This window comes from Neoarius graeffei, chromosome 7, assembly GCF_027579695.1.
Source record: "Neoarius graeffei isolate fNeoGra1 chromosome 7, fNeoGra1.pri, whole genome shotgun sequence".
Taxonomy (NCBI): Eukaryota; Metazoa; Chordata; class Actinopteri; order Siluriformes; family Ariidae; genus Neoarius; species Neoarius graeffei.
The window spans coordinates 58898877-59040321 of NC_083575.1; the positions used below are offsets into that span (position 1 = coordinate 58898877).

General features: G+C 40.5%; 6 protein-coding genes across 16 annotated transcripts; 2 read left to right on the forward strand and 4 right to left on the reverse strand.

Moving 5' to 3' along the window:
* Positions 1-3219: 3219 nt before the first annotated feature.
* Positions 3220-38199, forward strand: mcmbp (minichromosome maintenance complex binding protein). Of its 2 annotated transcripts, none has more exons than XM_060926084.1 (16): positions 3220-3376; positions 3733-3818; positions 6292-6432; positions 7612-7653; positions 7960-8052; positions 8184-8310; positions 10597-10751; positions 13520-13617; positions 13704-13873; positions 13963-14086; positions 18316-18433; positions 18542-18707; positions 26591-26724; positions 32751-32915; positions 37542-37630; positions 37740-38199. In XM_060926084.1, exons 1-16 carry the CDS (start codon positions 3319-3321, stop codon positions 37864-37866), a joined length of 1893 nt encoding a protein of 630 aa, XP_060782067.1. In that variant the 5' UTR covers positions 3220-3318; the 3' UTR covers positions 37867-38199. The 2 variants fall into 2 exon arrangements, with proteins under 2 accessions (XP_060782067.1, XP_060782068.1); XM_060926085.1 differs by having other exon boundaries at positions 7963-8052.
* Positions 38200-38752: 553 nt separating this feature from the next.
* inpp5f (inositol polyphosphate-5-phosphatase F) lies at positions 38753-67788 on the reverse strand. Its single transcript, XM_060926086.1, has 20 exons — positions 67300-67788; positions 63786-63866; positions 58988-59124; positions 55718-55846; positions 55321-55488; positions 52927-52983; positions 52622-52823; positions 52302-52481; positions 52023-52090; positions 51654-51778; positions 51204-51281; positions 50644-50764; positions 50357-50485; positions 49681-49798; positions 49389-49587; positions 46653-46724; positions 46498-46571; positions 44630-44758; positions 44377-44464; positions 38753-44246 (listed from the first exon to the last, which is right to left on the reverse strand). Exons 1-20 carry the CDS (start codon positions 67394-67396, stop codon positions 43118-43120), a joined length of 3381 nt encoding a protein of 1126 aa, XP_060782069.1. The 5' UTR covers positions 67397-67788; the 3' UTR covers positions 38753-43117.
* An 8749-nt stretch (positions 67789-76537) lies between these two features.
* On the reverse strand, positions 76538-84618 carry bag3 (BCL2 associated athanogene 3). Its single transcript, XM_060924771.1, has 4 exons — positions 84427-84618; positions 80908-81237; positions 78465-78845; positions 76538-78184 (listed from the first exon to the last, which is right to left on the reverse strand). The coding sequence occupies exons 1-4, from the start codon at positions 84616-84618 to the stop codon at positions 77282-77284; spliced, it is 1806 nt and encodes a 601-aa protein (XP_060780754.1). The 3' UTR covers positions 76538-77281.
* A 4830-nt stretch (positions 84619-89448) lies between these two features.
* Positions 89449-101496, forward strand: tial1 (TIA1 cytotoxic granule-associated RNA binding protein-like 1). 10 transcript variants are annotated; one of them, XM_060926095.1, is made up of 13 exons: positions 89449-89616; positions 90555-90595; positions 90797-90893; positions 91336-91464; positions 91568-91622; positions 91803-91890; positions 93260-93335; positions 93661-93769; positions 94598-94693; positions 94793-94877; positions 96392-96527; positions 99774-99916; positions 100239-101496. In XM_060926095.1, the coding sequence occupies exons 3-13, from the start codon at positions 90882-90884 to the stop codon at positions 100351-100353; spliced, it is 1044 nt and encodes a 347-aa protein (XP_060782078.1). In that variant the 5' UTR covers positions 89449-89616; positions 90555-90595; positions 90797-90881; the 3' UTR covers positions 100354-101496. The 10 variants fall into 10 exon arrangements, with proteins under 10 accessions (XP_060782078.1, XP_060782075.1, XP_060782076.1 ...); XM_060926090.1 differs by having other exon boundaries at positions 89462-89542; positions 99777-99916; XM_060926089.1 differs by having other exon boundaries at positions 89464-89542.
* A 1210-nt stretch (positions 101497-102706) lies between these two features.
* pkd2l1 (polycystic kidney disease 2-like 1) lies at positions 102707-111382 on the reverse strand. The gene is made up of 14 exons (XM_060926087.1): positions 111078-111382; positions 110708-110821; positions 109856-109962; positions 108353-108606; positions 107832-108056; positions 107503-107731; positions 107211-107381; positions 106922-107103; positions 106685-106805; positions 106494-106592; positions 106285-106391; positions 106085-106202; positions 105872-105972; positions 102707-102854 (listed from the first exon to the last, which is right to left on the reverse strand). Exons 1-14 carry the CDS (start codon positions 111337-111339, stop codon positions 102707-102709), a joined length of 2238 nt encoding a protein of 745 aa, XP_060782070.1. The 5' UTR covers positions 111340-111382.
* An 8980-nt stretch (positions 111383-120362) lies between these two features.
* atoh7 (atonal bHLH transcription factor 7) lies at positions 120363-120785 on the reverse strand. The gene has a single exon (XM_060924772.1). It carries the CDS (start codon positions 120783-120785, stop codon positions 120363-120365), a length of 423 nt encoding a protein of 140 aa, XP_060780755.1.
* Between the last annotated feature and the right edge of the window lie 20660 nt (positions 120786-141445).

Below are 141445 nucleotides of genomic sequence, written 5' to 3' on the forward strand. Positions count from 1 at the left end.
GATAAACTGCTCACTGAAAGTGAGTGAGTCAGTGATTCAATCAATTTCATATGAAAGTTCATTTAAATCCATTTCCAAATTTAATCAGGTTCATATCCCAATTAAGCAGATGTATCTCATCTCATCTCATTATCTCTAGCCGCTTTATCCTTCTACAGGGTCGCAGGCAAGCTGGAGCCTATCCCAGCTGACTATGGGCGAAAGGCGGGGTACACCCTGGACAAGTCGACAGGTCATCACAGGGCTGACACATAGACACAGACAACCATTCAGACTCACACCTACGGTCAATTTAGAGTCACCAGTTAACCTAACCTGCATGTCTTTGGACTGTGGGGGAAACCGGAGCACCCGGAGGAAACCCACGCGGACACGGGGAGAACATGCAAACTCCGCACAGAAAGGCCCTCGCCGGCCCCGGGGCTCGAACCCAGGACCTTCTTGCTATGAGGCGACAGCGCTAACCACTACACCACCGTGCCACCCTTAAGCCGATGTATTTTCTAATTAAATCTATTTCATATATAATTCCAATTAAGTCTATTTTATATACTCATCTCATCTCATTATCTCTAGCCGCTTTATCCTTCTACAGGGTCGCAGGCAAGCTGGAGCCTATCCCAGCTGACTACGGGCGAAAGGCGGGGTACACCCTGGACAAGTCGCCAGGTCATCACAGGGCTGACACATAGACACAGACAACCATTCACACTCACATTCACACCTACGGTCAATTTAGAGTCACCAGTTAACCTAACCTGCATGTCTTTGGACTGTGGGGGAAACCGGAGCACCCGGAGGAAACCCACGCGGACACGGGGAGAACATGCAAACTCCGCACAGAAAGGCCCTCGCCGGCCCCAGGGCTCGAACCCAGGACCTTCTTGCTATGAGGCGACAGCGCTAACCACTACACCACTGTGCCACCCTTAAGCCGATGTATTTTCTAATTAAATCTATTTCATATATAATTCCAATTAAGTCTATTTTATATACTGTATAATTTAAATGTAATCATTTTCAGTTGCAGGTTGTAACATGACAAAATGTGAAAAAGTCTAAGGGGCTCTGGAAATGAACTGCGGTCTGTTTATCTATTTTGGTGATATGTGCTCAGTTTGTGCTGTGTCCCTGTATCTTTCAGATAAATGCAGACACACTATATGGCCAAAAGTTTATGGACACCTAACCATCACACTCGCATGTACTTTTTGGAACTCCCATTTCAGATTTAGTGCCTGTTTTGCTGTTATGATAGCCTAAACTGTTTTAGGACCTGATGTTCATGTTCAAGCCCAACACTGGAAATTTGCTGGCCACAGCAAAATCATGTCGAATGTGTGTAGTCTGATCCCAGCATTAGTTATTGTGAACATAATGCTGCAGCAAACAAAGGCATCCTTTACACTGGTGTGAAGAAGCCATGGCCTAAAGGTTAGAGAAGCAGATTTGGGGCCAAAAGGTTGTTGGTTCGATTCCTTGGATCAGCAAGAATGGCTGAAGTGCCCTTGAACAAGGCACCTAACCATTAACTGCTCCCTGGGCTGCCCACTGCTGTGGATATGTCAGGGTGCTGTTGTACATCGCTCTGGATAAGAGTGTCTGGAATGGAATAGATGATCATGTTCAAGCCCAACACTGGAAATTTGTTGGCCATAGCAAAATCATGTAGAATGTGTGTAGTCTGAGCCTCGCATTAGTTACTGTGAAGATAATTCTGCAACAAATAAAGGCATCCTTTACATTGGTGCGAAGAAGCCATGGCCTAAAGGTTAGAGAAGCAGCTTTGGGGCCAAAAGGTTGTTGGTTCGATTCCCTGGATCAGCAAGAATGGCTGAAGTGCGGCTTGAACAAGGCACCTAACCGTTAACTGCTCCCTGGGCTGCCCACTGCAGTGGATATGTCAGGGTGCTGTTGTACATTGCTCTGGATAAGAGTGTCTGGAATGGAATGGAATGGAATGGAATGGAATGGAATGGATGTTCATGTTCAAGCCCAACACTGGAAATTTGTTCGTCATAGCAAAATCATGTCAAATGTGTGTAGTCTGATCCTAGCATTAGTTATTGTGAAGGTAATGCTGCAGCAAACAAAGGCATCCTTTACACTGGTGTGAAGAAGCCATGGCCTAAAGGTTAGAGAAGCAGCTTTGGGGCCAAAAGGTTGTTGGTTCGATTCCCTGGATCAGCAAGAATGGCTGAAGTGCCCTTGAACAAGGCACCTAACCGTTAACTGCTCCCTGGGCTGCCCACTGCTGTGGATATATCAGGGTGCTGTTGTACATTGCTCTGGATAAGAGTGTCTGGAATGGAATGGATGTTCATGTTCAAGCCCAACACTGGAAATTTGTTGGCCATAGCAAAATCATGTAGAATGTGTGTAGTCTGATCCTCACATTAGTTATTGTGAAGATAATGCTGCAACAAATAAAGGCATCCTTTACACTGGTGTGAAGAAGCCATGGCCTAAAGGTTAGAGAAGCAGCTTTGGGGCCAAAAGGTTGCTGGTTCGATTCCCTGGATCAACAAGAATGGCTGAAGTGTGGCTTGAACAAGGCACCTAACCGTTAACTGCTCCCTGGGCTGCCCACTGCTGTGGATATGTCAGGGTGCTGTTGTACATCGCTCTGGATAAGAGTGTCTGGAATGGAATGGAATGGTGTGTAAGAGCCGCATATGGGGTCAAGTGTCCACAAATTTTTGGCCATATAGTGGAAATAAACATATTTAGGAGGAGTTGTTTACAAAACTGATTTTCATCCCACTTGACAGTGGAATACGTGCATGGGTGCAGATCCCGTGGGGGACGGGGGGGACATGACCCCCCCCCCCCCCCAATTTCTGAAAAACATGAATTGTCCCCCCCAATAAAAATCCCCTAAATTATTCAAAATTGTACAAACAAATGTATTTTTAGACTACAAGTGATTCCCTGTGCAGTACTTTTTGAATGATGTGGCGAGCCTCTAAGTTGTGATTTATGGTTGCATGGTATGAGTTGCATACGGGCAAAAAAAAAAAAAAATCACTTTTGTGTCCCCCCCAATCCTGACATCGGATCTGCACCGCTGAATACGTGTATAAATGAGTTTTATCTGCAGTCTGAATTTACTCTGGAGTAAGTCAGGAGTAAAATAAGGCACGTCAGAGGTCACGTGACTGCTGTACGTGACGTCATTTTCCCGCCACAGTGAATTACGTGCTGTTCTGGGCGGAGGCTGTGAAACGCGTTTGGAAGAAGTGGGTGCGCGTGCACAGCATTGTTAGCACTAGTTGAGTGTTGTGTTTAATTTGTTTACATTCTCCAGGCGCTCTGGCGATGCCTTCTGTGGAGGATTGGATCAACAACCCTCTGGGTGTAGTGGATGGGATTTTTGGTAAGAGACGGTCACTGAGTGCTGTAAAAGCATCGCTGTGTCCCGGTGCTATTCTTCCTGTTGTAACTTTTGGCTAGCTGTGCAGCAGTAAACTTGCTAGCTAGCTAACTAGCTACATTGGTATTTTGGCTTTAGTTTAATGCCTGATGAAAAACTGGCGTGTGTACAATGTACTTCCGGTGTATTTCAATTCTGTTTCAATGGCTTAAATAGCTTTAGCATGATTAGCTAGCTGCGTGGGCTCATAAACTAGTAGCATGCTAGTTAGTGTAGCTCAGCCCAAGCTCTGGAACACAAACTAGTGTCTCATGTTTACCAGTTGTTGGTTTTCTACACAGTGCTGTGTGTGTTTTCAGCTCAGAGCAGCTCCAGTCCAGACTGGGAGAAGAAAGCAGTGGACTATTTCAAAGAGAAACTGAAAGTAAACGACGCACAGTCCTGGGTAAATATTATTGTGTGTTGGCTTCAAGGAAAAGTTTTATTGTCATGTGTACAAAGTACAGTGAACTACTTCCTTCACTGCTTCTCCACACACCAGACAATTAGTAATAGAACAGTGTGACATTACAATAAAATAAACACTAAGTAAAAAATACTGACTACTATGAGATCTAACTATATAATACAACATTTACACGAGGGACTAAAATGCTGTCAAGTAGTAAGAAAGTGTTGCAGTGTGTAGATTATGGGGATTGCAGTACAGAGACTACTACTTATTCTTTTGGCCGCTCCTGATTAGGGGTCGCCATAACGGATCTTTCGTCTCTATTGCTCCCTGTCTTCCGCATCCTTCTCGACCACACCTGCCACTTTCATGTATCTCCTCTTTGGCCTTCCTCATTTTCGTGTGCCTGGCAGCTCCATCCTCAACGTTCTCCTTCCAACATGCTCTGCGTCTCTTTTCAGGATGCGCGCATACCATCTCCGTCTCATCTCTCTCAGCTTAATCAAGTCAAGTCAACTTTATTGTCAAATATGCTATACATGCTCGACATACAGCACAGATGAAATATCAGTCCTCTCTGACCCACGGTGCAAACAGGCAATGCAATAAATAAAAATAGAATAATTGAAAACAAACAATATAAACAGTATAAACACTCTAGATAGGAACTAGACAGACTAAACACTCAAACAATATAAACAGAATAAATAAACAGTATAAACACTAGATAAGAACAAGACATGGACTAAACACTCAAACAGTATAAACACTCTAGATATGAACTAGATGTAGACTAAACACTTATTTATTTATTTATATATATATATATATATATACACACACACAAATTGGTTCAAATAACCAAACAGTCAAGGGCACTTGAGGTATAGTGGGTAAACATGAAATAAGCAGTATAAACAAACTAGCAGCTGTTAAGATGAGGTAGTGCAGAATAATTCATTCCCAAGCTCTTCACATGTGCTGTCTCTCTGATGTGCTCGTTCCTTATCCTGTCCAACCTTGTCACTCACATCACAAACCTTAACATCCTCAACTCTGCTATTTCCAACTTTGCCTGCTGTCTCTTCATTAAGGGTACGGTCTCCAATCCATGCAGAGAATGGTGCAGAATAGGCAATAAATATTTAAAGTAACAGTACAAAGAAAATGCTCCCTTTCCAGCAATATGAACTAGGTGCTGGGCTGGTGCTTACACTACGTTATATTACAGGCATTGAGCAGACGCTCTTATCCAGAGCGATGTACAACATACCCAGAGCATCCCAGGGAGCAGTTGGGGGTTAACTGCCTTGCTCAAGGGCACTTCAGCCATTCCTGCTGGTCCAGTGAATCAAACTGGCAACCTTTTGCTCCCAAATCTGCTTCTCTAACCATTAGGCCATGGCTTCTCCATGCTAGAGCTGCTTCAGAGTTGGTTAAATTTGTGAACATTCTAAAGTTGCTTTCCGACTAACAGGTTCTCAAACGTTCTTTGAATCTTGGTGCGAGCTTGTGAACCAGCCTGTGTTTTCATCAGTTATGAGCAGAATCATTGTAATTGAGGATTGGTCATGAATGGAGCCACATAATTCCATTGTGTATTCCACAATGGAAGTAAACATTAGTAGCAAGACAGTGTATTACATTGATTGATTGATTGATTACTTTCAAGATTTTCTTCTGTTATTGCAGATGTTTGTTTCCATTCCATGTAGTCTGAAGATGTATCTATTCCTGTTGAGTTCTCCATTGCTGTGCTCGGCTTCCTCTAAATATGCCCACTGATTTCATCACCCTTCATGTTGGAAAAACTAGTTATGTTTTGGTGTCCGCTGGGAGCCAACGTTGCCAGTTCCAAGCCAGTTTATTTTTGGTCAAAATGCTCTGAACGGTTCAGTATGTGGTGTATGATCCAGACCTGAACCCATTCCCTGTTGGTGGAAAAATGGTAAGAATCTTCCAAGGGCTGGAGAGCTGTATACATCTGTATATGTATGTATCTGCTTTCCCAGCAATGCCAGCGGCAAGTACACCACCACTGGTGGAGTACTGGATTAGTCAGACTAGATGTAACCTTCTCTTTTTTTAAATGGTGTTTAAAGTTTTTGTTGGTCACCATAATCCTGTCCCCACCCCCTGACATAAGCATTTCTTGGTACTAGACCAGCAGAGTGTTGTCGCTATTTGTGAGCCAGTTCTTTAGCTGTCGAAACACGAATAACTGGTTTGAGATTAGGCACTGGCTCTGAACTGTCTCTCAAACTGCCTTGGTGGAAAAGGGATAAAAGTGATGAGCATGGAAGAAATCAGTACAAAAGATAACTTTTCAAATGTCAGTCTTGTAGCTTGTTACTGGTGTGTTTTTGTTTACCTGATGCATCTATTAGATTTCACAATAACGAAATCTACTTTATGAAAGTTTGGTGTGTGACATTAATGTAATTTGATGCTTAATGATGATGTTTAGGTTCCCTCTCTGAATGATGTGCCTCTGCACTACCTGAAGCCCAACAGCTTAGTGAAGTTCCGCTGTATGGTTCAGGATATGTTTGATCCTGAATTCTTCATGGGGGTTTATGAAACAGTGGATCTTTCGACAAATGCAAAAGTACGTAAAAAGTTCTGATATTTATTTTTTGTTTCCACAGGTCTGTTTTAAATAGTACATCCAACCCTTGAGTTTGACACTTTAAAGTGCATATCCTGGACCAAATTATTTATTTATTTTTTTTAATATGAAAGTATGTTCCTTTACACACTCATCCAGAAGGGTAATTTTGCACAAGGCCGTCTGTCTACAGTAGAAAAAAATAAAATGCGTCTGGAAAAATCCCAAGGGAGTCTGGAGCCAGATTCGTGACGTTACCTGCGGAAGCGCCAGCAGGCTGCGCGAGCTTTGCATGGTTTCAGTGCACAGCCTGTGTAGACCAAGCACTCCCATTTCTCTCTTGTTGTCCGGTCTTTTGGAAAACGATGAGTACTAATCCCATCAAGATTGCTGTTGCTACGCCCTCCTACAATACATCTGTTAACCATTTTAATAATTACGTGATAACGTTGAAGAAATTTGCAGAAAACCACCAGGTCGTTTTCTCATAAACAAACCAACGCTGATGTAGGATTCAGAGGGAGGCGTCCCGCACGCGATGTCACAAAAATCAATGTTTCCCGGGGAATCCAAATGCCAAGTTTTTTCAGAGGTGGACCAATTTGCCTCAAATGGCTTGATTTCAACTGAATTTTTCTGGTATTGCGCAAGGTAAAAAAAAATTGTGCAAAATGTTAGATATTTGACCAAAGTTTAATATAAAATAAGAGCATTACATTGATCTTGCGCCTGAATTTACCCGTGATATGCACTTTAAACTACAAGTTGGGCTGTTTTGGGTTTCACTTTTTTTTTTTTTTAAATGGCTTACTGTTTTTCATCACAGTTAAATATTGCTCTGAGCATTTGTATTTACAGAATCATGGGTGGTACTTTAACTGTATTTCATCATTGTGCATGTAGTTAGTGTTTATTGACCAAAATTTGCTTTTAGATTTATAGAAAATACATGTCCCATTGTTCTTGTATATGTATGTCAATGGGATTTGTAGCTCCTAAAGATTTTATTTACCTGCATGCATTTCCATTACATTGGCACATTACCTTGATTTTTTTAGGTACTTTGGAAGTTTGTTGGAGTCCTGTGAGATCATGCTTGTGTAAAATCCTTACATGAATCATTTCGTGCACACAGTTCATGCTTTAACTTGATTTTTGGGCTTTGTGTTCAATTTTCAGGTGTTGAGATGTGGCAAGTACAAAGATGTTACTGACTGTGGGGTGAGTAATCAGTCTTGCAACATTTTATATATGCTGTTGTCAAATTAAAAGAAACGGGGGTTAAATATAATGCAAGGCCTTTCTGATGAACAAAGTGTTGTCAGTTTATGCACTCAAATTTTTTTTCCACTGTTCTCATTGAAGTATTATGTTCTAATAATTTACTTCCTGCACTTTTCTCTCTAATTATTACATGATTAAAATAAAACATAGAATTGGGTGTGTCGTGTCCCCCCGGTATGTAGTGCACATGGTGTAATACCTCATGAGCCCAGGCTATTAAATCAATACAATGTCCTATATCAGCAGGTGGATTTCAACTCCGTAAAAACTGTCACTTCAGAGAGACAGACGTTTTATTGTGTTCCTATCCCAGGAGAGTCTCAGTGGGTGAAGGAAATATCCTTTTGATGGAAAGCTGTCAACTTTCACATTTGATATTAATTCTATTTGGCAATTATAAAAATTTCCTTTTGACTTTACAAGAAGTCATCTGCTGTTGGAAGTTTTTGTCTTTAACTGCTGTGAACAGCTACGCTGGTGCCAGTCAAGCTCGAGTAGTGCCTTCCACATCATACACCCCAAACAGGCACAAACGCAGCTATGAAGAGGATGAAGAAATGGACACACAGACTCAGCAGAATGATGTTGTCTCTGGTAAAATTATTATTGTTACTATTTTTTTATTTTTTTATTTTTTTTTTTAATTGCCACATATTCAAGAATTTTGGATTGGCTTGTTTTATACATCACGTGATGCCATGCATACAGCCACTCTCTGGAGTGACTGTGGCTTTTGGCCTGGAGCCGATGTCATCAGACGGTGCCCAACCTTCACGGGGTGTTTCGACCCTTAACTGCTACACCCTCCAGCTGGCGGGTCAGCAGTGGTGGCCAGGTCACTGCCCATCAGCTTCAGGCCTCCAGCCCCCCTCCTCCCTCTTAAACCACAGCCAGCATGAGGCTCTCTCTGCTGCCTCCCCAATCCTGCGCACAGCTGTCTTCCTCTCCTTGCCAGATATGCCGAGTGTAGTGAGCACCGACCATACAGACTGTGCCGGAAACCCTCTACACCCCACCTCCACTGGAAACAGCCATGCTTGCCAACCTTTCTCCCTGCACTCCATGATGAGGTCCTGGTATTTTAGGCTCTTCCTCTCATGGGCCTCATCATAGCCTTCTTCCCAAGGCACAGTCAGTTCCACCAGGATGATTTTCTTTGCCTGCTCTGCCCAGATAACAATGTCAGGCCTCAAGGTGGTCTGGACGATGGGGGGGAAAAATGAGTTTCTTCCCCAGGTCGACTGACATCTCCCATCCTTGTGCCCCCTGGAGGATGTTGGTCCTGGCTCTTTTTACAGAGGATGTCTTCTCTCCTGTCCTGACAAACTGCAATGATGGTACTTGTGGCTTGAGTGATTGTGGTCTTCTCCTGGCCTGCTCGAAGATGTCAGCAATCACACTGAGCACTTGATCATGCCACCACCTGTATCTCCCCTGGGCCAGAGCAGTTTGGCACCCTGCTAAAATGTGGGACAGTGTACCCTTCTTCCCACACAACTTGCAGAGTGGATCCTCCCTCAGGCCCCACCTGGCTAAGTTTGCTGGCGATGGGAGTGTGTCATATACGGACCTCAAGAGGAAGCTCACATGGAAAGGTTCCAGCCTCCAGAGTTCAGTCCATGTGACCCTCCTGTTTGGGAGATCCCATCTAGTCCATGTTCCCTGGGTTGCTAGTTCAACAGCCTTTGCCTTCCGCGTCTCTTCCTCTTGGTGACGCACTTCCGCTTGCACCATCTCCCTCCTCTGCTGGACGCTTGCCTTCCTCCACCGGGTGACGTGAGATGTTCCCAGTCCTTGCCGGCCAGTGCAGACATTGCCAATGATATCCCTCAACTCCAAGGAGCTTTCGGCTTGCCTGACTGCAGTGTCTGCTGCCCACTTACGGCCTGTTCTTATTGCGACCCCCGCATTACTGACTCGCTCGTCTTTTGAGTCTCTGAGCATCATTGCCACCCTGCACTTAGCCACTTTGAACTCTTCTACCACAGAGGAAAATGGAAGTTGGAGCTGTCCTGATCGAATGTAGAGCCCCACTGCTGTGAAGCTGGGAGGGATTACAAGCCACCGCCTCAGATGTTTATTCACTTTCCTCTCCACCCCCTCCACTGCAGTCATTGGGACCTCATGCCATAACTTTTTGCCATAATTGAGATTATTTCCTGCATCATTCAGAAAGAAATCCCTGTATGTCCAGTAATCTGTATCCTTGGCCTTATCCCCGAGGCATTATCCCTTAGAATACATGAAAGCAAACTGGTCAACCTCTGCTTACTACAAACAAAACGTCTTATTGCCAGACGGTGGAAAAGTGTCTGTTGTCCACCTGTAACTCTATGGGTTAATGAACTATCTTCATGTATAGCGATTGAAAGGCTTGCGTATGCCATTAAACACAAGCCATATTTTTCATAAAATTTGGGATTCATTCATTACATTTTTGGAATCAGGACCTGGTAACATAAACCTTTAATTGTTACAATAACAAGTGAGACTGTACCCTCGTATGCGGTTTTTTTTTTATTATTATTATTAATTTTATTGTAAACTATTGTTATTATTTATTTATTTTTCTGTTAACAGATGGCTCAAAGTTTGGGGGTGGGTTGTTGGGAGGCGGGCAAGAAGCATATCTTTTTGATGTATTTGAATGCATACGTTAAATTGTTGGTTGTCTAAATCAATAAAAATAAGGATACAAATTTTTTTAAATTGCCATATGTGTACTTTGATCAAAATTGTATCAAATTTAGGTATGGAATGTCGTCCCCCCCCCCCCCCCCCCCCCCGGGACTGGTCAGATGGATGCTATGCATTAGACAAATTTGAAAGCTCAAAAGCTTCTCAAAAAGCTTGCTGACATTATATTTCATCTTACAATAGGACCACAGAATGTGTCCGACTCCCACAGGAATGTGGATTCAAAACGTTTGGAGACAGAAGCTCCTAGTCAGAACACGTCGCCCTCGCACTGCTCATCTACTCTAGATCTGAACTTCCCTCTGCCTGGAGAGAGAGGACCAGCCTGCCTGGTTAAGGTAGAACACTTTGGTGAATTAAATTAAAATACACAATCATAATGGTGACGTTATTGATCAGAATACAATACTTGGTACTAGTCCTGTGTAGACACCAGAATGTGCAGGTGACTCCAAACCAATAGCAAAGAGCAACATTTTAATTAATTTTTTAAGTTCTGTGTACAGTAGTTATGATGCTGGGATAAATGCAAAGATTGGTTTCAATAAGTTTCTTGTACTAGTCATGTGGTACAGAGAGTCTGATGGCCTCAAAACATAAGTTTCTTCATGCGTTTATTTGCCATTTTATTGCTCTAAAATGGGGAAAAAACTTGTGATCATATGCTTGGCTGCCCAGGACAAGCAGATTTTATGCCCGTAGTTTTCATTTCATGGCTACAATGCTTTTGGGAAACTCAGCACTGGTTGACAGCAAAATGAGCTTTACTATGTACGTTAACATACACAGATGATTGAAGGTGTTTTCAGAATCACAAACACACAGGTTTGTGGAAACACTGAGGAAGCTGAGCAATATGATTGTAACACAAAGCTGCCATTTAGCACAACATGCAGTCACCTCGTGGTTAAGCATCTTGAGAGACGTTAAAGACACTCGCCGAACTCCAGTAATATCTTGTCTATGCAAGTTGAGGGCAGAACACCTCAAACTGTAACTGAAAATACTCTCAAGCAATGTTTTGACAAGCAAAAATAATGTGCTTCGTGATCACGTACTGCTTTGTTTGACTTGTTCAATTAAACTTTATTCGTATAGTGTCTTTTTTTTAAATATCTGTAATCTGCAACAGTTGATAACAAAATGGACTTCATGCTAAAACTGTATTGAATTTCCTGGTTACACAGTTGTATGTTGTGACTATATACAGTGGGTGTATATATAGGACATGGTTATAGAAACAAGTTATTTATAATCACACGTTATTTGCCAGCTGGGAGGTCCATATCATGAAATACCATGACTGAGGTCTTGAAAGTACTGACCAAGGACCTCTGGGCCGAGGTCAGTATTTAAGGCCGAGGTCACGGTATTTCACCATACGGACCGACCTTAAGCTGGTAAATTTATATTTATTTTTTTCTTTACCAAATTCTAACAGAAAACGAGAGCGCCCGAAAGGGAAAACCAAGCCGAAATTTTGAATCCTCATTCACGGCTGTAATGCAAATGGCTTTCACTTCCATGGCAGGAAAAAAAATACATTTTGCCGCCTATGTAGTCCCCTATTTATACAAAATTGAGTCATTCAGGATTCAGCCATGGTTTTGCTCGGCGTTAGCAAATTACAGGTTTTTAGCTTTCTCCTGAAATGTTTTTTTATTTCTTCTTCCTCAGGGTAGTAAAACTCGCTTTCACTGTGAAGACTGCCGTTATCGCTATCCATGCTGTAAAATTAATGCTATTCTCCCTAGAAATGCTGGCAAAAATTTATAAGATTATCAAAAATCTTATAAATCTTATTTAAAAAAAAAGATAAATGTTGACAAAAAAATGCTGTGTTTGTCGAGCCTCTGATTTTCCGTTTCAAAAAACAGCAAATTCCGTTTCGGAGGATAGTGAATTCCGTTTCAGATAATTTGATATTTAATTTAGAAAAAAACTAATAAAATTTAAAAACTGACATTTAGCCCACTTTGTTACAATAAAATATTTTATTTGATGTTTATATCTTTGATTTTGCTACAATTAATAACTTGATTAGTAAACAACATTTGTAAATCTGCTATGAAGATGTATTTATATCTTTGCCTGTTAGTTAAGCAGAGTTAACTTGTCCCTCTGCATGTATGGAAATACTTGAATAAAACAACAAAATTATCATTAACTCTTGTCATTTCAACATGTATTCCAAGTCTTCAAACTCTGAATACAAAACAGAATATTATTTAAAACAGAAAACAGAAGTTATGTCATTAATCATCATAAGTGATTGTCATATAAACTAGTGAACATCAGTCATCAATGAATAATTTTTATTAATAAAATAATTTATTTTAGTCATTTAAGAAAAATATGTACTGTAGCTGAATCAAGTGCTGCCATCTAGTGTCAAGTGACAGCAAATGGAAACATTTCACAAGACACCATACACAGGCCATGTACCAACCTGAAAACTGACTTGCCTTAACAGGTCTCTATCTCAGTCAATTCTTAACGGATTTTTAAACCGAAAAAAAGTTTTAGAAAGCTTAGAATGTGTAGATTCCATTTCTGACAATAAATTCCATTTCAGATGCATAATTCCGCGATTTCTGTCCGTTTTACGCAATCGCGGATTCTCAGTCCCTCTACGTTTGTTGTTGTGAACGAGCGAGTCACCAGAGGTCCATAACTGGGGTCCGTATCCTAGGATACGGACCCGCTCGCCAGCCAATCAGAGTGCGGGATTTGATGGAAACTGGACCACGAATAAAACATTATCACCCAAATGAGGACGGGTTCCCTTTTGAGTCTGGTTCCTTTCAAGGTTTCTTCCTCATGTCATCTGAGGGAGTTTTTCCTTGCCACCGTAACCTCAGGGTTTCTCATCAGGGGTAAATTAGGGATAAAATTGGCTCATGTCTTTTTTTTTTAATTTTCTGTAAAGCTGCTTTGCAACAATGTCTTCTTAAAAGCGCTAATACAAATAAATTTAATCTCTAATGGTTTTTTTAAATTATTATTATTATTATTATTATTATTATTATTATTGCAATAAGAAGCTTACTCTTTCCTTTTTTTGAGGCAGAGCTAGATGAGCATTGTCTCTGTTTAACACTGGCAGGTATACAACGAGTGGGACAGCTTCAAACTGAACGACATGCTGGAGGTCTTTGGCATTCTGTCCGTTGACCCTGCTCTCAGCTTGGTTGCTGAAGACAAGTAAGGCTTTGCTTGTTCAAACTACTTTGATTTATTTAGAACTTTTTCCAAGATGGCGGTTTGTACTTAGAGAATTTGTGTTGTAGGGAAGCATCGTCTTTTCTGGACCCGACAGAGAGCATGGAGACTGTGGAGGAGCAGAGAGCTCACAGTCCTCCTGCATCACTCGTGCCTCGACTACACATGCTGTATGCCGAGCCGCTGCAGCACAACAATCCGCTACTGCCCTCTGCTGTTTCAGAGGACAAAGGAGCCTGTAAGACAGCGTATCAAATTTCCATTGCTTTGCATTGCTCTGTAACTTCACAAAGAATTATAATCTGCTTTCTCAACACCTCCTTTCAGTTTTAAACAGTGTCATAAGCGAGATGAGTTCAGTCAGAGCCGAACTGCTCACTTACCTCACACACGTCTTTCTTGGTGATTCACTGGCTGCCGAGTACCTCATTCTCCATCTCATCTCCAGCGTGTGAGTAGATCATAGCACCACACAAAGCCTGAGCTGCTTTGGTTTATAATGGGTTTTGAATATGTAGGGTCTGCAGCTGGAAAATATAGTTTATTAGTTATTGTAATATCGGCAGCCGTTATATCTCAGAAGCCGTATGCAAATGAACACGCTGACATGTTGGTGTTTTCTGTTCTGTCTGTAAACATCCTGACCAAACTCAGAGGTGCTTTTTAATATATATTAGTGCTGTCAAAAATGTTGCGTTATTAACGCGTTAACTTGACTCAATTTTAACGGCGATAAAATTTTTTTATCGTGAGATTAACGCTCTGTGACATGATGCCATGCCCCGCACAGCCAGAGTCCTCTGCCCTCCCCCGAAGAGCCGCGGTGCTCGGCTTAGGTTTCGTTTTCCCATCGGCGGCTCCAGCCCCACTTTGCAGTGGCTGTGACAAGACGTGTTATGCTCTGCAATAAAAAAAAAAAAACATTGGTACAACCAGTGTTCGAACTATGCCAATATTTTCGGGGGGGTCCCTTTTTTTCCCTTGGGGGGGGGGGGGGGGTGCTTGCGCTTGTCTCAGAGCGCGATCTCCATCGCGTGCTCACTTCGGATATGCAAATGCTTCCTGTTACACACGATTGCTGTCAATAAACATCATTTTGCCAATATTTTAGAGACACACACACACACACACACACACACACACCCCCCCAACATTTCCCAAATCATGTTTTCAAGGGATCTCATGTCTGTTTCAGGGGATCTCGGATCCCCTGAGTACCCCTGTAGTTCGAACGGTGAGCAAGCCCATTTAGTTTTTTATGCTGATAAGAGAATTACAATGTTTTTTCATGTGACAAAAATGTGCGATTAAATTGCGATTAATCGCGAGTTAACTATGACAGTCGCAACATTAATCGCGATTAAATATTTTAATCGCTTGACAGCACTAATATATAATTTTTTTTTTTTCCCCCAAATTAATGACAATTTGTTTTTTTTTTTGTTTGTTTTTTTAAAGATTTTTTTGGGCTTTTTGCACCTTTATTGGATAGGACAGTGTAGAGACAGGAAATGAGCGGGAGAGAGAGAGAGACGGGAAGGGATCGGGAAATGACCTCGGGCCGGAATCGAACCCGGGTCGCCCGCATTCATGGTATGGCGCCTTAACCACCTGAGCCACGACGCCCCCATGACAATTTGTTTTAATCTAATTCAACACTGCACATGGTGATCAGTGTGTAGGAGCGTTATTGCAATGTACTATTTTTGTTCCATATCTGTGCATTAGGAAGAAAGATTGATCCATCACTGCATTTTGAGTCGACATCAGATTTCAGACAGTAAAATAAACACGATGAACAATAACCCATATAAGATAATGGCTGGCGGCACGGTGGTGTAGTGGTTAGCGCTGTCGCCTCACAGCAAGAAGGTCCGGGTTCGAGCCCCGTGGCCGGCGAGGACCTTTCTGTGTGGAGTTTGCATGTTCTCCCCGTGTCCGCGTGGGTTTCCTCCGGGTGCTCCGGTTTCCCCCACAGTCCAAAGACATGCAGGTTAGGTTAACTGATGTCTCTAAATTGACCGTAGGTGTGAATGTGAGTGTGAATGGTTGTCTGTGTCTATGTGTCAGCCCTGTGATGACCTGGTGACTTGTCCAGGGTGTACCCAGCCTTTCGCCCATAGTCAGCTGGGATAGGCTCCAGCTTGCCTGCGACCCTGTAGAACAGGATAAAGCGGCTAGAGATGATGAGATGCGATGAGATAATGGCTATACAAGCTTTATTTACTACATTTTCTTATTTATAAAAATCCAACAGAATATGATGGGGTAAATTAAAGGCAAGCAAGCACATTGAAATCCTTTCATATCTATTATCACTATCATTTTTCATCTGTATCAATGACGTTGCCTGGGTCATTGATTTTTATACCACAGTGTTGTTCAGTTATCAGACGGTGTTAATTTTTTAATCCACTGCTGGCTGAAAGGCCCAAAGGGGGATTATGTCGTAGCGAAGTTCGTCCGTCCGAGAAAGGGTTCTCACCTTCTGAAATCAACTCCTGTCACAATTTTTGGAGGAATTTCATAAAACTTGGCAAAAGGCTTTGTTATAGGACAGTAATATGCATATTGCAATTTCGTTTGCAATATATTGTAGCGGGGGATATTGTGCTCTCAGACCACTCTCTTGTTTATAATTGCTGCAAGGCAAATCAGTTTTATATGAATGTGCTCGATGTAATACATATTGTAAAAAACTCATTTACAGGTAGTTGTATGATGCACACTTCAGTAATCCGAGGCTTCTCAAAACATTTAACAAAGAAAAACATCTAGTTGTTATGATGAACTTTTCTGTAAGGAGGTGTTTAATGTTTATAATAGGAGTCTTAGGTGTTGGTGCATTCTCTGGGTGGCACAGTGGTGTGGTGGTTAGCACCATTGCTTCATAGCAAGAAGGTTCTGGGTTCAAGCCCAGTGACCGATGGGGGGGCACTTCTGTGTGGAGTTTGCATGTTCTCTCCGTGTCTGTATGGGTTTCCCCCACAGTCCAGAGGCATGTGGTTAGGTTAACATAGGGTGGCCTTGGGCTGAAGTGCCCTTGAGCAAGGTATCGAACCCCCAACTGCTCCCTGGGCGCTGTAGCATAACTGCCCACTACTCTGGGTATGTGTGCGTGTTCACTATTTCAGATAGGTTAAATGCAGAGGATGAATTTCACTGTGCTTGAGTGTGCATGTGACAAAGGCTGCTGCTGCTTCTAAGTCAGTAAGGTTTCAGGGCAGTGGACCTGCCTCTACTTTTTTTTTTTTTTTATTTCTCCATAATATGAATGGAGCACTTGCATGTGACGTCACAGCCGATCCAGATTGTGACAGACGCCATCGTGTCGGTCAAACGACATATTCCGCCTTCTACTTCTGGTTCTACTTCTGCTTTTACTTCTACCTTTTCTTCTGGAAAACCCTACTATATACAATTCTACTACAACGGCTGCGGCTACAAGCTCTCCCTAGCTGTGCACGGTTTTTTTTATGTTTTTTGTGTGTATTTTTGCGTGTTGTTCGTCTGTACCGGACTTCAATATCCACTACAACCGTATGGACTTACTGGACATTGGTTTCCAGCAGAAAATGACGGTTTGTAGCGATTTCCATCGCATGCACAACATTCCGGACGAGAAAAAATAAATAAATAAATAACATTCCGGGCGAGACCAGCGGGGTCTCCGTGGATTGTTATCGAAAGCGAAGGAGGCGGCACCGGGAGCAGAAGCAAAAGCGAGGCTACAGGCAGAGCCGGCCTGTTGACTAAGCTCAGAAAACAGCTACTCAAACCTCCACTGCCAAGCCTCTACCTCTCCAATGCCAGATCCATGTAAACAAGACGGACGATTTGGAATTACCTTATTCTATTCTATAATCGGCTGGTCAGTGCTATACTCAATACTTAAGTGACTTACCCATCCAATGAGGATTATTTTCTTGTTTACAAGATGCCACATCTGAGTCACTGACACATCCTGAATTTCTGTAAAGATAACTGTCCAGAGATTTATAAGCATGCAGTGCTTCACCACTGAACAGCGAGGGAAAGTTAATGAGGTAATCATACACGTCCGGGTATTCCGCTGGCAGTTCAAAATCCGGTCGTGAAAACTCCGTCCGGAAAGCCATAAGGGTCACAAATCTGTAGATCGTTTATTTTAGACATATATCTAGTTATCTGTTCATTAGAAAAATGAGCTGTGTAGTCCGTCGGTTGAAATTGATCCATTCTGTACACGAGTGCAGCAGTATTCAGCGATGTTTTTGACCGACAAGATGGGGGTTGTGTACTTTTCGGTCACGTGACTGCAAGATCTCTATAGCTAGGGATTTTATTATTAATCTAAACAGAGAAAAACGTGAGGCTGGATAGGGGGTGACCTGTTTAACTGCCATAAGATAAATGACAGCGGCTGCCCCCCCCCCCCCCCCCATACAGAACAGCTCTGTCTTATAACCGTGCACACCTTCATGTTTTAGTCATTGTTTTTAGTATGCCATATCTGTACTTTAGTCCTACAATGAGCAGCAGGAATGTGGTGAATCTGTAGCAGTTTATTCCGTCCACCTTAAGTGGACGTCTCAGATTATCTATGATTACATGAGTCATTCAGGCTCAGCTCGTCAATATCTAACATAACGCATGCATAAGGCCTGATTTCCTCATACTATGTGCATAATCATCTCGTAGGTATGCCAGACGAGATGTTCTTCCTCTGGGTAAATTTGCACTGAATGTCAGCGGCTGCCCACACACTCCCCCCTATACAGAACAGCTCTACCAAATCATCCAGCAGCTTGTGCCATCTGTAAGTATTGCAGAATAGGTGTTGTAGAATAATTGGGTTGTTTTTCTTTCTTCTCCCCCAGTTATCTCTATATTTAGTCTTTAAATGACCAAGTTGTACTCTGTGCAGTCATATCGGCTATGTATGAGTCTCCACAACATGAACACGCAGTGCATGGTGCCGCGGAAAGACTACACAGCCAACCGGCTAGTAAGTGGAGCGTTGCAGCTGAGCAAAAACACCTCTCTCGTTCTGGATGAGACGCAGCTTGAGCAAGGTCAACTGGACACAACAGGTCAGAACACTGCCACAGCACTATGTTCATGGTCAGTGTAAGATGCGCTGCTGCATCGGGGTGCAAAACAGTTTTAAAGATGTGATTTTTGGATGGGTTTGTGTAAACATTGGAGGAGTGTCTAGTCTAGTGATCAAAATTGCTTGATGTTAAAGAGACAAGTGTGCACTTGATGGCGTCCTCAGCCTCTTCCCCGATACATAAAACCAGGCTTCAGCTTGAACTGTTGTATCTGAAGGTGTGAATGTTCGTCATTTGAAAATCCAAACACTGCTTATTCAGTACTAGATTTAAAGGCACATTACCTGCTACTGCTGAATGATTGGGGGATAAAAACAGCTTTAGGTTTTTCTTGTGGCATTCTGACATTATTTGTTGGTATCAATTTGAAAATGTGTATACACACACACACACACACACACACACACACACACACACGTGCATCTCAAACAATTAGAATATCGTGAAAGTGAGGTGTGGCTTTTTTTGTGTGTGAGATTGAATTCACAAAACTTTCATATATTCCATATTCATTACACGTAAAGTGAAAATGTATGTCAAGGATTTTTTTTTTTTTTAATTTTGATGATTATGGCCTTACAGCTCATGAAAATCAGAAATCCAGTATTTCAAATTATTAGAATATTTAAGACAAATCAAAAAAGGATTTACAAAACAGAAATGTCCAACTGCTGAAAACTATGTTCATTTATACACTCAATACTTGGTTGGGGCTCCTTTTACCACGAATTACTGCTTCAGTACGGCATGGGATGGAGGCGATCAGCCTGTGGCACTGCTGAGGTGTTACTGAAGCCCAGGTTGCTTTGATAGCGACCTTCAGCTTGTCTGTATTTTTTGGTCGGGTGTTTCTCATCTTCCTCTTCACAATAGCCCATTCTCTCTGGGGTTCAGGTCAGGCTATTATTAAAAAATGTTCTGTTTCCGGTCCGCTGGGTGAGTGCCGTTTGTGCGGTTGAAATTTTTTTTTTTTTTTTTAACGCCAGTTTTTTGACATTTTTTTTCGGGTTTGTAAATCTAAAATTGAACTTGACATTTACGCATTCCGGAAAATTCATTTGATTTTGATCCATCCGAGACATTACAAACAGCTTTTGAGTTTTGTTATGCGAAATTCATTACCTACTTTGTTAATGACCCTGACAGATCTGTAGGAGAACCTAATAGATCTTAATATTTTATTAAATGTGTCTGCTTTTGTAATAAAAAAGTACTGAAAGAAAAAGCAAACACAGCATTGCAATTTCTTATCCATCCATGTATGTATATAATAAAAAAAATCCCTCCCTCCCTACTGAAAATTATTTTGCTCACCCGGTGGACATGAAACGGATTTTTTTTTTTTTTTAAGGATGGTCTCAGGCGAGTTTGCTGGCTAATTAAACACAGTAATATCATGGTCAGCAAACCATTTGGTAGTAGTTTTGGCACTGTGGGCAGGTGCTAAGTCCTGCTGGAAAAGGAAATCAGCATCTCCATAAAGCTTGTCAGCACATGAAAGCATTAAGTGCTCTAAAAACCAGCTGCTGTGACTTTGGACTTGAGAAAACACTGTAGACCAACATGAGTGGATGACAAGTCATCACAGACTGTGGAAACTTCACACTGGACTTCAAACACCTTGCTTCCTGTGCCTCTCCACTCTTCCTCCAGACTCTAGGACCTTGATTTCCAAATGAACTGCAAAATTTACTTTCATCTGAAAAGAGGCATTTGGACCACTGAGTAACAGTCCAGTTTTTTTTCTCTGCTTAGTCCAGGTAAGACTTAATATCAAGGAGTGGCTTGATCTTATGAATATTACAGTTGTAGCCCCTTTCCTGAAGATGTCTGTGTGTGGTGGCTCTTGATGCACTGACACCAGTCTCAGTCCACTCCTTGTGAAGCTCTTCCAAGTTCTTGAGTCGACTTCTCTTGACAATCCTCTCAAGGCTGCGGTCATCCCTGTTGCTTGTGCACCTTTTCCAGCCAGCCTTTTTAGCAATTACCTGTGACTTACCCTCCTTGTGGAGGGTGTCCCTGATAATCTTCTGGACGAGTGTCAAGTCAGCAGTCTTCCTCATGATTGTGGTTGTGTGTACTGAACTAGACAGAGATGCATGGTATTTCTACTGTTTGTTTTACTCAAACTCGAAATGAAATTCTCATGTATTTTTATTTGTGTGTATATACTGGAGTCCGTAATTATCAAAATTAAAATAGAAATGCTTGAAACCTTGTTTACGTGTAATGAGCCTAGAAAACATTACATTTTTACTTAAATAACTGGTGGGAAATATTAAACTTTATCATGATATTCTGATTGAGATGCACTAGTATATTCTTTTCTCACGTGCTGAGCATGCGCACGCACAGTGTAGCGTGACAGAAGTCAGTCTGTCTGCTTTAGATACATGGTAGCCACGGGGTCTTAAAAGTCTTAAATTTAATATTCCAAAATTAAGGCCTTAAAAGGTCTTAAATTGCTTTGCCCAAGTCTTCATTTTTTAAACAAAGGTCTTAAATTTACTCATACTATTCTACAATGTGAAAATGTGGGTTTTGCGTAACATCAGTGAATTTCTTGGAGTATGCGCAAAGAAAGAAACAATATTGATGCATTTTCGCGACGGCGCAATCGTCGGAGTCTGTGGTGGAGAGGAGACTCCACGAATCGCAGCATGGGGAAGTGTCGTTTTAATCAGCAGTGGCTTTCAGATGAAAGATATCATGATTGGGTGAGGGAGGTTCCTGGAAGCGACGTTGAAGCAAGATGCTGTGTTTGTCAAAAGACCTTCAAGTTGTCCACTATACGTCCTTTCGCTTTCAAGTCTCACATGAAGAGCTCAAAGCACATTTGCATCTGCCCTCCACCACCACCAGCCCATCGCTCAGTTCTGCACGGTTCAATCTCCGAACGCACCTGGAGTTGGCACTAGCACCACTGTCGAACGTCAGCAGCATCAGCCAAGCCAGACATCATCGGCAAGGCTAGCAACAACACAAGGGCCGAGCAGTGGCATGATGGGTGTCGGTGGAACCCCGACACTTCGGGCAGAGGTGCTCTGGATTTTAAAAACAATTACGGAACGCCACTTGTACAGCTCGAATGAAGGCATAAGCGAACTCTAAGGCTGTGTTCCCAGACTCGGAAGTCGCTTCAACATTCTCCTGTGGAAAAACAAAACGTCTTGCATAAAATTCAGTCTTGCTCAGAGGTGGGTAGTGTAGCCAAAAATTGTACTCAAGTATGAGTATTGTTACTTTAGAATAATATTACTCAAGTAAAAGTAAAGTAGTCGTCCAATTAATTACTTGAGTAAGAGTAAAAAGTACTGAGTGAAAAATCTACTCAAGTACTGAGTAACTGCTGAGTAACTTTTGTTTATTGATCAGGATGTCATAACAGGCAGAGATTTCATATATATTTCACACACAAACTGTGTGTGTGTGTAGTTCTGTGTATTAACAATAACAAGAAGCTCAAGGCAGTCTGCACATAAACCATAACACTGTGCACGTTCACTCCGTGAAGTGACTGTTCAGCTTTAACAGCAGCTGAACATCACACGTAATATCTCCTCATACGAAAAAGACTGGAAATAATCCTGTAAGATGCGATCAACGATGTTAATCCTTTCATCTCCCAAAAAGTTGTTTACTGGATCCATCTCGCAGAGGAGTTAGCAAGTGGAAGTAACAAGCAAAAAGGTTGCTAACTAGCTGCCAGTGCTCAGCTTGGCTGGGTGGTGGTGGGGCTTGCTAGCAAGCGGTCAAGCTAACAAGCTAATACCCTTCCTTTTGTGAACAAGCACTTGTAGACAAATAATAAAACAAATTTCACAGAAAAAAAACACCTAAAGTCTTCACAAATCCCTCTAATCCACAACAAATACAGTAGCTTGAAAAATGGAGATTTCACAAACGATATGTTACGCGTTTTGTTATTTAGTAAGTTTTCCAGTCTTCCATTTCCAGTTTTTGACCAGAGCCGTGTACAACTGTAACGCTATTGAGGAGCTGACATTAGGCGAGCAACCTTATTTTCATGAGCATTTTTTGGTTTCACATCAATAAAAAGTGATTGTTAGGAAGATTTTTTTTTGTAGTTTTATTTCTTGGTTCTCGTGTGTGTGTGTGTGTGTTATCTTGCCATCTGAGACCGCAGTGCGTCAATACATTTCCACAAAACAATGTATTTTACAGTTATTTATGATGTTACAACAGGGCTAACGTCTGTCTACGAAGACAGCCAAAAGCACACAGCCTACTTACCGCAATGTTTTTTTCTCAGATTCGGCGTTGAGTTTTTATAAGCTGAAACGTGTACTGGTTTGGGGAGACACATGTGACACCGCATAACATAACTATTTTTTGTTGTTTGGAGAGTGAACATGGTTTGTATGTGTGGCCAGGGGTGTGCCTCTTCAGCTTGATGAGAAACGCTGGCCGCTGTCTCTGCCATTTTTCTTCTGCTTCCGTGCTCTTTTCCACCTGGACTGCTCTTGCCGCGGGAATTTTGTGTGCGGGCGCGCGTGGCGGCTTGGCTCTGTTTGATTGGCGAAACGGAGTTAAACCATAGCTCCTCCCACTATGGCTCTGGCTGCTCCATGTGATCGGTGAGATGCGGTCATGTGACAGAGCCTCTGCTGGAAGTCTCGACAAAACATAAATAAACAGACCACGCATCGCATGGATCAATAAAAATAAAGTAGCGAGTAACGAGCAGAATATAGCCCAATGTAACGGAGTAAAAGTACCGCTTCTTCTTCACAAATACACTCAAGTAAAAGTAAAAAGTATGCTGCATTAAAACTACTCTTACAAGTACAATTCATCCAAAAAGTTACTCAAGTAAATGTAACGGAGTAAATGTAGCGCGTTACTACCCACCTCTGGTCTTGCTCCTTATATAACGAAGGAGTTGGTCAAAGACGTTAACGAGGCAAGTGGTGGATTCGTCATAATGTTCGACAAAAGTCTTAACAAGACGACGAAAAGTAAACAATGGACATCCACCTCCGGTACTGGAGTGGCGACCATGTGAACTCCAGATATCTTGGCTTCCAGTTTATGGGTCTCACAAAAGCTGAAGACCTACTGAAACATTTTAAAGTAAGTGTTTGTGATCATTTGTGTTGTGAATCGTTTGTGATTATGTATCGCTTCACGGAGGTGCCTTAAAGGTTCCTCTAACATCAGGACTTCTTTCGTCAGTTGTGTCTGCAAGGAGCAGATACAGAATGCACCTCGAAACCAAAAAGCAAAAAAGACATCAGAAGCACAGGGCCTGAAGCGAAAAGCAATTGAGGAGGAATTGCAGCAATTGAAAAAGAAAAGGTTATCTGTTCAGCAAGTGTGTGATAGCCTAGTAAGGGATGCAGACAGTTTAGCAGAGAAGGCGGAAACGAAACAAGGGAGCAAGATGGCTGAATTAATTTCAAAATCGAATGCTTTCAGGAGGAGCCACAGAGAAAAACAGGCTGAACTTAAGAATATAGATGAGATTGTTGCCAAAGGTGTTCAGCTTAGAAACCTATAGGTACTATTGTAATTTCATGTTTATTGTGATCTACTGTCACCACTCTCCTATCTATCTGTCTCTCTCTCTTACTCACTCTCTCATATATATCTGTCTATCGCTCGCTCTCTCCTGTCTGTCTATCTTCTATCTATCTGTCAGTCTATCTCTTTCTTAACTGTCTACCACTCTGTCCTATCCATCTATATATCTCACTATTCTATCTATCTTTTTATCTTTCCTCTCCTCTCTCCTATCTATCTCTTATGTCTGTCTACCACTCTCTCCTATCAATCTCTTATCCATCTGTATACCTCTTTCCTATCTATCTATTTATCTCATTGTGTCTCTTATCTATCCACCTCCACATCTATGTCTTCCCTCCCTCCCTTGTTTACTAGGAGTATTTACATTTCTTTTTATTCTTCAAAATGTAAAATGGTTGAAGCAAGTTGAATGCTGGGAAACTAAGGCAAAGAGTTCGTCTGTTTATCATCTCTGGGTGCATGGTCATAATTAGTTTAGAGACCGTTCTTTAGGCCTTGAGTTGGGCCCTCAGTTTGGCTTTTTGACTGGTGAGTGCACACCATTGTACCAATGTATTGGTATGCCAATTGCATTTTTGTGCACCTTTAAGAGACTTTAGGCTTACCTCTTCTCTCTCTCTTCCCATCTATCCCCCTCGTCTCTTATCTATCTATGCCCCTCTGTATCTCAATCCCTCCCTCGTTTACAAGGGTACAAAATGTAAAATGGTTGAAGCAAGTGCTGGGAAACTAATGGCCCTTTTCCACTACCCTTTTTCAGCTCGCTTCAGCTCACTTCAGCCCGACACGGCTCGCGTTTCGACTACCAAAGAACAGCATGACTCAGCTCGCTTCAGCCCTGCTTAGCCCCTAAAACTCGCACCGTTTTGGAGTGGGGCTGAAGCGAGCCAAACCGAGCCGAGTGAGGCTGGGGGCGTGAGCAGACACTCCCCTGTGCACTGATTGGTGAGGAGGAGTGTCCTCACATGCCCACACACGCCCCGCGAGCACGCTGGGATCTGTAAACCCGGAAGAAGAAGAAGAAGAATTACGAGAATTATGAAGCCTTATGCGCCTCGCCTCATCTATACGCTCTTGCCAGTATCTGTTGGCGTTGTCGGTGACAACAAGCCACAGCACCAAGACCAGCAACACTAACGACTCCATGTCCTCCATGTTTATTGTTTACTATTCGGGTCGTGAGACTACCGCTTAAAAGCTCACTGTCACTGTTTGCGCTGTTTAACGACATCACGTGACGTCCACCCACTTTCGCTAACTCCACCCAATGTGTCCACCCACTTCCAGCCAGCACGGTTCAGCGTGGTTGTAGTCGAAATGCAACTCCAACAGCCCCGCTCAGCTCAACTCAGCCCAACTCAGCACGGCACGGCTCAGCCCCACTCAGCCGCGTTTGTAGTGGAAAAGCGGCATAAGACAAAGAGTTTGTCTGTTTAGAGTGTTGTGAATGTTTTGATATTTTATTTAAAAAAAAAAAAAAAACACCCACATCACTTTTTTTATTTTAAGTATCATCTCTGTGTGCATGGTCATAATTAGTTCAGAGACCGTTCTTTAGGCCTCGAGTGAGGCCCTCAGTTTGGCTTTTTGACTGGTGAGTGCACACCTTTTGGCATTAACGTGTTGGTATGCCTCTTGCATTTTTGTGTACCTTTTAAGGCCATGACTTGGACCCTACGTTGTGCTCCTTTCTTCCAGGTTTAGACTTTTTTTTTTTTGTGTGTGTGTCTTGAATGTGAAGATTCGACAAGCAATGTACATAATGACTTAAGTATATAATTTTTATAATAAAATTTATTTTTACTTGAAACATTTGTCATTATTGGGAATTTGGTCTGGTGCTCTACGACCGCATAATGGGTGCGATGTAGGTCTTAATTCTCATTTAAGTGGTCTTAAAAAGGTCTTAAAGTCTTAAATTTATGGTGGTCAAACCTGGGGAAACCCTGTAGATAGGGTGTAGACACTGTAGAGCTGTACGGCAAAACAGTAGTGCAGTGTTGCATTACATGAGTTACTGAGACTGGAATTTGTCACTGTGCCTCCCGTTTCTAAAAATCACCTACATTCCTTTCCACACTATCTTTTTGTTTATTATTAGAAATAACGTGCACATTGACCTACTGGATAAATTCTGGTTAAAAACTCTATTCAGCTGGTATAAGCAGAATTCTTTTTTTATGCACATTTATTATTTAGTCATACATGAGTGGAGCAGCTCTCGTTTGTTCACACTGGTCTTGAATTCAATGAATAGCTTCATATGCTTTCACTCATGTATGCTATATCAAGCCCTGTGCATCACTGTGGTCTAGGTGTACGTAACATCACAGCATTGGGGAACCTGATCTCCTGGCAGAAGGTTGATTACGACTTCAACTACCACCAGATGGAATTCCCCTGCAATATTAACGTGCTCATCGTGTCCGAGGGCCGATCGCTGCTCCCGGTAAGAATGGCAGGCTATACATTTTTTTTTTTTTTCTTTCTCTCTCTCCTCTTTTCCTTTTTACATGCTCAGACTTTTGCAGACACTAGAGGGCCAGCAAGGAGAAGAGTGCGCTTGGTTCCTCATTAAGAAGAGGTGGGTGGGGGGGTGCACTCTCAGGAGACTGACGTGCGCATTGCCGGGTGTTTCCATGGGCAGCTGTAGAGACAGGCTGATATTTCTGTTCCAATCCACAGAGGCCTTGTCAGCTCTCTGGCTGGGGTCTCGACGCTGCATCACGCTGATGCTAAACACCGTATGGAATGTGCTGTGCTATTCCTGTGTGATGGCTCATGAGTTACCATGGCTGCAGCTGCACTACAAGGATGGGAGGGGGGGGCCAGGACAGACTGTCCAGCTAATGACTTGAGAAAACATTAGATATATTAGAGGTTGAAAGGAGCAGTATTAATAAAGTAGTTCAGACTTGAGAGTTGGTCATCTTTTTAACTCCCTCACTAACTCTGTAAAGGAATTGCAGTAAAATGAAACTTGCAGTGAGGGATGCATTACCGGTGACTGACTTCAAGTGATGATTGCAATTAGTCTCCTCAGTATGATTTTAGTATCACAGTTCCTGAACATACTCACTATCCACTTTCTTCCCACGTTCATGTAATTATTCAGTCAGCCACCCATGTGGCAGCAGCACAGTGCATAAAATCATGCAGATACGGATGAAGAGCTTCAATTAATTTTCACATCACGCATCGGAACGGGGGGAAAAATGTGATCTTGGTGGCTAACTGTGTTAGACAGGCTGGTTTGAACATTTCAGAAATGGCTGATCTCTTGGGACTTTACATTTGGTACATGTTGTCATTACAAAATTTGTAATGCAAAAAATCAAATCACTGGACTCGAACGGGTCTATCAAATGGTGCGGAGGCTACAACAGCATTTTTGTGAGCCACTGAAGGCCCACAGGGTTTATATATATATATATATATATATATATATATATATATATATATATATATATATATATATATATATATATATATACACACATACATATATATATATATATATATATATATATATATATATATATATATATATAGCACACATATGCACACAGGTGCTGGTCATATAATTAGAATATCATAAAGTTGATTTTATTTTATTTCAGTAATTCCATTCAAAAAGTGAAACTTGTATATTATATTCATTCATTACACACAGACTGATATATATTTTTCAAATGTTTATTTCTTTTAATTTTGATGATTTATAACTGACGACTAATGAAAATCCCAAATTCAGTATCTCAGAACATTAGAATATTACTTAAGACCAATACAAAAAAAGGATTTTTAAAAATGTTGGCCAACTGAAAAGTATGAGCATGTACAGCACTCAATACTTAGTTGGGGCTCCTTTTGTCTGAATTACTGCAGCAATGTGGCGTGGCATGGAGTCGATCAGTCTGTGGCACTGCTCAGGTGTTATGAGAGCCCAGGTTGCTCTGATCGTGGCCTTCAGCTCTTCTGCATTGTTGGGTCTGGCGTATCGCATCTTCCTCTTCACAATACCCCATAGATTTTCTATGGGGTTAAGGTCAGGTGAGTTTGCTGGCCAATTAAGAACAGGGATACCATGGTCCTTAAACCAGGTACTGGTAGCTTTGGCACTGTGTGCAGGTGCCAAGTCCTGTTGGAAAATGAAATCTGCATCTCCATAAAGTTGGTCAGAAGCAGGAAGTGCTCTAAAACTTCCTGGTAGACGGCTGTGTTGACCTTTGACCTCAGAAAACACAGTGGACCAACACCAGCAGATGACATGGCACCCCAAACCATCACTGACTGTGGAAACTTTTACACTGGACCTCAAGCAACATGGATTCGGTGCCTCTCCTCTCTTCCTCCAGACTCTGAGACCTTGATTTCCAAAGGAAATGCAAAATTTACTTTCGTCAGAGAACATAACTTTGGACCACTCAGCAGCAGTCCAGTCCTTTTTGTCTTTAGCCCAGGTGAGACGCTTCTGACGCTTTCTCTTGTTCAAGAGTGGCTTGACACAAGGAATGCGACAGCTGAAACCCATGTCTTGCATACGTCTGTGCGTGGTGGTTCTTGAAGCACTGACTCCAGCTGCAGTCCAGTCTTTGTGAATCTCCCCCACATTTTTGAATGGGTTTTGTTTCACAATCCTCTCCAGGGTGCGGTTATCCCTATTGCTTGTACGCTTTTTTTTTTTTCTACCACATCTTTTCCTTCCCTTCGCCTCTCTATAGAGATCTTGCAGTCACGTGACCGGAAAGTACACAACCGCCATCTTGTCGGTCAAAAACACAGCTGAATACTGCTTCACTCGTGTACAGAATGGATCAATTTCAACCGACGGACTACACAGCTCATTTTTCTAATGAACAGATAACTAGATATATGTCTAAAATAAACGATCTACAGATTTATGACCCTTATGGCTTACCGGACGGAGTTTTCACGACCGGATTTTGAACTGCCAGAGGTGGAATACCCAGACGTGTATAATTACCTCATTAACTTTCCCTCGCTGTTCAGTGGTGAAGCACTGCGTGCTTATAAATCTCTGGACAGTTATCTTTACAGAAATTCAGGATTTGTCAGCGACTCAGATGTGGCATCTTGTAAACAAGAATCCTCATTGGATGGGTAAGTCACTTAAGTATTGAGTATAGCACTGACCAGCCGATTATAGAATAAGGTAATTCCAGCTGTAATTCCAAATCGTCCGTCTTGTTTACATGGATCTGGCGTTGGAGAGGTAGAGGCTTGGCAGTGGAGATTTGAGTGGCTGTTTTCTGAGCTTAGTCAACAGGCCGGCTCTGCCTGTAGCCTCGCTTTTGCTTCCGCTCCCGGCGCCGCCTCCTTCGCTTTGCTTCCGATAACAATCCACGGAGACCCCGCTGGTCTCGCTATCTCGTCCGGAATGTTGTGCATGCGATGGAAATCGCTACAAACCGTCATTTTCTGCTGGAAACCAATGTCCAGTAAGTCCATACGGTTGTAGTGGATATTGAAGTCCGGTACAGACGAACAACACGCAAAAATACACACAAAAAACATAAACATGCACAGGTAGGGAGAGCTTGTAGCCGCAGCTGTTGTAGTAGAATTGTATATAGTAGAGTTTTCCAGAAGAAAAGGTAGAAGTAAAAGCAGAAGTAGAACCAGAAGTAGAAGGCGGAATATGGCGTTTGACCGACAAGATGGCGTCTGTCACAATCTGGATCGGCTGTGACGTCACATGCAAGTGCTCCATTAATGTGCTTGGACACAGAGCTCTGTGAACAGCCAGCCTCTTTAGCAACGGCCTTTTGTGTCTTGCCCTCCTTGTGCAAGGTGTCCGTCGTCTTTTGCACTACGTTCAGACTGCAACCTGAAACGACCCATATCCGATTTGTTGTGAAATCCGATTTTTTTGTTAGGCCGTTCACATTACCAAGTATATGAGACTTGTATGCGATCTCCAATATGAACGGAAAACAACCCAAAAGTGTCCCGCATGCGCAAATTGACACGTACTAAGCACATCTACCTAATACGTAAACAAAAAAAAAAAAAGCGCACTCAAGTTTAATGATTTATTTTTTTTGTTTGTTTAATTATCTGGTTAAAGTGTGAGGTCTCGTGTGTTTTTGTTTCTGAACTGAAATGAAAACGTGTAGCCTGGTAACGAGGGTTGACTCCTAAATATGTCTCTAATTTCTATATAAGTGCACTACATGTTACTAGGAAGTAATGGATTTTTAAACTCTATATAGTGCACTCGAGCTTCAGTAGGCAGTCATTTGGGATACGGCTGCTGTATTACCAAACTCTTAATTCAGGCTTAATAATTTGCACATATTTATTTCGTCATATTAATAAACTTTTTTTCTACATTTTTATAAATATTTATTTAGATTGTTTATAGCCAGCTGAATTCTGCAACTTCTCTCAGCGCTGGCTCAAGGTGCATAAACACCAGTGCAGTTTGCTATGGAGATGAGGCGAGACGTGGTGATGTGGTTTTTGTGGCGGAACTCGCACAATAATCTGATTAACGTGGGCAGCAGACTAATGAGACCAAAGGTGTCAAATTACTGGAAATTTCCAGAACAATCTTATAATCTTGTAATACAGGATGGTTTAAGTTATAAATCAGTTATAGAAACTGTTTTATTTAATCAGGCTAACAGATCAACATCCAGGTCCCTACCAAATCCACCATTAGCTTGATCAATTCTATAAAAGTCTATTTAAATTCTGAAAACTGTACAAATGTTGTTGTTTTCCACCAAAGAGGTGGGATTAGCCAACGCAGAATAGTGACGTTTGTCTCTTGTTGATGACGTGTAGGTCGCATGAATGCGACCTGTTCGGTCAGACTGCAGTCGCATGTGAAAATATCGGATATGCATCGGATTTAGGACCACATATACAAGCGGCCTGGGTCACATGTGAAAAAATCGGATCTGTGTCGTTCAGATTGTCAATAACAAATTGGATACAGGTCGCATATGGGCAAAAAAATCGGATATGGGTCGTTTCAGGGTGCAGTCTGAATGTATTCTTGGACAACTGTCAAGTCAGCAGTCTTCCCCATGATTGTGTCGCCTACAGAATGAGACTGAGACCATTTAAAGGCCTTTGCAGGTATTTTGAGTTAATTAGCTGATTTAGTGTGTGGCACCAGGCGTCTTCAATATTGAACCTTTTCACAATATTCTAATTTTCTGAGATACTGAATTTGGGATTTTCATTAGTGGTCAGTTATAATCATCAAAATTAAAAGAAATAAACACTTGAAATATATCAGTCTGTGTGGAATGAATGTATACATTATACAAGTTTCACTTTTTGAATGGAATTACTGAAATAAATCAACTTTTTCATGATTTTTCTAATTATATATAAAAAAAAAAAGTTAGTCTATATTTAATATATTCTAACAACTACACCATATATATTCTGCCAGCACGACATAAGACATGCTGCTGAATCAATTTAGACACCAGTGCGACTTGCATCCAGCACAACACACAGGCTTTGATTTTAACTCGGGGCCACTATCAAGTCAGCCATGATAGAAACCTGGGGTGCATGTACATCCAACAGTTTACGGAAATTGCCCTTCACATGGCTATGCTCCAGGTCTCTGTGAATTCTGGGTAGTGTGAAAATGTTGAGCAGTAGAGGACTACGGACCATTTCAGTATTCTTCTCAAGTTCACGCAGGCCAAATGAAATGAGGCTGCGGACCATGTGTTTGATACACATCAGAATGTTTTCTTCTGATTTAGCTTAATATTTTGGACTATTAACTGCCTTGAAGAATACTTGCAAATGTCATGTTTTGCAGACATGCAAATGTCATGTCTGGCTAGTTTGTAAGATGTGGTCGATCTCTCTCAGAATGAATAATGAGCATGTTTTGTCTCGCCAGTATTTTTGTATCATGATATTTGAGACAAAGTTCTGTCTCATGCCTACTCATGTACACTGTGAACCTGCCCACTCAAACCAGCCATCTGGCACCAATATCCATGCCACGGTCAGTGTCACGGAGATCACTTTTTTTTTTTTTTTTTCCCTTCCCTATTTTGATGTCTGATGTGAACATTGAGTAAAGTGTAAATCTTGACGTGTATCTGCATGATTTTCTGCACTGTGCTGATGCCATGTGATTGGCTGATTTGGAGAACTGGATAAATGAGGAGAGGTACAGATTTTTCCTGATAAATGAGCGATATAAATATTCCTAAGGAATGCAAGTTGATCATTGTTTAGAGGAGGATTCTGCTGATATACATTCTTTCTGTAAATTATAAATCTGAGTTGTGGTTTATTGTCCTGACATTAACAAGGCTAATTAGCTAACTGTGTGATCCTAATGAAGAAAAATTGTTGCCCCATGCTACTTGGAAATTGAATTTTCATGATTCAGAGAAAAAGACAAGTTAATGTGACTTGTGAAGGATTTACATGTGCATGTTTTAGCTTATTAACTTTGTTTTTCAGTGTGACTGTCAGGTCCAGCTGCGTCCCACCATGAACCCCCCTAACCTGGAGGAGTATCTGAAGTCTGTCCAGCATGCACAACTTCCATCACAGCTCAACAAATACCGCGTGTATCTCACTGTGGCTCGCTCACTGGACTACAGCATCTCCGACCAAATTACTAAGGTCAGCTGTGCCCCCCCCCAAAAAAAAAACCATGCATGAGAGATGCTCACAAGTAATAAAATGCAAGTCCAAGCCAAGTCTTGAGTTTATCTCCCGCTGGCCGAAAGGTCTGAAGGGGGATTATTATCCTAGAGTTCAACTCAATTTAAGTCTTTAAGCTCAGGTCTTTTAAGTCATGTCCTAAGTCAAGTGCCTACATGAGGAATATATAGGAACTTTAACCATATAACAAACTGTCCTTTGTTTTGGCACTACACTTTAAAAAAAAAAAAATTATCCTCCGCTGGCCAAAAAGCCTGAAGGGAATTCTATTGTGGCCATGTCCGTCCGTTCGTTCCAGGAAGGGTGCTCACCTTCTGAAATCAACTCCTCTCACGGTTTATGGAAGAATTTCATGAAACTCGATGAGGCATTGTTGTATGTCGGTAGTATGCATGTTGTAATTTCTTTCAATTCGGTCACAACTGACCAAAGTTAGAGCCCTTGATTAACAAGATTATACTTTGACAATTTCATGAGTATGTTCGCCTTCTGAAATCAACTCCTCTCATAGTTTGTGGAGGAATTTCACCAAACTTGGCAAAAGGCATTGTTATATGTCGGTAGTACGCATATTGTTTGTTTTGTTCAATTCGGTCGCGTTTTACCAGAGTTACGGCCCTTGATTAACAGCCTTGTACTTTCACAATTTCATGAAGGTGTGCTTGCCTACTGATATCAACTCCTCTCTCCATTTTTGGACGAATTTCTCGAAGCTTGGCAAAAGGCCTTGTTACATGACGGTAATACGCAGATTGCAATTTGATTTTTGTTTGTGAAAATTTTACCAGAGTTTTGACCCTTGATTAGCTTTGACAATTTCATGAGGGTGTACATTCTTCTGAAATCAACTCCTCTTAGTTTGTGGAGGAATTTCATCAAACTTGGCAAATGGCTTGGTTATATGACAGTTACTGTATATGCAGATTGAAATTTCATTTAATTTGGGCAAATTTTACCGGAGTTCTGCCCTTGATGATTAACAAACTTTGGCAATTTCATCAAGTTGTGCTTGCTTTCTGAAATCAACTTGCTTCACAATTTTTATCCCCCGCTGGCTGAAAGGCCTGAAGGCGTGGCGATGTCTGTCCATCCATCCAGGGAAGGGTACTCACCTTCTGAAATCAACTCCTCTTACAATTTTTGGAGGAATTTCACAAAACTTGACAGAATTCTTTGTTATATGTCGGTAATACGCATATTGCAATTTGGTTCAATTCAGTCACATTTTACCAGACATAGTTGCCAGCAGGGGATATTGTGCTCTCGGAGCACTCTTCTTTTACACGCGCGCGCGCACAACGGAACATTTTAAGGTCCAACATGACAATACATATTTGGTCTTGACATTTTAATTTCTTTTTGGCTCAGCCTTTGGCTGAAGCCTATAGAGGCGCCTGTCTGTATGTGCATGTTTAAATGAGTTGGAGCGTGTTAAGAATGTATTTGGTGTGCCAGCCTCAGGTAGCGATTCCACAGTTGCGGTGTGGTGCCACTGTGTACTCACTATGTAAGTGCCACATTACATAACCTCTGCTCGTGATGTAATCCTCTGTGGTCAAGCAGTCTAGAGTACTGTCCAGGAAAGGAACAGATTTTGCAACGTCGTTTCGAATCCTGGCGTCAATGTATTTCTAACAGGTCTGAACATTCCACATGACGTACCATAGCTTTTATCTCCCAATCAGAAAAAAAGCTGAGCTCAGACCTGCACAGGTCTCTAGTTTAATTTGTCTCTGAACAAAAAAAAATTAACAATGGACAACAAAATACTAAAACTCAGACCATATTGGGTGGTTCTCCTGTCAGCCAAGAACAGGAATTTGAGGCCACAGTGGGCACAGGATCATCCAAACCTGACAGTTGGATGAAAAAAAAAAAAGTATGTTAATATTTCACTGGCCAGTCTTTGATTATGGAATGCATTCACCGAGGCATTGTTTCAACAACCTTCTGCAATGTCACAATATTTTTCCATCCAGAGTTTCGTTCAAGATCTTGTTTTGACGGTGAGCCAGTCGAAACACTGCATAAAGTCTTTTCCAGCACATCCCAAAGATTTCAGTGGGGTTAAGGTCGCGACTCTGTGGTGGCCAATTCTGTAAAAATGATTCCTCGTGCTACCTGACCCACTGTTTCACAATCTGAGCCCTAATTTTCTGGCTGTGCCATCAGGGAAGAAAAAATCCATCAATGTGAGAACCTGGTCATTCAGTATATTTCAGGTCGTCAGCTGACCTTCATTTTATTGCCCCATAACGTTGCTGAGCCTCGACCTGACCAGCTGCAGCAACCACAGATCATAACACAGTCCAGTGGCCACTATGCATGCAAGATTGCGTCATTTCATGAGCTTCCCTTCTTACCCTGACATACCCATCACTCAGGAAAAGGGTAAATCTGGACTTTTCAAACCACATGTCCTTTTTTTCCCCCATTGCTCCAGAGTCCAATATTTATGCTCCCAAGCAAATTGAAGCCTTTTCTCTTCATTAGTCGCAAACAAATTTTTTTTTCCCCCTCTTCTCGCCACACAGCTGTTTCATCCCAATCTTGAGATCTTGTCACATTGTGTATGGGAATGCTCTTGCTTCCAGTATCAAACATCGTCTTGTTCTGCTGTTGCGTTAAGATTTGACTTCATGTTTTTAAATTATCATGGTCAATCAAGATTTTTATTTATTTTTTCTGACCACAGTTCCATGAAGTTGTTGCACTGGACTGTTATTAACCCCATTCCAGTAATTTCAGCAAGCTTAGTTGTTTTCTTTACTCGATGCAGGCTAATAATTTGACTCTTTTAAAACACAATTGTCTTTCCCATGAGCACAGGATACATCTTCCACCGTGGTAGTTCAGGAAATGAGAAGTTAATCACTGCATCAGTTAGTGTTAAAAGAATTATCAGCTGAAATATAATCATTGCAGTAATTATCAAAGGCTCTCAATTATTTGCTTATTTAAATCTAAATGGAGACACTTATTTACGTATATTTCTTGGCAAAAAAAAAAAAAAGTTTATGAACATGAAGTGTCATTCATTTATTTGTCTTCCGTAAGCACTTTATCCTGGTTAGAGTTGTAGGGAAACCGGAACCTAACCCAGGACTACTGTGTCAGAGGCTTCCTAAATGGAACACCAGTCCGTTACAGGGTACGCACACACACACCTAGAGATGATTTGGCCAATCTGCTTGCCAGCATGCATTTGGGAGGTAGAAGGAAACCTGCATGGACACGGGGAGAAATGTGCAAGTTCACACCCAACAGTAACCAGGGCTCTGGATCAAACTAGGAGTCCTGTAGGTCGTGAGGCAGCAAACGTGAATTATTATTATCCAGTAGAGGATTGAGTGAATTTATAGTTTATGAATAAATTGGCAGTTGTAGGCTGTAATAGAATTCTGGGTACATTAGTTTCAAAATAACTCGCACTTTTTAATCAGTGCTTCTAGTGAATTTCTACTTAATAGCATTGGAGATTCAAATAGGTGGGTTTCTCATTTGTTTCCGAGCCTTTAAGCATGACCGTTTAAAAAAAAAAAAAAAAAAAGTGGCATACAAGCACAAAGTATGCTGGAAGGAGCCCCCTTCATTTAGTGCTGCATATGGTCCCTGCCAGTAGCTTTGGCAAGATGAGACTTGCTGATATCACAAATGTTTTCAGTGTGGGTACTGTCCACCTCCTACATGTTACCACTGTTCCAAGACAAGCCCTAAATGTTTTTTAAATAAGTTGAACAAATCAAGCAACAGAACTGAAGCTAAATATGCTAAGTGGGCGGCGCGGTGGTGTAGTGGTTGGCACTGTCGCCTCACAGCAAGAAGGTTCTGGGTTCGAGCCCAGCGGCTGACAAGGGCCTTTCTGTGTGGCGTTTACATGTTCTCCCTGTGTCGGCGTGGGTTTCCCCCACAGTTCAAAAGGCATGCAGATTCATTGCAATGGGGCTACTGCAGTTGGCGCAAGCTGTAGTGGTTTCCCAGCTATATTGTATCTACATCTCGCTATGGCAAAGCTAATTTAAAAAAAAAAAATCTACTTGGCATTAACACAAACTATCAGCGATTATCCATTTGCCACTAAGGTTTAGTGGATCCCCAAATCCACAGGGCATGAGGGCTCACTGAATGGCTTGAGGAAGATTGAAAATAATGCAAATTTAGGCTGCATGGTCATCAGGTCTTAACCCAAGTGAACACCACCTATTGGAAATTTTGGATGGTGTTTTAAGCAGTACTCCTGCCTATCATCAAAACACCAAATGAGGGATTTTTTTATTTTATTTATTTTCTGGCAGGGGTGGGTGGGTTGTTGTTCCAGTATAGTTCCAGAGACTTGTAGAATTTATGCCAATGGACTTTGTTGGATTTTCCTTTGCTGCCCATCTCATGTATATACTGTATGTTCATGGTAACGCTGAATCCTGAGAACACTGGGCAAGAGGCAGGAATGCACCCTGGCTGGAACATTCACGCCAAGGGGAAACTCTAGACAGTACCTCTTTGGCAACCTATGACAAGTTATTTAATGCCTTGATGTCAGGCAAGTCACTGATTTCATCAATCCTTTTGTTCCCAACATGTTAGGCGGTTGAAGAAGACTTTGTTGAAATGCGCAAGGATGACCCTCAGAGTATTTCAGCCGAGGACCTGCACAGGATGCTGGTAGTCGCAAGGTAGATTGGATTAATTTACAAGATTAACATTTAATTTTTAACTCTGCAATCCTGACTTGACTCATCTGTACAAACTCTAATTTAAATAATTGTCCATTTCTCTCTCCAGATTGCTATCTTTAAGTTATGGGCAGATGACTCTTTCCAGAGAAGGCTGGATGAAAGCAAAGCAACTGGAAATTCTGCGGACTAGCCGGACACAACCGCATAAATGTGTGAATGGCAACGAGCCTTAAAATTAACATCCATGAGTTTCTTATAAATTGCATTGGGGATAATGATTAACTTGTTAATCGTGAAGTAATGTAGTGATTTTTCTCTTTGTACAGCACCAAGGCTTTTTTTTTTCTTTTTTTTTTTAACTTGACCCTTTTTAAAGGTGTGAGGAAGAACAATAAATAAAGGGGTATTTTTGAATATAATTTTTTGATAAGTCTTGAAACATTGTCCAGAAAAGCATTTATATTGATTTGTAATATTACAAAACATCCTTGCAGGAAAAGCTTAAAACATTCTGGCTCAGAACTTGGAGAAAATTAAAATAAAAGTTGCAGTCTTTGAAGAGGAAATATCTACTTCTCTTATTTGGATGCTTTGGTTTTTTTCAAAACCTGTACTACTGGAGTTACACCTTGAACACACTCCTGATCCTGTTTGTGACGAATGACTTGTATCCATGCATGGCCCTGTTTTCTCTTTTTCTATCCAGAATTTGTTTGTAGGGTAAGAACCAGCACTCTTATTTAAGGACTGAATGTCTGGAATATACTACAAGTCAGGCTTAAGGAAGGGTTTATACGCAGTATTACTGTCAGTGTAGGAGTGCAGACAAGGCATTTGCACACAGGTGAGCTCTGTATGACTCGTCTACCCTGGGGTGGTGTGGAGGCTTTCATGCCATATGAAATGCCACACTACATATTAACATATCTATCTTCAGTTCAACAAGTAGATTTCTCCCCTCCCCCTTTACCCGAGTCTGGACTGTCAGAGCAATAAATTATTTTTTTTAATAGTAAACTGTTGATACCATCTCCTGTAAAGTACCTTCATTCATAAAGATAACGGTTTGCTTTGAATGATTTACTTAAAAAGCTTGACAAATATTTTAAAATACAGCAGTTTTACAGTTATCAAATACAGGGGGTTAAGAGTGAATAAGCATTAAGAATAAATGGTCCATTATACAATAAAATTCTAGGTACAGAATTCTTTCCAACATGAGTGGGAAAGATGTCTCACATGATATTTAAATGAAGCTAACATTTGAGACGTTTAAAAAAAATTAAATTATACATGTTGGTTATGACAAAGTGGTAATGGCAAATTATGCATCGGTTCCAAAGCACTTTGTGTGAAATTATGGTCCGTTCAGGAAATTCTGTGAATGAAAACAATGAAGGTGCACCTCTTAATGCATAGAAAATACAAAAAAAAAAAAAATCAATGGAACAGGAATGTATACTTGCACAGAACTGCTCTTTGAATAGGTTTACATTTACGTACCACCATCTTGTACTAATATTCTAAATTATTAGAACAGCATTAGAATAAATTCTAGTCCAGTGCATGCCATCTTGAATGGCAAATCAACCTGTAGGTAAAACCCATTTCCCAGCATACAGCAAATCAAACCTGCATTATAACCAGCATGTTGATATTCAGACAGTCAGTAGGTATCAGAATGATGTTAAAGATATTGTTGAAATGTCAGTTGTATGGCTTGATGTCAATACTTAATTTGCATCTTAAATTACAGTAATTAAAAAACACCATATGCATAAAGGGAGAACGTACAACCATTAAACAAAACTAAATTCAAAAGACACGATCCATAAAACACTCATACATCCTCTCTCAGGCTTGAGATGACCACGTGCTTCATTATACGAAACATGATTTATACAACCTCCTCTTCTTCACGGATTAAGAAACTGTTTTGGTGAAAGAGCTTGTGGACTTTGATGAACCTCAGGGCTGTGTCACCAGGAGTTTAACGCTCCTAGAAGGTCTGCGCTTGATGACCAGATTGGAAGGGAGGGGTCAGACAAAGAGTGATCCTAAATACCCCAGTGAAAGGTACAAATAAGTAATGGTACCATGCCAAGATCTGGGTTACTAGGACTCTGGGGGCATTTGTGCACATCTGATGCACACTTATGTTCCTATTAGGCTCAGTCCAAAATGGTGATATGGAACCAGCTTGTGGGCTCATCACCTTCAAGCTGAAAGGGTTTGTGCTAGTCATCGGCAGCCATGTGATGGAGTCTTTAACAAACGAGACCCATGGAATGGAATCCATTCCGTGTTATACTCCAGGTTGATGAGGTTTTATATAGGTCAGTTTATGCTACATGGCAGATGTACTGTATATAATGAGAATTATTGGGTTATCCACATAATTCTTGTCTACCATAAGTGCAGCAATTGGACCATGCAAGGTCACTGCTTTAACGGACACTACACTGACATCCTCAAGATTTCGTTTTATAAAAATACCACTTGTAATCCATTCGCTTCAGCGACCTACACATCCTCAAGCTTGCTGTAATTATCAGCGCTCATCATGAGTCACAGAAACAAGCTGAGCCTTGAAAAGGCACAAAAAAAAATTGTTATTCACGGTTGTGGCTGCCTACAGCCTAGCCTTTGCATATTGTTTAAAAGGCGCATTCTGCTATTAATGTATTTGCTATGTTACATGTTAGTCTATTGCATTTTAACAGAATTCATAATGTATTATTGGAGCAGTCAGGCCTGTTCATGCTCAGTCTCTACAAATAAATCCTTAAGAATCCTCACTGCAAAAACCCAGTTTTTACAACACCTATTCAGTGCAGCTAAACAAAAATAGATGAAAACTAAAAGGTGAGTGCAGACTACAGTATCTTGGTCCAAAGTACACAGAAAAGTCTGAAAACTACTGCAATATCCACCACAAAGGACTTGATAGAAAACGTCAATGTAATCTTTATTCCACACAATGCAAACTAGACACAAATATCTTGCCCCCTCAATCTGGTGACTCTAAAATTACTGCGTGTAGTTAGCTAGAGAGAGTAGTCACCCTTTTATCAAAAACACTATGCCAGAAACATTTTGGTCCTTTAATGCAAGGGTTCTTAAGCATTCTGCACACAGGGACCCCTTTAAATGGGGAAGGGGAGAGAATATTATTATTATTATTACTACGACATCCTACAGACCCATTCAGGTCAGGTTAATTTTATGCACATAATCCAATTATTCAGGGTATTCCTAGGTTCGTTATTTAAATGTGCACAAAAATATGTTGAAATTATTTATAAACCGACTAACTTGAGTTAATGAGATTTGTATTAAACCCATACAATTCAACTGAGCTGTCAAATATTCTATTAACTATAAGAACTTAATAAATAACATCGGATTGTGATTCCCATCAATGTAACGGAATTTAAAACTTGCAGACTCTACAGAATTTAATGCATCTTACTATAAACACAAAGTATGTACTTTAATTACTTAGCTTTGATTAATGTACAGAGACCTTATTGTTACTATTTCTCAGCTCTTTTATCTAGCAAGCTAGAGCTATCATCAGGAGGGATGGCCTGAGTGCTGAAACTGGTCCCCCCCCCCTTACTCTGGTGACTGAATCACCACTAAAAGAGGCAAGTAGAAGTGTTCAGAAGAAATAGATCAATTATTCAATTGAAGAGTGTTTGCTTAAATTTAGATGTATACAATTCTTTCATAATCACAGCACTAACTTCCTAATTAAATTAAAAATCCCCAGAAAATACAGTATAAAGTGTGGTAAATTTGCGGTACCACCTTGAACAGTACTGATCACATGCTTTAAAATCAATTAAAAAGCATGCTAATGGTCATACCTCAAGCCTGAGCATGAACATATCAATGAACAGGTTATTGATGTGACATAACCAGAAATTATTACACTCAAGACACAGCAAAATAACCTGAATAAAAATGGAATTAAATATACATACCTGACTTATAAGTCATACTTGTCAAAAAAAAAAAACACACACACACACAACCCTGCACCTAATATGATAAGACACTGGATATAAATATAAGAGTGCAAAAAGCATTTTACAGTGTTATGTTTGGCCTGGGTCCTTTACATCTGATCTGCATCAAATAAAGCTTTAAGCAGTCAAAGTACTGTATGTAATCATACACACACACACACACACAGTTACTTGTTTATCCTTATACATAGATCAACTTCACCGTTGTCTGCATGTTTGAATATCAAAATATATTTGTCAAGCAAATACTTGATGCAGGTTCACTTTGCAAATAAACCCTTCTGAAATAACGAAACATTTTACACGAGTATAATTTAAAGACACTGACCACTTTACCATAATCCTAAAGTATTTCTGGGGGGAAACTAAGCAGGTGTTACTTGCATAATCTAGAAAATAAAACAATATTCATAATCTTAAATATATTATTCCCTTAAGATAAAGGTACAATAAGTAATTCGTGTAGGAGTCTTGTTACCAAGTTGTAGCTTTTTTAGCAGCACAAGGAATAAAATCACCATTATATGTATTTAGCACAATATACAGTAAAATCCAAAGCAAGGAGATGAGAAAGGCAGTGTTCCACCCAAAGTCTGCGCTTTTTATCTAAATGTTCCACTTGATATTTACGACCAATACTTTAATATTCAAGTTTTGATGGATCTTCTTATTGTACCTTTACGCAAACCTTTTCAAATTCAAAAGTTAATTAAAAAAAAAAAAAGTTAGGAGTTCAAAGTGTCCCAAATGTCCATCTGAACTGGCAACTTTCCTATCATCACAATCAGTAAATTTTATGTAAATATATGTATTCTATCTAAATATATTAAGTGGAAGGCCCCACTTCTGAAGACTCAGAATATTTTACTGGACAATATTTTACCATAGATTATAAAGTAGAATTCTGGTCCTATGTTGGGACATTTCTACTGACATGAAACACAACAAATATTTCTTGAACTACATGGAGCTTTGTTTACGTTCCTCCTTTTCTACTGTCTAACACTGAGCTGCCCATCGAATAGATATTTAAGTCCGATTTTTTTTTTTTTTTATTATACGTTTCGGCTACAGCTACAACACTCAACAGATGCAAAGAAGAGCACTGCACAGCAGGTGTCACATGTGATTAAACTAGATCTTGACTCTCGACATGCAATAAACCTTGCTTGCCCCAATCTACCTAAGATTTCTCAACATGCAAAACCAGAAATGTATGAATGTTAAGGATTTTAGTCAGAATAAGGGCACAGTCAGATTCAGCTTAGGTGTACTATATATAAATACACACTGCACGACACTGGCTGTAAACATCAGTTATATTAACTGGAGCAGAAATGTGAAGTAATTGACTGTACAGTTTTGTTTTGTTGTGCAAACTTATGCTACTGCTACTGTGCTAGAAGTCACATTCTACACTAAAATGCATCTGTACAAGGCCAAACAAACATTATATCTGAATGATCCTAGTCTGGCACTGTGTAAACATAGCTCGGAACTCATTCTGCTGCGTTTCATTGACAGCCTCAGGCTCTGGACTTTTTTGAACTTTCGCCACAGCAAAGTTGATACCTTGAGTGAGTCCGGCCTGGGTCATGCTAGCCACTTGCACCACAGAGCTCTTAATCTTAGCAAATGGGGACACGACACGACTTCCATTACTGTCTGCTGGAGAAGGTCCTAGACTCCCTTCCAAGATGGAGCCAAGGCTCTTTTGGGAGCTACATGATGCTGCAGAGCCTGGGGGCTGGACGGTGAGGAGTTTTCCTCCTGAGACTGAAGGTTCAACATCGAGCTGAGATGGACGAGGAAGTTGCTGCTGCTGGGTGTCTGAGGTTTCTGGCTTTGAGCCTGAAACTGGAGGAGCTTTGAAACCCTCTGGTGCTTGTGGGTTCGGTGGCAGCACCGGGCATTCTTCGAACACTTCTACTGGTTTGACCTGTGCATCCTGGACAAATTGGTGGCAATAAGCATCGATTGGTGTCCCAAAGTCAATCAAGATGGCCTCCTCTGCTTCTGAGGCCACACCAGGAGACTCAGAGTTTGGTTCAACTGACGAGCTGTCCCCGACCTTGTTCTCACAACTTGTGACTCGAATAACAGACGGCACAGCAAGTTCACCGCTTCCAATGGACTGGGACCGACTGGCAAGTCGAGGTGCAGATGCTACAATCCCACAACTGGGGAGCACATAATCAACGTTCTCCAGGGAGCCTGAGCATGGCTGCTCATCTGAGTTATAAGAGTCAGAGTCATCGGAGATCTCTAGATCTGAACGGTCATTACAAAGGTCCTTCATAGCTCCAGGGCCTGGACTGCCGTCAAAAGTCTCCAAACTGCTGTCTGATTTCCAAAGGTTCACCCTCATGTTGGGCTTTAGGAAGTTCACCTTCATCTCAAGTCTGCCGAGGGGCTTAAAGTTTCCAATGTTTACATTAGTTTTTGTCTGCTTTACTTTCTGATTTAAGGATGAGAATTTGTTCAAGAAGAAACTTTTGCCCTGAGCTAAGCCTGAGCTTAGTGGCTCAGTGGCTTTTCCCTGTATGCCCAGGATGTCTTCATGAGGTTTGCTGTGCTTCCTTGAAAAAAGTCAAAAGTAAAACAAATAAGAAATTCAGTCTCTTCATTTCTACCTCAGAAGACACTGTCAGACCTGGAGTTACTGCTGGGTGTTACCACAGAATTATTGTAAAACAAAAGACTGATTACCTTTCCAATTTCTTCTCTATGACTAGCAGGTCAAGCCCCATGGCTTGTTTAGTTATGCGAAGCATCTCTGCTATACACTGTAGGGTGTCTGAAACAAACCAAATACATCTTAAAACTAAATTATTTCAATTTGCAAACACACATTCATAGCAGATTTACACATGTATGGTAATCTACATTAGTGGCAGACTATGCTGCAGTTAAATAAATTTAAAAAAAAAAAAAAGGGCACCATTGTTTCATGGTCTTGTACCTTTTCCATCATCTTCTGGGTTCCGTGTGACGGCCCTCAGGGTGTGGAAATAGCCACCAACCTCCCCGTGTTTATAATGCAGCCGCATGCAGGAGTATTTGGGTTTGCCAAAGAGAGTGGGCTCTGGGCCTAAAGACATATAACACCTGATAATAAACCAATTACAAACAGATGTGCCAGTCAGAGTGGCCGGCCATCCATCCATACAGGGGTGCTTGAAAGTTAGTGAACCCTTTAGAATTTTCTATATTTCTGCATAAACATGACCCAAAACATCATCAGATTTTCACACAAGTCCTAAAAGTAGATAAAGAGAACCCAGTTAAACAAATGAGACAAAAATATTATACTTGGTCATTTCTTTATTGAGGAAAATGATCCAATATTACATATCTGTGATTAGCAAAAGTATGTGAACCTTTGCTTTCAGTATCTGGTGTGACCCCCTTGTGCAGCAATAACTGCAACTAAACGTTTCCGGTAACTGTTGATCAGTCCTGCACACCGGCTTGGAGGAATTTTAGCCCATTCCTCCGTACAGAACAGCTTCAGCTCTGGGATGTTGGTGGGTTTCCTCACATGAACTGCTCGCTTCAGGTCCTTCCACAACATTTCGATTGGATTAAGGTCAGGACTTTGACTTGGCCATTCCTAAACATTAACTTTATCCTTCTTTAACCATTCTTTGGTAGAACGACTTGTGTGCTTAGAGTTGTCGTCTTGCTGCATGACCCACCTTCTCTTGAGATTCAGTTCATGGACAGATGTCCTGACATTTTCCTTTAGAATTTGCTGGTATAATTCAGAATTCATTGTTCCATCAATGATGGCAAGCCATCCTGGCCCAGATGCAGCAAAACAGGCCCAAACCACAATACTACCACCACCATGTTTCACAGATGGGATAAGGTTCTTATGCTGGAATGCAGTGTTTTCCTTTCTCCAAACATAACGCTTCTCATTTAAACCAAAAAGTTTGATTTTGGTTTTATCCGTCCACAAAACATTTTTCCAATAGCCTTCTGGCTTGTCCACGTGATCTTTAGCAAACTGCGGACGAGCAGCAATGTTCTTTTTGGAGAGCAGTGGCTTTCTCCTTGCAACCCTGCCATGCACACCATTGTTGTTCAGTGTTCTCCTGATGGTGGACTCATGAACATTAGCCAATGTGAGAGAGGCTTTCAGTTGCTTAGAAGTTACCCTGGGGTCCTTTCTGACCTCGCCGACTATTACATGCCTTGCTCTTGGAGTAATCTTTGTTGGTTGACCACTCCTGGGGAGGGTAATAATGGTCTTGAATTTCCTCCATTTGTACACAATCTGACTGTGGATTGATGGAGTCCAAACTCTTTAGAGATGGTTTTGTAACCTTTTCCAGCCTGATTAGCATCAACAATGCTTTTTCTGAGGTCCTCAGAAATCTCCTTTGTTCATGCCATGATACACTTCCACAAACATGTGTTGTGAAGCTCAGACTTTCATAGATCCCTGTTCTTTAAATAAAACAGGGTGCCCACTCACACCTGATTGTCATCCCATTGATTGAAAACACCTGACTCTAATTTCACCTTCAAATTAACTGCTAATCCTAGAGGTTCACATACTTTTGCCACTCACAGATATGTAATATTGGATCATTTTCCTCAATAAATAAAATGACCAAGTGTAATATTTTTGTCTCATTTGTTTAACTGGGTTCTCTTTATCTACTTTTAGGACTTGTGTGAAAATCTGATGATATTTTAGGCCATATTTATGCAGAAATATAGAAAATTCTAAAGGGTTCTCTCTCTCTCACACACACACACACACACACACACACACACACACACACACACACACACACGGTTCCTTCTGTAAGTACTGACCTATTTCAATCTTTTCCAGGCCGTCTAAACCGAGTCGCTGATACTGGTTAACTTTATCTGTCTCCTCATCATAGCTGAAAGGAGAAGAGAGATGAGACTTTCTTGCCAAAAACTGTGGCCAACTATCAATTACGAGACAAAATGTAAGCACTTACTAAGCAACATAATATGCACAGTTGGACAGCAGTAACAGAACATCCACGTCTTTGTGTGTCGCATCAATAAGACTATTGAAAAACAGCAAATAGACAGTCAAGTAAAAATTGTCAGGATTTTCCCTCCATAAAATTTAAGATTTAAACTAATTTTGCATGAAAATGCGAACCATCCATGTTCAGTGCTGCAATGTTTCATAACCTGCCATATGAAATGAAAAAGAACCCATTTATAGGACCACATTTTGACCTGAGATGTACTAGTGCATGTCAAGCAATTTGAATATCATGAAAAGTTCTTTTTTTCCCATTATTTATCAAAAACTTTCATATATTCTGTATTCATGACACATGAAGTGAAGCCTGTTTGTTTTAATTTTGATGATTATGGCATATAGCTCATGAAAATCAGAAATCCAGTATCTCAAATTATTAGAATATCTACTAAAATCAATCAAAAAAAGATTTATAAAATAGAAAAATGTCCAACTTTTGACAAGCATGTTCATTTCGACACAATACTTGGTTGGGGCTTCTTTACCATGAATTGCTGCATCAATGCGGCATGGCATGGAGGCGATCAGCCTGTGGCACTCCTGAGATGTTACTGAAGCTCAGGTTGCTTTGGTCGCGGCCTTCAGCTTGTCTGTTTCTCATCTTCCTCTTGACAACACGCCATAGGTTCTTTATGGGGTTCAGGTCAGGCAAGTTGGCTAGCTAATCAAGCACAATAATATCATGGTCAGCAAACTATTTAGCAGTAGTTCTCACTGTGAGGCGTGCTCCAAGGGGAGACACTCGCTCCATTCTCATTTGTGATGGTTCTTGACTACGCTCTCAGGAAAGCCATTGATGGGAAAGAAACTGAGCTTGGTCTTGCGCTCACTCCCCGAAGATCACGAAAGTGCCCTCCAAAGGCGCTTACAGATCTGGACTTCGCCGATGACATTGCCTTGCTCTCTGATGACATCCTGCAGGCCCAGGAACTGCTGCTACGTGTAGGACAGTGTAATGAAGTCGGACTCCTTGTCAACGACCAGAAAACCAAAGTTATGACCTGCAATGTCTCCCCCCCCACAGCTTTACCTAGGACAAAAACTGGAAAGTCTCTTGAGGCCGTGAACGATTTTAAATATCTCGGCTCATGGATTGGCTCCACCGAACAGGACATGAAGATCCGAAAGGATCTTGCATGGAAGGCCCTTAACGACATGAGAGCTGTCTGGAAATCCACCATATCATGAGAACTCAAGATCAAGCTGTTCTGTGTAACGGTGGAATCCATACTCCTGTATGGTTGTGAGTGCTGGGCCCTGAACATCTCCCACCAGAAGTCGCTGGATGGCTCATACACCTGCATGCTGCATGTTGCCTTAAACATCAGTTGGCAGGACCACATTCCCAACAAAAAGCTCTATGGTGACCTCCCAAGGATCTCAGACAAGGTGGCCTGGAGGAGGTTTGGCCTGGCAGGTCACTGCCTCAGGTACAACGAGCTGCCCGCAAGACAACTCATTCTGTGGGAGCCCACGCATGGATCGCGGCGTCCTGGTCATCCAGCGACTACACTAGTTGATACACTCATGAGGCACGTTGGAGCAGCCAACAATGCCGAGCTTGCCGCCTGCATGTCCGACCGCAGAAATTGGTCTTCGAGGCATGCAGCTCGGCTGAGGCCGCCTTAAGTAAGTCACTGTGCGCAGGTGCCAATTCCTGTGTGTGGTGGCTCTTGATGCACTGACACCAGCCTCAGTCTACTCCTTGTGAAGCTCTCCCAAGTTCTTGAATCAACTTTTCTTGACAATCCTCTCAAGGCTGCAGTCATCCCTGTTGCTTGTGCACCTTTTCCAGCCAGCCTTTTCAGCAATGACCTTCCGTGGCTCACCCTCCTTGTGGAGGGTGTCAATGATTGTCTTCTGGACAACTGTCAAGTCAGCAGTCTTACTCATGATTCTGGTTCATATACTGTACTAGACCGAGATACACGGTGTCTATACTGTTTTACTCAAACTTGAGATGAAATACTCTAATATTTTGAGATTTAAAAAAAATTATTATTAAAATAGAAAAATGCTTGAAACATTAGTTTACATGTAAAGAGTCTAGAATATATTAAATTTTCACTTTCTTACATAACTGATGGAAAATATGGAACTTTTTCACAATATTCCAATTGTTTGAGATGCACTGGTATTTAAACCAAATGAGTATATTCATTGGTTAAGAATCTCACATCATAATATGGGTTAATCAGAAGAACAGAAGTGCCAACCAACCCGACCAACATATTAGGATTTTAAAGTCATCTAGACATCATCATTCAGGCCAAAAGATGTAAGGATTTAGGAAATGTAACTGTCACCCAAGGTAGTCGTTAAAATACAGGAAACACATGAATACATGTACCTTTTTGCCATTGCCAATAAACTGAAAAAGAGTACACAAAAGTGCATTCATGTTGACATTCAACAGATATTTGAATACCGTTAGGATCCTTTTTTCCCCCAAAATAACGATAAATACCCCATTTGTCATTTTGGGCATTACTCCAGATAAAACACCATTTGTGAACTTTAACAATGATTTCAAAAGATATTTATTTATTTATTTATTTAAAAACCCTGCTTCCTTACATTGCTGTTGTTCAGTCTGCTGTTTTTCCAAGACATTGCTGGGCTAGGAGTGCAAAAAGGCATAATTATTGCTAAATATCTTGAACAACAGTGCTCGATTTACCTGGGGTCGCAGTCAATGAGGGCCCAGCCTCCATGGAACGTCTCATCATCTGGCAGTAGTAGCTGCATGTATGTCTGAAGGAGGAGGCTGACCTGTTCCTGTGCTCCTCTTTGGCTCTCCTTCTCTTTCTCCTCATGCTCCTTCTCTTTGCTGAATATAGAATACAGGTCCTCCGTAACAGGGAGCCCCATCATAAGGTCTATAGAGGAAAAACGATGTGGAGATGTCTGAATCAGGGCCATATACGCAACTTCACATCACCCAGTGAGATCAAGTGCATCTGTATCCTCACCGATGACAGCCTGTCTGTATGCGTCACGGAATCGGTTCAAATAGTAGCGATTGGCTGAGTTCACTCCGTCTTTCATTACACCAGCCAGTTTTCTTTCTCCTGTGCGTGTGAAATCGCCCTACAAAATAGTGTTTAAACACTGAAAGACTTTCCATAGTTAGCTGCCAATGGCTAATCATGAAAAATAGCACATTCAAGAAGTAAGCATCAATGCTAAACTCAATGCAAAACTTTCAAAAGTGTAACTTGGCAAATGGCAAAATTGCTAGCTTCATCAATAAGGCACCACTGAGTTGTATGCAAATCTTTCCATTTAAAAAAAAAAAAAATCTGGCAGGGCTTTGATTTCATCAGGCCAACAGATAAGACTATCTTAGTAGAAAAGATGGTTTTAATGCCCAGTGTTTAAAGCTTGTTTTACTTGTATAATTCTAAATGTTACCAGAAAGTATACAAATATGATAATTTTCCTTCCTGCTTAGCTTTTAAGAAACAAATTACGGCATCACTTACGGAGTGTATGAACATCAAAAAATTAAACTTTTAAAAATTTACTTCTAGGTCTATGCTGTATTTTAAAATATTTGCACATATTGCAATAGGGATAGAAAAACAGAGAGAGAGAGAGAGAGTGCATAAACATGATGAGTCACATCCAGTCATCCCTCTGAGTTACCTTTAAAGCAGCTGTGCCAGCATACTGGCGGCTGATGGTGTCTCCATTATTGGCCCACATTACCTGATAGATCCTGTAACATTTGAGGGGCAGCGGTTGTTCCGGGGGCATCACCCCCAGTTTCTTCAACTAGAACAGGAACAAAATACTCTCAACTTACAAACATGTAAAGAGCAGCATGGTTCAGGAGAATCACTAGTACAACATGGAAGGATAAACATTGTGGTCAGTGTAGAACTGGATAGAGTTCATACAACCATAACACAATGAATGGTAGTTTTGCATACCTGCTTTTCCATGACCACACGTGCAATGGCCGCTTGAACTACATTAGTCCTGTCTAGACAGTCCATGCAGTTAACTCGGAAAATGCCCTCTTGTGTACAGATGACTCCTGCTTGATCCACCCTATAGAAGATACATAATCAGCACTCTAGTTCATTCGGAGACGGATATATTGATTTATACATACTTGCTTCTGTATGTTGATCCCTTTCTGTTTGAAATAGCTAGGTAGGATGGGATCAATAACGATACTTGACTTGCGATAACGGAGCATTCAAGATGTGCCACATCCCCCACAAAATAAACACCAACTCAAAAGTCAGAATTTTAGTTTAGGAGAGAACTCAATTGGACAGAAATGTAGTATGTGCTCCAAGGAAGAGACATCATTAATATGACCAACTATAAAATTAACTTTAACTCTGTAGACAACAATTTAAGAAATCCTGGAATACAGGTGCTCAAATAAGCAATTAGGGGAAAAAAAAAACAAAAAAAAACCACACACTAAAATACCTATCTTGATTTCATAAGCACTTTAAAGTGTTAAGAGAATACTGACCAGCCCCATCGCATGTCTGTGATGATGTCAGAGATGGCGTCAGTGAGCGTCTGAACATTCTCAAACTTCATACCTCGACTGGAGAAGGAAGGGGGGGGGGGGGGGGGGGGAATATTCCTTTATTTAACTGATTAAAAAACAGATTTTCAAAAAAGACCACCTTAATCTAGCTCATACTGCTAAAATTTACATTCACATTACGAGTTTTTTTTTTTTTTTTTAAGTCAATAATTTATTTAACAGACAATGGCAAGGCAAAATTTTCAGTACTGCTACAAGAACATAGTCTGAGACATTCAGTTAATATATATGTACAGTACAGGAGTCATATGTTTTTTGTTTAAAAATGTGGTTCACATATTTCTCCACATGATTTTGTCAAAGTCGGCTATTTTATATCTGCAGACTGAGATGTAACATGTAAAAACTACATGTAATATGTATTCTCACCAGTGCTCATGGAAGTCGAATGAGATGTAGGTTAAGTTGGGGTTGTTGAAGAGCAGCACCTGTTTAAGGTATGCATCGCCAATCAACTTTTCACGCCCATTTTGGTCCACCAGATTTATTATGACCTGGTGAAATAAATACAGTATTATATCATTCCAATCACTGAATTATCAGAATATACACTATATAGTCACAACTTCACAGTGAATTCACAAAGTTTCAGATTAGTCATCATCTTTGCTTTACAGTTCAAATTTTACATCAGTTACATAATCTCTCTTTTAATGCTCCTACTGGCTTCCATGGAGTTGCATTAATGATCCTCTACCATTCATTCTCTTCCTTCTGACTCTGTAGAGTTATCCTTACCTGTTTTTTATAAATTTTAAGTTGCTCCTCAAAGTGCAAAGCAAAATAGCGAGTGGTTTCTTTCTCTCCTGTAAAGCAATTAAATAAAAATAAATACATAAACCACAATGTTTCTCAGATGAGGCGCCTAGTGCAACAGGACTAAGGTCTTTAGTCAACGATTATGCAGCATACAAAGCTACATATAATAATAATAATAATAATAATAATAATAATAACAACAACAATTAGGCTAAATTGCTTCAAGTTGAGCCTCATGACTGCTCATTCATACCATACCTTTCTCCAGACGTGGTCTGGGATTGTAGCGGTACCCAGCTTGGCTCCAAAACACAGGGACAGAGCCTCGTGTCTGCACAAATGACAGCGTGTGACTATGCACGTGGATTAGCTGCTCTGTCTCCACATAATTTGCCACATGTCCGTCAGCATCCACTCCTCTCCGTTTGTAGCGCATGCCTTTGACAAGAAAGCTCAGGTTACACATGATCACCTTACAGTTCTTCCAGACTGGCACAGTGTCAAGAGCACAAGACCTGAGCCAGAAGCTTCAAATCACTTTTAAAATGTCACACTTTAAATCTTTAAGTGTGTCGTACCAGCGCGGTGACGGCTGCGTCTGGAAATGAGAGCCACCGTAAAGCGCGGGTGAATGTCATCCACACAGGTGTGCTGCTCCTGCAGCGGTGTCTCTGGGCTGCTTTTTTCCTCATCTGAGCTCTCGTTGTAGTTCACCACCAGCTCCTCCACCTGCACAAAGCCTTGGATTATGGGGATCATCCAAAAGTCCACCTCAGGAACCTGCAATATGGTGCATTCAAAGTTTGCCTTTAAGTTTTTGTTGGGTTACAATGGTGTATTGTTAATATCAGCAAGCGTGCATTTAAAATGTGCTATTTTGTACCTGAAGGTTAATTAGGTCCTGTATCATGTGTTTATTCCAGAAGAATCTGTCATCAACCTGTAGAAATAAAATTAGAGCATTACATATTAAGGTTCTCTGCTGCTACTGCAATAAAAAATATATATATATATATATATATATATATATATATATATATATATATATATATATATATATATATAAATAAAACCCTTCATCTCCTAAACCAACCCCAGCCCCTCTGATGGAAGTATGCAAGTCTCATAAGTTGCCTTAAAAAAAGCAGCCAGATACGAGTCTAGACAAGTCTCGCATATTATATTACATTAAATTATATTATCATATAAGAACCCCTTGTAAAGATTAGTAAAAAAAGGGTTAGAAAAAAAAATCCACCTTCTGTTGAAGTAGTTTCATCTCACACTGAAAAAAAAAAACCCCAACCTTCAATTTAAATTAATTTTATTCAGAGAAGAACAAATCCTTCAAGAAATAATTCTTTAACAAAAAACACATGTGCCACTATTATTGGCACCCCGGTAATTATAGTGAACATAATATAACTGAAGCATGTTTCCCATTTAAATTGTATTTTTTTTTTTTTAGTTGATTGGTATGTGTAGGAAATTTCAAGCTGTAATCCATGATTTCCTGATTAACTGGGGTACAAATATGAGGAGACACAGAGGCCAAATTCCCTTAGTTATCCATCAACATGGAAAAGACAACAGAATACACAAATCAAATAAGGGTGTGGACCTTCATAAGTCAGGGAATGATTGCAAAACAAAAGTCACCTGAAAATGTCCTTTTCTACTGTTAGGGCAAAGGACACCAATTGAAACTGTTATAAACTTGTCTGGAAGAAGACCCAAGTTTATTTTACCCCCACATACAGCCAGGAGGATGGTAAAAGGGGCAAAGGGGAAAAAAAACAAACAAGCAAGCAAACAAAAAAAAAAACCCCAACTCCAAGACTCCGTGATAATTTATTGGCAAAGGGAAGTATTAACTGAAGCGGCCGAAATGAGTTTCCTTCGCAGGGTGGCTGGACGCTCCCTTAGAGAGAGGGTGAGAAGCACAGTCACTCGGGAGGAGCTCGGAGTAGAGCCGCTGCTTCTCCACATCGAGAGGAATCAGCTGACGTGGCTTGGGCATCTCTTTCAGATGCCTCCTGGATGCCTCCCTGGGGAGGTGTTCCAGGCATTTCCCTCTGGGAAGAGGCCCCGGGGAAGACCCAGGACATGCTGGAGGGACTATGTCTCTCGGCTGGCCTGGGAACGCCTCGGTGTTCTTCCCAAGGAACTGGCCGAGGTGTCTGGGGAAAGGGAAGTTTGGGCTTCCATGCTCAGACTGCTGCCTCCGCGACCCGGCCCCGGATAAGCGGAAGAAGACGAGACAAGGGAAGTATTAAATGCATGGGGTGCCAATGAGAGTGCGTTTCTGTTGAAAATTATCTCTTGATGAGGGATTTGTTTTTCTCTGAATAAATGTATTTCAGCTAAAGGTTGGAGGTTTTTTGTTTGTTTGTTTTTTTCCAGTGCGAGATGAAGCTACCCTTTTTTTTTTTTTTTTACAAATCTTTATAATGAGTGCCAATAATCGTGGAGGGCACTGTACTCATATTTTTCATACAAACACATCCAGGACATGGAGAACGGCGGCTGTGACATATTTTTCAGTACGTCACTCATGAGGAAATCAATGAATTGTTTTGATAAATTTGGGTACTTTTTGTTTCTGAATGTGTCTATATAATAAAAAGAAAAATCACACATTGACTTGAAGATATGCAGTTTATCTTCTCGTGTTGAAAAACTCGCATTTTTCATATGAAAACACATCGCGGATCTGAGTGACAAATTATTTAACATAATGAAATTTGCTTCACTTACTCGTGAAATGTACATTCACCACTCAAAGATAAATTTCATATCATCGCGTCACCATGTAATATATCACATGTAATATATACACACACAGTGGGGAGGGGGAAAATAATTCAAGACATCAACTATTTTTCTGTAAAACATATTTCCAGTGCAGCTACCGTATTAACATGACATGTTGAGCAGATTGGTATTAACACGAGAAAATTACTGCCATTATTTCTCTTTGCAAAGCTTTTGAAAGCGCTAATCTTTTAATACTGGTCTACACCACTCTCTCAGCACATCTGCAAGTCCGTAATCAGTTTTTTCATTTAGTCTCCTAACCATTAATAGTAAGTGCTGCATACACTGACTAAAGCCAAAGAGGAAAAAGGAAATAAAGATAAAACATGAAATTCCTTGTCTAATTTGTACATATAGCACAATGACTTTGAATGTGGAAAATCTAGCACTATCTGAGTGTAATTTATCTGTGTATAGTGTGGAATCTCCTGACATTGTCTCGGACAGGGAGGCCTCTCACCCGTTTCCAAAGAGGCAGATCAGACTTGTCTGAGGCTCCCTGTCTCTGTACAGTATTTGTCAGGTCATAAGTGGGGCTGTAGTAAAAGGAATCAGAATCCATGAATATCTTATTGAGTTCATCGAGCAGTCTCTTCTCCAGACGCTCCTTTTCTTTATTCTCTTTGACCTGAAAAGCATGAGCAAACAAATAGGATTAAACCACAGAAATATCCATTAAACGTGATTAGTGTAATACTGATCCTAATGTTATCAAAACCAGAAGTCTAGGAGACGATGAGTGGCTAAACCATAATTAATTATCACTATTAATTCACGTTTGAAAATCTGCAGGCCAGAAGCATTACAGGAAGAAATATATTGCTTTCAAATTAATGAGCTTCAAAATCAGCATTAACCTTTTTCTTGATGGGAACAGCAACATTGGATTTGATTTGACTCAGAGTCTTCATCAGGAACTTGGAGTCATCTGGAGACTGGGTAATTTTCTCTGGTTTGTTGATCCCAAAGTGGTGCTTCTTACAAAGCTAAGAGAGAATCAAAGCCATGCTGACCAAATCCGCATCATTAATCTCACTCACATGGAGCACAGCAAATCAAACCATATTAATAAGTTGTGTGGCAGCCTGAGAAAACCTTTAACATAGTCAAATGTATGGAAAAACGCCATTATTGCCAAAGTTTACTTTTTTTAAAAAAATAAGTTTACACTGGAAAATACATGATCAATGATTATCTGCACCATCCATATCTGTCCCTGTCTCATTACTAACACCATTTAAACTCAAGCCTTGTTGTCACCTATCCTCTCAAATGGTCTCGCATCCGTGCCGATGTCACTGATTAATTCAGTCAGTTATGTCTGCCGACTACATTTCTTGTTATTAGTGTACAGTGTCTTACAAAAGTATTCATCCCCTTTGTGTTTGTCCTGTTTTGTTGCATTACAAGCTGGAATTCAAATGGATTTTTTGGGGGTTGGCACCATTTGATTTACACAACATGCCTGCCAATTTAAAAGGTGAAAATTGTTGTTTTACTGTGACACAAACAATAACTGGGGGGGGGGAGGATCTGGAGTGTGCATAAGTATTCATCCCCTTTCATATGAAACCCCTAAATAAGAGCTGGTCCAACTAATTCACTTCATAAGTCACATCATTAGTTGATTAAGATCCACGTGTGTGCAATCAAAGTGTCACATGATGTCTGTATAAATCAACCTGTTCTGGAAGGACCTTGACTCTGCAACACTAAGCAAACAGGAAAATCAAAGAGCACTCCAAACAGGTCAGAGACAAAGTTGTGAAGAAGTATAGATCAGGGTTGGGTTATAAAAAAATAAAATAAAAATATCCCAAACTTTGAATATCCCATGCAGCACCATTAAATCCATTATAGCAAAATGGAAAGAATATGGCACCACTACAAACCTGACAAGAGAAGGCCACCCACCAAAACTCACAGACCAGGCAAGGAGGCCATTAATCAGAAAGAAAACACTGAAGGAGCTGCAAAGATGGAAGTATCTGTCCATAGGACCACTTTAAGCTGTACACTCCACAGAGTGGGGCTTTTTGTTAGAGTGGTCAGAAAAAAGAAAAAAAAAGTCATTGCTTAAGAAAACACATTTGGAGTTTGCCCAACAGCATGTGGCAGACTCCCCAAACACATGGAAGATTCTCTGGTCAGATGAGACTAAAATTGATCTTTTTGGCCATCATGGGAAGTGCCATGTGTGGTCCAAACCCAACACCCTGAGAATACCATTCCTACAGTGAAGCATGGTGGTGGCAGCATCATGCTGCGGGGATATCTTTCATCTGCAGGAACAGGAAAGCTGGTCAGGACTGAAGGAAAGATGGATGGCACTAAACACAGGGCAATTCTGGAGGAAAACCTGTTTGAGTCAGCCAGAGGTTGGAGACTGGGATGAAGGTTCATGTTCCAGCAGGACAATGAACCTAAACATTACTTAAAGCTACACTGGAGTGGTTTAAAGGGAAACATTTAAATGTCTTGGAATCGCCTAATCAAAGCTCGGACCTGAATCCAGTTGAGAATCTGTGGCACAACTTGAAGATTGCTGTACACCAACACAACCCATCTAACTTGAAGGAGTTGGAGCAGTTTTGCCTTGAGGAATGGGCAAAAATCCCAGTGGCTAGATGTGCTAAGCTAATAGAGACATACCCCAAGAGACTTGCAGCTGTAATTGCAGCAAAAGGTGGCTCTACAAAGTATTGACTTCTGGGGGATGAATACTATGCACACTCCAGATTTCTGTTTTTTTCATCTTAATTATTGTTTGTGTCACAATAAAACAACAATTTTCACCTTTAAAGTGGTAGCCATGTTGTGTAAATCAAATGGTGCTAACCCTCCAAAAATCCATTCCAATTCCAGCTTGTAATGCAACAAAACAGGACAAACACCAAGGGGGATGAATACTTTTGCAAGACACTGTATTTTCCTGTCATTTAAAAAAAAATGTTTTTAAAACCTTGTCTGCTGTCATCTCTAGTGTGTCAGCTCTATTCTCTGTTTTGATAATGTGACATCACAAGCACATCATGGACATTGACAGCCAATCTTACCACAGAGTGAATATATTAGGCTTATATCTGTTTTGCTACGACACTATCCAGTAACTATTCATGATCAAAGAATGACATTCACTGTGAGGAAATCCTCGAGCTAACAAGGTCTTAGATATCTTTAGCTATCTTTATCCAGATGCATTTGTGAAATTGGCTCCTTATCCAACATGACATTTGTGAGCAGGCGCCAGGGCAAGGTTAGTTGAGTCAAAGAAAGTAACCAAAACAAAAACGTGCAAAATATATTTATGTTTTTTATTAATGACGTGTCAAATTAGATTACTGGAAAATAATTCAATTTTAGTCAAAACCCAGACCTATTCCAGAATTCATTCACAGTGAAATCCAACAGGTTTTCATGGATAACCACACAAATATGTTTAATGCCTTGAGGATGCTCGAGGGTGCACAAAAATACTTCAACCCTACTAATAAATCCATGTGCAATGATTATAAGCAAAGGATATAGCTGTTCTGTCTATAGATAAACTAGATTCTCTCTCTCTCTCTCTCTCTCTCTCTCTCTCACACACACACACACACACACAGTACTAGCTATCCAGGGGGATGACTAACCTTGCTATAGATCAGATTAATCATTCTGTGGTATGCGGTGGAAGATAAATTGCTGACAGCACACCAGAAGAATGATTACTGATTCCAAGTCTCGGACAGCTTCACTTATGTGAGCAAACCATCTTTTTCAACCCAAGAAGCTCCACTGAGAGACTGACACCTTAGAAACATTTTTGCTTCCACTGGATGACCTTTGAGACACATACACATGACCTCACATCCTCTAAATAACCGAGCTGATATCGACTGAATGTTATTGCACTTAGGAGACTTCAGTCGAATGTCTTCTAATCCGTGTATAATAGAGATGAAGGGCGCACTATAAATAGGGAATGAGAAAGGAGTCTACAGAGCTCTCAAGGAGTCCTAAAGCTGAATTCTACCAAAAAATGATTTGAGAAAAGGAACATTAAAACAAGATATAGCCTATAAAAAAAAAGAGAAAGCTTTCTGCATTTTCTTTGTGCAAATGATTTTGAGACTGCTCCTCACCTCTAATTCCAGGTCCTGTGGTTCATCTTCTGAGAGAGGGATAACTGTTATTTTTGTGATCTTGTATACCTTGTGTTCCCCTGGCAATAAGCCCACAAGAGCTTTCTGGCGGATCAGAATCAGGCCCAGAGGAAAGTCTGCAGGAGAAAGGAAAAGGGTGCGTCATGCTTAGAGTTCTTCGCATTCCACACCCTGTGACGGCATCTTTTCCCAGTTACACCGAGAAATAGCCGGCCAGCACTGATGAGTCACTGCTGTGAGAAATGATCTCAGTGAAGCTGAAGACTACACAGGCACTTCAACAAGATGTACAGGAGTCAAGACTTTAGGACAGAAGTAAGGAATAAAACACGATGTGTGCTTTTACAGGAAAATCATCAGTGGCCCAGGATGAAGCAGAGTTACCTCCTGTTATTACTCAGAAGTTGATTATTTTCCTATAATAGCATGTCCCAAAGTATTTGATTTGTCTCACACCACAGCAGTTTCCCAACGATTAGAATTTGCCATTTATTAATTAACAGCACATCCTACAGTATGTACAAGTTAATCCTTTATGGTTACATTCAAATATTGTGAAACATCCACTTATAAGAACTGTAAACAGTTGTTCCCTCACCAGCCTCTCTTTTCTCTTGAAGTTAATAGAACAAACATGCACTTTGTCATTTTACTGAGAAGCCATAATCATCCAAAGTCCTCTGTCCTGAAGACAAGACTGTCCTGTACCAGAAACCTTACAGGAACAGCTTTACCTCGAACTGTAATAAAGCCCTGACACAGGAGACTTCCTTCCATAAATGTTATATAAATGTCTCCAAGCTTCATCATACCAATGACTTATAATTGGTTTATTATTAGGTTTAGAACACCATACAAGTCCCTGTCAGCGACTTGTTAAACGCATTACAGTGAGCACATTCATATGAACATGTGATTTGTTTGTAGCCTGCACTACTGTCACAGTTGTTGTTTTTCAGCATTAAATCAACATCATCTGACCAACCAGATCCCAGACTTCAACAGGACTGTGATATAATGAACATTATTCTATCCACATTCACTGGATATGAGCTCTTATTGGTTACTCTACTCCTAGGCTATCAGCTCATACGCTAGGAGTAGAGAAAAACAAAATGGCGGAGCGCATCAAGTCAGATATATCTAGCCTGGGCCCGCCCACCCTAAGTGTGACGCAACACGAGGGCTTGTTGCGAGCTTAGTCTGGCAAGGCAAGCTCTCTACAGCTCTTCCAAGCTCCGAAAAATCGGGAGCCAATCAACTTTGAGCATCTCCAATGGCCCTGGGTAGAGGCGTGTTCAAGGCAGTGACGTAGTAGAACTGCGACCGGAAGCCATAGATTGTTTACAGAATCTATGCCGGAAGCGCTTCATTTACTAGAAACATTACGAACATGGAGCAAGTTCTCATTGAAAACGGAGCAAAGAGCAGCCCTGGAGGTATTTATTGAAAGGAAGGACGTTTTCGCCTTGCTCCCGACCGGCTACGGTAAGAGTTTAATCTACCAGTTAGCCCCATCGCGTCGCATACGTCAGAGGAAAGAGTGAAGTGATTGGTTTAAGCTTCGTCACAGCCTTTTCTGGCTTCAACCAGTAGCAAACTGAGGCATTTCAGGGAGGCGGGTCAACCACGCACTTTGGGAAACGGTTGGGCTTAATTATTCTATTCTTTAAATTCGTTTCTTAAGACAAGGATTTTTTAAGATGTTACCTTGACAGTTTCGGCGATAAACTTCCGCCTTCTTCAAAACAGTCACCAGATGTCGAGTGGTGACGTGCCTTATCAGCTGATGTTACTCTAAGGAGGCGTGAACGTCCCGCCCAATTTGACAGGTAGTTCACGCCTCCTGCTGTCAGGTCGCTCCTCCAGGACGGCGCTCCAGGTGTGTGACAGCGCGTACACTCTCTCATCCCGGTTCATCGTTCTCTGCGCACGCTTTCGTATCTCCACTGCCTCTAAAATCCAACGCTGGAATCTATTTTCTTCATTTGGGCTTAATATCTTTGCCAGACCAAATGCTCGCAGAGCTTTGAAGTCGCGTTAGCCAGACTAAGATACATCACTTTATCATCAAGTATTTAAAAGAAACAGAAATGGCTAAAAGAATACAGCGCCCCCCCCCCCAAGCTCCTGTTTCACACTCCAGCCCAGTCACTGGTGGTAACGCACCCTGAAGTTGGTTTGCCAACCGCCAAAAAAAAACCTAAAGAAGAAACATACAAAGAAGAAAATGGTGGAGGGTGTTGCTAAACCAACCAAGGATGAAAAAAACTCTACTCAAAAACAAACCCCCAAAAAATACCAAAAAAAAGGAAGTATTTGATGGTAAGAACATTTTTTTCCATTTCAAGAATTATTAAAATATTTCACAAATTGCTACTGTCATTTTGCCAGTTTGTTTACATTCTAAGTAGAAATTATTTTGTCTGACAGTTTAGTTATCAAATTTGCAAAAAATAAAAATGCTGTTTATCAAAATCCAGTGAAAGTGGATATAATAAAACAATTATTCCACAAAATCGAGTCATACATGGCTTATAGCCAACTCTGTGCTACACACCTCGTCGGCTATCAGCTCATGTACGACTCAATTTCATGGAATGACTGTTAAATATACAATAGTTAATTCCAGTCCAATAATTTGACTGGTTGAGCGGCATTACAAGAGTGCTGATTTCACACAACAGCACTGGGAACTTTCACCGTGTTCGTCACGCCACTTGTCTGTGTCTTGCACATGAAATTCCACTTCCTATTTCCAAACAGTTACTACAGTAGTGTTAATGACAATCAGCGGACGTGGCACACAATACTTTTCAAGAATCTAACTTTCGACTTAAAATATGAAAGCTCATCAGATAAAGATGAAAAGGAACAAAAGGATACCAATTTTTCAAGAAGCACCTTTAATAGGAATGCACAAATTAACGTGAGCTAGCCGATACGTTATAAAGTGGGTGTGGCTTTTTCAGGATATTATTTCCACTTCGCAAAGCAAAAATAAACAGAACAACATTTGGCCATATTGTCCGAAATTTCAGTTGCTCGATATTAATTTCCTGTGTATAAAACTGTTGTATAAAAGCAACATCACATTCACTCTCTCTCGTGTGATCTTGTTAAATTAATTGTGTACAGAAAGAAATAAAGCAATCAGTAATCAGGTTTACCAGGATAGACATATCACCTGGACTCATTCAGAGGATTTTGAATCCAACTGCTGCCTGTGGAATAGAGAAGAGAGCATGCTTGTTCATGTCAGAATGCAGAACCTAGAAGTGAGGATTTCTGAATAGTGATCCGAGTCGTGCAGAGAAAGGTCAAATACATACTCCTTATTCAGAACTCTGGAAATGAAGTCAGGTGGTGTGTTTATCCTGACAAAACGGCTTATTGATTGCTTTATTTCTCTTTCTGTCCACAATTATTGGTCTCTGTCTTCTCAAGTCCTGAGAAGCACGGATTTGGTGGACATTCATAGAGCAAGTCCTCAATTGAGAAATGAAAAAATTAAAACCACTGTCTCTTTCTGTTTTAAACCCTGCCAAGCGTGAACACTTGGTGGTCTGATGAGGAATTCTGCTACGATCGTGACGTTGTCTACCTCCTAAACCACCAATTAGTCATGACAGTCTCTTCATGAAGGATTACGTCTTCTCAAAATGTCTTAAGTCTCTTTAGGCAGCTGGGCCATAGAAGGTTCACGCTGCACGCGTGTAAAGAAAAGTGGACAAACGTAGCATGACTTGCTCTGGGCCATAGAACGGCGTTCACGTTGCATGCTGCACACTTCACGCGTGAAGCGAGAAATGAACATGCACACTTTTTTCTAGGCGTGAAGATGGAAATTCCAGTCAATGCATGCATGACCCCAAGTTCACCGCCGCGCCAGCCAATCAGAACGGGTCTAGGGAGATAAAATGGACGACTACCGAGAAAAGTTGAAGTTTAATCGCCCAGGGTCCGGTTCTTCACGTGAACGTGTAGCGTGCAGCATGCAGCGTGAACCTTCTATGCCCCAGCTGCCTTATGTTTGTGTAAATAATTACAGTTTATCAAAATCCTCTTTCAATTCATGCTCATTTTTTTTTTATTTTATTTCCCCTCACTTTCACCAAGCAAAGTTGTACCTCTTAGCAAATCAGTGCAATGAAACTGTAGGACCCTTTTCAAAAACCCAAGAACTCCTTAACACAGACACCTTTCAGAATTAAAACTTTTCTGTAGATAACGTCTCCTGTGAGACAACTGAGGACTTGCTCTGCACTCTGAACGTTGCTCACTGTTCAACCACAAGCTCCATAGAATGAATAAAAACTTACCTACCTGCAGTTATTAAAGCTTACTTTTTATCAGACAGTCCAGCACAAGAGCAGAATATTTCCATCATCCTTTACTGACTACACAATAAGAGAACTGAATATGTTAAGTCAGTGTTTTTTTTTAACATAGTTGGAGTTGAATGCCTCTCTCAGCAGGTGGCTGCATGAAACTATTTGACATCATATTTACGCAACAATTAAAACTTTCACTGACAAAAGACCATAAAAAATTCCACATTCTCTACATCCACCATTTTGCTCGTTTGGCTGTGCACTGAAATGGCATAACCGCTGCATATTTTGCATCATGATCACAGTGTCTGCAGCGCAACGACACAAAACAGGAACTTATCCAGGAATTGTGTAGTTCTCTATCAGGATGGTATCAGAGGCCCTGTGGAAGTGCACCTAGTTAATTTCCTCTTTCAGTTCCTGAGCAAAAACAATGGTCTTACCCGCATGAAGTTGAATTTTTCCAATAACGCCTTCCACCAGTCCCAAACATATTGGATTCCAAGCTAGTAGCAGGTCAGTTGCTGAAACACAGAAGAGGATAACCAGTAGAAGTGAGTCAAGTTACTGCTACACAAACCAATCTCTGTTAACTAACTTTTGACACGTGTACAATTGAAATAAACAAACAATTAAACTTGATCACATAGTCTGTATATAAAATTACTGTAACTTATTTGATTTGAAGCAGAGCAACTGAAGTTCACATTCGTGAGTTAAACTCAGGAGCTTTTGCAGAACGCCTTTTTCTGAACTAACTGCCTTTTCACGATACTACATTTCTTGTGCAAATGCTCCTGTGTACAATTTACAAATAAATTTGTTCTTATTATCATTATCCTTAGACATGATCATGTCTAGCGTACACCTGCATATAAAATCAAGAATTGTTCCGAACGAGCCGGTGTCAGTGATCCACGCAAACAGTAGAAACCCTTTTCCAATTAAATAATGAAAGAGTGCTGCAACCCTAACCTGTTCAGCTTGGCTGCACACACAAGGTAAAGGCCAGCGAGCCCATAGCCAACTCATTCATATCCTAACAGGGCTTTAACACGAGGTTTCCATACCAGTCAAGAACAACTGACTGCACTAACAAACATAACCGTGCAAACACTCCAACTCAAATGTTAATGTCCTCCTAGTCATTCTAGATCTGTCAATGCAAATTATCCCTGTCTGTTTTCTCTGCACCCTTTTTCACCCTTAACCCGTGTATTCAATTTGCATATTACGACAGACCACATCCTGAACATCCGAGTGGAATTTAAACATCACTTGCTGCACTACAATATTAAATCTACGCAAACACAAAGCCATCCGTAAAAGGTTGAACCCTGAATTAAAGGAGTCGCACGTGTGAGACAGTGAAACCATCCTCATATGAAGTTCCTGGAAAGCCGCTGCACTAAACAGTTACGTTTTCACCATTCTAAACACACGGGGTAGCCAGTAGGTTTAAAAAGCTGTCGGGGTAAGAAGGAGAAACAGATATATGACCATCTAGGTCTACGGTTTAAAAAGGCCAGGCAAAGATTTTTTTTGTTCAGTTTTGAGGTTGTACACAAATGTAACACAGAGGACACTGTTATATGTAACACACACAACTAGATCAATGAACACTGACTGACTGAATGACACTTACCGGGAATGACAGTCCAAAATCTGTATCATCTTTAACTTTTCACTGGATTTTCAAATGTCACATACACAGAGCACGACAAGCAGTGAGATGCTTATTGCAATGCTCCGTAGGTGTGAAGGTGTGTGTGTGTGTGGGGGGGGGGGGGGGGGGGGGTAGTTTAAAAAAAAAGGAGTAAAATAGAATGTAAAATAGAACAAAAAAGAAGAACAATAAAAAAACGTGATGATTGAGTGCTCTGCAGAATATACGTACACAACACACACACACACACACACGTATATATTACACACACACAGGTAGTCGTCGACTTACGACTGTGTTTGGTTACGACTGACCGGTCATAAACCGATCTGATCGTAAGTCAGCCTATGTTAAATGAACGTAAGTATATTGTGATGTGTAATGATATTGTAATCATCTTAAAGTCTTATTTTATCAACATTTATTTCATTACCTTGACTCATTATTTGGTTTAAGTCAAACACTGCATACTACACTGCGTACAGTACAATTCGTTTAATATGTGCAAAACGAAAAATACGAAATACAGGTGTGAAAAATAGAAAACATTTTAGTTTGAAACATACCAAAATACAAATGTAAAACATAGTAAAATACAAAATTTAGTGACCGCTGGCATCACTAGTGCTTGGCTGTGGGCCGTCTACGTCATCATCAGCTGTTGCAGCACTCGGGCTGGCGGGAGCATTTGCTCGTTTCATAAACCAGGAGCTGGGGCGGAAACTGTATGACGGAGTGCGTGAGGGAGCACGAGAGAGACTGCGCATGTGCCTGGAGCTGGGGCGGAAACCGTTGTACGCGGCAAGAGGCGCTCCCGGGAGCTGGGGCGGAAACTGTCGTACGCTCAGCTAGGAAACACTTGCCAGTCATAACCAGACGGTTGTAAAGTCGATCGGTCGTAAGTCGACGACTACCTGTATATGCAATATACACTGTAGTATATACAATACACAGAATATGTATACATATATTGCACACACAAAAAGTGTTTTGTTTTGTTTTTTATCTGAGGCACTGCTTTAAATCGAGTAGTTACTTGGTTTAACTACAGTATCAGGTTTAACCTGATCTCATCTGATGAATCTTTGTCTCACGTCATCTCTTGCACACTGAAGAGTTATTTGTGACATCTCAATCTTGTAGCTTTTATACAAAAGACCAAGTCCACAGAGAGACCTGAGAAGTTCTCATGAGAATTTCAAAAACATCCACCAAAGAATGCTTTTTAAACCACAAGACCCTGTAGAACAGGATAAGCGGCTACAGATAATGGATGGATGGATGTCTATGCCTTATCCGTGCTGCTCACCGACACGTGTGGTCACTAGAAAATAGCACTGCACTTCCATTTCATTTGTGTGGCTCTTTTAATAACGAGAGTTGCAATGAAAATCTTCCTGTGCCAACACACGAGGTAGAAACCTGACTCAAAACGGAAGCCATCATCTTCTGGGTGACACCGCATACTGAAAATATACATCATGACAGTATACCTACTGATATAGAACAGTATAGTGTTCAAAGGGTGTTCAGTATGAGCACCAAGACCTAGGATGAGACCAGGACAGTGTTTATGATTACAGCAGCAGCAGCTCAAGTCTACAGTACTCAGATGAAAATATCAGATTCAAAATGGGAACATGAAACTGCACTGGGAGTTGTATGAACTGGCAAATCTCTTTTGTTGCTTCTCTGAGATTGTATTAGGTTCAGCTCTACATTCACAAATCCAGCTGCATGTTGTGACAAAATATGAAAACACGCGTTGCAGTTATCCAAGTCTGCTGGATTCCAGACGACTTTAAAATGAACACTCATGCAGCTCTTCCGTTCTGAAAAGTAGGGCAGACAGACCCGTTATTTTTGGCACCTCTATTCAGTATGAAAGCCCCGCCTACTGCGCTAGGATTGGGTGAGACTTCAAACCCTCGATGTCAACTGTTCAATCGGTGGACGCTTCTAGGGGTATTTGCCAATCATCGCAGAGGAGGCGGGATAAACCGGAATACGCATAGGAAAAAAAATAAAAAAAAATAATTAAAAAACAGTGCACATATATAGATGCTCATAGTTGGCGGCCCAAAATACTACCAACTTAAGTCGAATTTATTGGGCAAAACAACTAAATACTATGTTTGAATACTGAGTGTGTAGTGAAGCCCGGGCTCAACTTTCTACCTTGAAAGAAATACAGAGATGAATACACACACAGTGACCTCGCCTTCAGCGCCACATTGCTATAAACAGCAGAATAATAATAATTATTATTATATGCAGCTGAATTCACTTACCGGCTCTCACAGACAGGGAGCCATCCTTCCTGCTGCACCACAGAGCGTTGTCTCCACTCTGGAGAATATAATGGTCCTTTGCCTGAAACAGCTCCATGTCGACGTCAAGTCAAGTACAAAACCATGCAGCTACTGAACACTAAACACTCTGCTCACAGATGCTGGAGAACACACACACACACACACACAGCCAGCCAGCTCAGGTAGTTAGCCGGCTAGCTCACCTGCTCTAGTCCTGATAAACGACAGCGGAGTCTATGAGACAGAGAACACACACCTTACAGCTACCTATTCGCGTTTCCTACTGTAAGAAACCTTAACATTGTGCCAGTTTAATTTATTACTACAGCTATTAACCCATTTCTCTCTTATATCAACGAAAACATCTCAGCAATACTAGTCAAACAGGAGACATGTCTCGCCGTGCCTGACTTTGGGCTGGGATATATATATTTTTTTTCCTCCCAGTGAATGAAGAGCAGAGCAAAGCAGTGTAAAGGCGTGCAGGGTTGCCAGGTTTACGGAAACTCTCCCATCTGAGTAGAAAAACTTTATTCATCTCATCTCATCTCATTTCATTATCTGTAGCCGCTTTATCCTGTTCTACAGGGTAAGCTGGAGCCTATCCCAGCTGACTACGGGCGAAAGGCGGGGTACACCCTGGACAAGTCGCCAGGTCATCACAGGGCTGACACATATACCCTGTCCACACTAGGGATTTTGTACCGATACGATACTACTTTCGTACCGCAACACCTGTCCACACTAGCAACTATTGAGGTTATTCACCTGACGTCACAGGGTCACGTGACGCCCCGGTGTCCGCCATTTTGAAGGTCAAGCTACATACTAACGCTGCAGACAGAGAGGGAGAACCAGCTTGAAAAAGAAATGTGTTACAGACACCGGATCCAGTGTAAATAGCTGCCGGAGCGCGCTCCGGCTTGCTCCCCCTCAAATTAAGCAGCGCGCTCCGGCTTGCTCCCGGAGTGCTCCGGCCGAGGTTCCGGAGCGCGCTCCAGCAGCTATTTACACTGGATCCGGTGTAAATAGCTGCCGGATCATAATTACAGTAAACTAGTAAATACAGTAAAGGAAAAACTTGAGACTGAAAGGTTTTAACAGTCATCCAAATGACTGAACGTAAACATTGCTACAGTAACATACCAGCTATGATGTTGTTGACATTAGCTAGTGCTAACAGCTAGCTGCTAGTACACTGCTACAACACAGACACCGACCCTAATAATACAGTTCTTGGTCATTGCCTGGTAACAGCAAATTTATAACGGGCCATGTCTCAACAGACTAAGAAGTTATTTCAATGACATTTAATAACATTTTGTTTATCCTGAGGACCGAAAGTAAATGAAAATGTGAACAAACCTTAGCTGTAATAAGATGGCGACCACCGGCTCCAGGGACGACCCGCTGATGTAGGCATGTTACCCAGCCTGACACAAAATATTTGTAGGCATCCAAACTCTTATACGCTTTCAGATCAATACCTGTGTATGGCGATGGGTTTTTAACAACATAGGTATACAGATCATGTGGGCCGAAGTCAGGTAAAGACGAGGGCTTCGTGTACTTCCGTACGTCAGTGAACAATCCTGGTGGAAGCAGGTAAACGTCGTTCTCTAAGCCTGCTAACCTCAATTTTTGCAAATACCTCTCCCTCTGCTCGCCCTGTAAATGCCCTACGTCGCTGGATAGTGAAGGTGTTTTCTGCATCTCGCTCCTTTTTCTTTTATGTTTTTCGTTTGTCGCCTTCCTCGCATTCAAACTGATTCGAGCCGTGACGTCCAAAATGGCAGCCTCACATGACTTGGTCACGTGGGTGAAAAACCTCAATACCGGTACTGTAGCGGTATAACTGTATCGGTACGAAACCCACAAATGTATGGGTTTCGTACCGGTACAGTATTGGTACTGTAGTGCTTCGCTGTAGTGTGGACAGATGAAGCAGTTCTGTATCAATACAAATATAATGCACATGCGCAAAGTCACACACCTCAATCGATGTCTTCGCTGAATAAAATAGTGAAGAACGGAGATTCGTTTTCTTTGTTTCTTTCTCAACTGCCTCACGCGTTTTATACGATTCGACTGAATAAATGACCACCAGAAATACAGACTGTACACTGACAACAAAAAGCACACACACGTTGTTTCATCCGCCATATTCTTGGAAGGAAGTTACTCGGTAACCACGGAAACATTTCGCGCACGCGCATTTCAACTACCGTGAAAGAAAACTGCAAACATTTCTCACTAGTGTGGACAGATACACTAAACTGTACCGGTATACTTTGTATCAATACAGTTATACCACTATCGTACCGCTATATATGTGGACACAGCAATAGACACAGACAACCATTCACACTCACATTCACACCTACGGTCAATTTAGAGTCACCAGTTAACCTAACCTGCATGTCTTTGGACTGTGAGGGAAACCGGAGCACCTGGAGGAAACCCACGCGGACACGGGGAGAACATACAAACTCCGTACAGAAAGGCCCTCGTCAGCCACAGGGCTTGAACCTTCTTGCCGTGAGGCGGCAGCGCTAACCACTACACCACCGTGCCACCCTGTGAAATTTCTCTCTGCCTTTAAAACATCTGAAGCAGTGAACACACACACATACCCAGAGCAGTGGGCAGCCATGCTAACAGCGCCCGGGGAGCAGTTGGGAGTTAGGTGCTTCGCTCAAGGGCACCTCAGCCAGGGCCGTAGCCAGCATTTTAAAATCACCGAGGTCCATGATGCGCAAAGCGCGCCACGAAAAATTTTCGACATATTTAAATGACAGGGGTGAATTACACGTCACACAATCTATTCCTGAAATTACTTTTAATGGTGTTTGAACTGAACATCATCAGTTTTGAAAAAAAAAATCATGTATGTGGCAAGAGTAAGAATAATTTAAGCTTGTTTAATGGTTTGATCCAGCCCAAGCAATGAGGACAAAACTGCGCTGCTTCGAAAACGTAAATTTAACAGCTTCATGAAAGTGCGCTGATGATTACCATGAAAAAACTGTGTCTCCTGCACTGCGTTCCTCCCCCGAGTCACGCACTCATTTGTTTTTGTGTTCTTGGTCTCAGAGCCGCGTGCACAAAACATACACAGAAGACGGAATCAACGTTTAACATAATTAACAATGCACTTTTTATGGAGATGTTTTAATGTTATTCTTTATTTTTTTATCCAGTTGAATATTTAGCGTAGAAAAGTATTTTCAGCTCTTAAAAATGGCTGAGGTCCGGACCTCGGTGGCCTCATAGCTGGCTACGGCCATGACCTCAGCCCAAGGCTAACCTAACTGCATGTCTTTGGACTGTAGGGGAAACCGGAGCACCCGGAGGAAACCCATGCAGACACAGGGAGAACATGCAAACTCCACACAGAAAGGCCCTCACCGGCCGACAGTGCTCACCACTACACCACCATGTAAAGCCAGTATCTCACTGGGCTGCGACAAATTGCGAACGTCATTCACGAGAGAGTTTCAAAAGTGTCTTGAAACATTCGCGGGGCTTCTCAATTTCCTCGCATGAGTCGCAAAGTGTCGCTCCTTCGTCGCTGAAATTTTGAACATGTTCAAAAAATTCCTGCGACAAAATTTCTCTCAAAATAGCCACAATGGTGTCGCAAAGCCATCAGGAACCCTTCTCAAGTCAGTTTCCGTGAGGCTTCCTCTACTTCCCTGCCTGCCGAGGGAAAGCCGGGCTGCGACAGCCTGCGACTAGTTGGAGACAACAATTGCGGTAAAATATGCGAATATCAATTCAGTGTGATTCCAAGTGAAAATTAAAATTGTCGCTAATTCACATATTTTATCGCAATTGTTGTGTCTCCAACTAGTCGCGGGCTGTCGCAGCCCAGTGAGATACTACCCTAAGTGGTTAGCTCTAAAGCTCCAACACTGTAACTATCATTGGACAACATACTGTAAAACACAGGTTTCCATAAACACTGTATCTAGTTTTAAAATGGTTTAGTATTCCTAAGGAATAAAACATGATTGAAACAAGTTACGGGAAAATAATCAATGCCTGGGAGTTGTGATTGGGTTTCCACGCCAACACTGATTATTTTTCTTCTAACAGCCCCTTCCAAACTGTTATGTTTGTCTTATAGTACAGTGATTAAATGATACATGCTTTTGTCTGTTTAAAGTTACATTTAATCTTGTGGAATATCCATGAGAGAAGTTCATGTCTTTTTTTTTTTTTAGATTTTTTTTCTGGGCTTTTTTCACCTTTATTGGATAGGACAGTGCAGAGACAGGAAATGAGCGGGAGAGAGAGACGGGGAGGGATCAGGAAATGACCCCGGGTCGGAACCGAACCCGGGTCCCCGGACCCACGGCACGGTGCCCCATCCACCCGAGCCATGACGCCCCAGAAGTTCATTTCTAAGAAGAAGCATTTAGCCTTAATTGGTCACATATAAATAACAGCACAGTTACATTCTTCTCTTCACATATCCCAGCTTGTTAGGAAGCTGGGGTCAGAGTGCAGGGTCAGCCATGATACGGTGCCCCTGGAGCAGAGAGGATTAAGGGCCTTGCTCAAGGGCCCAACAGTGGCAGCTTGGAGGCTCTGGGGCCTGAACCCCAACCTCTTGAACAGCAACCTAGAACCCTTCCAGCTATTTAACAGTTATTCCACGAAATCATGATAGCCGACGAGGCACGTAGCGCCAAGTTGAATATAAGCCATGTACGACAAGATTGAGTGGAATAACTGTTTTATTATATCCATATTCACTGGATTTTGAGAAACGAAGCATTTTTATTTTTATTTTTTGCAAATTCGATCAATAAAAACTTTGTACAAAACGTCCGACAAAATCATTTCCACTTAGAATGTAAACAAACCGGCAAAATGACAGTACCAATTTGTGAAAAATGCGATAATAATAATTCTTGAAAAATAAAAAAAGATATGTTCTTACCATCAAGTACTTTTAGTCCATATTTTTGCTGCCTTTTTTGTATTTTGGGGGGGGTTGTTTTCGAGTAGAGTTTTCATTTCGTCCTCGATTGGTTGAGCAACACGTGCCACCATTTTGTTTTTCTCTACTCACAGTATATGAGCTGATATCCTAGTAACAGAGTAGCCAATCAGAGTGCGTGATTGCTCATCTCCAGTGAATGTGGATAGAATAAAAATAACTGTTCCTTCCCCACCAGTTTTCTCTCTCTTGAAGTTAATAAGATTAATAATGTAGCATTGCATGTTACTGAGAAACCAGAAAGTGCAGAATCCTCTGTCCTGTAGACTTTCTCATGGTTGAAAAACATACTGACCATTACCATGCCCTGCCAACCAAAACTACGTTAAATAAATAAGCAGCTCCTTACAAAGAGCCTAACCACATCAACGATTACACGTTGATAAGGTGAAGCTTTCTGTAGATAACAACATACATCCATTCATCCATCATCTGTAGCCACTTATCCTGTACAGGGTCGCGGGCAAGCTGAAGCCTATCCCAGCTGACTATGGGCGAAAGGCGGGGTACACCCTGGACAAGTCGCCAGGTCATCACAGGGCTGACACATAGACACAGACAACCATTCGCACTCACATTCACACCTATGGTCAATTTAGAGTCACCAGTTAACCTAACCTGCATGTCTTTGGACTGTGGGGGAAACCGGAGCACCCGGAGGAAACCCACGCGGACACGGGGAGAACATGCAAACTCCACACAGAAAGGCCCCCGTCAGCCACTGGGCTCAAACTCAGAACCTTCTTGCTGTGAGGCAACAGCGCTAACCACTACACCACCGTCCCGCCCGATAACAACACATTTTAATCTGTTTATTATTAACTTTACATGTAGGTTTTCCCCCATACAAGTCCCTATGAAGGAGTTGTGACCTTGTAGTGAGTTGGGAGGAACAAGCACATGAATATAAACCTGAACTCCTGCCAGAGATTCTGTTATCCACACCTTATCAACGCTTTCTGACCAAACAGGTTCAGGAACTCAACAGTGGTGTAATACCTTTCAATAAATAACAAAGAAATAGGAATGATTAGACCAGATTCTCTGACCCATTGAAGTTACACTCTTACAGTGTCATACAGAGCCAGTGTTAAAAAATGGGACCTCAGAAGAGATATAAAAGTAAACCACTTCCTCCAGTGAGTGTTTAATATGCAATGTATTCAAACCCCTCAGCGAGCAAATATCGAGGACGTGGCAACACCGGAGGAGTGGCTGAACCTGCGTTCTTGTAGGAACCACGTCACGTGACCGTCTTCGTCATTTCAAGGAAAAAAAAATAACAGCACAACAGCTCAGGCCTGTTCATGATTCACCACTGCTGCTGCTGCTGAATTCCTTTGTTTGATGTGGAGGAATAATTTGTTCCATAGTCAGTTATCAAGACCATTGCCTTGTTCGTTTTGGAATGTTTCAAGGCGTATTAAAACTAGACAGCCTTTCGAGTTCATAAATTCATTGAAATTTAGTTCCCTCTGAAATTTGGTCATTGTGATATATGTTTATTTCTGTAATAGCTCACAAAATATCAGGCCATTCTGTGGCTGGGAAATTATTTAATTTGACGGGATTCCCGAGCAAATAATGTGCATGAAATTGCTCGCTTTGCACAGTCAAGCAGACCGAGGAAGTCCGTGTGCGCATGCGCAGGTTTGCCTTGACCGTGCACTGACAGTTACATCATTCTGTCGCTAAACGAACAGCTGATCACACCGAGGTGCTCGCTGACCGCCGATATTTATTAGTTTGGTCCTGCGTTTCCTTTCCTTCGCAACATAACATTGTTTTCTTCTTGCTTTCCGTCACTGTAGTCAGTCTTTCATGTTTCATTCTTACACTCACAGCCTCCATTTTTCTCTCCTGTTTCAAATTTGTATCCCACAATGCCTTGTGTGAACAGGGAAAGCCCACCACGTGATGCATGACGTAGTATCTTGAATTGGGTCATGGTGAAGGAGGAAAAAATAGTGGAGAATTTAGGGCCACGTGGCCCTAAATTCATGAATTGTTCTTTTTTTTAAAGCAAGTAATAAATTCGGAAGTCTGTGATTCGAATTCAGTAGCTTTCAGTTCACCAAACAAAAATAATTGGGTGTCACGGAAAATTCTTTTTATGACCTACACTTGAAAAATCTGAAAGGCAGTCTACCTTTAACCAACAACAAAAAAACAAATTCAGAATCTAGTTACATTTTCACATCACATTGTTCACATTGACTTGATCCACATTGTAGTGGTGCAGTGGTTAGCACTGTTGCCTCACAACAAGAAAGTTCTGGGTTCAAACCTGCTTGCAGACTGGGGCCTTTCTGTGTGGGGTTTTCATGTCCTTCCCGTATCTGTGTGGGTTTCCTCCAACAGTCCAAAGATGTGGATTAGGTCAGCTAGTTACTCTAAATTGCCCATAGGTGCGAATGGTTGTTCGTCTCTCTTAGCCCTGTGCTAAACTAGTGAACTTATCCAAGGTGTACCCTGTGTCTTGCCTGAAGTCAGCTGGGAATGAACACCAACTTCCCCTGCGACCCCTGATGGATAAGTGGTGATGGATGGATCCACATTTTGGGAAAGTGTTTAATCTCATCAGAACTGTTCAGTTTATCTGATCTTTTAACTAATATAAATATTTAGGCACTGCTCTTGATATGTGTATGAGCAAAATATTTGCAAGGGCACAAAATCAATCTGAATAGAATAATAGGAGTATGCAGCCGCTTGACCACTGCCTGTTTTTCAACTCTGCCCTTGTCTATGTTTTGGATCTGTTTGCTAGCGTGTTTTCAATAAAACTCTTCCTGCACTTACATCCATCTATCACCCTTACATGACAGAAACTGTCAATTGTCCAACAAGCTAGTGGACTAATAAAACTTTTGACTAGTTTTATATGAAACTGTCATGAATATTTTCTGTAAAATGTGTTAGTATATAATCCCATGGTGTTTCATCTCATCTCTCATTATCTCTAGCTGCTTTATCCTGTTCTACAGGGTCGCAGGCAAGCTGGAGCCTATCCCAGCTGACTACGGGCGAAAGGTGGGGTACACCCTGGACAAGTCACCAGGTCATCACAGGGCTGACACATAGATACAGACAACCATTCACACTCACATTCACACCTATGGTCAATTTATAGTCACCAGTTAACCTAACCTGCATGTCTTTGGACTGTGGGGGAAACCGGAGCACCCGGAGGAAACCCACGCGGACACGGGGAGAACATGCAAACTCCGCACAGAAAGGCCCTCGCCAGCCATGGGGCTCGAACCCAGACCTTCTTGCTGTGAGGCGATAGCGCTAACCACTACACCACCGTGCCGCCCCCCCATAGTGTTTTTTAAAAAGAAATTAAAAATAAGTACTGGATAAAACCCCATCTATCTTACGTAAATAAAGATGCAAATTTTGTGGACCAGTGGTCAAGTGTTTATGAGATACGTTGCCTTACACTTATGATTGGGTTCCCTCTGGTTGTGCGTGTACGTACATACGGACGTCGTATGGTCAAGCCATCAAAAATCAGGTTGATGCATTCACAAAGCACGGGGGGAGCTTCAGTATAATCACATACGCAATGCACTCAGTGGCCATTCAGTGTATTAGGTACACCTACCATATATGGGGACCTTGAATGATGATTAAAATTGGAAAGGGGCCCCTTAGGACCACCACTGATTTGACATTATTTGGCTGGTGGACCATTCTCGGCAGTGACCCTAACAATGTAATGTACTTAGCACTGGCATGAACACTAGGGTTTTTGAGCACTTTCAATCCACAGTGTTGCTGTGGATTGAGAACAGTCTACCAAGGGCTATAGAATGATTAAAAAAAATTGTACATGGAAAAAACACAGCTTGATAACATGTTTAGTATGTTATTATAATTACACAGATCCAGGTCACATCTGAAACAAGTGGTCTAATATTCTAACCTCGGTGCCAATTATATTAGATCATTTATATTTTCTATGGAATGTGCTATACTTTCAAAGTAAAAATGATACAGCTGCATAATAAGTAAAGTGCATGCTATTTTTATTGCAGTAATTTTGACTATTCCACCCCCAATTTTAAAATGTGGTAGAATGCATATATCACGACTTACTTTGCAATCTATTGTAACGGTACACTGCCACTTTATATCACAGTCATTAAGTGCTTGCAGCGTTCGAAAGCCTCACAGAAGTCACATGAGAAGGGATACACAGTATACTTTTCAGGTCGTTTATTATTCATGTATATTTTGTGTTTTAAGAGAATACACTTTAATGGAGATGGAGGACATTTTTACCACTGGAAAATATGTAAAAATGTTCATTTTGGCACAAAAATAGAATAGAAATATAACACTTGTCTGTATCATTCAACCATTAATACTGATGTTGACAAGTATCAAGATCACGACATTATGGTCAAAACACAGCTAATCTGATCAGTTTTTGTTTTCCAAATGTAAAGAATAGATATATAATAAGTTTGTTTTTCATGTGAAACCATGACCCTTTTTATACTTGTTAACTGTTTGTCTTTGCCTGCTGTTATAAAATCAATGAACAAAATCAGCCTTCTTCTAAGAAACAGAAGGTATTCTTGTTGGAATTTCAAAAGCTTTTCATCATACATGGAAAAGACTAAAGGCAAACATCGGATATTTGTCCTAAGGAGAAGCAAAAATAAAGCACATTCATTTGAAGAAAGGCCTCTTATTTGAGACTGAGTTTCAGGATGAAACTTAGTCGCCACAAGGTCACCACTATGGTCCTGCTACAAGACACTTGTACAGTAAAATTCCACAAGAGCGCCATCACATAACAGCACGCATAACTGCACTCAGCAAACAAATCACACATTAACTGTCAGCCAACAGAACAATTAAATTAATTGTGCATGCAACCAATAACAGACTGAGGAGATGTGATTTGTGTCTCTTTCATACTAGAGCTTTGGTTTGCAGTTATGATATCTCCTTGGCCTTCTCCACGTCTACCTGGTTGATCAAGCTAGGCTCTCCTTTCTCAGCTTCAGTGCTGCTGGTGCTCATCTGTGCTTCTGATTGCTCACCCAGTGTCTCCAGTTCCTCAAGAATGGTTTGTACTCTGCGGACACCATCACGTCGGGCCTGACGCACATCTAGACGTCCCTCTGGATCAACTGAGTCCAGAGCCAACAATTCTTTGGTCAAAAATTCCTCCAGTGTCAGATATCTTTTATCATTCTTTTTCCCATCAAAACATTTCACCTCCTGGGCCAGTTTCTCCACCCGCTCCAATATTTGCTGCACCTTTGTCAGTCCTGGGTGACTTGAGCTTGGCTCCACCTTCTCCTCAAGTTGAACTTCTGGTTGTGGAGCTGCTGGTTCCTGGGGTTCTGGTGATGCTGGAACCTGCATGGAACCTGCATTGGCAGATTCTTGCATTTCTGGCACTTGTTCAGATAGCACAGGCTGTTGTATGGGGGTTTGCACAGGCTCTAGCACAGGCTGTTGTATGGGGGTCTGCACAGGCTCTAGTACACGCTGTTGTATGTGGGTCTGCACAGGCTCTAGTACACGCTGTTGTATGGGGGTCTGCACAGGCTCTAGTATACGCTGTTGTATGGGGGTCTGCACAGGCTCTAGTATACGCTGTTGTATGGGGGTCTGCACAGGCTCTAGTATACGCTGTTGTATGGGGGTCTGTACAAGTTCCTGTTCGGGTTCTAGTTTGGGATGCTGTGCCAGTGGTGATATGGGATGTGGTACAGGTTGCTGTGGTTCAGCCACTCTCTGAATAGGAATCTCAATGGGGTGGCTCATACGATGTTCAACAGAATGATCAACTTTTGGAGGAATCTCTGTGTGTACAACATGCTGCTGGACCTGGGAAGAGAAGATATCAGGACATTAGTTCCTCTTATTGCAATTTAAATGTTGCATGTTACTATTGTTTTTTTATGAAATTAAAATTGTTATTCCTCAAATCACACTTCCCTTAAATGTGCAGTAGTCTAATTCAGGATCCTTATTTTAAATAAAACATCACAGGTATGGGAGCTCAGGTTTATACCAGTATTTTATACTCAGTGCTTCATGCTGCCGTATGTTCATTGTCTCTCACTCTGTATTAAACATGCCTAAGAATTCACTTTAGCAACATTACCTGTGGCCTCTCACTCATGACCTGTGCTCTGACTGGCTCCTGAGCCCTTACACTGGGGAGTAAGATAGGACTAGCTGAGCGATTCTGCTCAAGCTGGATGGGCACTTGTTCACGGTAGGTCGGGGCTTTTTCTCTTGTGGAAAACACAGGGCCAGGACTCCACTCCTCTGGTTGGCGGCTGTGAATGGAGGGTTGGTATTCTGTTTGCCAGAAGCGCTTAGGATGGACATTCTGGATTTGTGGGCTGCCTCCAGTCCCCTCATGAATGACAGGAATGGGAATATAGCCCGCCCGGAGGCCTGTGCTGCTGGGTCTGGAAGGTTGATGATGCGAGTTGGTATGAGACTGTGCTCCTTGTGGTGAATGGTGCACATGGTGAACCTAAAATCAACAAAATAAATGAAGATTTCATAATCAGAATCTGAAGGTGTTTATTGTCCATTACAATAGATGAAAACCACCATTGTGCCCCGATTGTATACTCTTGGATAAAAAAAAAAAAGTGTTCTTGAGGGATTCTTTGGACAGTTATAGGTCCCAGGCTTCCTAAATTATTTGTATTTGTAACCTTCTCTGATAGTGAAATACTGTTGTAGGGTTCAGGATAGAATCTTTAACAGGTCTCTGAGAGAAACACACTGAAAAACACTTAAGGGCTCTAGAATTGGCCTTTTTTTAAAAGAGTACAATAAGTAAAGACAAAATTATTAGTCTAAGCTTATGTATTAGACCAGGGCTATTCAATTAGTTTTCCTTCTGGGCCACATTTTGAATCCAAGAGCTTGAGCTGGGCCACAAGTTCTCCGAGGTCACTAACAAGTGGCACAGCCGATTATCTATCTATTTATTATTATTATTATTATTATTATTATTATTATTATGTCAAAATAAATAATGTCTAGCCTGCCCTATATTCTATTATGTCTATTATATTTCAATCCAACATTGAAGAGGCCTAATCAAAATTCATCACGTCAGCTTTTTTCAGATCATTTAGCAGCGAGTCAAATGCTTGGGTAGCAAGTATTTCTACTCTACGACTGTTAGAGGTGTCTGACAAGGGGACGTTTTTGAGAGCTGACACCACATTTGTTTTTATTTTTTCGTCACTTATGACCTCCTCCACCATGGCCAACGCACATTCTTTCACTGTTTCGGAGACGGTGAATGGCATTTTCTTTTTAGCCAAAATCCAAGCTACCCTCAGAGATGCTGATGTAGCTCTTTCTTGAGAGGTGCAAGCTCTTACCATGGTTGTCGTGCTCCGAGAGTAAGACGCGATCAGGCTCTGTACTTTAGCAGCCCTCTCTGCAGATCCCTCCGGGAAGTTCACGCGGAATGTTGGGTGTTTTTCCAGGTGGTGTCTCCGAATATTGTAATCTTTTAGCACAGAAATGCATTCGTTGCATATCAAACACATTGGTTTGGCGTTGGCAGTCGGCAAAATAAACAAATATTTCTCAGTCCATGCTGGGTTGAATCGACGATTCTCGTCCTCAATTTTTCGCTTACATGTAGAGAGAGACATGTTTGTTTCTTTCTTTTTTTAAACAGTGCCTAGCTTAAAATACAGCACGTCTTTGTATGCAGCATGTTGCTAGGGACTCATATGTTGCTAGTGTCGCTAGTTCCGTTCTTCCACACATACCACTCTTCCGCTTTTCCGCGCACTTGATAGAGTATGCATAGGCTATTTGTTGTTTCCATTTGAACATACTGAGTTAACAGTAGCTGGGAAATAACAAACGTGCAAAATAATTATTACAATATTATCTATTTATTTTTATCAGGTAATGAAAATGCATGTACTAAGTTTTGGAGACTCGTGGTATTGGCCTATACGGAATTAGTGACGCATCACGTCAGCCGCGTCCGGGCCGCATCTGGGTCGCGTGTGGGCCGCATGTGGCCCGCGGGCCGCCATTTGAATAGGCCTGTATTAGACAGATATATCTATCTAAACCAGTATATACAGCTTTCATAGGATGTAGTTAAGTTGGTCAATGATGCAGCTATTTAAACATGAATCCTAAATAGCTTGTCGTAATCACAAGAAGTCTAATGAAATAGCGATTACAATAATACATAAATAATACATAACCCCCCCCCCCCCCCCCCAAGCTTTTTAGGTAGTATTTATAAAGTACACAAAGGTATTATTCGTAGAGTATACAAAGTACACAGTATACAGATTCCAATTCCTGTGTTTTGTGACTTGTTGTGATATCCTTGACTTATTAAAATATTTTATTACCAAATATAGTATGCAGTGCCAAGTGTTTATATTTGGGCTCAGCTTTTTGAAACAATTTACTTTGCCCAATAAAGGCTTCTGTACAGAAGTACTGAAGAAGGTCCCAAAATACCTCTACCTAAAATAATCTACACAATCCCAAAATGCATGTACCCATCATATAAAAAATCTAGTTCACTGGGATTGTACCTCAGGTCCATGCGAAACAGGTGAACAGGACAGGCAGTGTGAATCGGCCTCTGACGTGGCCTGTACTGGCGATCTTGGTCGACAGTGCAGTGTGGGAGTCGGGGATGGAGTCCGGCCATCTGCTCTTAGGTTTTGCTGGTTTGCTGGATACATATAAGAAAATGGTGGATACTGTTGCTGCCTGGGTTCAACATTTTCATGGGTGACTGGGATGGGGATATAGCCTTGACGTAGGGTTGGCTGTTTCATCTCCGGAAAAAAAACCTTGTGCATGTCCTGAGGAGAGGATTCTGTAGATGCACAGGGGCCATTGGAGGGAAGCTGAGTACCCTGCAACACATTCATCAATTACATTAAATAAACATGCTGTACGTCACTGAAAAGCAATGGCAAACATGTTAGTGATGCTACACAAGAAAGATGCAAAAGCTATAAATAATCTACGTGTACTAAAACATTACATGAAACTGATATCACCTAATTGAGGCTCTTTAAAAATATTGGGGGAAATGTTAAAAGAGGCATGCTTAATTTAGGTTATAGAGAAATCTTTACACTTAACCTTAACTATTCTTGTAAAACAAAGTCACCTCGTCACCTCACAGATTACTGTAAGCTTTCGCTTTTCAACACCATGTAATATTTCACACATGCTACACTATCTTTATTTCTGTTACAATGGAAAAAATCCTATGTGCTACTACTTTTAATCTTTGCGAAGGCTGCTTCGGTGAAGGCTTCCTTAAAATTCCTAAATCTTTCACTGCATTAAATTCACTGCATTTCACAAAATGGGAATATCTACAAGTTGTAGTTCTCTTTCCAAAAAAATATGTCCATCAAAGCAAAAATGTTTTCTGTACTCAATCCCATATATTTTCCATAGTTTGAAACACGTTCTCTGGGAGCAACGAACTCCCCACTCATGAATGTGAAATAACCAGTGAGAGAAAACATTTCAACATGCTGTTCCTTATACTATGTGTGATATCACTGTAATGGTATGTGCATAACAATTTTATACTGTGAAATACCTATACATATAATGAAATGCTTTCACATGTCTAAAGTATTACCACCCTGATCATTAGTAAGGAATTGTAGATCATACACACACAATCAGCATATTTCAGACCAGTGTCCCTGTTTGCATACATTACTCCCCCCCCCCTTATTTTTAAATAAGATTGTGTAAGTCTTAGTTCAGTTTTGCTGTTTGAAATAATATTTTGATATAAGTGGCCTTATGATGTAACATGTAAGTAATAAAAACAGGGCATGCATTAATCTACCCCAAAGTGTTTTGTTCCTCTTAAACCACAGTACATTTTCAACGTTTTTTTAATCATTAAAAGATCACACCATACTTTTTATCCATTTATAGTCACATTAATATCATGCCATGTTGTGTGTCAAACTTTTTATCCGTATATAGTTGTTTTTAACATTGTGTGCAAGTTAGTTCCTGTTATAACTTAGTTATAGCAGCATTCTGTTAATTTCTCATAAAGTTAATTAGACAAGAAAAAAACATGCACCTTCTCCTCCATCCTTACATTTATTATTAGTCTTAGAGTATGTGGAGCATCCCTGTGAATAAAGTACTACCAGAGAAATGATAATGTATTAGAATAAGCACACTAATATAAACCTATTATTTGCCTACCAGCCAGCAATACTTCATAGTCATGCAGTTATATAAAATAAATGCTAACCATCTAAATTCTAACATTCTAACTAATCAGGTTCAAGAATTCAACAGGGCTGAGATACGGCCTCTTTTATGTAATTTAATGTATTTGTAAAGTAAATTGCCCACTGTGGACAAAGGGAACGTATTAAACTCATGGCTAATATGTGTGGTACTGCCCTTTGACAAACCAAGGTTTTTACAACTGAATGTGATCTTTTCTAGATTTAACATCCCAAGGCCAAAAAAAATCCAAAACCCATAAATGGCTGATCCAGAATCAGAGTCAAAATTTTCATACCGGTAAATAATCTGCTGATGTTTTGTATTACTAGAAATATACGCCATACACTTGCCATCATGACATGACTCACAGTGTGTGTGTGTGTGTGTGTGTGTGTGTGTGTGTGTGTGTGTGTGTTTTCAGTGGATTGCTGTTTGGTTGACACTGTAGCTTAAAATATACTTGGTGTGGGGGTGAGCTTCACTAAACAGATCCCTGATGAGAAAAGAGTTGCCTTACTCATCCGTGTGAATCGGTGGGTTCAGACCCTGACCATATCGTAAATCCTCTTAGTATGCAAAAAATATTAATATTGTTACAGTAGGCTATTACAACTGTCGTGTATAACAGGTAAAACTGATGAATGTTCAGAGATGAACGCTCTTTGCTTAATGTCGAGTTTACCAGTTATCTTAATCTGATTCTTAATACGTGAAGAGTAAAATAAAGCTGTCATTGTAAACAGAACCTGAACAGGAATGACCTTCTGTCCTCTGACTCTTTGGCATGACCGTGCACCCAGTTTATCTCCTGGCAGCTGTGTCTTTCCAGCAAATTCTTAGTGACACTAACTTTGGACAACAGCAAGTGTTGATCTTTCTTAATGAGAGATACCAGCTGGTGAGCACTAGTCTGCACCCCCATGGTTTCAACCTCACTTTGTAACAGGAATGTTCTCTACTGTTTATGAGCTGAAGTTATTCTTCCACAGTAATACTCCCTCCCCCAGTGTTGAATTTATATGATTTGGGCCCAAGTTGGTCTTCAGTGGATCATCCAGACCAACTCTATAGGTGTTGGGTGTTTGATCAGATTGATTTTGCTGCCTAATAGGAAAGTGCTTTTTTTTTTGGATAATTCTGACAACTGAAACATCTACCTTGCTTTGTCTCTGGCTAAAGGCATTAGCTTCCATTGGCTATAACTGAAGCATGAGAGGGTGGATCTGTCTCAAATCCCATGTAAGGAAAACTTTCGGAGGTACGATACCGCACGGTTCCAGCGATATTCCCAGCAAACCGCAGTGTGCGCAGCTCCTGGGTCTTTAAATAAACATTATAGAGATGGTCAAACACTCAGGGTCTTTAGACGACATAATAACTGCAGTGCGTCACACACACACACACACACACACACACCAGTCAAGCTTAGATCACAACACGAAAATATTTGTGTGCGGTCGCAGCCCATCATTCCGCTATGAGAATATGAGAAGAAGCGCTATTTTGGGCGCGAGCGCAACCTGGACTTCATCATGCCAGTGAGCGGACCGTAAGTCCGACACACAGCCCATAATAGTCAAGTCCTTTATCATCCAGTTACTCACTGGAGTCTTTTCTGCGCAATTTAATAAAAATGGAGCCCAGGTAAAAGTTAGACAAACAGACTGGGTCAAAACCCATCAGCTGTCATGCGCAGCCCAGCCGCCCGCGTGCGGCACTGGGGAAGCAGAGCAGCGGCAAAGAGCAGAGGAGCCTCAACTTCAGCGCATCTCCAAACCCCGCGGCTGTGTCAGGGTTCGAGCCCGCGCTGTGATCGCGCTTACCCGTTTACTGTCGTGCCGGGGGTCGTTCCACGTTGTGATGCGATTGTTGTGATCCACAAAAAACGGCCATCCGGTCTGAGGGTCGATTTTAATCTCCCATCCTGGAGGCAGAGGATCATTGGCAGCCATGGTTTCAACAGGAGACAGTGTTTTCATGCTCCGATGCAGCTTCGCTCCTGAATATTGTGCCATAACACCGCACTCGGCTCCTTTAAACAAGCTCTGCGGTGACGCGCGCTGAAGGGGCGGGGCTTCGAGAATCAACTAGTGCACTCCAGAAGAAAGAAGAAAGTTCTAGCTCTGTCATTATTATTATTATTATTATTATTATTATTATTATTATTATTAAGTTAACTATAAGAACAATAATAATAATAACTATTATTATTATTATTATTATTAATGACAATAATAATAAAGCTAACTATAAGAATAACAATAATAATAATAATAATAATAATAATAATAATAATAATAATAATAAAGTTAACTATAAGAACAACAACAATAATAACTATTAATAACAATAATAATAGGCAAGGCAAGGCAAGTTTATTTATATAGCGCATTTCATACACAGTGGTAGATCAATGTGCTTTACAGAGGTAAAGGCAAAACAGTAAACAATAGAAAATAAAATGACAAAATAAAGGGGGAAGAAGAGAGAAAAATAAAAATATGAGAATTAAACCATAGTAGAAATAAAGTAATAAAATGAAGTAAAAGTTCAGTAAAAAACAGCAGAATAAAATGGAATAAAAGTTAAGTAAAAGTTTAAAATGTGCAAAGACTGTAAAAGTTAAGTAAAGTTTAAAACATGTAAAGATGATATTTATCAGTTAAATAAAGTTAACTATAAGTACAACAATAATAATAACTATTATTATTATTATTATTATTATTATTATTATTATTATTATTAATAACAATGATAATAAAGTTAACTATAAGAACAACAATAATAATAACTATTAATTGTTGGGTGGCACAGTGGTGTAGTGGTTAGCATGGTCACCTCACAGCAAGAAGGTTCTGGGTTCGCAGCCAGCGAGGGCCTTTCTGTGTGGAGTTTGCATGTTCTCCCCATGTCTGCGTGGGTTTCCTCCGGGTGCTCCGGTTTCCCCCACAGTTTAAAGACATGCGGTTAGGTTAATATGGGATGGCCTTGGGCTGAGGTGCACTTGAGCGAGGCACCTAAAAGTTAGCATGGCTGCCCACTGCTCTGGGTATGTGTGTGTGCTCATTGCTCGCATGTGTGTGTTCACTGCTTCAGAAGGGTTAAATGTAGAGAGGAAATTTCACAAGTGTGTGATGAATAAAGTTGTGCTTTCTTTCTTCTTCTTTAATAATAATAAAGTTAACTATAAGAACAACAATAATAATAACTATTATTCATCTCATTATCTCTAGCCGCTTTATCCTGTTCTACAGGGTCGCAGGCAAGCTGGAGCCTATCCCAGCTGACTACGGGCGAAAGGCGGGGTACACCCTGGACAAGTCACCAGGTCATCACAGGGCTGACACATAGACACAGACAACCATTCACACTCACATTCACACCTACGGTCAATTTAGAGTCACCAGGTAACCTAACCTGCATGTCTTTGGACTGTGGGGGAAACCGGAGCACCTGGAGGAAACCCACGTGGACACAGGGAGAACATGCAAACTCCACACAGAAAGGCTTTCGCTGGCCACAGGGCTCGAACCTGGACCTTCTTGCTGTGAGGCGACAGCGCTAACCACTACACCACCGTGCAGCCCCTATAACTATTCATCTCATCTCATTATCTCTAGCCGCTTTATCCTTCTACAGGGTCGCAGGCAAGCTGGAGCCTATCCCAGCTGACTACGGGCGAAAGGCGGGGTACACCCTGGACAAGTCGCTAGGTCATCACAGGGCTGACACATAGACACAGACAACCATTCACACTCCCATTCACACCTACGGTCAATTTAGAGTCGCCAGTTAACCTAACCTGCATGTCTTTGGACTGTGGGGGAAACCGGAGCACCCGGAGGAAACCCACGTGGACACGGGGAGAACATGCAAACTCCACACAGAAAGGCCTTCGCTGGCCACAGGGCTCGAACCCAGACCTTCTTGCTGTGAGGCGACAACGCTAACCACTACACCACCGTGCAGCCCCTATAACTATTATTATTATTATTATTATTATTATTATCTTTATCCTTAACTCTTTACCCCTTAAAGCAGTTGCTACAACCACCCTTGTATACGTATATACTGTTCACCCTTAGAACATACCCTTACAGAAAAACCACATAAACTTCACATGTGATTTCTCACATATGAAATATGTGGAAAATGTGTTTTGCACATGGGAAACATGTTATTTGCACATGGGAAACGTGGTTTTGGCCCAATTTTATGTGATTCACATGTGGGAATGTTTTACACATGTGGTAACATGTTTTCCACATGTGCTCTACATGGTAACACGTTACAAAATCTGATACCATGTATTCCACGTTACCACATGTGGTAACATGTGGTAACGTGATCACATGTGAAATACATGGGAAATTCATGTGTTTTTTCTGTAAGGGATATTTACAAGAAAAAAAGTCTAAAGACAAGGTTTTGTTCATATCAGTTTTCTCTTTCATTATGTTGAAACGATCATGACATATCATACATTTTTGAAAAGAGGGCATGACACAGAATGCAAAAACCACTAATAAAGTTATGTTTCAACATTCACCAACTCACAGGTAGTGTCTGAAAGGTGAGTAATACCTGTGTGAAAACCAATCTTCACATTTTACATGAAGAATTCATGTAAAATGGTGTACAATAAATGATTGCTGCAACTTTACAAAGATGCTTTATATAACAATTATCTTTTCAAAATTCATACATTTTATCATAAATATTCACCTGGGATAGCTGTAAAGGGTCAAATACATATGTAGAGGCAAATTCAGAGTCGTCAAATGTCGTCATTATGTGATATACATGGGGTCGTCATATGTCATCATTAAGGGGTAAAGAGTTAAAGTACTGCTCTTTTCTCTCATGGTGCTGAGTTCATCCCTTGAACCTGAGGCAGTCACATGTCTGGTGAATTACTTGATGGATAGAGTCCTCCTGAGTATGTGAGCAGTTCCAGGGAGAACGATCTTCTGAAGCTCTTCAATTCTGATGTTCCTAGGGATCTTGTTGGTGTATTTTTCAATTCCCCTTTTAACAAGCCCAAGGGCACCAATGACCACCGGAATTGTTGTTGTTGTCATGCCCCACGTTCTCTTTATTATTATTATTATTATTATTATTAGTAGTAGTAGTAGTAGTATTGGAGCGGCACGGTGGTGTAGTGGTTAGCACTGGTGCCTCACAGCAAGAAGATCCTGAGTTCGGTCCCAGCAGCCGGCGAGGGCCTTTCTGTGTGGAGTTTACATGTTCTCCCCGTGTTTGCGTGGGTTTCCTCCGGGTGCTCCGGTTTCCCCCACAGTCCAAAGACATGCAGGTTAGGTTAACTGGTGACTCTAAATTGACTGTGAGTGTGAATGGTTGTCTGTGTGTCTATGTGTCAGCCCTGTGATGACCTGGCGACTTGTCCAGGGTATACCCTGCCTCTTGCCCATAGTCAGCTGGGACTGGCTCTATCTGATACACGACTTGTAATAAATAAGCAGTAAAGAAAATGTATGTATAAATGAATGTTTCAAAAAGATGTCTGCTGTTTTATATGGTGTATATGTCTCGGTTACTAAACCAGTGGGGTGAACTCTATTCATATAGGGCATTAAAAGTGGGACTTGTGTTCATAGGGCAGTAGTGGCTCAACGGTTAAGGCTCTGGGTTACTGATCAGAAAGTCGGGATGCCACTGTTGGGCCCTTGAGGAAGGCCCTTAACCCTATCGGCCCCAGGGGCACTGTATCATGACTGACCCTACGCTCCAACCACAAATTTCAAACAAGTTGGGATATGTGGAAAAAGAATTTCACTGTGCTGTAATGTTTATATGACAAATGAAGGCTTCTTCTTTTATTTCTTGCTCCACCATGAGCAGGTCAGCATTGTTACTAAACCTTTAGTGACACCATACAATCAAAATGTGATGTGATTTCACAGAGGGGATCTGTATGCAAGCCAGTTCCCAGACTAAGAGGACGGTAAGGTGAATGATGTTAGGTTTCGCTAACTTAAATCATAGACTTATGAATGTATTAGGAATAAAATTAGGTTTAAATAAAACTTAATTTTATTAAAAATGTGAAAATATTTATTATTTAGACATTTTTAATTAACCCATAGTCAGCTGGGATAGGCTCCAGCTTGCCTGCAACCCTGTAGAAGGATAAAGCGGCTAGAGATAATGAGATGAGATGAGATTTTTAATTAAACTGTCTTATTGTTTGTTTTAACATGGTTTCCATCAGTTTTAACCAAACATTAAAAGACTCCTGTTGTAGTGTCTGGCTTTGTTTTATTGGCTAAGAAAGTAGATCATATTTGCACAGTCGCAGCACATTGAACGCTGAAGGTTTGTGGTCAACAGTAAAATACAACTTAAAATAGATAAATAACTGACCATGAGTTCAGCTAACAATGTCATTCGACAATTTTGGTACACAGTATACAGTGCCCTAAAGCTAATCTTTATCTCTTGGATGTTGGCCAGGTACTTTTTTTTTTTTCTGGTTATGGTTCAATCCAGAATCTCCTGGTAGGAGCAGGAGCAATCCTGGTGCAATGCTGAAGCTGTGCAGATTGCGCTTATATAACATGTAGCCACTGCATGACGATCATATATGAGATATACGTTATAAGACCTTATATTCTGTCTATAATTATGGTGGCATAATAAACATATGGCTTTAATTCGAGTTTAATCCGAGTGTGTGCAAATACATCACATGCAATAATCTTAGTAACGACTATTTGAAGATCGGGAGAGCTGGAGAATGTGCGCAGCACTGCGCTGTTTGAACACACCTTACAAGGGCTCGATATCCAACCCCGTGATCGTTCGCGCATGCGCATTGATGGAAGTCCTGGCTGGCCGGGTTTCGCCATTTTCTACACAATAAGCAAAGTAACTAGCTTTACCAGTTTGGTGTTCTTTTACATAAGCTATAAACGACAGGTGGGTTGTCAATAAGTTACACTAAACTTTGTACGATATCTGAGAATGGAAGACGAGAGCCACCCAAAAACCCTGTAAGTAATTTATAAAACAATGCCAGTCCATGCGCTTGGATCAGTGTTCAAATTGTCTACCACACTCGTTAGCATAGCCATATCTGGTTAGCCGGGAGGAGTGAAAAATAGAGGTGAACAGTCGCTCAAAGTTCTGAGCAAAAATCAATTTTAGTCGTGTATAAATATAATGCGTGGTCCTGCCAAGCGACTAAAAGCTCTCGGTTTGTTTTTTGTAAACTATCTGGTGTTAACGTTGCTCGTCGGCTCGGCAGTGCTAGCCAGCGTTTTTGTGACCGCGGCTAATATTAACTTGTACGCGGGCTTGACATGTTCTCTCATCAAGGAGTTTCTTTAAAGGTGAATGCCGAATTGTACTTAATGCAGCGGTGAACACGGACACTGTGCTACAACGGGTAGCCAAGTTATACATTTTAAGCGTCGAATAATATGTAAATAACTCCCAGTGTTCTCGTCAGCTAGCTAACCGAGCTACATGTTAGCTATTGTCTGATGTGTCCCCAGCTGCTCGTTTTCGGAGGCCTAATAGCCCCGGTGCTGTGGCCTGCTTCACAACAACAATGCCTCCTGTCCTTCGACATGTTTCACCCTCAGATTGTCACGTCTTTCTTCTCAAAGTTATTGTTTTATTCTTAAAACGTCGTGTTTAATTTCTACAGCCGGAAGTTGGGGAGTTCTCGGCTTTCTTAGGAACGCATTTGCAAAATAACCGCCGAGCTCCAAATACACGCAGTGTCTGAGCCCTTCATACAGCATTACTCACTATTACCACAAATCTTTACTCATAATGTACAGTACAGTCTCTTTTTTTTGTTGCCTTTTTATAATATGTGAAAACGTATGTTAATCTAAATATATACAAGCTTGCCAGTCTCTACTGTACATAATAATAATAATAATAATAATAATAATAATTTCAGCTTTTTGTTCATTTGCAGTGTAAGGTAATAGGGCATGTGAACACACCAACAGGACAAAGGTGCATTTATTTATTTTATTTTATTTTAAAAATAAGGCCCTCTTGAGTTTCTAAGGGAAATAATCTGGGGAAGAGATCGGATTTCCTCCTCCTGTCCATACTCAAGTCTTGTTGCTTTATGCATGTGTCTGCGATTTTGTGTGTGTGTGTGTGTGATTTGAGGTTTAAGGATCTCTCTGGAATTCTGTTTTGTTTTTGCAGTTACGTGGGAAACCTGTCTAGGGATGTTACAGAGAACTTAATCCTTCAGCTGTTCACCCAGATTGGTCCTTGCAAAAGTTGTAAAATGATAACAGAGGTAAGGATTCACTATGGTTTGGAGAAATCTCCTAAAGCTTACCAAGCTAGGGACGTTGTGTATTTATTTTTATTTTTTAGCATTTTACCCAGTATGAAACCCGATCAGTGACGCATAGTAGTTTATTGATATGGAATCCAGTATGTTTGGCCTAAATAAATATAATTTGCAGCAAAACTATTTTTGGATTAGTAATGTGTGACTTGTATACATATAAGGAATGCAAATAAACAAGAACCTAGTGCTTAAAAAAAAGGGGGGGGGGGGGCAATATTATTTTAAAAAACCTGAAACGTAATATGCTATGTATTAGTTTATAGTTTTATATTAACTACACAAGCACCTAGTTTTGTCCAGGAAAAAGTAATACATTTTTATAATTGCAATTTTTTCACATCTGTCTGATTTAATTATGTGCTTTCCTGCTGTTTCTTCTCTGCAGTTGGATAATGTTGGATTTTCTATATTGCAGCACACAAGCAATGACCCATATTGTTTTGTGGAGTTCTATGAACACAGAGATGCTGCAGCTGCTCTAGCAGCAATGAACGGAAGGAAAATTCTAGGAAAGGTACAGCTCCGTCTGTGCTCCTGAGGCACGAACTGAGACGCTGATAATGTGTGATTGCCGTATATGAAAGTACCGTTTTCATTTGCTTGACCTTCATTTGCAGGAGGTCAAGGTGAATTGGGCAACGACTCCAAGCAGTCAGAAGAAAGACACATCCAGTGAGTTGGCTTTTATCTTGCAAACATTGTGTCCTGCATCAAGAGCGTAACAGAATGAATCATTTTTAAATATGAGTATGAGTCATATTCAGTGCGAGTCGTTGCCAGATACATTTTATGCGGCTAGAATGATACTTTTTTTTTTTTTTAAGTGTATCAGGATAATTTTTTTTTCTGCAGATCATTTCCATGTTTTTGTGGGAGATCTGAGTCCTGAGATCACCACTGATGATATCAGAGCTGCATTTGCTCCCTTTGGGAAAATCTCGTAAGTACTAAGAAGTTTTTGGGTTTTTTTTGCTGTGCCACTGAGGTTTATACGAAATCATTCGTATAATTTTTACTTAATGATTTCTTAGAAAAGTTTATCTATTATCAGCATACTTTCCCCCCCCCCAAAAAAAAAACCTATACTTGGTAAAGAAAGACAGAGTTGAGAGAGAAGCAGTTGATTGCTTTTGTTATGTGTTGTAGGAGTGACACAAAATTTAGGGTTGATTCCACAAATTTAAATGAAGCTAAATTCATATGACTGTAGAACCATATCTGCAGACCTTTTAGTATTACACAAACACTAATAAATCTACATGTTCTTCAGCTCCCAAAACATTACAAAGGTTAGGTTTTTGGGACTTTTTAGGAAGTACTGTGTCTAGAGCCATGTTTTAAAGGTGTTTCTTAAAAAGATTATCTGCACCACCACACAGTCCAGATTAAAATGAAGAAATGGTAAGTAAATCTGACTGTTCACTTTTAAAGCAGTTCAATATTTGGTGTACAATTGTTACTATAAAGCTGAACATTTTTCAGATTCTTTTTAGCTGTGAGTGTTAGTTAATAGCACTCTGGTTATTTTACAGAAATGCTCATAGGATTGGACAGGAGCTTGAAGGCTAACAGCAAGGAACTGTGCACACTGGGAACTCAGATGTAGATTTTTTTCTATTTACTCTTTACCTTTTTATATTTATATACTGCAATAGCTTTGTATTAACACTGAAGTAGTGTAGTTTTTTTTTTTTTTTTAAACAATCCTCCAATATTTCTTGAACTTGTAAAAGTGTTGTATTTTGTCGTTTGCCTAGTTGTTTTGATAGTTTGATTCTCTTAAAATTCTGAAAATGTTAATTTTTCGAAATTTGCAGCTTCCCAAACTGGTGGTAAAGAATTGACCAGGAAAAATAAAGAAATCTGTTAACAGGCCATGTATGCCGTTTAATTCCTTTTTTTCCACTTTTTATATTTCTGTATAACTCTGCTGGTAGGATTAGAGACAGCAAAATAAATTAGGAATGCATGGTAAAGAAATAATTTGTTTGTAGTGGTTTTCTTATTTTTACTGTTATAAAAGTGTAAAGCCTTGTGTGTAACACCAGGATCACTGTATAATGAAAACCTTGACTGAGCTGGAGCTTTACAAAACAGTGAATTAATTGTAGGTTGCATGAACTTATATTATTGATAGCATATCTATAGTGAGAAGATGCAGAGAATTGTTAGCATAATTAATTCATTCGTTTATTTAGGGAACTGTAAAAATGCTTCACATTACTGTGTGTGTATGGTTCCTTTCATTTCTTTACCATGCTGGCTGATTGGGAGTGAACTGACATGTCTGGTCTATCATATTCTTCCAGGGATGCTCGTGTGGTGAAGGATATGACAACAGGGAAATCAAAGGGGTATGGATTTGTGTCCTTCTATAACAAACTGGTAAGGCTCCAGCTCAGGAACACAAAGTGAAGGTTATTTCCATTTCTGTTTATTATATTTATTACGACCCATTTTCAATTTTATTCAAATTTAAATGATCATTTAATAATGCTCAGTGCATTTGAAATGGAAATTATTTAATTGTAAATGACTTTTAGATCCTTTAGTCTCTTGATGGTTCAGCCCATTCTAGTCTTATTAATATTTAATAATGAGCAGAGGCTTTAAATTGTAGAAAGGCAGTGATGAAAGGCTAGCAATTTTCCCTATGACTCTTATTTTTCTTCATGTTAATAATAATTTTTTTTTTTAATGTTATTGGTAGGATGCGGAGAATGCCATAGTACATATGGGTGGCCAGTGGTTAGGAGGACGGCAGATTCGGACCAACTGGGCCACTCGGAAGCCTCCAGCCCCTAAGAATACTCAAGACGGTAAGTACATCAGTCACGTCTTCTGATTGTCGTCGCAGTCAGTGGGTAGAGCCTGGTGCAGGAGGAGCCTAGTACTGTGTAGTTTGATGTTTTCTTTGAGAGGTAGTAAGAGCTGAGTTGATGGAATGACAGAGTACTTAAGTGTACTCACCAAGATTAGATTTATGGTCCTGGTTTTTAAATCATTCACTATTCTGTCTGCCCCCCCCCCCTTTCCAATAATGAGTATTATTTGAATCAAGCGTATACACTATATGGCCAAAAGTTTGTGTTCACCTGATCACCATACCCATGTGTGGTGTAGCAACCTAAACTGTTGCTACAAATTTGGAAGCACACAATTGTCCAGAATGTCTTTGTATGCTATAGCATTAAGATTTCCCTTAAGTGAAACTAAAGGGTCCAAGCCAGTTTCAGCATGACAATGCCCTTGTGCACAAAGTGAGTTCCATGAAGACATGGTTTGCTAAGGTGGAAGTACTCGAGTGGCCTGCACAGAGCCCTGACCCCAACGCCACTGAACACCTTTGACATGAATTGGAACTCAGCCTCCTCGCCTAATATCAGTGCCTGACCTCACTGATGCTTTTATTATTGAATGACCGCATATCCTCACAGCCATGCTCTGAAATCTAGCCTTCCCAGAAGAGTGTAGTTGGTTATAACAGTAAAGGGGGGGCTAAATCTGGAATGGGATGTTCGAAAATTGCAAATGGGTGTGATTGGGCAGGTGTCCGCAAACTTTTGGCTATATAGTGTTAATTGTTGGCCAGGTTTTATAAATTTACTCAGTTTTATATAATTGATTTTGTTTGGGGAAAACTTTAGCCAGCCCAAAGCAACTGAGATATGAAGATGTTGTGAACCAGTCAAGTCCTCAGAACTGCACTGTATACTGTGGTGGCATCCAATCAGGGCTCTCAGGTAAGCCAGATATGGTGTTAACACTAAGACAAATATCCTGTGTATTTTGTGTTGTTGGTATTACATATTCATAATAAAATTTGCATTGTTCTGTAACAGATCACCTTATGCGACAGACGTTTTCACCTTTTGGGCAAATAATGGAAATCAGAGTTTTCCCAGAAAAAGGCTATTCTTTTATCAGGTAGGTCCTAAGAGCAATTCTTTACATCCCTCCCCCTTAAATGTAAATGATTTGTCAGCATTTTCTGACACACAGATGGCTTTTTATGGAATTCAGCTATCATTGCTTTGACAATAACTTGATTTCTTCTATATTTTTGTGTGTATTGTAGACACCATTTGTTTACCCAGCGTTGTGTCTAGGTTGAGTGTTGTATTACTTCCAGCAATTAACATTTAAAATAAAACAGGAAATCCTTTGTTTGATGTAATTAGGCTGCATTCTAGTTATTATCCAGTCTTTGTGTAGCTACACTGCTCTTCCATTAGATGGCACCAAGGAGGTTAAGGAAGCTGATGTTCCTGGCTCAAGACTTGGCAGGTTCTACTTGCATAGAACAGTGTTTCTTAAACTTTTTCAGACCAAGGGCCACTTTATCCATTTAAAAAAAAAAAATAAATTTGGGGACCACCTAACCCCCTAAATATCCCAAACAAAAAAACAATGAGCCTACTTCAACAGTGTATTACAAATTACACACTAATGAAATGACAGTTTTACAAATAGTATAGCTAGCTAACTCATTGTTGTCCTCCTCTTAATGGGAAGAATTGTGCTGCTTATTCTGATACATCAATGAGGCAATGTCTGGCTCCAAACTGGACAGTTTTAACCTTATATTGGGGCCACATTGATCCGGTTGCGCTGCTTTGTTTTCTCAAACAAAGAATCATCATGTCTTTGCACTTTGTCCTTGCTTTCGTCAGATGTTTCTTGTGCTTTTCTTTTGACTGACCCAGTCTTCAGCCACTGATCTGTTATTTTTTTGACAGTTTGATGCCAAGTCTAATTTGGTTACTCATAGTTTCTCCGCATTCCACATTCCCTTCACGTTCAGAGGTGACATCGATATGAAAGTGTAACCTAAACTGACGTAGCTATAGGCAGTGTCTCAAAACTGTTGGGCTTGCTTAGTGTCTGACAAATTCAAATAATAGGCTACTATTTGAATTTACATAGGAATTTATTCAATCTAGAAAACAACTCCTTTGTGCTATTCATAACTTTGCTTTTGGAGTCATGTAGGCAATTTGCGACACACTGATGATAAAACATGATATTTTACAACATCAACTTGCAGGCCACTAGTGGTCCGTGGACCGCACTTTGAGAAACAGTGACGCAGAACATAACCATAGACACTTTCCTGTAGCCTGTTGGCAAACATGTGAGATTAACTAACTAATTTTACTTCCCTCTATCTGGTTCACTCAAAACTCTTAAAAACTTATAAAGACAGGATTCTGCCAGTATTTTTCAGTTCATCAAATATATCTTGAGTCCAAAACACTTGTGTCCCAGTGTTCAAAAATTTGTCAGAAAAGTATACAAAAGTCTGAGACTATAACCATTTGGGCTTAGCTGTGATCTACAGCAAGGCCGGGTCCTTTATCCCCAGTACTGGCTCCAACTTTAATGTCACATATACACTGTAAAGTTTGTTTGCTTATTGTTGATCTCTCTCTTATCCACAGATTCTCAACTCATGAAAGTGCTGCCCATGCCATTGTGTCAGTGAATGGAACAACTATTGAAGGCCATATTGTTAAGTGCTACTGGGGCAAAGAGTCACCTGATATGGCAAAAACTGTCCAGCCTGTAACAGAACAAGTGTGCATCAATTTTAATTGTTTGCCAATTAAGAATTTTACAGTAATGTTAACTACCATTTTAAGCTCTTAACCCTTTGGGGTCGAGAGCTTCGCCGGCGAAGCTCGGCAGGTTTAGAATGAGTAGGTTATGTATTGAGAGAAATATCTTCGAGTTTATCATACAAGCATAATAAACATATCGACAAACTTTTATATTTTACACTTTCCTGTGTGCCCACTGCCAAATAATAATATAGTTTTTAAATTACCTAAATTACATGAAACATGTCACCTTAGTCACACTGGAGTCAGAGCTCTGAGCGCCCACTTACGCATTCATAAGACTATTCAGATGATAACGGCATGATAATCACTTTCGGTCTCGATTGGTTTCTCTTGCAGTGGGAACGCCCACCGTAAGCAGGATAAAATCTCAGACATAGTTTAGGCTATTTGGAGGTAAAACTTGTTGCGAGATGGCACATGGATTTTATGTGCTTCGGATGATTCAGGACAGCGATTTGGTTCAATCTTGAGAACTGCAACACTGATGAACGTCTTATGAGTGGATCGGTTGATGTGCGCACGCTGTAGTGTATACACAGGAAAAATGACTGAGCAATTATTTTTTTCCAGAGTTAAAAGTATTTTCCTCAAAATAGTTAATTTTGCTCTAATTTGAGTTTAGAGAGTAAAATTTGGTGTGGGAGCAAAATTAGAGTAATTGTGTAACAGAGTAACAGAAATGGTTGTGGCTCTGAACTGAGTAAAATGGTACAAGAGTTAGTTTCAAGATGCACTGAATAGTCAAATACCAGATAAATTAAGCTGTTGTAAAAAGCAGTTTTAGAATGGTGTTGGAATGTGTGAAAACCATTACCTTACCCATTGTGACTTGACCTGATGGGATTGAGAGTTGGCAGTGGGAGGGGTTTTCGCTCTTCTCATTGAATGAATGGAAATTTTTTAAACTTGCTCATTTAAAAAATACCCCTCCCACTGCCAATCCTTAATCCCAAAACAATAGGACACAAATGTTTTTGACGGCTAGTTAATTGTCCAAATCAGTGGAGCAGATTTAATTTTTGTACTTGATGCATTCCTATGACTGAACAGAATCACCTCAAGTGACCAAAACGGTTCGACATAATGGGTAAGGTCAAGTTTTTTTCACACATTCCAACATGGTTCTAAAACTGCTTTTTACAACATCTTTATTTATCTGTTGTTTTTTTAAAAAGTACAGCCATGACATACAACCCTGATTCCAAAAAAGTTGGGACAAAGTACAAATTGTAAATAAAAACGGAATGCAATGATGTGGAAGTTTCAAAATTCCATATTTTATTCAGAATAGAACATAGATGGCATATCAAATGTTTAAACTGAGAAAATGTATCATTTAAAGAGAAAAATTAGGGGATTTTAAATTTCACGACACCACCACATCTCAAAGTTGGGACAAGGCCATGTTTACCACTGTGAGACATCCCCTTTTCTCTTTACAACAGTCTGTAAACGTCTGGGGACTGAGGAGACAAGCTGCTCAAGTTTAGGGATAGGAATGTTAACCCATTCTTGTCTAATGTAGGATTCTAGTTGCTCAACTGTCTTAGGTCTTTTTTGTCATATCTTCCGTTTTATGATGCGCCAAATGTTTTCTATGGGTGAAAGATCTGGACTGCAGGCTGGCCAGTTCAGTACCCGGACCCTTCTTCTACGTAGCCATGATGCTGTAATTGATGCAGTATGTGGTTTGGCATTGTCATGTTGGAAAATGCAAGGTCTTCCCTGAAAGAGACGTCGTCTGGATGGGAGCATATGTTGCTCTAGAACCTGGATATACCTTTCAGCATTGATGGTGTCTTTCCAGATGTGTAAGCTGCCCATGCCACACGCACTAATGCAACCCCATACCATCAGAGATGCAGGCTTCTGAACTGAGCGCTGATAACAACTTGGGTCGTCCTTCTCCTCTTTAGTCCGAATGACACGGCGTCCCTGATTTCCATAAAGAACTTCAAATTTTGATTCGTCTGACCACACAACAGTTTTCCACTTTGCCACAGTCCATTTTAAATGAGCCTTGGCCCAGAGAAGACGTCTGCGCTTCTGGATCATGTTTAGATACGGCTTCTTCTTTGAACTATAGAGTTTTAGCTGGCAACGGCGGATGGCACGGTGAATTGTGTTCACAGATAATGTTCTCTGGAAATATTCCTGAGCCCATTTTGTGATTTCCAATACAGAAGCATGCCTGTATGTGATGCAGTGCCGTCTAAGGGCCCGAAGATCACGGGCACCCAGTATGGTTTTCGGGCCTTGACCCTTACGCACAGAGATTCTTCCAGATTCTTTGAATCTTTTGATGATATTATGCACTGTAGATGATATGTTCAAACTCTTTGCAATTTTACACTGTCGAACTCTTTCTGATATTGCTCCACTATTTGTCGGCGCAGAATTGGGGGGATTGGTGATCCTCTTCTGATTACTTCTGAGAACCGCTGCCACTCCAAGATGCTCTTTTTATACCCAGTCATGTTAATGACCTATTGCCAATTGACCTAATGAGTTGCAATTTGGTCCTCCAGCTGTTCCTTTTTTTGTACCTTTAACTTTTCCAGCCTCTTATTGCCCCTGTCCCAACTTTTTTGAGATGTGTTGCTGTCATGAAATTTCAAATGAGCCCATATTTGGCATGAAATTTCAAAATGTCTCACTTTCGACATTTGATATGTTGTCTATGTTCTACTGTGAATGCAATATCAGTTTTTGAGATTTGTAAATTATTGCATTCTGATTTTTTTTTTTTTTAATTTTTTTTGGGCTTTTTCCACCTTTATTGGATAAGACAGTGTAGAGACAGGAAATGAGCGGGAGAGAGACGGGGAGGGATCGGGAAACGACCTCGGGTCGGAATCGAACCCGGGTCCCCGGATTTATGGTATGGCGCCTTATCCACCTAAGCCACGACGCCCCGCGTTCTGATTTTTACAATTTGTACTTTGTCCCAACTTTTTTGGAATTGGGGTTGTACGTGCTATGTAGATATTATTGTAGCCGAACTTGTGCTTATTACAAAAAAGTCATAGGACTTTGAAAATTCTGTTAGATTTGTTGAAATTGATGACAAAATCCGAGCATGCCAAAATCATTAGAGTGCCAGAAAGTACCCTCAGACCCCAGAGGGTTAAATCAAACTATTGAAAAGTGAGTTTTTAATAAAGAGTAACGCTTTTTGCTGAATGCTGGTTATTTCCAGCAGGTGGATTATGGACAGTGGGGCCACTGGAATCAGATGTATGGAAATCCTCAGCAGTATGGGCAGTATATGACGAATGGGTGGCAAGTACCTTCCTATGGAATGTATGGACAGACATGGAATCAGCAGGGGTTTGGAGTGGAGTAAGTTGGTTGAGTTTTGAGTTGTATTGTAAATGAGTCTTTATAACAGACGTTTGTAAGTATGGGGCACTAAACATTGTCCTGTAAGTGATTTGACCTTGTGGCTACATGTATAAAAGCTTACGTAAAGCATTGCTGATTAAACTTCTAAGTTGGAGACTAGTTGATGTTCTAAAATTCTAAAAATTTGCCATGCAAGGGCACCATGCTGACAGCTACTCTTCAGAAAATGCCAGAATGAAAACTCAAAAAAAGGGGGGGGTTAACCTCATCTGTTAGGGCATTTGAAAACAATGCTTCCTCACTTGCTTTCTCTTTCTAGACAATCACAGTCTCCTGCCTGGGTGGGAGGTTTTGGGACTCAGCCCTCTCAGGCACAGCCTGGCCCTGTGATGAACCAGGCTAACTTTGGCATGGCTGGCTACCAGACACAGTGATTTGTTCATCACTGTCCAACATCTGAGTCACTTTGTGGGAGTGCTGTTCCTCGTGTGAGGAGGGAATAAAGAGACTAATAGAAGTCATTGACTTTTCCCGGAAAACATTCAGAACTGACCTGAATCAGGGTTTAAGTGCAAAGAAGCAAATTTTGACTATAGAATGCCTTCAGCAGGAAACTGAATTTATTTGCGAAATTTATTTTCATTGTTTTAATGGAGTCGGACATAATAAACTGTACATTTCCCCTCCATCTGTATTCAACAATATATTTGCTTATTGCCAATTACAGGAAGTACACAGGTACATTGCAAAACGCTGTACATGTTCTAAACACGATGCATTTTAAACTTTCATTTCTCCCCTTTCAAATAGCTGATGTGTTTGCTTGTTAGTCACACAATGGACTTCAAATTTTGTACCTAAAGAAGCAAACCAAGCATTCTGACAGTAAACACATGTAAGTAAAGGCACTTTTTGGGGTTCATTGGACCTGTGTCTTGTAAATGTTGAAGTGTAAATGAATTTCTATGTGCAGTTGTGTATATTTAATTCACATTTAGCTCCTCATTTCTCTCAGAATTCTAGAGTTTGATACAGCGTGTATGATGTTATCTTTTTACTATGTTTTACCAACAGTGAAATCTCGTTCACTTTAAAGAAAGGGTCACTCTGATTATGTAAATAACCTTTGATAACTGGGTATGGAAAAGGGTTTTCAGCACATCCCTTCTTTATTTCTACATAGAGAAGAAACTGCACTGCTCTTGATAGATACATGTCCGTGTGGCCGACATGGTGAATTCACTCAGTGTTACAAAGAAGCCTTAATTTTCAGTCACACAGTTTTACTGATTTGAGACCCTTGTAGAGAGCTGTACTGTTGATTTTAGTCCATACAGTAGATTTTCTCCATTTGCAGGTTTGACAAATATGCGTGCCATTTTCTCTAGTAGCCAGACAAATGAGATTTGGGGATTTTCTTTGGGGGGGGACTTCGTAGATTTGAAATGCATGTTTCAAATCACATTTGTTGAGGTTGCTTCAGGAGCCGAATGTAATAGGTAAAATGTTTGAATGCAGTCTAGCATTTGATAATTAAGTCTAAATGAGTCTCAATAAATGAACCATTGGACTAGGAATACATTAGTGTATGTTTTTTGTTTTGTGGGGTTTTTTTTGTTTAAGTGTTTAGAAGCAAGTATAACTTTTTTTTAATTTTTCTAAGATTATTCAAAAACTAATTGCTGATCATTTACAGCTAACATCTGAAGCACGAAGTGTTACAGGTGCAAGCAATTTTATTCACAATTCAAGATCACAAGTTCAAAACTGCTTACATTAATTACATGTAACATATTAAAAGATTTTTAATATGCTTATTTTTTTTAAGTTAACCATTAGCAAAGTTACACACTTTACACATGAATAGTAAATATTAATTATTAAGTCTGTTTTCACTTTCTAGCCAAAAGGTGAAGCAAGAGTACAGAATCTTAATGTGGTATCTACACTTCTTTAATTCCATATAATTTGATGTCTTAATTCATTGGGCAAATGCATTTGTCTATATTTACAATCAAGACAGACACATGAACATTTGTGGCTTTTGCTCAAGAGTGCAGTGTAACTGTCTCCTTGGAATTTATTCTTTTTCAAGACCCCTAGTACAGACCCCTGAGCTTCTGTACAGAATTTATTAAACTCCCTTGTACATCTGTCACAAAGTGGTAAGGTTAGTAATTAGTTATAATTATCTAAATGAATGGCAAGGACTAGTTTCACAATACAGAAATTATACAGGATATAAAGTACATAATCTGCGACATCCATACCGAAGTGAGTAACTGCATGAATTCTAAAGGTTGGTGTCTTCTGCTCCTGTGATAAGTTTGCCTAAAGGTACTAATACATGCATCATTTGCTAAGATGTCAAGTTTGTTTCTAGAATAATATTTACCATGGTCATCTATAGCTCTGGACAAGAGAGTAGGATTTTCTATAATTGGTGTAGTTTTCTTAGGCTCATGGTTTCCTAGCCATTAAGGTTGTAGGCATTTTGGTCAAGTTTGCTTCAGTGACATGTAAAGTTAATGTTCTCTGTGACATTGGGCCAGGATGTGTGTGGTGACTTTAATTCCTTTATTGCTCAGTCGAGAAGCCAGTGATGAAGATTGGAACTCGCTCTGGGTTTACCATAACATCACCTTCTGGATGTTCACCTCTCTTGCTGTAATCAGAACAAAAAATGTCATTTGGGGGTAATGGGTAGAATTACAATAAGAGGTCAAACTTTGTGTGAATAGAATAAAGTTTCATGCGGAAAAATGCACAGCAAGGTCAAAGCTCACCTCATTTCTGGGTGCCAGGTGATTTTCCATTGCTTTGTCTATTGTTTGCTTTTTCAGTGTCCTGCAATCCTACTTTTTCCATGACCATGTCAATCTTGGACATTGTGATGACTAGACTACTTTCCAATTCAGCCACTTGTTTAACCAACCTAAACAAGAGCAGTAATGGCTTTTAGAACAGGTGCAGCATGAATTTGTATTTTGTGACAATACAATAGAAAGAACACAATGCTGGAATCCTGCCTGAGCACGATGGTACAGTTAGCAGTGAGTGATGCAATAAAATTATTATAACTAATGACATTTCTACGATACACAGGATCACAATGTGTACAAGTTTGCTTATAACCTGGCAGCAATACAGCAGTGTTGCATTTAAAAAAAAAAAGTTAGTTTATAATCTAAACAATTTTGTAATGTATTCATAAAAATACTGATAAATATAATATTTAAAAAAGTGCAAAATTGGTGTTAGATTTTTTAGTCAATTTTTGTATTTATTAAAAATATGCAATTTTTTTTATATTTTAATAAAAAGTATCAAATAGTGGGGTGGTGCAGTGGCTAGCATTGTTGCCTCACAACAAGAAGGTTCTGGGTTCGAGCACAGTGGTTGGTTGGGTTCTTTCAGATAACAGTTTGCATGTTCTCCTCATGCTTGTGTGGGTTTCCTCTGGGCGCTCCAGTTTCCTCCCGCAGTCCAAAGATATGCAGATTAGTTCAATTGGATACTCTAAATTGCCTAAATTTTAGAGTATCCAAGTGAAGCGTGTATGTGTACCCACCACCAGATGAGCATTTGGGTCCCTCTGTTGTATAATCACCCCAGAGAATTCATGGAAGCTACAGTGGTGCTTGAAAGTTAGTGAACCCTTTAGAATTTTCTATATTTCTGCATAAATATGACCTAAAACATCATCAGATTTTCACACAAGTCCTAAAAGTAGATAAAGAGAACCCAGTTAAACAAATGAGACAAAAATATTATACTTGGTCATTTCTTTATTGAGGAAAATGATCCAATATTACATATCTGTGAGTGGCAAAAGTATGTGAATCTTTTGCTTTCAATATCTGGTGTGACCCCCTTGTGCAGCAATAACTGCAACTAAATGTCTCCGGTAACTGTTGATCAGTCCTGCACACCGGCTTGGAGGAATTTTAGCCCATTCCTCCATACAAAACAGCTTCAACTCTGGGATGTTGGTGGGTTTCCTCACATGAACTGTTCGCTTCAGGTCCTTCCACAACATTTTGATTGGATTAAGGTCAGGACTTTGACTTGGCCATTCCAAAACATTAACTTTATTCTTCTTTAACCATTCTTTGGTAGAACAACTTGTGTGCTTCGAGTCGTTGTCTTGGTGCATGACCCACCTTCTCTTGAGATTCAGTTCATGGACAGATGTCCTGATGTTTTCCTTTAGGATTCGCTGGTATAATTCAGAATTCATTGTTTCATCAATGATGGCAAGCCATCCTGGTCCAGATGCAGCAAAACAGGCCCAAACCAAGATACTACCACCACCATGTTTCACAGATGGGATAAGGTTCTTATGCTGGAATGCAGTGGTTTCATTTCTGCAAACATAATGCTTCTCATTTAAACCAAAATTCTATTTTGGTCTCATCCATCCACAGAACATTTTTCCAATAGCCTTCTGGCTTGTCCACGTGACCTTTAGCAAAGTGCAGACAAGCAGCAATGTTCTTTTTGGAGAGCAGTGGCTTTCTCCTTGCAACTCTGCCATGCAGACCATTGTTGTTCAGTGTTCTCCTGATGGTGGACTCATGAACCTTAACATTAGCCCATGTGAGAGAGGCCTTCAGTTGCTTAGAAGTTACCCTGGGGTCCTTTGTGACCTCACCGACTATTACACTCCTGCTCTTGGAGTGATCTTTGTTGGTCGACCACTCCTGGGGAGGGTAACAATGGTCTTGAATTTCCTCCATTTGTACACAATCTGTCTGACTGTGGATTGGTGGAGTCCAAACTCTTTAGAGATGGTTTTGTAACCTTTTCCAGCCTGATGAGCATCAATAACGATTTTTCTGAGGTCCTCAGAAATCTCCTTTGTTCGTGTCATGATACACTTCCACAAACGTGTTGTGAAGATCAGACTTTGATAGATCCCTGTTCTTTAAATAAAAGAGGGTGCCCACTCACACCTGATTGTCATCCCATTGATTGAAAACACCTGACTCTAATTTCACCTTCAAATTCACTGCTAATCCGAGAGGTTCACATACTTTTGCCACTCACAGATATGTAATATTGGATTTATTTTCTTCAATAGATAAATAACCAAGTATAATATTTTTGTCTCATTTGTTTAACTGGGTTCTCTTTGTTTTTAGGACTTGTGTGAAAATCTGATGTTGTTTTAGGTCATATTTATGCAGAAATATAGAAAATTCTAAAGGGTTCACAAACTTTCAAGCACCACTGTAGCTGATGGCTTCCTGATTCGTTGACCCTCAACTATGAGGATGGCAGCAGACAGACAGATTAGAAATGGTGCAAAACCATTTTTCTTTTCTCACACAAATACCCCTGATATTGATGCCCATGCAATAGTTTTCCTCAAAAACTTATCTTTAAAAGTGTGTGTGTGTGAAATGAAACACATCAGTTAAACACTCACATGTTATCATATACATTGTAAAGGTAATGAATATAATATATAAAGTAAATCCTGACACCAAACTAGCCATGTATCTTTTAAATGTAAATGTCTCTTTTCCAAAATTTCTTTTCCCAAGTCTATTTCCAACCTTAAAATTTGTAAAGAATTCAATATCCTGTCTCTATAAAAGATTACAGTATCCCTGATGTCTCGGAAAAGCCCACTGTGACAAAAGTTGTCACGATATTATGTTGCTCAGGCATAGGGACAATTACCTTATACTTTCATTTATTTTTTTTTTAAATCTTGTCCCTGACAGGTCTTTACAGTCTAATTTGCTTCCAGTGAGCAGTTTTGGTATTGTATTTTTATATTACTAGTTACAACTACAATTCTTTATTGCAAGTCATAGGTTTCCTTTATGATGTTTAAAGATGTGGAAATTATTCTGCAGCAAACTGATCCCCCCCCCCCCCCCCCAAAGATCCAGTGATTAGTGGGTGATGATATATACACACACACGTGCGTGCACAGCTTACATCTGAAACTGTTCCTGATTCACTGAGCTTGAGTTTGTCTTCTTGTTGTCTTCTGCTTTATTTCCATGTGTAAGATTACGAAGCTCTGCATTGAGTGCATTCTGGTAAAATAAAAATACATCTTTCACTTAGACATTGTAATGGTAAGACATGTTAGCAGAAGCATTAACATTTTAAGGAAAAACACTATATGTAGGGACAAAAGTTCCAAACCCTTTTTGACTCCAGCTCTTGTTTCATTCTCTCCTGCTCCTCACGGTCTAGAATCTGATTGCCATCCTGATCATATTTGGAGAAAGCTTCAGAGATATCATGATCATCATGACCCATTCTGCGTGGACAAGCAAGCAGCATTAACGTCTTTCATTCATTCATTCCTGGTTTGTTGGTAAATTAATAAAAATGTGACATACTCTTTTAGCGTTTCTCTGAAGTCCCTAAACTCCAAGTCTTTTGACCCGTCAAAAGCCTTCTGAACATCCGAGATCCTGTCCTTTTTGAATTTCAGCTTCATCACGGTCTGAAATTAAGTGTTAAGTGAAGTCATTCATACAGTATACATGTATTTATCTTGTTTTACTATAAAACATTATTATTATTATTATTTTAAAGCTAGCATCACCTGCTTGAAAAGATCTGTAATATGGAGGTCATCGTTGTTCGAGGCGAGCTCCTCTTTGACCTCAGAATATGTATCATTGATGATGGCCAGAAACATGTTCTGTTCAGTGAACAAAATCCATGTTGGTTGGGAGAAAGTCATGCTTGTGATTTGTTTGATCTGACATTCGTATTCAAGATTAGAGGGCTTACCAGTAACACAAAGAAGACAAAGAACACATAAGTGAAAAAATATATCGGCCCCAGGATTCTGTTTGCTTTTTCAATGCCGTTGTAGTCAAAGTCTCCAAGGATGATCCGAAACTGGGTGAAACTGCAGCAGAACATTGGAACTTTATGTATTTGTGTATTGCTATATAATTTCTGAAGTTATTTAAGTCTGTATTAACAACTCTGACTACACTATCAGCTATGAAACAAAGTACTTACATGCATTTTTGAAATGTGCTGAATGACTCAACCTGAGTACCAAACAGAAGATATCCCAGCTGAGCATAGGCAAAGAACACAATGAAAAACATAACAGCAAACCCCATGATGTCTGTGGCACAGCGCGCCAGTGTGGAGGACAGCTGTGTCATTGTCTTATTGAAACTGATGTATTTGAATATCTGCAGGGATGAAGTGCACCACAGGATCACAGTTAGTTGCAACTGTTATGCATTAGATTTTGATGAAGTGTGTTATGTGCAGTTTAAAAACTGTGATCAGGTTTTACCTTGATCCAAGCAAAAAACAAGTTTACGGCATTCATGTTATTGTACTGAGTTTGCCAAAATGCCAGAAATTCAAAATCTGCATAGATGCTAGGGTCTTTTAGTAAGCTTCCAAGCAGTTTGTTTACTTTCATAGTCCGGAATACATTGAAGACGATTGCGACAACAGCAAGCTGTGGGGGAAAGAAAACCCCATAAATCATTCTACTAGCCCATTTTTAAAAGAAAAAGTAGGGGTAGTATGATTAACTAATATAACTATATATAATTTGCCATGAAAAACCTTCATCTTACCAGTAACACTACCACATCCAGAATGTTCCAGATACTGGTGAAGTATGAGCACTTGTGTATACGGACCTCCAGTATCTCTTCCACAATGTAGTAAAGGATGAAAACGCAGAAGACCATCTCACAGCCAATGATAAAGTAATCCCATGAGTTAATGTACCGAATCAGCTTAACTGTTCGGATCTGGTATGAAGGTATTGCTCCACCAGTGGCAGGGAACTCAACCACCAACCTGAGAAACAGAGAGATATCACTTCATCATGTCAACAAGACATTCATGCTGAATGACTGCATAATGCAATAATCTGTGTATATTATGCAATATTTCATACCTTATAACACAGAAGAGATTGATGTTGGCATTATATGTGGAAAAATCAATGAAAACTGCCCTAGTTCCATGGTCTAGCCACAGGTATTCTTTGAGTTGTGCCAGGATAGCAACACTTTTGTTTTTGGTCAAGCCAAGGTCCTGATAGTATCCTGCTCCACTGTATGTGGCCAACAAACCCCAGTGGGTTGACCCTTTCATTTCAGTTTCTGTGTGGTATGTCCAACTGAAGGAAATAAAATCACAGCATTTAGTGAATTCTGAGCAATATGAAATGATGCCAACTGGCTTACCCAGTAGCTGTCTAATGTAAAACTAGAGCAGCAGCTTATAAATATACAAGTTTAGTCCAAATGACTTCACAGACAGCTAGTAGGATAGTTGTACCTATCGTTGGCTTGGAAACAGTGTGAGAATTGCTTACTGTTTATTTCAGAACGAATTCAACTACTGTTAATCTACTGTTAAGCAATCAAGTGTACAGTCAAGTGATGTAGTGAATAGGTATGAGGTTTCACTCACGCTGATCCATTGACAAGTCCAAATGCACCGTCATCTTCTTTCTTCTCACTGTACACATCAAAGCAGTGAGTGATTTCAGTACGAAAGTCTTTGGGCACATGGCACGAACTATTTTTGACTTTTATCTGTCGCATACGTGGGACTCCCACGAGCATGTTCTCGTAGTAAATGAAGGAGTGTGACCCAGTGTCAAGAGGCTGGTCATTGTACCATGTGGTCCAGTAAAGGCCATCAATCAGTGGACCTTCTGCATACTAAGGACATGAAAACAAAAAGGGTTTTGATGAATTTGTTGTGAAATCTTGTACTCTTAGACAGGGTTCATCAGTAAACTCCATTCATTTAATGCTCTAAACAAATCTAATTTGCTTATCACAAACTGACCTAGTAATGTCCAGTTTTGACTGGATTATATATTACTATATATTATTTTCCTATTTTTAAAGTTTCTGAATGTCGTTATTTTGAAACACTGTTCTTTCAAAGTTATGCTTAAGGATATGATCTGCATGGTTTGTGGAAGAACTTCAGTGGCTTGCACAGAGCCCTAACCTCAACCCCATTAAACCCCTTTGGAATGAAATATAATGTTGATTGCGTCCCAGACCTTCATATCAAACATCAGTGTCTGACATCACTAATGCCCTTTTGGCTGAATATACACATTACATTATGTGACCTTATATCATTAAAAGAGGCAGAATCAAATTCTGCTTTTCATGAAAATTTTACTACTACGGTATACGTATATATATATATATATATATACACACACAAATACCAATCAATCAAAAGTTTGGACGCACCTTCTAATTCAATGTTTTTTCTTTATTTTTATTAATTAAAAGACACTTTGTCTTAAAGTAATGATGGATGTCGTTTCTCTTTACTTAGTTGAGCGGTTCTTCACATAATATGGATTACTGCAGTTGTGAAATTGGGATCCATCCATCCATCATCTGTAGCCGCTTATCCTGTTCTACAGGGTCGCAGGTGAAATTGGGATATTTACTATATTTTTATTATTTACTGTTTGATTTCAAATGCATTAAGAAGGCATTAAATTACACTAATTAACTTTTGATGAGGCACCTGTTAACTGAAAAACATTCCAGGTGACTACCTCATGAAGCTGGTTAAGATAATGCGAAGAGTGTACAAAGCGTCATCAAGGTAAACGGTGGCTCCTCTGAAGAATCTAAAATATGAATCATTTTATCTCATCTCATCTCATCTCATTATCTCTAGCCGCTTTATCCTGTTCTACAGGGTTGCAGGCAAGCTGGAGCCTATCCCAGCTGACTACGGGCGAAAGGCGGGGTACACCCTGGACAAGTCGCCAGGTCATCACAGGGCTTATATAATTCGTCATTTTAATTTGTGGTTATTTTTAAATCATATTGACCTGGTTAACTGGGGTTAGGTAATGATTGTTGTTGTTGTTGTTGTTGTTGAAAGAAGAAGAAATGAAAGTATGCAATAGGATAATAAGGGACTACTCACTGTCCAAAAATTTTCCATGCTGTCAATAGATTCAAATGAATTCACAAACAAATCATTCATAACTTTAGTGTAGTAGTAGGTGGTTGAGCTGGTCATGCCATAGGTCACTGAAAGGTAACATAATTATTAATAATCAGTTTCACCACCATCATACTATCTGTATTATTCACTCTAACACGCGCACACACACACACACACACACACACGATCCATGATAGTTGCATTTTCAGTCAAGAATCGTTCTTTTGCTATGGATACATCATAAAATCTAAAGACCTCAATTAGGGGAGGGTGATTTGTTTGAGGAATGAGGGCACAGTAGGACACAAATAGCTCCCTTAAACAATGTACATCCAACTATACAAAGACTAAATGGCTTGGTTTGGGCTCTTATCAGTAGAAGACAGCAGAGCCCAGCATGTATTCCTTTCAGCATTAATGTTTCCTCTAGACAATGGTCTGTATAAACCAGGGGTGGGGTTGACATTTTATAATGGGCACTTAGGCTGAGGTTGATCACTGGAGATAATAGGACAAAGTAATAGAATAAACCAAGGGATAAGTACAAACATTGGTCACTAAACAGGTTGACGATTCCAATGACGTTCTTGAATTATTCCCCATTGCATTTATGTACCTTATTGCATCAATATTCCCTGTTCATAAGACAGACATAACAAATCATAACAATCCCGTTAAAACCTCTGAAACAGGTAATACCTGAGGTAAACCTAAATATTCTGAAATGTAATACACCTTAAGGGTTTATGAGAATTTTTCAGCTGTGTAACAATCCATGCTAAAACATATATGGTAACTGCTGTGAAAAATATTCAAAACCTTCATACTTACATAAACACATGTCCACTAGAAACAGAATGTAGACAAATAACTCTCTAAGAGTTGTTTTGAGCAGGAGCTCTTGATTTTTTGATGTGTCCTCCATCATTGTCGTTCCCCATAGTCCTACCAAATCAGAATTAGATTTTTTTTTGTTCAAGCAAATTGTATTTGTTCATTTGTCTTCAAAAATTATTGTTTCCTACAGTACAGCAAATTGATAATTCAACACAACTTCAAATATTTTCAGTCATCTATAATATTGAAAAGTGAAAATGGATTTTAAAATGGTACCTTTTCAGAGAATGCTTTTCAGAAGTACAGTGTATTAAAGCACAAAACACAAAACAGATTAGACAACAGATTGTCTGCGCACATTTACCTTTAATTCCTCGTAGGAAAGCAGAGCAGCATCCAGATTTCTTCTTCTCCGGCTGCTGATTTAGCACCATGGTCTCAGCCTGGTAGGAGTTAGATGCACCAAATTGGGGTGAAATGTTGTAGACAGTGCTGACGGAGTGCCCTACCAGTGGAGGGGTACCACAGTATGCCTGGTTCACCCACCCTTGTTTCCCTACACTCTCTAATTCACACTCTACCTGATTGCTCAGGTGGCTCTCTGTTCTGCTGTTTACATATTGCATGCTGGTTACTGATGTGCTGCCAGTTGATATGTTGTTTACTGAGATTCTCTGTCTAAGTCAGTAGTTTTCATAGATATGAGAAGAGGTCTGTTGTTTGGAGAGAGGTACCACCTGTTTTTATAGCCTTCTCCCTCGACAGCAGTCAGAGAAGATGCTATTGGTTTTGAAAGGGGAGGCCGAATTCTATTGTTCGTTGAAACAAAAAAAGGTCCATTGACAAAACTGAGACATCCAGGATGGTTTTTTTTTGTAATGTGATGTAGAATAACACAAAAACACTACAATAGCTTGATATAATAGTATGGAGCAAACAGTGAAAATGTAGATGGCTAGTTGCATCTGTGTCTTAGTACAAACAACCCCCCCCCCCCCCCCCCCCCCCAAAAAAAAAAAAAACACATAGAACATTAATTGTCCAGGAAAAAGAAAAAAGAATTGTACATCTGCCTAATACATTTTGCCCAGCAGTTGTTAATGAAGCATTTAACTTCGTGTTTTCCTTTTAGCACTGTCAAAGTGAAGCATTAAGACATAACCACTGGCTCCCAATGACAAGACAATAAATATCAAGCTGAATGCATTATACAGAAACAGTATGTGTGTAGCCAACTGATTGTAATTCCATCTACTCCACCAATAATAGCAAACTCCTGTTCATGAAAATCTGTGAAGGATGTATCTGACCAATAGACTGATGCTAACAAACAGCATATGTATATTTATATGGCAAGCATTTTTGTACATATTCATATTACATACAACACAATAAAACAGCTGAAGTTGTCTTAATCATGAAACAAATAATCGTTATTTTGCCCAGGAAACACTGTTTTAGCCATGTTTAATGCAGGGGCGATTCTAGCATCTGATCTTTGGGGGTGCTTAGCCCCCAGAGCTGACAGAGGCACCTGGCTTGAACGACAGTGTTTCCACGTTTATTCCGCATTTAGACTAGACTTAACTAGACAAGAAGACTAGACTAGACAAGACTAGACTTATGCAATGTTTTAACAGAAGCTGACCCAATAAACTATGATATCTACACATTTACAACCACTGACACAGATATTTAGGTTATATTTTTAACTAAACAAGACCTACTACTACATTTGTAATGTTGGAGCTATTCATTTAGAACAATGGTAATTGTTAATTAATGTGTTATTGTGTATTGTGTAATAATAGTGTGTATTATTATGATTTTATATTAGTTTACATTAGTTTATATTTTTTGTTATATTTGTTATATTTTGGTAGTGTTCTTTTGAAAATGTAGGCTATATCCAAACCACACTCACTGTCCTCCCAGACAATGACCAGGGTTTGGATTTGTGAATGATAAGCAAACGTAAACGCTATGTTACATTAAATAAAATTGACTAACACACGGTGGTCTAGCACCGTAGCACTTGTACAGCTCTGCACAAAAGTATCTCGATATCATATCGAGATACTTTTGATCAGGGGTCACCAAACTTTTTTCTCTGGGGGCCACATTGTCGTTCCTGACTGTGATGGGGGCCGGGGTCGGGTCAGCTATATCACATAGAATTGTATAACCCAGACAAATATGACCACCAGCAGGCCTCATTGTGTAGTAGAGATTACTAGCCTGGCACGGCCATCCCCACTACTGTATCCATACTACTATATCAACACTTGATTCCTGGCACATATTTGTTTATCTTTACTAGTGGTTTGCAAAAGTAGTAATCAAGTCTTCACACTTTGTTTTAATTTGAAATACCACTGATATTCCATTTATTTATTTTCTAATAAAAATAATATCAAAGCTGTCAAGGTAAGAAACATCTGCCTAGTTGAGGTGACTGACACTGGCAAAGGTGAATGGAAAATTATAAATTGTAGGTAAGCCTGTTGATATTATTAATAATATTAATAATAATTGTATGCAGCACTTAATAAAGGTCAAATAAATAGGCCTATAAAATAAATACATTTTAAAAAACAGTGAAATTATAATAATATGAGCAATAGATCAATAGATCACAGCAGTTGTGCTGTGTCCTGCACGTCATTGCTCTCATCCATGGCCAAAGCAAAAAAAAAAAACTCGAATTCTGCCGCTTTCTCATTCAGCTGGTCATACACATTGTCCCCCAAATCTTCGGTTCGCCTGGTCATAGTAGGTGCGGAGAGACTCACCGCATTGAGCGCATCCTTCTTGTCGGGACACGCCTCCTCGCCCACAGCAAGCATGCATACTTTAACAAAGTCCCCATCAGTAAACGGCTTTCCATGGGTAGCTAGTAGGTGAGCTACCTTATAGCTAGCTCGGACAGCAGTCTGGTTGATCTGGGTTTGGCGAAGGAATACATTCTGTTGTGCAGCCGGTCCGCATTTCATCCTCCGAATCCTGTCTTCTCTTGTTTGCCGTCGCAAACTAGCATACTCTTTGTGGCATAGTTCGAATTACGTGGGAGCCAATGGGAGCTGAGCTCCCATTCCCTCAGGCTCCCATGAAAGAAGCAAACTTAATTTTCTGTGGAAGTCTCTCAAATACGTCATATATCACCATAATAAGCTTGAATAGCCTATATCACCATATAAATATAAATAAAACTCATTTCATTTCCGATCACCATGCAGCCATAACTTTGTATTGAACGTGTTATTAAACCGCAACATGTACGGCTGTACTTCACCACCACACCACTATGCGCGCAAACTGAAATTTGCAGGCTGCGAAATCGAATGTGAAGTTAAGTCCGAAGAAGACTTGTCCTCTATCTCACAACGATCTTCCTTTGTTTAACAATATTATATATATAATTTGTTTAACTATATATATATATATATATATATATATATATATATATATATATATATATATATATATATATGCAACACCGTGTGTGTGTGTGCGTGCGTGCGTGCATGCGCGCGCCTTTGTGTGAAAGCTGTGCACTGCAGTGCGCAAAAGTGCGCTGGTCCAGGAGAGCGAGTATGCATTGCTTTTTTTTAAAAATAGAGACCCCCATAGGGTCAAATTTATAATTCGAACCCTGCTTTGTGGCGGGTTTCATAGTGACGACGCAGATTATATTCTTTGAAAACCGGCACACTTTCTTTACATACAAGACAAACTGCACGGTCCTTACACTGAACGAAAAATAATCGGTGGTCCACTGTTCTTTAAAAACTCTGCACTCTCTGTCAGCTTTTTGCTTACCGCTAGCCATTTTGCTGTCCTGAACACTGACAGTTCTTTGCGCATGCGCTGCCTGTCACTGCTTGATCGCGAGCATATGACGAAAATTCGGAAAATATGAATAGTTCATTTTATAACTAAATATCAATTTTAATTGATAAAATCAACAAAATACAAGATGCAGACATGTTATTATTTGCCAAAAAGCAATTTAAAAAAAATAGGCCATGACCACTTTTGGGGATTGCCTCATAGGGCCGGTTCAAGTGATGGGGGGCAGAGGGGCTGGGGGGGCCGGTCAAAGGGGGGTGGCGGGCCGGATCTGGCCCGCGGGCCGTAGTTTGGTGACCCCTGCTTTTGATGATCGATGATAAATGTCATTTTTATCATTCTGTTCATAGACCAGGGAACATCAATATTGCATTATGCATATTATTGTGCTGTGTTTAACAATTGTAACTCCAGTCCGTACCTTCACATCTCGCTATGCCAGTAATACTCACGTGCTACTTCGAGTTCCTCATCGGCGTGGAATCCAGTTAAAAAAAACACCATGTCGTAGCAAGCACTCGCACGGACAGGCAACCCAATCAGAGGGGACGCAAGGAGGAGAGGCATTTTACTGCTCATAGAACTATCACGTAACAGGTGAATTCAAGAACACACACACGCCCGCGCACCCATTCATTGCGCAGTGCGCAAGGGCACTTATTTCTGAAAATTACGTCCAAAAGCAGTGTTTTTGAGGGTGCTGAGCTAGGGGGTGCTGAGCTCGTTTTTGGGGGTGCTTGAGCACCCCCAAAAATAGGCTAAACACGCCCCTGGTTTAATGAATGCATAATGACTTCAAAGAGGCTGATTTTCTTTTCTTGATAATTGTTGCAGTGATAACACAAGTGCTATGATGACTGTTGAAATACAGTGATTAGTAGTGACGTATTTGCTGTCTGTGTGTCTTGACCTGAGACCAAGCTGCTCAAGCCTCACTGTTGTAAACAGCCACATTAGATACAGTCACTGAACAACAAAGAACTTAATTTTCTCTCCCCAATCAAGAATGCTTGTAGGGTTTGGCATATCAGTGGTGGTGCCCCATTTTAGTTCAATTCATTGAATTCATTAATTTGTTAAAGTCAACAAACATCCATGTGCTTTTTGTTCACAGAAACCTTTCTTGAGTCCAGTTGTGCTAAATGGAAGCTGAATAATATTTCTTGACTATCTGCCAAAATATTTGACTCAGAATTATTAATAGACCTCAGATAAATAATATTACACAATCCTGGTTGAAATCTGAGCCTTTGGCCACAAAATATTTGTACACAAGCCAAGGACTCAAATTGCAACCTGCTTTATGCAACATTATATACGGTGATGTGAAAAAGTGTTTGCCCCCTTCCTGATTTCTTATTTTTTTGCATGTTTGTCACACTTAAATGTTCCAGATCATCAAACAAATTTAAATATTAGACAAAGATAACACAAGTAAACACAAAATGCAGTTTTTAAACGAAGGTTTTTATTATTAAGGGGGAAAAAAATCCAAACCTACATGACCCTGTGTGAAAAAGTGATTATGACCTTGTGTGGAAAAGGTTATAAAGCCATTTCTAAAGCTTTGGGACTCCAGCGAACCACAGTGAGAGCCATTATCCACAAATGGCGACAACATGGGACAGTGGTGAACCTTCCCAGGAGTGGCCGGCCGACCAAAATTACCCCAAGAGTGCACCGACGACTCATCCAAGAGGTCAAAAAAGACCCCACAACAACATCCCAAAAACTGCAGGCCTCACTTGCCTCAGTTAAGGTCAGTGTTCATGACTCCACCATAAGAAAGAGACTGGGCAAAAATGGCCTGCATGGCAGAGTTCCAAGATGAAAACCACTGCTGAGCAAAAAGAACATAAAGGCTCGTCTCAGTTTTGCCAGAAAATATCTTGATGATCCCCAAGGCTTTTGGGAAAATACTCTGTGGACTGACGAGACAAAAGTTGAACTTTTTGGAAGGTGTATGTCCCATTACATCTGGAGTAAAAGTAACACAGCATTTCAGAAAAGGAACATCATACCAACAGTAAAATATGGTGGTGCTAGTGTGATGGTCTGGGGCTGTTTTGCTGCTTCAGGACCTGGAAGACTTGCTGTGGTAAATGGAACCATGAATTCTGCTGTCTACCAAAAAATCCTGAAGGAGAATGTCCAGCCATCTGTTCGTAACCTCAAGCTGAAGCGCACTTGGGTTCTGCAGCAGGACAATGATCCAAAACACACCAGCAAGTCCACCTCTGAATGGCTTAAGAAAAACAAAATGAAGACTTTGGAGTGGCCTAGTCAAAGTCCTGACCTGAATCCAATTGAGATGCTGTGGCATGACCTTAAAAAGGTGGTTCATGCTAGAAAACCCTCCAGTGTGGCTGAATTACAACAATTCTGCAAAGATGACTGGGCCAAAATTCCTCCACAGTGCTGTAAAAGACTCTTTGCCAGTTATCGCAAACGCTTGATTGCAGTTATTGCTGTTAAGGGTGGCCCAACCAGTTATTAGGTTTAGGGGGCAATCACTTTTTTACACAGGGTAATGTAGGTTTGGACTTTTCCCCCTTAATAATAAAAACCTTCATTTAAAAACTGCATTTTGTGTTTACTTGTGTTATCTTTGTCTAATATTTAAACTTGTTTGGTGATCTGAAACATTTAAGTGTGACAAACATGCAAAAAAATAAGAAATCAGGAAGGGGGCAAACACTTTTTCACACCACTGTAGTTGATGTTTATGAACAATTTCTGTTCAAATCTTTTGACTGAAAACCAAATCCCAGCTACGTCTACCCTTAAATTATCTAACTGCCATTCAAATTAACACACTTTATTCATAAAATGAGCCACATTCACAATTTTCAACAAATTTTAACAAGTAATAGAGTCAGTGTTCATTTATTTATTTAGATTACATTCACATTTCTAATAACAGCTACTAATAAGACTAAATAACAAAGCCCCATATTTATAGAAATTCATCGACCGGATTTTTGATAGCTTGACTGTATGATGTCCATATGTACGATGAACGTGTACCATCACAGGGAACCCGATCATAAGTATAAGGCAACATATCTCATAAGCACCCGACCACCGAATAATGAAATTTGTATCTTTATTTGCATAAGATAGATGGGTTTTTATCCGGTGCTTATTTTTAATTTTTTTTGTTTGTTTTTTTAATGGAATGGGATTATTTGCTAACACATTTTATGGAAAATATTCACAACAGTTTCATACAGTATAAAGCTAGTTAAAACAGTTTTATTAGTCTACTAGCTTGGTGGATAGTTGACAGTTTCTGTCATATAAACAGATATAAATGCAGGAAGAGTTTTACTGAAAACACGCTAGCAAACAGATCCAAAATGTAGACAAAGGCAGAGTCGAAAAACAGGCAGTGAGGCACAGACAGGATATCAGAGGTAATATGATACTCATAGTAAAAAAACCCACAAACATGGTCAAAACCAGAAAAGCGATACAAAATACAAGGCTTTCGTAAAGTCTGTGTGTTACTAACAGTCCTTATATGATTGTGCTGTGATTGAGCTCTAATCAGGAACAGGTGAATGCTAATTAGTCCTAATGGCGTGCGTACGCTTTGCAGGTTGTGGCGGTGCCCTCTGAGCTCCAACACGTGAAAGATGTAACCGCACAAACAGAGTTTGACATATCAAGTTTGATATTTGATTGTAACTATATAATAATGATGTAAAGTGAAAGCGCTGGTTCACTGCTGTGCACCAGGCACCCAGCGGAGTCACACCATAATAAATGTCGTAGTGTTGTTTTTGGTGCATGGTAGAATTGGTATCACTATCACAAGACAAGGCAGCAATTTATTGATACAAAAAAAAAAAAATATATATATATATATCTCATCTCATTATCTCTAGCCGCTTTATCCTTCTACAGGGTCGCAGGCAAGCTGGAGCCTATCCCAGCTGACTACGGGCGAAAGGCGGGGTACACCCTGGACAAGTCGCCAGGTCATCACAGGGCTGACACATAGACACAGACAACCATTCACACCTACGGTCAATTTAGAGTCACCAGTCAACCTAACCTGCATGTCTTTGGACTGTGGGGGAAACCGGAGCACCCGGAGGAAACCCACGCGGACAACATGCAAACTCCACACAGAAAGGCCCTCGCCGGCCCCGGGGCTCGAACCCAGGACCTTCTTGCTGTGAGGCGACAGCGCTAACCACTACACCACCGTGCCGCCCATATATATATATATATATATATATATATATATATATATGTGTGATATTACATGGTTGTTCGTGGATATGAAGTTTGTCTTTGAGTGTTGAATATATTCATGAATGAGCAATGCAAACGAATGAAAATATTTTCAACACGAGAAGATAAACTATCTTCACGCCACCATGCAATGTTCTTTATATTATATGGACACATTCACACAAAAAAATAAATAGAAAAAGAAAAGAAAAAGTACAGAGGGAAACCCCAGTCTTAGGGCTGACAACTGCACTCTGTCTCTGTTCCAAAAGCCACGTGAAGACCATGTGAAACACAAAGACAGCAGTACAGTCCACCCACGATATGAGTGCCAACTGACCAGACAAATCGGTGCATCTCTTGAACAATTGTCCAAGCTTTTGTTCAAAGGCTCACACAATTTTGGAGCCCTGTATACCCAGTTTCACTCCTCTGTAACACTCCTGTGTAGATGTCCATTATTGATCCAGCCTGGCCATGAGATAAAAATACATTATTATTTCTCCTGGTCTGTCTTGTTCTGGACCCATGTATGCATTAAACTCCACATTATTTCTGGCATCTTGTAGGCTATTATGATCACAACTGAGTAGACTGTTGTGCATAAAACCAGCTCAAATACTGCAAGCAAAGTTCTGATGATCAGGGCCTTTTGAAGTGACGTAAAATGTTATGCTTTAAATGTGATTTATACTTTCTCTGAGGTAACAGCAGAGATATGTTTACTTGGGAGCCGCCTTATCTAACGACACACCAGGGTCTGGTGAAACGACCAAGCCTTTATCTGGCCAGTGAGCACACTAGACCAGACACGCATACATCTGACATTTAGATTTACTGTGTGTAAAAAAAAAAGTAAATGGCCTCTTTATTTAAACCTATTTAAATACTTTATGAAAAAGAATGCAATACTTTAACATGCACATTTCTATACAATTTCTTTTATTTCCATGTAATTCAGAAGAGCAATAGTAGAGCTTGTGGTCATAAACAATTTATTGTGTGCTGATTCATGTCTAAAACAAGCAAAAAACCCCATAAGGAACTGAATTTATCAAGTTTATCCTTACACTGATTTACTAGAAACTGTATGTTATACAGTGAAAGCTGCTACTGGTAGATTTGTGCTGAGCTAAATAAACACAATTAAATGAAGTGTCGGTTTGCTGACAAACCACAGTTTACAACAAACCCAAACTTACAAAAAGAAAAAACAAACAAACACTTTTACAGATATTATTGTACACTAAGCTTTAAGTAAGTGCCCACACTTTAACTGACTGATTTGATACAAAGCAATACAAGATTTGAGAGTTTGGCTGAGAGAACCAAGACTACTCTCTACATAATAAATTAATAACCACTATAAAGCATTTTGTTGAAATTACTTTCAGAAAAAAAATGCTATATGGCTAGAACAATTTTGTACCAAGGTAATCAAAGCTGATCAATATAAAATATAGGCTAATACATAAAAATAATTGTAATACAAATGTATTTACTGATTCCTGTATCCACAGAACTGGAGATACAAGTTAACACTCCAGCATGTCTCAGTCTAAGTCAAGACTTGGAAATCCTCGTAATGGTAGGAGGAGGACGCGTACATGCACTCGTTTTCAGTGGGCGAGCTGTACCTCACGATGCAGGGATAGCTTTCTGACTGCAGGCTGTCATACTGCAGGTCCAACCATTGCCTGTGAGGGGTGCTGTTTCTACTAGAATCATTCAGAATGCGGTTAAGGGCCATGATGTAGCTCAGAGCCATCTGCAAGGTTTCATATTTTGAAAGTTTCTTGTCCTGACCCCACTGAGGAACCACTTTGCGCAGTTGGTCGAAAGCTGTATTCAAGCCCTGCATCCTCTTCCTCTCTCGGGCGTTGGCTGCCACCCTCTTCCGTACCACACTCTGAAACTTCTCGAGGTCTCTGGGATCACACTCAGAACCCACGTCCACACAGGTTGGTGTGCAAGGCTTCATCTTTTCTATGTCCAAAAATGATACTACAGTCCTTCAGTGATGGAGATAAACATCTATTTTTGAAGAGATGTTTAAAAAATCAGTTCTTGCTGTGGTCTTGTTCTGTTACCCAGGTCCAGGCTGTTGTGTGAGCACCAAGCCCAGCTCTGTTTTCCCCTGAGGAGGAAAGATGCTTATATAGGACTTGAATATTGACAGGTGGCAGCAGGTGGAGCCCCATCCTATTGCCCCATCCAAACATTATTACTCCTCAAACCACACATGAACACACACACTGGACAGCAACACTAATGCACACACAAACACCCCACTCCATTCACTCAAACTTTATTGACATTCAAATTAACTTTGGCAGGCCTATCAGTGTTAAGCTTCTCTAAAGCTGTGCATTACAAATACAGAAAACTTACCATCTGGCCAGGACAGTTTAACTCACTGGGGGTCAATGAGTGAGAACTACTTAATTAAATGGACTTGATTCCTGAGCATCTATGGAATATTATTTTCTTGTCTTCCAAGAAAAGGGCATGGTTGGATTTCATTTGCTTTAGTACATAAACCAAAAAAACAGATATAGTCTAATGGCAGCCCATAATTGTGGTATAATTCCAAAAACTGAGCATAATACTGGACTGACAAAAGCAGGGATGTTCTCAATAATTAAAATAATGATCTAATTCCTGAAATCTAAATACACGTCACTCATTTTAATTATGTTACAGAATTATGTGTCATACAAATAACAGTACTGTAGTTATACGTACTAGGTATTTTATCTCTAGACTGAATCTGCTAGTCATGCTCACACCCAGCTTTTTTCCATTTATATATTTTTCACTGAGATCAATATGTTTAATTCACTGAGATCACTGAGATCGATGTGTTTAAATATTTAACAGTTTTCTTGCTTGACTATCTAAATGAGACACACTATGAGACATGTATTAGTAATTGTGACAGACAGGAAGCTGTCCAATATGTCAAATAAATAATTGATATAGATGTCCCAGAGGAATTAAGGCAGACAGAAGTGTTTGTTTCCTGTCTGTTTCTATTTGTTAAGACCGCAAGGTTGTACAGACCACAAGGATTTGATTAATGACAGGTTCATGAGAGACCATCAACAATTATTCAAACTGTTCTGATCTTGTACTGAGAAAAACATCTGAGATCTTCATATCTACAGCACGAACGCTAATTTACTATTTCTATATTTTAGACTAGCAATGAAGACATTAAACTACAGGAAATAACACATATGGATTTACGCAGTTACCAAGAAAATTGTTCAGAGATCTATTTTATATTTGAAAGTCATCACAGGATTGCTTATGAATCTTTGGAGACTTTTGGCATCTTCTCATGGGCATTAAATGTACTCTTTACATTTGTAAGTGGTGAGCAAATTCCAATAAGCCTAAATTGAAATGTTTTCAAGATTAGTTCAAATATATATTACAATCAAGCGTATGCTATATAGCATACGCTTGATTGTAATATATTGGAATTTGCTCACCACTTACAAATGTAAAGAGTACATTTAATGCCCATGAGAAGATGCCAAAAGTCTCCAAAGATTCATATATTCAAAGATTCATATATTCAAAGATTCATTCTATATATAGTCGGGTACACTGAATGTTTGTACATGCTATATATTTTAAGCATGTATTTAATACAGTATAGTTTTTCATTGTGAGCTTGTATTCTAATAAGCACAAATTTATCTAGATGTCAAAAATACTTACTATACTGTACTTCATTTTCCAGAACATAAATTTGCCCCACATTTCTAAATAATTCATGCCCCAGATGAGTCACTGATGTAAGGTCAGATCATATAAGCTGATGCTGTCTGGTTATTTTGTACCAGATAAGTAATTGTCCTGTGCAGTTAGGCATGTAAACCCCATCCACTAGTCTGAGTCATTGATTGAAGACGGCCATGGATGGCCAGCTGCCACATGTCTTGTCTAAAAGGTCTGGGGCAGACATGCTGAACAGCTTTGTGTTTACCTTAATCACATAACCACCTTGTCCATCCTGCATAAGCAGGGACAAGCCTGCGTGCTGGGTTCGCTGCTAAACAGTTTCATAGCATGTGTGCACAGATTAGTGCAATGGATAAGGATTTCATTCCTTTAAAAAGGAAAGTGAGAAGGTCTGTTTATTGTGTAATATACTTAGGATTTAGCAGATCTTATTTTCACCAGTAGATGTCACAAAGGAACGATAAGCATCAGTTCTTATTAAATTATACATGACTGCTTTCAAATGTTCTTTCAAGAGAATGCACAGTAGGAGGACTATTAATATAAAGACACAGATATTGCCTCTGTTAATTTGTTAGACAAATAAAACTTCTGATGTATCCATTTTGGCTTAATACACGTTACAGTAGATAACCATAACTGTTTTGAATTATTTAAGATGCCAGAATTATTTCTAGACATTCACTATGAACTGTAACATAACAGTCTATAAGTTTTATGAGCAACTTCTACCATCTGTTCATTTAAATGAGGCAGAATAGTTTTAAAATTGTTTGGCAATTAATCACTTAATTGATTTTAAATAGCAGATAGGAACTTCAGAAATTCTGATAAATGTAACCAGGGAATAAGGTAATGAAATATGAAAATGGCTTAATTGACTAACAGATAAGTCCATATTAGCCATAGAGAGATTTGAAGCATTAAATGAAATCACTGCCCTCCTTACATGACATAAAAACAGCCCTGAAATGAACATATGGTGAGATGGTGCTGGTGGCTGTAATTAGGGCACACAAGGTGAATGCAATTTCATGCCTATCTGAATCTTTTCCCTTTGGCATGATTGGATTAGTTTGCTTAATTAGCTAATGAACCTATGCTTCCCCATTGCATTGACAATTATAAAAAGTAAAAAGAGCTAGAATCCCTTATATAATGTATTGTTTAATGCAGGGAAATTTTAATAAAATTCATCTAGATGCCATATTTCTCAAAGAGAAGATCCTTTCAAACATCTACAGACTCCATTTCCAGAAAAGTTGCGATATTTTCCAAAATGCATTAAAAACAAAAATCTGTGATTTGTTAATTCACTTTTATTTAACTGACAAAAGTACAAAGAAAAGATTTTCAATAGTTTTACTGACCAACTTAATTGTATTTTGTAAATATAAATGAAGTTAAAATTTGATGTCTGCAACGCATTCAACTCAAAAAAATCGGGAGAGAGGTACAATAAGACTAAAAGGTTTATAGGATATTCAAGTAACACCATTTTGGAAGATTCCACAATAAGCAGGTTAATTGGTAACATGATTGGGTATAAAAGGAGCATGCACCAAAGGCTCAGGCCAAGTTTACATTAGACCGTATCTGTCTCATTTTCTTCGCGGATGCACTGTCTGTTTACATTAAAACGCCGGGAAACGGGAATCCGCCAGGGTCCACGTATTCAATCCAGGTTGTGTCTGGTCCGGTGCTGTGTAAACATTGAGAATACGTGGATACGCTGTGCTGAGCTCTAGCTGGCGTCGTCATTGGACAATGTCACTGTGACATCCACCTTCCTGATTCGCTGGCATTGGTCATGTGACGCGACTGCTGAAAAACGGCGCGGACTTCCGCCTTGTATCACCTTTCATTAAAGAGTATAAAAGTATGAAAATACTGCAAATACTGATGCAAATACTGCCCATTGTGTAGTTATGATGGTCTTTAGGCTTGCCATCCTTCCACTTGCAAGTGGTAAGTGACTTGCGCACAGCGGCTCAGTCCCGAATCATTGCTCGTGTGCTTCACTCACACGCTCTGTGAGCTGCGCAGGGCCGGAGTGCGCACCCTCCAGAGGGCACTTGCTGTTTAGGGCGGAGTGATTTGGAGCGCAGCCGCTGAGGAGGAAGCGATGAGCCGCACTGACACATTTCAACTTACGTGCCGAATTAGTCATGTGATTAGCATATCCGTGTATTGGCGTTGCTGTGTGCACGCGAATCGTGTATTGGCATTGCTGTGTGCACGCTAATCGTTTTTAAAAACGTTAATCTGATGATCCGCTGATACGGTCTAATGTAAACCCCACCTCAGTCTTTGCAAACAAGGATGGGTCATGGCTCACTGCTTTGTGCCAAAATTCATGACAGTCAGGAGTGGCGAGCTGAGGTGAAGTGAGGACCCAAGAGCAGACTCAGAAAACAGGCAGTGTAAAGAAAAAACTTCTTTAATGAAGTAGATGGCAGAAAGGCAAAGGTGCAGTAGGGCTCAGGCAAAAGGCCAGGAGGTCAAAAACACAACAGGCAGGCAAAAACAGGGACAAAAAACTGGACAGAAAAACAAGGAGAAATTCAGGCAGGGGGAATCAAGAAGACACAATACCAATGAGCTGTAGCGAGGCGAGGAAAGTCTACAAGAGACAGTCTGGCAAATAGAGTAGCTCCAAACAGTTCTTAAAAAGCCCTGACTGATGGGAGAAGAGTGGTAGCAGGTGTGGGAGTGCTGCTTCAGGAAATGGCCTTCAGCAAGGCAGGACTGAATTCCTGTCCTGGATCCGGCCTGGAAGTCCCACAATCTAAGGCATGGATGGATTGGACCAGTCTGTGACAGTACCCCCCCCTTCAATGGGCACCTCCAGGCACCTTAGAAAGTGCCTCAGCATGTTGTTGGTGGAAGTCCATGATGAGGATGGGATCCATGATGAACCTGGCAGGAACCCAGTTCCTCTCCTCAGGACCATACCCCTCCCGATCAACCAGGTACTGGAGTCCTCTGCCTCAGCATCATACCTTCAGCAACCTCCTGACAGTGAAGACCTCACTACCATCTATGAACCTGGGAGGAGGAGGGGGTTTGGAGGGTGGGGACAGGGAACTGGAGACAAGGGATTTGACTTGGGAGACATGGAAAGTTGGGTGAATACGGCACATGGTTACAGGCAGAGACAGTTTTACAGAGCAGGGATTAATTACCTTGGAGATGGGGAAAGGTCCTATGAACCTGGGAGCCAATTTGCAGGAGACCATCTTGAGGGGCAAGTGGAGAGCATTACTCGCTGCCCCACCCAATAGATGGGAGCTGCCGAGCGGCATTTGTCGGCTTGCTCTTTAAACATCTTGACAGAACGTAGGAGCTTTTTCCTGGTCAATGCCCATGTTCTCCTGCAGCAGCACACAAACATCTGGGCAGAGGGCATCGCAACTTCTTGGATGGGGAAGAGTGGTGGCTGGTAACCCAGAAAGCACTGGAATGGGGAAAGACTCATAGCAGAGGTGGGTAAGGAGTTGTGAGCATACTCTATCTAAGGAAGGGTCTTGCTCCAGGAGGCAGCATCCTTGGACACCATGCACGTGAGAGCCACTTCCAGCTCCTGGTTGGCCCATTCTGTCTGTCCATTGGTCTGAGGGTGAAAACCTGAAGACAGACTGTGAGAAGCACCAGTGAATTTACAGAAAGCCTTCCAGAATTGGGCAGAGAACTGGGGTCCACGGTCTGATACGATGTCTGAGGGGAGTCCGTGTAGACGGAAAATATGGAATACCAGCAATTCGGCAGTCTCCTTGGCGGTGGGAAGCTTGGGCAGAGGGATAAAATGAACAGCTTTAGAAAATTAGTCGACAACAGTGAGGATACAAGTATTGCCACCTGAATTGGGGAGTTCTGTGATGAAATCCAGGGCTGTGTGACCAGGGCTGGTGGGGAACAGGAAGGGGTCTCAGCAGGCTGGCAGGGGGTCTGTTGCCAGTCTTGTTCCTGGTGCAGATGTCGCAAGCTGCCACAAACCTCTGGACGTCCTCCTTGATGGATGGCCACCAAAAATGTTGTCGGATGAGATCCAGAGTCCGGGCTGCTCCTGGGTGGCATGCCATTCTGGAACCATGACCCCACTGCAACACCTGTGCCCGCACAGAAACAGGAACAAAAAGATGGTTAGGAGGTGCATTACTGGGCCCTGGGTCCTGCTCATGGGCCTTCTGGACCAGGGTTTCCACCTCTAACAGAGCAGCCCCCACCAGGCACCATGGAGGAAGGATGGTCTCAGGGGAGGTCGATTCCTCCTGGAGGGGAGAAAACATTCTGGACAAGGCATCAGGCTTCCAATTCTTAGAGCCTGGGTGGAAGGAAAGTGTGAACTTGAAGTGAGAAAAGAAAAGACCATCGGGCCTGACGAGAATTGAGGCGCTTGGCAGTCCTGAGGTATTCGAGGTTCTTGTGATCTGTCCATATGATGAAGGGAAGGTCTGACCCCTCCAACCAATGTCTCCATTCTTCCAAGGCCAGTTTAACAGCCAACAGTTCCCCATTGCCAATGTCATAGTTTCTCTCAGAGGGGGAAAGCCGACGAGAGAAGGAGCAAGGATGAAGCTTGTTGTCACTAGCCAGTCTTTGGGACAATATGGCCCCCACCCCGACTCCGAAGCATTGGCCTCAACCACAAACTGCTGGGACGGATCTGGAATGGTGAATATAGGTGCTGACATGAACCTTCGTTTGAGCTCGGAGAACGCCTTCTCGGCCCCTTCCTCCCAGCTGAAAGGGGCCTTGGTGGAAGCTAGAGCCGTGAGGGGCCCAGCCACCGTACTAAAGTTCCTGATGAATCGCCTGTAGAAATTCGCAAACCCAAGAAACTGCTGGAGTTCTCGCCGAGAGGACAGGGTGGGCTAGTCAGCAACTGCCTTGAGTTTCAGGGGGTCCATCTGAATCTGTGCAGTGGAGATAATGAAACCCAGAAAGGAGACAGAACTTCTATGGGACTCACATTTCTCAGCCTTAACAAAGTTTATTTTCCAGGAGTCGCTGAAGGACCTGCCTGACGTGGATGCAGTGTTCATCAAGGGAGCAGGGAAAAAAAAATATTGTCCAGATAAACAAAAACATTAACATAGTCCCTCAGGACATCATTAACGAGGGCCTGGAAAACCACAGGAGTGTTAGTCAGGCCGAATGGAACTACGACATATTCGTAGTGGCCCATAGGGGTGTTGAATGCCGTCTTCCATTCATCCCCTTCCTTGATCCTCATGAGGTGGTAAGCATTACACAGGTCTAGCTTGGTGAAAATCTGGGCTCCCTGGAGTAACTCAAAATGTCATAGACATGAGAGGTTCTTGATGGTGAGGTCATTCAGCCCATGGTAATCAATGCAAGGGTGCAAGGATTTGTCCTTCTCCACAAAAAAAAGAATCCTGCCCCTGCAGGAGAAGAGGAGGGACAAATAATCCCAGCTGCTAAGGACTCAGTGATGTACTTATCCATGGCTTGCCTTTCAAAAGGAGAGAGAGAGTAAAGTCCCCCCTTAGGTGGTGCAGTCCCAGGGAGAAGATCAATTCCACAGTCATAGGGCCTATAGGGAGGAAGGGAAACAGCTTGAGACTTGCTGAACACAGGTTTTAAGTCATTATACTCGGGAGGCACGTTAAAGAGGTCAGGATATTCACCAATGATGGGCTGGAGCAGCTCTGCGTGAGGGAGGGCAGATCTCAGGCATGATAAACAGAATTGACTCCATCTTAAAATGGTGTTGTTAGTCCAGTTGATATGGGGGTTATGTAGAGTTAGCCAGGGCAGACCAAGAACTATGGGCACATGGATTACTCATGACAAAACTGGATGGATTCAGAGTGGTTGCCAGAAATTCTTAAGGTGACCAGGGCTGTTCTATGGGTGATGGTGGTCAGACCAGTACCGTTAAGGGTCAGGACAGTGAGGGACGGGTTCAGAGCCAGTAGTGGAATCCCCAGGTGTTTGGCGGTGGTCGAGCAGATCAGGTTTGTCAGCCCCTGAATCAATGAGTGCTTGGAGGTCGTGGGGCTGATTGCCATGGATAATGACCACTGGGAGTAGCAGTCAACCAGTAGGAAGCTGATTCTGGACATTGCCCACCAGGGTCCCTAAACTCACTGGTGGGCTCTTCCTTTTAAAGGGCAAGATTGGCAGAAATGCCCCAGCTATCCACAATAAAAACATGCCCTCATATCCCGACAGTGCTGTCATTCCTCAGGTGAGATGTGGACTCGGTCTACCTGCATTAGCTCTGCGGAAGGAATGGGAGGCTGAGGGGGAGCAAGACTAGTCCGAGTTCTCTCTTTCACCCGCTGTCTGATCCGGGAGTCAATACGACTGGCGAGGTCCATGAGACCGGGGAGATCAGGTGGCAGTTCTCGTGAGACCAGCTCATCCTTGATGGAGTCTGACAGCCCGTTCAAAAATGCATCAAACAAGGCACTCATTCCAGCCACAAGATGCCGCCAAAGTGCGAAACTCAATCGCATAGTCAAAAGCGGACCAAGCACCCTGCCGCAGCTCCATGATTTCTCTTGCTGCCTCTCTGCCAGACAGAGAGTGATCAAAGTTTCGCCTCATCTCCTCTGTGAAATCCTTGAAGCTGGCGCAGCATGGTGCATTGGCGTCCCACATAGCTGTTCCCCACTCCCTAGCTTTGCCAGTGAGGACAGAGATGGTGTAGGCCACTCGGGAACACCCTGTAGGGAAGGCCAATGGTTGAAGCTCAAGGATTAGCGAGCATAGAGATAAGTGATCTGCAGGTACCTGGTTCTCCGTCGTATGGCTGTGGGGCGGGAAGTCTCAGCTCTCTGAAGATGGCTGGAGCAGGAGGAGCGGTAGGTGGAGGGGGTTGTGTAGGAGCAGACGTTACTTGAAGCTGTTGTAGCTAAGTGGCAAGAAGACTGAGAGTGTCAGAGATGGCAACAAGGTTTTGATTTACCTGTTGGATGTCCTTTTGATGGGTCCCAAGGAGAGCTCCCTGTTTCTGCACTGCTGCTCTTAGCTGGGTGAGATCTGCTGGGTCCATGTTGGCCAGACTGTGCTGTCAGGAGTGGCGAGCTGAGGTGAAGTGAGGACCCAAGAGCAGACTCAGAAAACAGGCAGTGTAAAGAGAAAACTTCTTTAATGACGTAGATGGCAGAAAGGCAAAGGTACAGCAGGGCTCAGGTAAAAATCAGTAGTCAAAAAAACAGGCCAGGAGGTCAAAAACACAGGAGCAGGTAGACACGATAAGGGACAAAAAAAAAAAAAAAAAAAAAACAGGACAGAAAAATCTTCACAAAAACTGATGAACACAGGGACAAGGGAAATCCAGGCAGAGGTAGCAAAAGACACAATCCAAAAGAACAGGCAGGCAAAAACAGGGATAAAAAAACTGGACAAAAAAACAAGGAGAAATTCAGGCAGGGGGAATCAAGAAGACACAGTACCAATGAGCTGTAGCAAGGCGAGGAAAGTCTACAAGAAACAGTCTGGCAACTGGAGTAGCTCCAAACAGTTCTTAAAAAGCCCTGGCTGATGGGAGAGGAGTGGTAGCAGGTGTGGGAGTGCCGCTTCAGGAAATGGCCTTCAACAAGGCAGGACTGAATTCCTGTCCTGGATCCAGCCTGGAGCCGGCATGGAAGTCCCACAATCTAAGGCATGGATGGACTGGACCGGACTGTGACAATGACAGAATTGTTAGTCAATTCAAAAAGATTTCTCAATGCAATATTTTAGGTCTTTCAAAATCTACAGTAGATAATATTGTGAAATGATTCAGGGAATTTGGAGACATCTCAGAGTGTAAAGTGTAAGGTCGGAAACCACCATTGCAAGTGTGTGACCTTTGAGCCCTCAGGCAGCACTGCCTGAGAAACTGTCATGCCTAATGTGACAAATATAGCCACATTGGCTCAGGAATACTTTGGAAAACTGTTGTCACTTAACACAGTCCGCTGCTGCATCCAGAAATGCAACCTGAAACTGTATTACGGAAGAAGGAAGCCATTCATCAATTCTATACAGAAACGCCACTGATTTCTCTGGGCCCGAACTCATCTCAGATGGCCCACAAGACAGTGGAAAAATGTGCTGTGCTCAGATGGATCTACATTTCAGCTTGTTTTTGGGAAAACCATATGTCGAGTTCTCAGTGGCAAAGATGAACATGACCATCCAGTTTGCAAAAGCCAGCATCTGTGATGGTATGGGGGACATCAGTGCCCATGGCATGGGTGAGTTGCATGTGTTTGAAGGTGAAGTCTCTTCCCGGGAAGTCCATGCTTATTTCAGCAGGACAATGCCAGGCCTCATTCTGAATAGGCAACAACAGTGTGACTTCATAGACACGGTGTGCGTGTGCTTGACTGGCCTGCTGCCAGTCCATATCTGTCTCCTATTGAGAATGTATGGAGCATCATGAAGAGGAGAATCAGACCACAGTGACCAGGGACTGTTAAGCAGCTTAAGTCTTGTATCAAACAAGAATGGAAAAAAATTCCAATTGCAAAACTGCAACAATTCATATCCTCAGTTCCCATATAATTAAAAAGTGTTATTAAAGGAAACGTGATGTAATATAATGGTAATAATGCCCTCTGTCCCAACTTTTTTGACTGTGTTGCAGACATCAAATTATAACTTCGTTTCGATTTACTAAATACAATTAAGTTGGTCAGTAAAACTCATCTCATCTCATCTCATTATCTCTAGCCGCTTTATCCTTCTACAGGGTCGCAGGCAAGCTGGAGCCTATCCCAGCTGACTACGGGCGAGAGGCGGGGTACACCCTGGACAAGTCGCCAGGTCATCACAGGGCTGACACATAGACACAGACAACCATTCACACTCACATTCACACCTACGGTCAATTTAGAGTCACCAGTTAACCTAACCTGCATGTCTTTGGACTGTGGGGGAAACCGGAGCACCCGGAGGAAGCCCACGCGGACACGGGGAGAACATGCAAACTCCACACAGAAAGGCCCTCGCCGGCCCCGGGGCTTGAACCCAGGACCTTCTTGCTGTGAGGCGACAGCGCTAACCACTACACCACCGTGCCGCCCCGTCAGTAAAACTATTAAAAATATTTTCTTTGTATTTTTGTCAGTTAAACAAAGGTTCACCTGAATTAACAAATCACAAATTTTTGTTTTTATTACATTTTGGAAAATATCCCAACTGTTCTGGAAATGGGGTTTGTACTTAGTTAAAATATTAAAGATTAAATAATCAAAATGTTGTAAACACTTACACTGCAACTGCAATATTAACATTGCAGTTATTATATAATATGGTATTAAATTGTTTCTTCAATTTCTTCACCCAAATAATTGCACAACAACAACAACAACAACAATAATAATAATAATAATAATAATCTCATCTCATCTCATTATCTCTAGCCGCTTTATCCTTCTACAGGGTCGCAGGCAAGCTGGAGCCTATCCCAGCTGACTACGGGCGAAAGGCGGGGTACACCCTGGACAAGTCGCCAGGTCATCACAGGGCAATAATAATAATAATAATAATAATAATAATAATAATAAAAATAATAATAAATGCCTCTATCACAAAGGTCATACAACTTTCTTCTACTTCTCTAGCTTTATGTTTTCTACACAGGGTCATGCCATTATTGGAAAATAATCCACTTCAGAGTGGTAACTATAACTCCACTATGTGTCAGGCTAGGTTACACCACCCCATTGACTATTTCCCTAAATCCACACACCCCACTGTTGCATAAATAACATTTGAGCACAAGATCTTTTAATTATTAAAATGCTTACTTCTGGTTGTTAGTGCTGACTGACATCAATCTCTCCCGCTTTGTCAATTTTTTGTCATTAACATCAGGTAAATTATATATCTATGTATAAAAAATAAGTATGTACATTGATTACAATTTGACAGGGGAATGAAGGCGCATAATGTACAGTATTTAACATTAAAAGTAGTCATTAAACTGTCACTTGTCAGTGAGCAAACAATAGGATAATTTCAGAATACTGGGAATGCTCTAACTAAGAACACTTATGATGTGTCAACCATACTAAAAAACACATTGGATCATCAAAACAACTCTTTTTCCATGTGTCATGTCCTGTTTTAGTGGTAAATATTTTCAATGCGCCACCGAGGACTGTAAATATAAATATAAATATAAATTATTGTGGGCTTCAAACACTGAGAGCTTTACTCATTTTAAAGATAATGAAAATATAAGAGAGCAGATTTGTTAATATTTGCTTCTATAACTTGTAAATCTCAGTTTATGTTAATATGTTCATTGGGTAGAGTGGCATAATACATGTAGGATAAGCAATATGATAACAATATTGCATGCTATCGAACCAAATTAATTAAACCCACTAGAAGGGAATAGAATGTTTTTATTCCATCAAAAAAGTGTCCTGTATGTATAATAATTTCCGATATTTCACTCTGATGACGTCATTCCCAGTGTTTTCCCGCTGACGAACGTTGTCAAAATGGCGAAATGGTTCAAAATTGAAATTCTTTTGATTAACTGGCTTAATTTTTTGTGAATATGACTATATAATAAAAAGAATATTAGATGATGGCACAAAGATATGAAGTTTATCCTCTCGTGTTGAAAATATTTTCACCACTCGAAGATAAACTTCATCTCTTCATGCAACCATGTAATATCCTCTCTCTCTCTCTCTCTAGGATGGCTTGACCATACAATGTCCATATGTATGAATGTGTACCACCACAGGGAACCTGAATGTAAGTGCAAGGCAATGTAGTTTGTAAACACTTGACCACCGGACAATGAAATTTGTATCTTTATTTATATAAGATAGATGCATTTTTGGGTGGCACAGTGGTGTAGTGGTTAGCACTGTCACCTCACAGCAAGAAGGTTCTGGGTTTGAGCCCAGTGGCTGATAGGGGCCTTTCTGTGTGGAGTTTGCATGTTCTCCCCATGTCTGTGTGGGTTTGCTCTGGTTTCCCCCACAGTCCAAAGACATGCAGTTAGGTTAACTGGCTACTCTAAATTGTCCATAGGTATGAATGGTTGAGAGGAGAAAACCTCCATAATAATCCAGTAGAAGGCAGTGGGAAACCACTACTGTAATAATTCCCTAGAAACTGTGATGGCTGAAGCTGTCATAGCGGACCTGCTGTCCGGCAGAACATGAAAGAAGAAGAGATGGGTTTTTATCCAGCGCTTATTTTTAATTTGCTGTTTAAAAAATTACATGGGATTATTTACTAAGATCCATCCATTATCTGTAAGCGCTTATCCTGTACAGGGTCGCAGGCAAGCTGGAGCCTATCCCGGCTGACTATGGGCGAGAGGCACACAAAGTCGGCGCGCAGTCCAACTTTACACTGTTGGCCTACCTTGGATTGGCTGCCCAACATGGCGCGCACGCACACGCACGGTTGGTTGGGCTCCGTGCTTGCTGCAATCGGTGCACTTTTTATCGGATTTACTCATATTTCTACGCATTTTAAATATAATTTTAATAAGCTTTTTATGACAATACGTGCATTGCTGCAATATGTTAGAAAACGTAGTGCCTGTGTGCATGTTGAACAAAAACAACTACAACATCAGAGACGGCACGCAAACGAACAATGGCACCTGAATCACCTGCTAACGTTAGGCCTACTGCTGTTTATCTGTGCTGTGGCGGCATTTCTCGTCTCTACGGGTCTGTTTGGATCATCAACATCTAGATCCCCACCAAAACTCGTAAGAAATGTCCAAACACTGGGTTTTATCCCGGACAAACTCCATCTGAACAATTTTGGATATGGGCAACTCGCCATTTATCGCTCATTTTTAATCCTTGGTCCAAGGCGCCGTCTGCGCACGGCAGTCTACTACTCTAAGCGCATAAGAACAAATAAATCGCATTGGAAAGCATACCTTCTCTTCCTGATCTTGCTTGCTGGAGACATACAACTCAATCCAGGCCCAGGCCCTGTGGATACACCTGCTGACAACGTGGCGGGCCTCCCTCGCCAACCGGCGGAATTTCCTACTATGGATGTCACGGCTCTGATCACCCCCACGCTACCTGGAGTACCCGCAGGTTTCCTAACGCGTTTGACTAACGAGGACGGAGCCTGCTACGGCGATCCGAATCTACATCATGGCGTGGAGAGCTTAACAGCACGATCAGTGAATCCATCCTGCATGGTTGAAAGGTTGGTGGAGGCTGCAGAGCTTGGAAATAAACAAGAACCGACAGGCGCCTTGGATTGTTCAACTGACCGTGCCGGCTGGCGTGGAACAACTGTCCCCACTAAAGTAAGATCACTTCAAACACAAGCACAGATAAAGCAGAGACGGACTTTATTCTTTCAAACTGTTAATCACGCCAAAGTAGTGTGGGACCCTACGGTAAAACCTAAAGGTATTTTGGGGGGTCATCTAAACATCCGAAGTCTGGTTCCTAAGTGTGATGAGATCAGAATGCTACTGTCCGAGTCTAATATTGATTTTCTATGTATTAGTGAAACATGGCTGCATGATAAAATTTTAACCAGTATAATCAATGTTCCGGGATATAAATGTTTTAGAAGAGACCGAACTTTCGGGAGGGGAGGGGGTGTTCTTATATATGTTAAGGACTCGCTCAATGCAAAAGAAGTCTCCCTGACGGCTGATATTGAATGTCTATGTATTAATGTCACATTGTCGCAAAACATGCAATTTAACATAATGGTGGTATACAGCCCTCCTTCTGCGTGTACTACAAAGCTTTGTGCGAACTTAGACGCACTGTTTAAATACTTTAAACATAACAGTGAAATACTGGTATTCGGGGACTTTAATATAAATTGGTTAGACAAACGCGGTAGAAAACTTTTTAAAGATCTCTCATTTAAACATGATTTCAGCCAGCAGATTAAAAACCCCACACGCATTCAGCCAAACACTAATAGACTTAATGTTTACAAATAAGCCTGACAGAATCATAAAAACCTATAATTTAGTCACTGGTTTGTCAGATCATAATTTGATACTAGCTGCAAGAAAACTCACAAAAAAACGATTGGCAAAGTTTATAAATCAAAACAAAAAATCCTATAGATTTAAGATTCCTCATAAAACAATGACTGCATTTGAGAATGAATTAAAGGGTGTTAATTGGGATGACCTCCTACAACTTGATCAAGTAAATGCTTGCTGTGATCATCTAACATCTGCTATTGTATGCATTATTGACAAGTTCACGAAAAAGATAAAACAATCCCACAAAAAATTTCAGTTACCATGGATGACTGATGATATCCGAAAACTGATGAAAAAGCGAGATTATACTCTGAAAATGTTTATTAAAACTCGTAGTGACACTGATTCAAAATTATATAAAAGTCTGCGTAACCAGGTGGTTAAACAGCTTAGAATGTCCAAATCAAATTACTACATCCATGTTTTATCAGAGGCCAAAGGGAATGGCAAGCTTATCTGGAAGCAACTAAATAGTTTATTAAATCCAGAGGGTAACAACACCCAAAATCAATTTAAACTCAAACTTGGAGAAAATGTCATCTCTGATAGTACACAAGTCTCAAACGAATTTAATAATTTCTTTATAGAATCTGTCAAGAACCTTGCCTCAGGTTTCCCCTGTAAGAATAATGCTGTCCAAACAGCATTAATCAATGACCAAGAGAATTCATTTCACCTTAAAGAGGTCAGTCATACTGCTGTTTTAAAAGCTATAAATGACCTAAACACCACATACTCAAAAGACATCTATAATTTAGACACAGCTTTTCTCAAGAAATACAGCAGCATCCTAGTCCAACCCCTCACCCATCTCATTAATATCTCTATTAAAACTGGACAATTCCCAGATGGGTGGAAAACTGCTCAAGTAATACCACTCTTTAAATCTGGAGATGCTGGAATTATATCTAATTATAGACCCATTAGTCTTCTTCCAGTTTTTTCTAAAGTCCTGGAGAAGATTGTTTCAGAACAACTAATGCGCTACCTTGAGTCAAATCACTATTTGCATCCTTTGCAATTCGGATTCAGATGTAACTACTCTACAGAATCCGCCACTTGTTATTTAATTGAAAAAATAAAACAATCACTTGACAAAGGGCATGTGGTCGGTGCAGTATTCCTAGATTTAAAAAAAAGCGTTTGATACAGTCAATCACAATATTTTAATTTCAAAACTAATTAAGTTCAATTTCTCTAAAAAGTCATTGTCTTGGTTTGAGTCATACTTAAAGGGCCGGGAGCAATGTGTTACTATTAATGATGTGAGTTCTAATTTTCTTAAAATTGAAACGGGGATCCCTCAAGGTACTGTCTTAGGGCCTATACTGTTCAGTCTTTATATCAATGACTTACCAGATGTGTGCCCAGATATAGGTCTACAGATGTATGCAGATGATACAGTGGTATATGCATCTGGTAAGACCTGTACTCTTGTGGCTGAGAAACTAAATACTACCTTGCATAAAATAGCATTTTGGCTGGCTTCATCTTGTTTAACCCTAAACATTAAAAAGACAAACTCTGTGTGTTTCTCTATAAAGAAACAACCAATAAACACCCTGGATATAAGAATTAACGGTGAGCCCATTGAGCAAGTCCCCGAAGTGAAATATCTGGGTATAATCATAGATTATCAGTTGAACTTTAAAAGTCATGTAAAGAAAATGTGTAAAACCATTAAGGCAAATCTAGGATGTTTTAAGATGATAAGAAATTGCTTAACTCTAAATTGTGCCTTTGTTTTTATGAATTCTATGATTTTCTCACATATATCTTACGGTTTGACCACATGGTCTCAGGCTCACCAGACAACAATAAAATGCATAGAATGCCTCTATAACCAAACCCTCAAAGTCTTAGACAAGAAAAGAATAAGGCATCATCATTGCCAAATTTTAAACAAATATAAGATTCTCAGTTTTACTAATTTTATTTCATTATACACAGTTAAATTGGTTTTTAAATGCCTCAATAATACTGCTCCTCAACTGCTCTGTGAGTCAATAACAAGACTGCAAAGTGGTACTAGATCCACCACCCGAGCAACGTCAAAAGGCAATTGCACTGTTCCATTCCGTAGAACTTCATTTGCACAAACCTCTTTTTCAATAAAAGGAACACAATTATGGAATTCTCTACCAGACAGTTTAAAATCCATAGCTACACTTCTCCCTTTCAAAAAACAAACAAAACAATGGCTAGTTCAACAGCAATCCTGCTCTCATATTTAGTTTGAATCACTAGTTTAGATACTTAGCTTGCTATTTGTCTTTTTATTTTTACTATTGCTATTGTTATTTTTAATTTTTATGACCATTATTTCTTATTTTATTTTATTTTATTTTTATGTATATATATATTTTTTTCATAGATTTTAAATATTCATTTTCTCTCTTTTTGTTTTGTTTAATTAAAAGCCCAACTAGGGACAAGTGTTGTGAATTAGCTTTGGCTACAAATACTGTGATGCATACATCAGATAACTGTTCCAGATATCTATGTTTTTGTATCTGTCCCTATTCAAAAATAAACAATACAATAACAATACCCTGGACAAGTCGCCAGGTCATTGCAGGGCTGACACAGAGACAAACAACCATTCACACTCACATTCACACCTACGGTCAATTTAGAGCCACCAGTTAACCTAACCTGCATGTCTTTGGACTGTGGGGGAAACCAGAGCACTCGGAGGAAACTCACGCAGACACAGGGAGAACATGCAAACTCCACACAGAAAGGCCCTCATTGGCCACCGGGCTTGAACCCGGACCTTCTTGCTGTGAGCTGACAGTGCTAACCACTACACCACCATGCCGCCCTCTATTTACTAACATATTTTATGGAAAATATTCAAGACAGTTTCATATGAAAGTACTTAAAACATTCTTATTAGTCCACTAGCTTGCTGGACAATTGACAGTTGTAACCAGTCAACAATTTGACAAATCAAGAACCTCAAAATTGCAGCTCGAGCACACAGAACTCAGACATTGCATTCAATCGAGGAATATATTTTCCAGGAGGCTTTCTCAAAGGTTTTTATCCTACTGGATTTTTCATCGTGGACACCATATTACATTGTATGCTTTTTTTTTTTACCTGAACAATTTCTTACTCTGCACACTTGTGTAAACATAATTATTGTTTACAATATAGTTCAATAGCAATTATGAGCATCATTCCTTAGTTTTATGTAATCGAAAACTACTGAGGATTGATATCGTTTAGTACAGTGTTTCTCAACCATCTAGTGGGCCGTAATTTTTTTTTAAGTTGAAGCTAATTTTTAGTCAGGTACAATTGCTGTATTGCATCCAGTGTCACAGCCGCCTCATAAGATATGCAAGACATGAAGTGATGGTCAGCTAAGTTTACTGTTCACAAAGCGTTATTATCGCTCTAGTCTAGTCCCTCACTAGTCATTAAAATGCCTACACTTGTGTTGTTTTGGGCTGTCCGAATCAAACAAACCATGAAACTGATGACAGTTTCTTCTGGGTTCCCCATGAACTAATAAAAAATGGTGAAAGGACAAAGGATTTTACCAAAGGACGAAGAGAAAGGTGGCTCTTGAGCCTTTCACTGTGATGGAAGGGAGCCGAGTCAAAGAACACTTGAGTTTGCAGTGATCACTTCGTGAAAGGTTTGTAAATTCCTCTGATTTATTTCGTTTGAAATTGCAAATCACCTTTCTCACCTTTCTCACTATTTTCCATTATTTTGTGATGTTCTGAAGTTCAGCAGACAAGTCCTCAGATGTGTTTTTGCTTACTGTTTGATCGTGGTCGCCATATTGTAAACTAATACCCAGGTCTTTAAAGGGGTTTCTGTGGACCTTTGTGAATGATTTACCCAGAAGAGAAGAGCAATGAGGATTGAGAATTGACCAGCTGTGGTTTGTTTACACCCAATACTAAAACTTGTAGTGTCCTAGCAATCGCCGTGAAGATGCATGCAAAAAGCCCAGAAATACCTACTTACCTGGGCATAAAAGATACAGGATTTATCTTGTAGTGTCCTGATCCCCAGATCTTTAACCCAGCCACATATAAAAAAGTTTTAGGCCTCCATGTTCTTCCAGGTTTTCATCTGTTTGTCCATGTAGAACGATGTCTGCAGCACCAGGTAGTTTGAGATATCGGGGAGCTCAACAGATGGATAATTGCCCAACTCATAGGAAAAATCCTTCTTTGTTAGTGTGTAAGGATCTAATCCCATTGAGTGGTTTCTATACCCACTTCTTTTGAGTGTACTTCTTGGTTTTAATAACTTGCTTGTTTGTGCTACACAAACATGGCAATAAGTTCTTGTGTTAATCGACCAGACTCCACTTCAGGGGTGGACAATAATGAAGTATATTTACTTGAGTACTATACTTAAGTACACTTTTTGAGTATCTGTACTTTACTTGAGTATTTTTTTTTGAAACTTATGACTTTAACTTGACTACATTTGAAAGACAAATATCGTACTTTTCACTCCACTACATTTCTATCAAGTTCCTCGTTATTCGTTACTTTGAAGCAGCTTTGAAAGTGGATGTTTTTTCTTTTTTTTCTAAAACGTGATTGGTTCATTCACAGGTGACACTGAGACAGCCGATCAGTAATCACTAGGGTCACGTCATGTCCATAGACTGTGTAAAATCAAGTTCAGTGATTTCTCAGAAGCATTATTGAACATGATCAGTTGATGGCAGAATGGAAGGAGGCAGTTCTTCTGGGGAATGCACGCACCCATGGCCCATGAACCCATGTTTCAGTTTTCTGAAGGGATTAAAGATTTGTTTCATTTTAAATGTTTTCTTTGCTTGCTTAAAACGAACCACATCACGGCCTACAAAAACTCAACGTCCAACCTGCGGAAGGATATTGAAGTATGTAAATGTTTTATTCCAAGAGAAAGCTTGCAATGAAGTTGTCTGTGCTTTTAGAGCTAGCGATAACATTGCAATAGCCATGCAGTCTGGTTAGTCAAATGACTTTCTATGAATTTGCCTGCCAAGTTGCCGTAGCCTTGTCCACAGCTAACGTTAACACATAGCTAGTTAACTTGGACACTGTTAGTTAGCATGTAAAAACAGAGTTACGCTAACATGAATTACGTTAACTTATCTGAAGTCCTTTCAGAAATGTTTTAGAATAATCTTGCCAAATAAACAGAATGTAGAAATCTTTCTTTTTTTTAGTAATGTTAGCTACCCAATATAATTTTGAGTTTGAAAAGAGTTTGCTAGCATGTCAGGTGGAGCCTCACTGACTAGGTAGCTTAATGTTAAACCGCCATGATGGCACAGCATGTGTTCATTTTGTAAATCCAGTCGGTTGCTTCAGGTTTTGTAAACGTTGTGGCAATAATACAACAATGCATTGACAGAAAATGTACTTTTAATACTTAAGTATTTTTAAAAGCAAGTACTTCAGTACTTTAACTTAAGTAAAAATTTGACTGTCCAACATTTGACCAGTGGGATTTGTACTTTGACTTAAGTAATGAAGTTGGGTACTTTGTCCACCTCTGATCCACTTTTGGATTATTAATCCCTTTTGACTGAGAATGCCCTGCATGCATTGTTTGGCTTCTGGCACATCCATATAGTTTTAAATACAATTCCTACAATTAAAAACAGTTTGTTTTTATTGTATTTATTTAATTCCTGGGTTCCCATCTGTAACAGGAAGTGATGTTGTATCCCATTAATACACTTGACAATAGATTATTAGACTCTAGTAGAATAGATGAGCCAAAATAATTGGGGATCGTTTTTAATGGACCCTGACTCATTACAAGTATGAATAGGTGGGCCTTAAAGTAGAAAAGGTTGAGAACTCCTGATTTAGTACTTATATTTGATAATATTCAATCATAACTATATAGTAGGGCAGCACAGTGGTGTAGTGGTT

Coding starts and splice junctions, on each gene's coding strand:
- inpp5f (XM_060926086.1), bottom strand. CDS start 67,396: ATGGAGCTGTTTCAGGCAAAGGACCATTATATTCTCCAGAGTGGAGAC. Junction 55,489..55,717: donor CTGTTCCCATCAAGAAAAAG/GTTAATGCTGAT, acceptor CATGCTTTTCAG/GTCAAAGAGAATAAAGAAAA. Junction 49,799..50,356: donor CTGGCACAGCTGCTTTAAAG/GTAACTCAGAGG, acceptor ACTATTTTGTAG/GGCGATTTCACACGCACAGG.
- bag3 (XM_060924771.1), bottom strand. CDS start 84,618: ATGGCACAATATTCAGGAGCGAAGCTGCATCGGAGCATGAAAACACTG. Junction 81,238..84,426: donor CCCGGCACGACAGTAAACGG/GTAAGCGCGATC, acceptor AATGTGTTGCAG/GGTACTCAGCTTCCCTCCAA. Junction 78,846..80,907: donor CTGTTTCGCATGGACCTGAG/GTACAATCCCAG, acceptor TGTTGATTTTAG/GTTCACCATGTGCACCATTC.
- atoh7 (XM_060924772.1), bottom strand. CDS start 120,785: ATGAAGCCTTGCACACCAACCTGTGTGGACGTGGGTTCTGAGTGTGAT.
- tial1 (XM_060926092.1), top strand. CDS start 89,588: ATGGAAGACGAGAGCCACCCAAAAACCCT. Junction 93,770..94,597: donor CCCTAAGAATACTCAAGACG/GTAAGTACATCA, acceptor GGAAAACTTTAG/CCAGCCCAAAGCAACTGAGA. Junction 96,528..99,773: donor TCCAGCCTGTAACAGAACAA/GTGTGCATCAAT, acceptor GGTTATTTCCAG/CAGGTGGATTATGGACAGTG.
- pkd2l1 (XM_060926087.1), bottom strand. CDS start 111,339: ATGCAATATGTAAACAGCAGAACAGAGAGCCACCTGAGCAATCAGGTA. Junction 106,392..106,493: donor TTACAGATCTTTTCAAGCAG/GTGATGCTAGCT, acceptor ACTTAATTTCAG/ACCGTGATGAAGCTGAAATT. Junction 106,203..106,284: donor TTCAGAGAAACGCTAAAAGA/GTATGTCACATT, acceptor TTGTCCACGCAG/AATGGGTCATGATGATCATG.
- mcmbp (XM_060926084.1), top strand. CDS start 3,319: ATGCCTTCTGTGGAGGATTGGATCAACAACCCTCTGGGTGTAGTGGAT. Junction 3,377..3,732: donor TGTAGTGGATGGGATTTTTG/GTAAGAGACGGT, acceptor GTGTGTTTTCAG/CTCAGAGCAGCTCCAGTCCA. Junction 26,725..32,750: donor AGGGCCGATCGCTGCTCCCG/GTAAGAATGGCA, acceptor TTTGTTTTTCAG/TGTGACTGTCAGGTCCAGCT.